The following is a 144,179-nucleotide window of genomic DNA, read 5'->3' on the forward strand; positions in this document are numbered from 1 at the left end:
GTTTTTCAAAACAAATCTTTTGTCCGATGTATCGCAAATCTATTGATGCCGAAATCTAAGTTAATCTATTTTTAAATGAAAGATGGTATATCTGACTTTGGCTGAAACTGCTTAGCCGGACCAATAAGCTTAGAAAACTTACCAATGGCCATGTGAGGTTTGCATTCAGTTGACTTTACATGGAGGTCCCGATTCCAATTCGTGTAAGGCCACCAACAACTAACTCTCAGGCCATACAAATCAACCCTCAAATTCTGCGTTGATTTAAGTATTGTTTCCTCGACTAGAAATATCCTTAATTGCGAGGTAGTGTATTTCAAAATTGTCATCCACACACACACAAATCCCAAATGTGTGAGCAGATCTTTCGAAAACAAAGAAGGAAGATTAATAAAGATAACCAAAAATAATGTTGCAATAAAAATTTAAAAAACACTGAACAACTTTCCCAACAAACAACAAGCGTTAAAAATGTAAGAATTGCAATTTTTAACGTTGAATGCTGTGAAAAGTGAGAAATGCATAAGAAATGATTCAAATATAGCCGTGAATGCGTTGAGACCGGTGAAAGACCTAATTCATCGCTAATAATGGTAAAAATTACAAAGATTTAACGCTAACTTACCACATATCTTCACCGCAAAAATATTGCTGATAAAGACTTAATTTTTCATCTGTTAAGTGGTGAGGAAAAATTCATCCCTAAAGACCGCACATCTTACCTCAAATAACCAGTGAAATTAACTGCATATTTTTAAGACTTTCAATTCATGGTTGTGGTCTAATGTTATTTTCACTGAACTGTGCTGGTATCGGTGAATTATTTTATTCAACATTTAGTCGACGTTTTAAAAATCTTGGGCATTGGTCGAGATTAAGAGTCGCAACCAATAGTATAGAAAAATTAGCAGATGACGCAGTGGAAAAGGAATTTGTTGACATGCAGAAGTTGAGAGCTTCAATCACAAGTACGGCTGTTTCTTTTGTTTTGCGGAAAACTCCAGCAAATGCCGTTCGAAAAAAATCATACCGCCAAACAACTCATACAAATCATGTCATACAAATTCTTTTCGTTTTCACCAAATAATCGCTATGATGCGGTTGCTTCAAGGAGATTTTCTTCACCGCTATTCAGAGCCAATTTTATTTATTTTTTGACAGAACGTTGAGCAAGGATGATCAGTTCTGATTGCTGCTGAAAGAATTATATTATCTGTAAAGTCACGCAAAAACACTTTGTTCGGGAAAAAAGGATCTACTGTGCTATAGATTTTTGCTGGTTTCCTCTGAGTAGTTAATTGAAGTTAATAACCTCTGAGTAGTTAATTGAAAAAATCAGAAAGCTTAATCCGAGTTAATAAGCCAATCTCTGCTTCCATTTCATTCATTTTGATTGATGAAAATGTCATTTTATGCGACGAAGATCCGAAAAATGTTAGCTTCAAAAAGTAAAGCAGCAATTTTCACAAGGGTTTTATGCAATAAAAAGACCATCAGAGCACAATTTGACGCGAAATTGAGGAACGTTAAAAGAAAGAAAGGATCAAAACTCCCGTCATTGGAATTTGAAGACAAACGTTTTGCGGAAAAGAGAAAAAAGTAACAAGTCTAAATAATTTCTCCAAAAGCATTTGGTGATGTACAAAGTCTCAATATTTTTGACTTTCTCTTTGGAGCTGTATCAGTTGACTCATTCCTTGAAGGATACAAGACGAGTGAACGGTACGACTTTCCCCTTAAAATTGATAAAACTTCTCTTCGTTTTTCAAATGTTTAATCAGTTGATTTATCATAACCATTGATTTAATAGTTTACTATTTTCCCAAAATTGAAGAGTGGTTGAACGAGAAACATTGAAAAACAAATTAAGTTGAAAGATTTTCCTGTGTTTGGAGTTGGCTAAAACAATTACCTGGCCTTGGAGCAAGAGAGACCACACTCAGATTTTATGTCAGGTTATAAAACAGAAAATGTTTTTCCCAACGCTAGAAGCAATGCTGAAAGTGGCAAAGGGTATCTCAACAAGGGTTTCAATGTTTAAAAACGCGGATTTAAACATTCGAATCCAACTAATTTAAATCTTCGGAAATCAACGAACTACAAACTAATTCCATTTGTTGAAACTGACCAGAATTTACATGAGATTGAAGTGAAGTGACAAAACCATCTTAGAAAAGATTTTTCGTAACTGTTTAAGTGATGCCTTGAATTTTTTTCTCCCTTTGTTAAACTAAGCTTCAAGTGCACGTAGCATTAACAATTATTTTTCAAAAATAAAAAAAAACAACATAAAATTTCTGATGACATTGGGACGTTGTTCTGACCAATTTGACCTCATTTCCTTAAAAAGAAAATAGACTTGAATAGCCATCTCAACGCGCTTCCCTTACCAAAGGACATAAAGCTTAGTACTGTGTGTGCTGTATGCTCAGAACAGCTTCCTAGTTTCCACTTTTTTCACCGACAAAGAATGAGAAAGCAGAAAAAGTTGGAATTCTCTCAAGGTTCAGAGGTGTTGTGTAAAAATGGAGCACAGCATATTTACCCTAAGATTGATTATACCAGTATTTTTTTATTAAACTTAAATGATTGGGAATTCTGCAACCTGATAATCAAAATAATTCCGAAGCTGTGACAAATTTGGCTTTGATCCGATATGCATCCTCTCTGAAAAGCTAAATGAAACAAATAAAATGTCTCGATATCAAAAAGATAAGCCAAACTTTGACTCTTTAATTTCTCCATCATGATTCATGAAAATGTCTTTTTCGGCGATAAAGACCCGGAGGCTGTGATTGTATTTTTTGTCGAAGCTTTTGAAATGTTAGCTTCAAAAAGTAAAACAGAAATACATACAAAAGACTTTTTTCTATTGAAGTTGACGCAAATACAAAATCACTGCATGTATGAAATGGTTAAACTGCCCCATCATTGGAGTTTGAAGATGACTTTAATGACTGACACGTCTACGCAATTTCTCCAAAAGCAGAAAAACATGGTTTTAGATTTACTTTACCCTTCGTTATGCGAAATGCTCACATCTGTTTTGATTCACTATTTTAAAAAATGATCCTAGTTTTTTAGTTCTTATCTCCTATCTCATCTCTATCAAGAGCATGATTGAGCACTCACCATCAAAATCTCATTTAACTTATTGTTACTAAGAAGGAAATATAACTTTTCTAAATCAAATTTGTTGATGTGCAAAATCTGTTTATTCTCAAAGTTTTCATTAGATCACCCGACTCATGAAAGAATGAAAAACGAGTAATTGGTATGACTGTCCGATGGACTCGATGGAATTTTTCTCTCTATTTATGAGTGTTTACCTAGCAAATTGTGATTTTATCATCAATTGGATTAAGATTTTACAGAATTTACAGAGTTTACTCTAAATTACGGAACGGCAAAATTCTTCGATAAGAAGCATCGAAAAGATGAAATTGATAGATGTTCCTCCGTGTGTAGGTGAAAATTATATAATTAACTCAATATGATCAGGTAACGAGAACAAATCACGATAAATTCATATATTTTGTCAAGTGGTACAACAACAAATTTATTGTTCCAACGCTGGAAGCAATGCTGAAAGCGATGAAATTTTATCGCAAAAAGAACTTCAAATGTTTTACAATCCGGGTTTACGCTTTCAAACACGGCTAATTTTTATCTTCACAAGTCAGCTAATCACAAACTTGTTCCATTTGTTGAAACTGTCAAGATTTCACATAAGATATTAATTGAGGTTAAGACCGGGGATTAATCTAATGTCATTCTCCGCAGAAAAACCACCAGATGATCATACAATTTTAAGAAACTGGCACAACTGTCGTAAGTCTATCGCGATGTTGGCGCTTTTCGACTCTTTCCATTTTCAATGAACGAAATCATGCCTATTGGATTTTAAAATCGACCGGAGTTTGATACAGACTAGCAAGTATTCAATGCTCTAACAAATAGGTACCGAAATATAGAGAACATAATCAGGTCGTATCTTCAATCACAAAATCTCAAATGCATTTTTGTGAGCTCTTAAATAACCGGAAAACAAAATAAAATTGACTGTTTCAGCAAACATGATATTTGCACAGAATGCAATACAGTGTTTGAAGCTATGGGTTGTTTTGTTCAATTCTGTTTTGCTAAGGAAGTAAAAAAAAATCTCCATAAAACACAGGGAGAAATAATTGGAATAAAAGAAATTGACAAATTTAGACTAGGATACCTGCAGAGAAAATGACACGATATTGTTAGAATATGGGAGTGTAGTTAGAGGGAAAATTTTAGGGAAGAAAAAAGTTAGTAGCGTTAGAAAGCGTTCTCTTCTTAAGCTGTCTTTAAATCTACTGCTTTGTAATTATCAGATGAAAGAATGTATGCGTACGTATAACGCTATCTGGAGTTTCCCGAGGAGTTGATGTACAAATTTCACATTTTGCTCCACGTTTATTGAAAAATTAAACATTTGGATTTTGGCGGATGCACAAGACAGTAATCCGTTGAACGCTGTTGAAAATAACGTAGTCAAACAACCTCTGCCAAAAGTTTTGCCAATTTAGCAGTTAAAACAAGTAAGTTGAGTACGAGATAGATAAAAGTTCTCCGTACTTAGTTAGCCCTGGCATTTCAAATTTTCAAAGAGTGAATTAGACCAGCTAAAAAGAGGAATGGGAGGCTTTGAGTTAGAATTGCGGTGATGACACTGATAAAAAGAATGCTCTGTAATTTTTTTCGGCAAGGGAAGCAATATAAATTTTTAAATTGTTGTTCAAGGCATAAGAAGCATGGTAAATGGAAACCAGGTCTTTTAAAAGGAGGATTGAGATGTGCGGAAAAGAATTGTCATTGTAGCAAAATTTTTTGTTGCTCGACCCAGAGTTTGACAAAGTCAATTTCCGCATTAAGGGTCTCAACAAAAGAACATTAGATGAGAGCGGAATTGGACCAACATAGAAATATTGTCGTGTTATGAAAGAAATTATCATTCTGAATTCATCAAACACGGACTACAGAGCCCTACAAATTTTTCTGAGCTGCGTGTGAACAGACAACGAAGGGACTGCCTTGTTTCTGTACAAAACGCATTGTTCAGTCTGACGATATTCACAGCGCACAATCAAATTAAATTTTCTATAACGTTTTATTGCAGTCGAATCTTTATCATTTCGGTGTTCATAAATTGTACTGTAAACGTAATTTCGACTTTTTAGCTAGTAACAGACAATGGAAGATGCACCGAAATCTTGATTGGTTTGTGATTGCAATCGTTTGGAATCATTTAGATGAGATAATTGCAGCGCAATTTTTTTATTTTTCCTTTTTTGCTCTGCCAATTTTCCAATTGTGACTTCGCAAACATTTTCTTTTTGGCGTAAGAAATTAGATATAAATCTAGATTATCAACTTTGAATGTTCATTTATATTGTTCTATAGGTACACAAAAATTATTCGATAATGATTCATAAACAGATCTCACAAAAAAATGTCAATATTTGTAACAGAAAAATGCTGTTACAACTCGCTTTTGTCCACAAACAGTTCAATTAAACAGAAACAATTATTAGCTGTGATCGTTTTGTTTTACCAAACGCTCGAGGCATGCTAGTTTTTACCTAGTTTCTAGCGCCTGTTGCTTTTTAATTCCTTCTAATTCCTTCCTTGTAGAGACAAAAATTTGTAAAAATCTAAATCGGAAAGTAAGTTTGCATGCGATATAATTTTTGAGTAGTGTCTGTCGTGAGGGCTCCTTGAAAAAATTTCCATCTGCCCTCTTATATAGGTTGTTACAAGAGCTGATTTCACCACGGCGCTTATTATGACAATAAATATTTTTCTCGGCTAAAATAAAAATTTTAAGAATACACAATTTTTTTGTTTATGAGTGATTCGTTGCTGACATGACACTGTATTTGCGTTTAGTTAGTTTCAAGACGTTCAGCGCAAAATTACGTATGGAAAATGCGTACGCTAGATAGCGCTTATCTCATAGTGGGATTTCATTTTTAAGTGTCAATCAAACATAATATTGGCGGTCCCTGACAAAGATCCTATATGAAATTATCTAAGTGTTGACCTCGCATAACTAATGGGCGTTTCTAATTGTATATCTTCATTGTTGTTTTTGTTTCTTATTAGCATACCTTGTACATTAATCTAACCTTTTTACACCTTACCGTTGCTTAGTTACATTCTGTAGACCTTTGTCTGTGAGATTCCAATCACTACGATCCCTTGCAAGGTTGTCGCCTGATGAACCACTATGCCATCATAACATATTGTTATGACGGATTGTAATTTTTTAATGGGATCCTAACATCAAGTATCTTAGGTGATCCATTGAGTCCGTTAAAATGTGTTTACAATTTGATAGTAGTCGGCCGTATTTTGTCGAGGAATCCCCGCAATTTCTTTTTCCCGTTTTCTAAGGAAACAAAAAAGGGAACCACAAAAGATACAAAATGTGGTAACAACATGCGTTTCCAAAAATGACCAATACACTAAAAGTCATTTAACAGCAATGCAGAGACTTAAAGCTCAGTTGCTCATGAACAACACTAAAAAGGGCATAACTATGTAAGATCAACTCAATTACAAGCCGATCACAGTCGACCCTAAAAGAAGATAAATTATTGTTCCGACCCCACTAGTGGGGGGGAGGAACTATATACTCAAATGGGTTTTTTTTGTTCAGTCAATTTTGGCCGATCGATATATTCATCGCAGAGAAATATGAGTGGTATCATTAAAAACCTGGTCCAGCGTAGAATTCAAAATTAAAAAGATTTTTTTTAATTTTCGTTTTTTTTCGAGGAGTTATCGAGGATTGAAGTTTTGTGTGAACACGTGATATTTGTTCACTTGTAAATTTTCTTCAAATTAAGATATTTTCTATAAAAATAGTATTTCAAACTTAAATTTCTTGCCAAAAATGAACCAATTTCGTGTTCTTGATAGTCTTAAAGCGATAAAAAAGACTAGTTCTGGTCTCATAGGGAGCTTCAATATCAAAAAAAATTCAAAATCTATTCGAGAGCTCTTTTCTAATAAAAATTCTTTTTTAATAAAAAAAGTCACCTTTTATATCAAGTTTCTGTCAATGACTAACCTCCTTTACAGTCAAATGAAGCCCATTGAACAAAAAAATCGTTTGCAAGGAAATGCTCATGTTTGTTTTTCCTTCGACTCTGAGTTCTCATGATTTTAAATGAAATTTTTAATTTCTTTTCGGGGTTTTACTACTTTTTGGTGTCTTATGGCATGGACTCATTGACTAACTGTGCAATATGTTCCGTAATAAGATTTAAGTGACAAAATTTAGTGCTATGAGTGGACAGCTAATGGCTGTTAAGATTTTAAAGATATTTTATCGAATTTTTTTAACACTAACCAATCATAAACTTACTATCTTGAACTGTAAGTCAGTCTCTGTGATGACAGCACCCTCTTCAGTCCTACTGTAGCCAAATTTGATCTAGCTGGGGATTTTATCTTTTAGATTTTAGTAATATGAATTCAATGACACAAGATTTCAAAAAGGTTTAAAAAATTCTTTGGATATTTCCGTAGTATTATTGGTTACTTTTGAAATCTTCTCACATTATCCTTAAATTGACAGCTCCTATTGGCTTAAGAAAGACGTTCAGTGGATCACAGATAAAGTTTTTAGAGAAAAACTTATGGTTTCAAAAGGCTTCAATCTTTTCTTCTCGCACTTTTCTACTAACTTTTTGGTTTTCGTCCGATTTTGTTGTTGTTTTCATAGTCATAAGTCAACTGTTTTAAAAAATTGTTGGATAACTTCGTGTTACTGGTTACTTTTGAACTCTTATCTTAAAATCCAAAAATATAATACACATTATCTAAATATAATTATAATCCAATTGGTTTAAAAAAAAATTCAGTGGATGACAGATAAAATCTTCAGAGAAAAGCTAATGGTCTAAATGGCTTCAAAATTTTCTTCTCTCACTTTTCTACTGAATTTTGGTTTTCGCCTGTTTTTGTTGTTGTTTTAATAGTCTTAAGACTTGTTGTGATGTCTTATTGGTTTTCTATGCAGGGGAAAAAAATTTTCCAGCCAGGTTGTTATTTTTGAGCGTAGTTATTGATCTCCGTTGAAAGGTTTTGAGTTTAATGGCTGTTAGGACTTTAAAAAATTTTTTTGAATTTTTTTGGACATTAACCAATCCTTATCTCTTTTTTGTGAACTTTCAGTCAGTCCTAGTACTTTCAGGATCCCTTTTTTATTTCTAGTGCAGCCAAAAATAATCTGGTTAGCGGTTTTTTCTTCTATCTTTTAGTTTTAAAACTTCAATGCCACTAGTTTTCAAATATTTCTTTTTAATTTAGGGTACTTTTTTTTATTTTAGGAACCTTTTGATATCTTATCACATTATCCTATAACTGATAGTTTTCATTAGTTTAGGGAAGACGTTCAACGGCTCATAGATAAAGTTCTCAGAGAAGAAGTTATGATTTAAATTGATTCGACACTTTCTTCTGGTACTTTTCTACAGAATTCCTTGTTGTTGCCTGTCTTTGTTGTTGTTTTCGTCGTCAAAAATTTATTGTAAGGTCTTATTGACAAAATATGAACGGCAGACAAACTTGTTGTCCCATGGAGACATACTTTAGCGTATTTAGTGGATTGCGTTGAAAGCTAATGAAATTATTGGCGTTGATATTACGGGTTTTGTCAACAATTTCGTGGTTCTAAAGTATTTGTTCATATTTGGTTTTTTAAAAATAATTTGATAACAAAGAAGAATCCCATTGCTGTTAAAAAATTAATTGAACATAAAATTTTTTAGTGAAAGATTTATTTTTTTAAGCCTTCGGCACTTTTCTCGCTCAATTTTTTCTTGAAATTGCTTTTTTTGCCTGTTTTTGTTCTTTAGGTAGCCGTAATTTGCTGTCAAATCTCTTAATCTTGTAACTGAGGACTAAGTTAATGATGCTACCCGAATCAGTCAGTCAGTTTATAGCCTTTAGTTAGTCTTAAATTTTATGATATACATTTTCGTATATTTTTCAAACTTTTCAGTTTTTGTAGTCCTTTTCGTCAAATTGTAACTTATTTTCATCAATGAGAGGTCACATCCATTTTTTTATAATTCAGAAAATAACATATCCACTGATATTATTTGTCACCGATGCTTTGTTTTTTAGACAACATGCGTTTTTATCAACGATTTTTGAGTGGTCGTTTTTTGCGTTTCTTTTTCTCTTCTTTCAAAACAATCACATAGTAACAGATCCCAATGGTTTACAAACGTGGTCCAAATAAAGTTATTTAATCTCTCAGTATGTTTCCTGTAGCTAAGTAAGCAAAAAATAGGAATTGAATTAAAAATACATAATATTCAGATAATAGCTAAAGATTTTAATGGTAGCAATGGTTTGTGTTTTCGCGAACCGTTTGTAAATTTTAAAGTTTTTCCTTAGTTCGTTTCTAGGGCTTAGTCTACCCAAAGACAAAAACTTTTGTCTTGTATGAACTTTTTAGTAATTTATCATGGATTATTTAAATAAAAGCTAATGATTTTTAAGATTTTTAAAATTTCTTGGTTTTGATTAATTTTTGAATTTCGCCTTATTGATCATCCTCTTTATTGACTTTTAACATAGTCTCAATAAGAAAAATTTCCATCCGCTGTATAGTTAGAAGAAAACAAATTTGAGTTGTTAAGGTTTTATCTGACTGCATTTTGACGTTGTTACTATTTGCTTTTAAATTTAGATATTCAGTTTTTGCCGTGAAATTTTTGTTTTTGCTAAATTTTCGGTTGTTTTTTTGTCTCGTAGTCTCTTTAATTTCAGATCTAATTGGCGCTGTAATAGGGCAGGTTATTATGCATTAGAATTAGTAGATAGGTTGTGTAACGATTGTTTTAAACTCAAACTTCTATTTTTGTTATTTCTTCATTTGGTTGACAATTAAGTCAAAAATGTAGATGAGCTCGGGTCGGAACATCATGTGCAAACGCACATTAACGAGCCGCCTTGGTATATTATATACGGTGAAAATTATCATTTAGTTTAGCAAGTCTGTCGTACAGATTTACAATCTGTAGGAATGAGTTGTTTCGTGGCACCAATTAGCTTTTTCTACAGTGGCTAATTAGGGGTGATTTGGCGGAGCGATTTAACGCTATTATTTGTTGCTTTAGAATTAACTATTCGAGTTACAGAATTTAAGTCGATTTGGCGTAGCGAAATCGCTTTCGATTATTTGTAGAGTATTTCGCTCAGCGAAAGATACCAAACTTTTGATACGTCTGAATTAAGACTTTGGCGAATCGGATTCTAGTTAAAGAGAGAGTCAACTATTTTGAATTACGAAATTGAGGAGAATGAAATTAGACAAAATTAACAAAACTGATTAACAATTTGTTCATAAGATTACATTACTAAATGCGGCAACTTACAATCACGAGACAATGTGAACAGACAAAAGATCATGCACTGGATGTAAACAAATTTACAAGTATGAAATCATAAGATTCGATCATCAAAACTAGAACTAAATGAATGAACAAAATAAAGGTAGAAGAAATGAACAAAATTAAATTAAACATAAAATGAACCAATTTATCTACACCAAACAATAACCCCAAACTAAAAATGTACTATTGTACCACATTTCCCCCTTGGCGAAAATAAATAACATGTTATTTATCAGAAAATTAATAGTCATATGTACCTGTTAAAATAATTAATACTCTAATGTTTTAATCAGAGTTTTGAACGCAACAGTTTTACTCAAATGCACTTTAATCACTCTCACTTTCGTAATATCTCTCCGCTTCGCCAACTGTCATGGACAACTGTGGTTCTTCGTAATTGGGGGAGACGTAGAATTGAGTAGGGTATGAGGTTGTTGGAGAGCATGGGCCGAGTGTAAAGTTAGATTCCTCTTGATTAGACTGTGCTGCAGCAGTTTGTATGGCCCAGATTATTGATTTATTTTCAATTTGTTGTTTCTTGATGTTTTGTCGTCTTCTTTGTTTCCCAATTGCTCCAGTACTTGAGGTTGTGGGAGGGCAATTTTGAACTGAAGTCACAGATTCATCCGATTCTGTGGTTGATATTGTGGAGCGTTTTCTTTTTGAGGGAAGTAATGCTACTGATGCTTTTGTAGCTGCTTTTCTCTTTGGCCTGCTCGGTGGCTCCGCGATGACAATTCTTGTGGTAGGTAATTCCATTGGCACCGCGAGATCGTTACTCGATTCGGTAGGTTGATTTGGCTGCGCCGTTGACAGTTGTCTTTTGGGCTTTGTTGGCATTCTTACTCGGAGGGCACGTGTAACATTGGAGTGAATTGACGACACTGTACTGACGTCATCTGCCACTTTCCTATGTTTCATTCGTTTCCCTCCTTCCAACTTTTTCCTGGATTCCCTTGCGTGATGGTTTACGAGTTCCTCAGTTGTTTTGCCCATGGGAAGTTTTGGACGTCGGTTAGCGTATACCTGCAATTCTGTGTCACGTTCCGCCTTCGTCCCAAGATTTGAGTTCCTGATTGTCACATCTCTCTTGCCCGGTTCTTTACTCACTGAAGTATGTTCATTTGTTTTAATTACTGACGATCCTGGTGCTAGGACGTCACATAGGCCATCGAGACTTTTCTTTGATCTTTTTGTGCGCGATCTCTTTTTAGCCAATTTTACCTCCAGTGATGTTTCTGTTCTGGGTATAGATTGGCCGACATCTGGATGAGAAAATAATCTCGATTCCTTGTTTGGGTCCTCGTTTTGTCGTTTCATCGCCTCTTTGCCCAGTTTGTTCTTGTTCACCTCTATTTCAATGTTGCTACGCTCATCATTGTTCTAGTTTTCGTCTGTGATGAGCTGGTCCCATCTGACAGTCTCCAAATCTAAATATTTGTTTAGAATGTTTTTGTAAGTTAAACTTTTTGGGTCTGGTTTAGTCGTTATATTGCTTAATGGTGTATTCGCTTTTCTGCCAAAATGTGCCTCAAATGGTGATATGTTAAAAGTCTTTTGACGACATATTCGTAGCTGATAAATTATTGAATTTATTGATGCTTTCACATTAAATTGATTTTGCGCCGCCGTTTTAATACAGGCTAAGCGATTCTTGATTGTTTGAATGAGTCTTTCAACCAAACCAATTGCTCTGTGGTCGTGTATTGGCGCCTCGATTAGCTGTATGTTATTTTGACTACAAAATGTTTTAATTTGTTGCCCCGTTTGACATCGAGCTTGATCCAATCTAATTGCACGGGGTATACCGTGTAGCAAAACATACTCTTGAAGAAACTTTAAAATATTATCTGCATTAGCTCTATCAAATACTTCTGCTGTTGGGAATTTCGAAAAACGATCAATACATGCAAGAAAATAAATCTCTTGATTTTTTTCATTATAGACGGGTCCTCCAAAATCAATTTGAATTTCTTCATTAGGAACTTTACACAACTTTAATGGTGCTCATTTATTTGCTGGTATAATAGGTTTTAAATTTTTACCAATCTTGACACAGTGGTTGCACTTTGCTGTTTTGGTAGCTATGTCCCTGTGCATATATGGCCACCACGTGTGTGTTGCCATATCAGTCATTCCCCATGTGCCAGGATGAGTTGCGTGGATGGCGTCTACATAGGCATCTTTGATCGCATGGGGAAGAGAAATCCTGTCATCTATGCAGACACACCCGTTTTTTACATGCAAGTCTTTCCAGAAGGAATGGATGTAAGGGGATATCTGTCTACATCTATCTTCGTTGTCCGTCAGAATGCAGTTGCGAATCTCCTTCAAAATCGCGTCCTTGGTTGTCAGGCTGCCCATTAGGGAGCTGGAGAAGATCTTGGAGAACGCGAAGTTGAATGAGTCCAAGTAAAGATCGTCTACTGACGGCGAAGTGGCTGTTGTATCGGTTGTGGTTGTTATTGGAGTCACGGGTGCTGCTTGGGCTGTTGAAGGTCCCTCATCTGCAAAACGCACTCTCGATGGAGTCGATTGTTTAACTGTCATCAGCGTTTCATCATCGGAAGTTGATTGGGACATCATGTAGACGTTCTTGAATTTCGTTGCGATTCGTTGGAAGTTGTTTAAATTAGAGAGTGACTGTTCAGTGGTTCGGTTCAAGGCAAAAAGCGAGTGAGGAATGTTAGTTGTCCCGATTTTGGGGATGGAATTTAAATTATTGATTGTTAATTCGCTAATTGAGTCGTCAATTTGCGTGCTTGTAGAATGTTCTGGATTTCGCGGTGCGAATTCACTGCATAAGTTATTAGTGGAATTTGGATTATTTACGACGCATTTTGTTGATGGATTTCGCGCTGCGAAATCGACGTAATTTTCGGCATTTAATAAGAAGCGTTTCGCACTACGTTTAATTACATCCAATTTAGCTACAATAAATTGCTCGTCATATGCAGATATATTAACAGCTTGTTGATGTGGGTCGCGAGAAATATAATCCACTAATCCCATTTTTGTGCCCGGAAGGTGATCAATCGAGAAGTCAAATGTTAGTAAACGATCTAACCAACGTGTCAGTCTACTATTATTTGATTTGTTAGATCTATTATCTCTCATAATTGAGAGAAGTGCTCTATGATCAGTTATCGCAGTAAAAGGTTTGCCGTATAAATAATACTTAAAATGTTCCACGGACCAAACAACACCCAGAAGTTCTAGTTCGTTTATACTATATCTGTCGTCAACAGAGTTCAAAAATCGTGACGCGAATGCTACTGTATGCCACCCATTGGGTGTTCGTTGTTCCAATGCACATCCCAATCCTTTACGTGAGACGTCACATTTAATTCGTGTTCTAATTCCGGGTTGAAATGTTTATTTTCAGTGGTTTCCGTAATTTGTTCTTTTACTAGAGAAAACTGTTTATCGTGCTCTTCCGTCCAAAGAAATTTTGAATTTTTCTTAAGCAATGGTCGCAGGGGGTAACATAATTGTGACAAATTTGGGATAAATTTTCCTAAATGGTGTACTGAACCCATAAAAGATCGACGTTTTTTAAAATTAGTAGGTGCCGATAATTTTCCAATTGCATCCGTTTTACTTGAAAGTGGGGTTACACCTGATTGTGTAATGTTATGACCAAGCCATTCAATCGTTTCTTTTGCGAAATGACATTTTGCAAGATTTATGCGAAAGTTTTCTAGATATAATTTTATTAGGCATTTTCGTACCAAACCTAGATGTTTTTCGCTTCCACCTCTGCTAACGATCAAAATATCATCTAAGAAACAGAAAGTATTTTCCAAACCGGCAAGGGTACAATCAATAGCTTTTTGGAATTCAGCTGGCATATCCGTTAAACCGTAAAATCCAGTTTTAAATCGATATGTGCCGGTCATATCTCCGCTAACAATATTAAAGTTACAATGGCGGGCCGTATCACTGTGTAACGTTAGTTGACTATAAGCGTATTGCAAGTCAAGAGTCGTGAAATAAGCAGTCTCCTGCGGCGCCGTTGACAGTGTTTGCGAAATTGTTTGAATTAGCGAATCTAGTTTGGGCATTTGATACTTGTTTTTATGAATAGCTTTGTTTAGGATTTTTGAATCAAGTGCTATTTTGATTGATTTGTCCTATTTTACCGTAATGACAATCGGAGATATGAAAAATTGATCAGAACAGTTGTTTAACTTTTCGATATGTCCTTCATTTAATAGTTTTTCTAATTCAATTTTCACTTTCGGTTGAAGGTGTATGGGCTCTTTTCGTCCTTTTTGATGTATTACTCGATATTTTTTGTGGAATTTTGAATTGACCGTGTGATTTTTTGATTTTCCCATTCGGGATATCAAATCAGGAAACTCCTTTGCCAGTAATTTCTTTATTGCACAAGGTTGATCTACATTGTTAACCTCTGTTTGCGGACAAGGCTTCTGAGAAATTGTGATGCCTAACTGATCAAAAAGATCTCGTCCTAATTTTGGTCGAAACCCATCAGCTACAACTGTTATTTCTGCTTTCTGAATGCTCCAATCATTACATTTTACCGGCGTTTTCAAAGTGCCGAGGGGTTGAACGATATCGTTAGAAAATGACTTCAATTCCAATGGTTTTTTCTCCGACCATTGTGATTGAGCACAGTTGAGCATTATTTCTCTTGCAAGTGACATATTAATAATGGTACAACCACTACCGGAGTCGAGAAGTAAATCACAGTTTGTGTTTCCAATCGTTAATGACAAAATTTTCAGTGCTAAATTTGGTGAACTCATATTTTCAACTGTTGCAACGTAATTATAATCCGAAGAATCATAGTCTGAGTTGATTTGCTCATTATAATTGATATAATTGACGTTCTGACTTTCCTGACTAGAATTTTGATTAGATGTTTGTATTATTAAGTCTTCGACGACATACATTAGCAAAATGGTTTTGCAAACCACAGTGGTTACATTTCTTACCCATTGCGGGGCAAACCTGACGATGTGTTGGTGTCCAGATTTGACCACAACCACGACATTGTCCAACGGATGCGCAGTTGGTGACTGCTCTGTTTGATTGATTTCCACGTACACCCGCGCCGCAAAATCGGTTGAATTGTTGTATTGCGTTCACCGTACTGCCAGTTTCTCCGTTATTAGATGAAATTCTTTGCTGATTCTGATTACCCATTTCCATGTTGACTGCAATGCTGAGTGCCCTCTCTGGTTCAACTGTATCCCGTAGGAGCTCTCGCTGAATGTCATCATTCAACATGTTAGTGATGAAAATGTCCCTGATGATTGCTTCTTCACGGTTTTCAAAGTCGCATTTTTCAGCCAATTCTTTCAAGATGCTGTAGAATTGCTCTACAGTTTCGCCCTTCTTCTGCTTCCGAGAGAAAAACACATATCGATCAAATGAGATGTTTCTTGGGCGGATAAAGGCAATCTCCATCATTTCCCAGAGTTTGAGGGTAGTCAAATCGTAATAATTATCGTGCGGAAATTTTTGTGTTAGTAATCGTCTTCCTTCAGTACCAATACTTAGGTACAACAGAGATACGCATTCTTGGTCACACAAATTCCATGGACGTTCCCCGCATAGTATTCCCGCTTCTGTTATCTTTTGAAATTTTAGTTCCCATTGCAACTTCAACTGGTTGTTTGGTTGTTTCTTATTCGACGCTCTCTCTCTCTGCTTCCTCGGTTGTGTCTTCAATCGGCATCTCGTACTTTGGTTCCGCTGGCAGACGAACTGTCGATGGTTTGGGTTGTAGCAATGTGTCTATAGTGATATTCTCTCGAGCGACAATCGCTAGTTTTACTTGAATTCTCCATTTCTCCCATCTGATTGGTGGGTCTGAAGTTGGTCGTTCCCAAAATGGCTCTATCGACAACGGTGTTTTTCTCGATTCTCGAGCTGGCTGCGCCATGTCGTACAGATTTATAATCTGTAGGAATGAGTTGTTTCGTGGCACCAATTAGCTTTTTCTACAGCGGCTAATTAGGGGTGATTTGGCGGAGCGATTTAACGCTATTATTTGTTGCTTTAGAATTAACTATTCGAGTTACAGAATTTAAATCGATTTGGCGTAGCGAAATCGCTTTCGACTATTTGTAGAGTATTTCGCTCAGCCAAAGTTACCAAACTTTTGATACGTCTGAATTAAGACTTTGGCGAATCGGATTCTAGTTAAAGAGAGAGTCAACTATTTTGAATTACGAAATTGAGGAGAATGAAATTAGACAAAATTAACAAAACTGATTAACAATTTGTTCATAAGATTACATTACTAAATGCGGCAACTTACAATCACGAGACAATGTGAACAGACAAAAGATCATGCACAGGAAGTAAACAAATTTACAAGTATGAAATCATAAGATTCGATCTTCAAAACTAGATCTAAATGAATGAACAAAATAAAGGTAGATGAAATGAACTAAATTAAATTAATCATAAAATGAACCAATTTAGCTACACCAAACAATAACCCCAAACTAAAAATGTACTATTGTACCACAAAGTCCTTCGCAAATTGACGTTCACAGAATTTCAACAACCAAACTTGAATATAAAATTAGTGTCCAAAAAACGTGTTATCCGAATGTTAGACGAAACATCAAACAGAAAAAGAAGCACTTCAATTTTCTTAGCCAAGCTACACCAAAGGTTGTAGTTGATGCATACTGATTGCGCTGGACAAATAATGACATCTCTCTCCATTTCATTCTAAAATCTAACTAAAAAGAATGAACCAAAACACCAAACACTAAACACCTCATATTTTCTTAAATTTTCCTGTTAAGAGGATAACTACGGTATAGAAAAACTCCTTGTTTCAAGACCCAAAGGCCTGCTCATAATCCATAACAACTCAGTTCACAAGAAAACTTGCTCTTCAGACTTCTGAGTGTTTTTTTCTTTTTTGAGTCTCAATTACGCCGATGAAATCTGAAATTGGCTTTGGAACCTAACACATGGCTAAATGGAAAAATTGCGTTAACATAAAGTTTCAATTAAGGAAGGTTAATGCTAAAAATTAAACGTTCTTTTTATCTAGACCGAAACTAACTTTTAAGCGTTGGATTTGTGCAAATTTTACGCTTTATCGAACAATAAATTGTAAGAGCAACGTTAAAAACTGGGGGTGAATTTTTGTAGGATCTACGGTTTAAATCGGCAAATTTACGTGAAGTTTATTCTAAAGAATGCCAAAACTAAGTAAAAACTACTCGAAAAAACCCTAAAATTATTAAGATATACGCTTAGAAAAACTAACTTTATGAACTATATGTAATATCCAGGCCTAAGGGTAATATCTCCGCAACCACTTTACCAATTTCAGAAATTTTTTTGTGTTCCGAACTCCCAAAAAACGTGGCGTTCGAGCGTACTCCCAAAAAACCCATTGTCATGGAGATACGTAAGGTCGATTTTTGACCATTTTGACAAATTTTTAAACAATCTTGAAATTTTTTTCTTCAAGCCACCATAAACCTGATAGTCTTTGTTTGATGCTTCATTATTATGTCCAACTACAATATAACTGGCAAATTTCCAATATCAAAATAATCATAAATGCCTTTTTTAATGTGTTTTTCAGTTTGGACTGAAACTTACTATATAACTATTCGACTTGCAAGTTCTTGCAAATTAACCATTCGACTTTCAAGTTCTTAGAATTTAACCATCTTTTGTAAGAAACTTGCAAGTTTTTACAAGTTAACAATTCAGTCTCGACCCGGGGGCTTAGAAACGCTTTACTTATGTAAGATCAATTTTTGTAAAAGGTAATTCTTATTTACGTAGCTCTTACATAAATTCGACGCATTCATCTCCAATCTCAAATATTTTCACTTTTTCTGGCGCTAAATTCTCGGCATGGGGCAAAAAAACGGACTGACTTTTCTTTGGTGTTGCTTAGTTTTTTCTTCAATTTCTCTATGGTTCCTAAGACATAAGAGCATTTCCGATTCCTTTATAATCTTCACAGCCAGATCCAATGTTGAATCTTGAGATAATGCCTTCTCGAGCACTTTCTCCGCAATTCAGATAAACAATTGTTAAGTATAATAAAATTATGACCTGAAGATGCAATAACGGAACGGGTTGCCTTGACATTTATTCAATAGAATAGGAATGCAGACAGCAAATATAGACATTAAAAGGAATTTTGTTTATCAAAGACATTGCTAAACCGATAAATTGTTTCATGTTTTGATCTTTCACCATGGTGCTGTTTACCTTTGCAATGACCAAACCAGTTGATGAAGATTTTTCAAAGATAGAAATTGAGACTTCAGAACCAGTTCAGTTTGTGTCATTTTGAAAGTAACTCAAAAATGGAAGCAGAAGAAACCGACCAGGTTGTCAACAAGGTAAATTCAAAATTCTGAAAATATTTTCTCCCCTTTGCGTAACTATCCATTATACTAATGTAACTGGGAACTGTATAGCAGGCCGTATGTTTTCTGCCCTCCAGCCTGTTATCGAAAATTTTTCTGTGCCTTAGTGTCCAGGTTTAGATATTGACTTAATAAAACGCTCAAAAGTTCTAGCAGGGGCATTGACTTTTCTGGCTGAGGGTAGACTATTGTAATTAAAGTCTCATAAATAAAGTCGAAGAAATTTTTTTTCAGGGGTCCAGCAATGCGCTCTCATGGGTCGAGAATTAATCGAGAATTCTGCATATCAATAGCCCAGATTAGATCACTTTATCGGCCGAGAACGGTCGTCTCATAGGTCTAACAAAATTCTTTTCAAGAGTCTGTTGAATTGCAATTCTGTAATGTTTGTAAATTTTTCTTCTGTACACACGGTAGCGGCAACGGAGCTAGACATTCACCCTGAGCAACTCCGTCTGAATGCAACCAAGTAGCCTAACTGTATTGACCTTCTTCCCTTTAGCCATTTTAGTAATTATTTTAAATTAAAAAAACGCATAATTTTGGTTGCTATGCTCTTCCTCGTAACTGCAAATGTGAAAAAGTATCCTTGCTGACTACGCAATAACGAGAACGAGATATGAAATTAAAATTCTTTGAGGCAAAAACAGAAGTAATGTAGGTATGAGTGATATAGAAACATGGAAAGGGATATATGTAGGTGCTAATAAACAAAATCTCAGATTCAACGATATTTCTCCATAACGTTGAAACAAAAACAAAATGATCCACTCACCATATATCTCCATATAACAAAACCCATCAAAATGTTTGCAACCAACGCATGTTGCATCTAAGCTAATTAGTGCATTTTTGTTTGCAGGTACACTCAAGTGGAATTTTTCTAGAGAACTCTTTTAACGACTATATTTTTAAACGCATAACACAATTCAGAAACCTTCAATTCCATTGTAAGGGAATTGTTGAAGCAAGTAAGCAATGGTTTTCCACATTGGTATAGGAGCAAATTATTGTTATTATTAGAAATTTATTGTCAAAGTTTAGCTCAGAGGTTTTTCTTTTTCTAATGATAAATAAAACATTTAAAAAATTTTATCTGGAAAAAATTATTAACGTTTGATGTGATAAAAATGACTTAATTTTTTCCGTTTCTCTTGAAATTTTTTTAAAAAAGAAACTTTTGACTTTAGATCATGTAGTATCAAAATTTAGCCTGTCTTTTTTTTAATGAATGAAAAAAATTTTCGAAAATATTATTTGACATAGATTTATTAGCTTTTAATTCAGTAAAAATTGACATAACTGTGAGTCTGTTTAATAAATTTTATATCAATAGCTTTTTAATATGGCCATGAGATAACCTTTATTTAATTATTTATACTTAAAATTTATACTAAAATTTATTAGCGTTTTAAATGGTAAAAAATGTCCCAATATTGTAATTTTTCTCGAATTTTTTTTCAAAGCAAATACTTTTTATTATCAGTGATGTGGCATCAGCATTTAGCGTAGGTTTTTTTTCTTAAAAAATGCATTTAGAAAATAATAACTGTCAAAGATCTTTCATTGTCGTCGAATAAATTTTATTGAGGTTGCTAATAAAATCATTTGGCGTAAAATGCTCATCTCTAACAACATGTTCATCTCTACATTCAGAATTTTTATTCCATCTTTTTTAACCTTTTATTATAAAAACCTTGATGGAGTTTAACTTTTATGTAACATGATGGTTCAGTTACTTTGAATGAGTTTAATATATCAGAGTTAAAAACATTATCTTCAATGTCAGATGAAATATTACAGTGAATTTTAATTGTCATAAAACCCATTATATTAACAAAACTACTGGTTGTATTTATACCAAAAATATATAACTGATAATGAAATCGAAGTAATGTTGCTTTTGAAATATTTCGACCATAATTAAGAACACTTTATGTCACATGGATTTTACTTATCATTGTACTCTTATCTGGATCTTTTATAATGCTACCATTTGTTTCCTGTTTCAATATCTCTGCTAATTCAGAGGCTTCATATGAGCCAGTTATTGTTTTAAGATTACATCATAATCAAGTAGAACTTCCCCCCCCCCAAAAAAAAAAAATTAACCTTAATTGAGTTTTAGTCATGTCTACTCTGTATGCATTTTTTTATTCGTTGCAGTTATATTAAACACATAATTTACACATAAATAATAAACACATAAAAAATAAACATATAATTTGTTTAAACAAACCTTTGTTTTAAGTACAATTTCAATAACAGAAATATTTCTATTGGTCTTGTCATTCAACAATTAAATGTACGTTCATCTTTAGCTTTAGTTAATTAATCATGTATTATTTGCAGTTCACATAGAATTAAACTGTTCGCCATAGTTTTATATTTCAAATATTTTTTAAAAATTTTCTATTGTATTGCAATAACTAATGTGATAATTTAATTGTATCTGCTATCCCGTAAATAAACTTCAGTTTGGATTCATTTTATAGCTATGGTAAACGTTTATACAAATATTAGATTAAAAATTTTAAAGCTAACAATCTAGCTAATATGAACACTATTATTAACAATATGAATAATATTCTAAATACAGAAGAGAATCATCTGAACATACATGACTCATATTTAGGGGTAGAGTTAGATGTATTGGATGATAAAAGAACGAGATAATGCTAATTTCAAATTGGTTTTTATTGTATTTTAGCATTGTTCACATCAATTAAACTTGAAACACTGGTGGGCGGTAGAACAATTGGGCGTGCAGATAATTGTAATCATAGTCTATTTAAGTATATACTATTGGTCATTACTCGTGATGAAAACAAAAGTGGATTTGCTAGGAATCAAGACGAAAGAATTGACAATTTAGAGATGATGCAGAACATATGTAATTGATGTTGAGGATGGATGATCTATTTGGTTTTGTTTATGATTCAGAGAAGATTTTATATGGATTAGGTTTCACTTTTCTATTTGAGGACAATTGGTAATCAAATAGAATTGTATAGAGTTAATGATGGTAATAACGGTAGTTGTTGTAAAAGATGTTATAGCAATAGGAAAAAATACCATGATATGTTGCTAGTACTGACCCTACAAATGATAACAAAATAGAACGAAAAACATATAAAAGAAGAGTACTATTGACCTCGTTTACTGCGAAACAAATATCTGCTATAAAAATGTGCCTAATGCGACTAACTTCCTAACTTCTTGTTTGGTCATGGAAATGAGAATGAATGGTGTGGTGACAAGGCAGTATAGGGTATTTGATTACGGGGATAAAATTTCTAGTTAAGAATTTAATTATGCTAGTGTGTTCATTGTAATGATTGTTACTCAATAATATTGTAAGAATGGTAGTGAGTTTTATCCTGAGGAAAGATTGAAGATGGATTATAATGTTAGTTTTCATAATGAAGTTTATTAGGTGATTAGACGTCTTAATAGAAACTATAGTGAATTACATGATTAAATAAAAGTATTCATAAACTACAGAACTTTTAAAAGTAATTTAAAAAATTTATCTTTTTGATACTAGATGTCAGAATGATCACATAGGAATTCTTTTCATGAGGCCTTATCTGACCATCAGGTCTTAGCTTATCTTTAGTGTCTTTATCATTAGACCAAACAAAACAATATAATTATGGGACTCTTTCCAAATTGATTAAATAGTCTAGAAGACCCATCATATGTAATCTCACATTCATTAAAGATTAAGGAAAGCATTATCTATTCTCTACAAATTATTACCTCTTTGTTCAATTAAGGTGAACAGATTACAATTCAATCCAACAATAGGTCTATCTGTTGAGATTTTTTGATTCAGATATGCCCTACTGTGAATATCATCGAAGATCATCGAATATTATTAGTTTATTTTCATTTTTAGGTAAATAATCAGGTGATTGTAAAACTTTTAAATCTATGTTAAACTCTTGACCTTCATTAACCTAATGAAAAATCTTCACATTGATCACCAGTAGGACCAATGGTATTAGTTATATCAAACTTTTGTTTGTCATAATTAGGTTCTTCGTTAGAAATGTCTCACAACTTTCTCTTGGACAGGATACTGCGTATCTAGAGTTTTCTGGATTTGATATAACGTTATTGAAATAATAGTTATCATTATCATTAGTATCACAATTATTAAAAGAGTAATCATTATTCTTAGTATTAAGAATGTTATTTTTATCATCATCATCATCATCATCATCATCATCATCATCATCATAGTAACCAGTATCATTATTACTAGTGTCATTTTTAATTTGATCATAATATTTACAAACACTACTAATATCAACGTTACTATCATTTCTATTTACAATAGCCCAGCTCTTTCTTAGAAAAGTGTTTTTATTACTATTTGCAAAGCATTATCGGGTATCAACCGTAACATAACTTTGCAGATCATCAACAGCAATTGGAATAACACTTTATTTATAATTCAATTTTTTTATCAACCTGATTTTTCTAAAGCAATCTTCATTTTAAATCCTCGATCACCAGGAGAGTTTATGTAAAAATATTATGCAACAAAATAAAATTCAGTTTTTTGTTGTATTCTTTCATCTGATCCTCGATTGATTTAACCTTTAAGAAAATTTCGTAGTGTTTCTACTCCACAAAAAATATTTTCAAATAAGTAATAAAGTGCAACATTAGCTTCGCTGCTATTAAGTGGATTGTTTCTTTTCATAACTAGAACCAAAGGAATACCATCAATTTGGTGTAGATTAACTATAATTTTGCCATTGGCTTCTTCTATTGTGTATGATATTTGATCTTCTTTTACCATTTCAGTTGGAATCAAACCCATGACAAAACCTATGCTTCCTAAGTTAATGTGTGACATAGTTTTATTTTTAATGATATATTTCTTAGGAAATTCTTCGAACGTTAATAATTAAATGAATACTTAAAAACAAACAACGATAAGCATGTCGGTGAGTATTTTTAAAGACATAAAGGACTGTGATGCATTGGATATTAGAGATAATAGCGACGTAATTTTTAATAAAATAGAAAAATTCAAAAACTGTTGTTTTTAAATCTTGACGATATGGGTGACCAAAAAGATAGAGGACCAACACATAATTTTACAATAGATATTCTTCATAATGTACAGTTGAATGTAACGTGTCATAAGCCAGCTTAAAAATATAATATGTCCAGAGCTAAGGTTATCACTGTATATATTTTTATTACTTGCAAAATTATTGAAGTCTTCAAGAGATTTTTTGGATTGCAAATATATTTTCCTTGATAAATGTTCAAATTGCATATAAAGATAGAAATGTTGATGATGTTTCTAAAATGGGTCAACTCAGCAGTAAAACTAATAGACTCAACGCAACACTATCATTTGAAAAAATTGATAAAATAGAAAATACTTACGTCTGAGAATGAAAGATGATACATCTAAAGAAATAATTCACTAAAATTTATAAATACTATCGCTTACTTCAAATACTTTATCTATCTTCTATCATCACTATTACTTCTATTATATACACCACTAAATTTTTTATACCCACATTTTCAAATAATTGTTTTATTAGGAAGATTAGTTCTATAATGTCTTCCAAACAAGTATTAATATAAATCTTTGTAGTCACAATCAAAGCAGCTCATGCTGCATATTTCAAATGTATCATAATAAAATCAGTTATATTATTAGTACGTTATTGTTTGCAAAAATTCTTCTATTACTAATCTTGAGGTTATTTAATTTTGGGTGATTTTCTATTTCAATTATCAAGGCCATCTTCCTTTCCCATCTCGCTGGCTATATTTTTAACAATTTTTTCAAAAAAAAATTTTATCTTTTATTAAAATTTTAAATTGTTTTTTACCTTGTTTGTTTTAGAGCTTTTCCTATTTGTTAATGCATTTCTTTTTCTCTTTTAGGATTTCCTCAAGTTCTTTTTTTGTAATCCAAACCAGAAATAACTTGAAGTAACGTAGTGGCTTTGAAAGCTACTGTTCCAACTGCTGCAACCCTAGTTTTATCTTGTTCAATTGATGGACAAGAAAGTAAGTTCACCTACTAGACCACAAAGAGCAACTGCTAAATCACTAAATTGTTTCAAACAACCACTATTGAACTTGTTCTGTTTTCGGAACATCATTCTTAATTGAATAATGAAAATTAAACAAAATACAACAAAAAACCGTTTTCTTGAATAATTTCTTCAGCTGTATCTTAGACGCGAGATTTTTATTAATTTATCAATCTCATGAATTGATAATTTTTGGTTTAGTCGATCTACTTCTATGTTTACTTGACCAACTTTAGAATCACAAACAACATTTCTATCTTTATCAAAAGCAGCAAGTTTTCATTTTCTACTGCATTTTATTTTCTTATATTATGTTTATAACTTAAATAAATATCAAGGAAAATATGTTGGCAATTAAAAAAATCATTGAAGTTCTTGAAGAGTGCAAAAATTTCATTAAAAAGATTATAGATAGTACTAGCACTAGCTCTTAATTTACTATCCTTCTGAGCTGGCTCATGGCACCTTACTCATTGTACATTATAAAGTCTAACTGTTGTTTATTAATATAATATAATTTTTTTATTTGATCAAAAAAAATTGTCAAAAACTAAAAAAACAGTTTTTATTAACAACAGTTAGATCTTCAAAATCACCAATATGACCCATTATAATCTGATCTGTCTTTGTCGTTGTTTGTTTATAATAGTATTCTCTAACAAAATAAAATTTACCTCATCCAGATGCACTAAAAACAATTGTGAGTATTGAGTTTCTCCCAAAACGAAAATCAGATAACTCCTTTTCTTCATGTTTTTAAAAAACTTATCTTTTTCTGTGTATATTATTGGATTAGCATTTAAAGAATGCAAATTTTTTTAAATAACATGACAGATTTTTTTGATTGCGTTACCACCAGCTCTCGTCTTATAATCCTTTTGAGCTTGCTTATGACACGCATTCATTTTTATATTAAGAAGTGTACCTGTTGTATATTAATGTGACTTTTTTCTATTTAATTGCTCAACAATATCAGTAAGAATTAAAATATAGTTTTCAAAATTTTTTTTTAATAACAGTTAGATCTTCAATATCATCAATATCAACTCCACTATAATCGGATCTATCTTTACAATAGACAACAACAAATTTGTCTATTTCTTTTTAAATATTCTTTACAAAAATAACATTTACCTGATCAAGATACATCATAAACATTTTTGTAATGGTTTTTTCTCAAAACGAAAGGCAGATAAATCCCTTTTTACTGTCTATTTGAAAATTTTTTCGTTTTCTGTATATTAACATAGGGCAGCTGAACACACAATAACACCAAACAAAATGATTATTATGATAGCCGTCATTATATTCTTTTTTCGCATCTAAAATGATCACCTTAATATTTGAAGAAGTTTTTTAAGAAAAAGAATTTAGAATAAAACAATGAGTCATATAAAGATAGTAAGAAAACAATTTTTAAAATAGGTTTCCTACCAATTGATATTGTAATGAGAATTCAAATACCATAAACTATTGAAGAAGCTAATAGTGAAATTGTTGTTTTTCTAAATTCAAACTGAAGATACTCATTGGGTTCTAGTTATGAAAAGAAGCAGTCCGCGTAGTGGCACTGATGCTTTGGTGCTGATTGTCAAATTGATTTTTTTGGTATAGAAAAATCCTAAAATTTTTTTCAAGATCATTTTATTCAACAATCAGATGATAGAGTACAAAAGGAACTGTGTTGCAAATTGTTTTTTACTTGATCTATCTTTGTGATCGAGGATTTAAAACAAAGATTACATCAAAAAACCTGAATAATCAAAGAAAGAAAAAGAAATTTTTAAGAAAAACTTATTGCATATGCTGTTCTTGATCCGCAAAGTTGGGTTAAGGTTGACCAGAAAACCTCTTTCGCAGATAGTAGTAAAAATATCAATCTGTAAAACAGCTGTGCTATATGAAACAAAAATGATAGTAACATAATTATTAGTAGTGATAGTTCTGGTTTTTGTTAATTTTAATATTGATACTAGTAATAATGATACTTGTAAGTTTAATAAAGATAGTAATAATAATGTTAGTAAAACAGCATTGTTATTAAAATTGATAACTCTTTTAACTCTGATGATACTAAAATTAAAGATAACTCTATCTTTTACTAAAAAAAAATTGGATTTGCTAGGAATCAAGACGAAAGAATTGACAATTTAGAGATGATGCAGAACATATGTAATTGATGTTGAGGATGGATGATCTATTTGGTTTTGTTTATGATTCAGAGAAGATTTTATATGGATTAGGTTTCACTTTTCTATTTGAGGACAATTGGTAATCAAATAGAATTGTATAGAGTTAATGATGGTAATAACGGTAGTTGTTGTAAAAGATGTTATAGCAATAGGAAAAAATACCATGATATGTTGCTAGTACTGACCCTACAAATGATAACAAAATAGAACGAAAAACATATAAAAGAAGAGTACTATTGACCTCGTTTACTGCGAAACAAATATCTGCTATAAAAATGTGCCTAATGCGACTAACTTCCTAACTTCTTGTTTGGTCATGGAAATGAGAATGAATGGTATGGTGACAAGGCAGTAAGGGTATTTGATTACGGGGATAAAATTTCTAGTTAAGAATTTAATTATGCTAGTGTGTTCATTGTAATGATTGTTACTCAATGTTATTGTAAGAATGGTAGTGAGTTTTATCCTGAGGAAAGATTGAAGATGGATTATAATGTTAGTTAACATAATGAAGTTTATTAGGTGATTAGACGTCTTAATAGAAACTCTAGTGAATTACCTGATTAAATAAAAGTATTCATAAACTACAGAACTTTTAAAAGTAATTTAAAAAATTTATCTTTTTGATACTAGATGTCAGAATGATCACATAGGAATTCTTTTCATGAGGCCTTATCTGACCATCAGGTCTTAGCTTATCTTTAGTGTCTTTATCATTAGACCAAACAAAACAATATAATTACGGGACTCTTTCCAAATTGATTAAATAGTCTAGAAGACCCATCATATGTAATCTCACATTCATTAAAGATTAAGGAAAGCATTATCTATTCTCTACAAATTATTACCTCTTTGTTCAATTAAGGTGAACAGATTACAATTCAATCCAACAATAGGTCTATCTGTTGAGATTTTTTGATTAAGATATGCCCTACTGTGAATATCATCGAAGATCATCGAATTTTATTAGTTTATTTTCATTTTTAGGTAAATAATCAGGTGATTGTAAAACTTTTAAATCTATGTTAAACTCTTGACCTTCTTTAACCTAATGAAAAATCTTCACATTGATCACCAGTAGGACCAATGGTATTAGTTATATCAAACTTTTGTTTTGTCATAATTAGGTTCTTCGTTAGAAATGTCTCACAACTTTCTCTTGGACAAGATACTGCGTATCTAGAGTTTTCTGGATTTGATATAACGTTATTGAAATAATAGTTATCATTATCATTAGTATCACAATTATTAAAAGAGTAATCATTATTCTTAGTATTAAGAATGTTATTTTTATCATCATCATCATCATCATCATAGTAACCAGTATCATTATTACTAGTGTCATTTTTAATTTGATCATAATATTTACAAACACTACTAATATCACCGTTACTATCATTTCTATTTACAATAGCCCAGCTCTTTCTTAGAAAAGTGTTTTTATTACTATTTGCAAAGCATTATCGGGTATCAACCGTAACATAACTTTGCAGATCATCAACAGCAATTGGAATAACACTTTATTTATAATTCAATTTTTTTATCAACCTGATTTTTCTAAAGCAATTTTCATTTTAAATCCTCGATCACCAGGAGAGTTTATGTAAAAATATTATGCAACAAAATAAAATTCAGTTTTTTGTTGTATTCTTTCATCTGATCCTCGATTGATTTAACCTTTAAGAAAATTTCGTAGTGTTTCTACTCCACAAAAAATATTTTCAAATAAGTAATAAGTGCAACATTAGCTTCGCTGCTATTAAGTGGATTGTTTCTTTTCATAACTAGAACCAAAGGAATACCATCAATTTGGTGTAGATTAACTATAATTTTGCCATTGGCTTCTTCTATTGTGTATGATATTTGATCTTCTTTTACCATTTCAGTTGGAATCAAACCCATGACAAAACCTATGCTTCCTAAGTTAATGTGTGACATAGTTTTATTTTTAATGATATATTTCTTAGGAAATTCTTCGAACGTTAATAATTAAATGAATACTTAAAAACAAACAACGATGAGCATGTCGGTGTGTATTTTTAAAGACATAAAGGACTGTGATGCATTGGATATTAGAGATAATAGCGACGTAATTTTTAATAAAATAGAAAAATTCAAAAACTGTTGTTTTTAAATCTTGACGATATGGGTGACCAAAAAGATAGAGGACCAACACATTATTTTACAATAGATATTCTTCATAATGTACAGTTGAATGTAACGTGTCATAAGCCAGCTTAAAAATATAATATGTCCAGAGCTAAGGTTATCACCGTATATATTTTTATTACTTGCAAAATTATTGAAGTCTTCAAGAGATTTTTTGGATTGCAAATATATTTTCCTTGATAAATGTTCAAATTGCATATAAAGATAGAAATGTTGATGATGTTTCTAAAATGGGTCAACTAAACAGTAAAATTAATAGACTCAACGCAACACTATCATTTGAAAAAATTGATAAAATAGAAAATACTTACGTCTGAGAATGAAAGATGATACATCTAAAGAAATAATTCACTAAAATTTATAAATACTATCGCTTACTTCAATTACTTTATCTATGTTCTATCATCACTATTACTTCTATTATATACACCACTAATTTTTTTATACCCACATTTTCAAATAATTGTTTTATTAGGAAGATTAGTTCTATAATGTCTTCCAAACAAATATTAATATAAATCTTTGTAGTCACAATCAAAGCAGCTCATGCTACACATTTCAAATGTATCATAATAAAATCAGTTATATTATTAGTACGTTATTGTTTGCAAAAATTCTTCTATTACTAATCTTGAGGTTATTTAATTTTGGGTGATTTTCTATTTCAATTATCAAGGCCATCTTCCTTTCCCATCTCGCTGGCTATATTTTTAACAATTTTTCCAAAAAAAATTTTTATCTTTTATTAAAATTTTAAATTGTTTTTTACCTTGTTTGTTTTAGAGCTTTTCCTATTTGTTAATGCATTTCTTTTTCTCTTTTAGGATTTCCTCAAGTTCTTTTTTTTTGTAATCCAAACCAGAAATAACTTGAAGTAACGTAGTGGCTTTGAAAGCTACTGTTCCAACTGCTGCAACCCTAGTTTTATCTTGTTCAATTGATGGACAAGAAAGTAAGTTCACCTACTAGACCACAAAGAGCAACTGCTAAATCACTAAATTGTTTCAAACAACCACTATTGAACTTGTTCTGTTTTCGGAACATCATTCTTAATTGAATAATGAAAATTAAACAAAATACAACAAAAAAACGGTTTCTTGAATAATTTCTTCAGCTGTATCTTAGACGCGAGATTTTATTAATTTATCAATCTCATGAATTGATAATTTTTGGTTTAGTCGATCTACTTCTATGTTTACTTGACCAACTTTAGAATCACAAACAACATTTCTATCTTTATCAAAAGCAGCAAGTTTTCATTTTCTACTGCATTTTATTTTCTTATATTATGTTTATAACTTAAATAAATATCAAGGAAAATATGTTGGCAATTAAAAAAATCATTGAAGTTCTTGAAGAGTGCAAAAATTTCATTAAAAAGATTATAGATAGTACTAGCACTAGCTCTTAATTTACTATCCTTCTGAGCTGGCTCATGGCACCTTACTCATTGTACATTATAAAGTCTAACTGTTGTTTATGAATATAATATAATTTTTTTATTTGATCAAAAAAAAATTGTCAAAAACTAAAAAAACAGTTTTTATTAACAACAGTTAGATCTTCAAAATCACCAATATGACCCATTATAATCTGATCTGTCTTTGTCGTTGTTTGTTTATAATAGCATTCTCTAACAAAATAAAATTTACCTCATCCAGATGCACTAAAAACAATTGTGAGTATTGAGTTTCTCCCAAGACGAAAATCAGATAACTCCTTTTCTTCATGTTTTTAAAAAACTTATCTTTTTCTGTGTATATTATTGGATTAGCATTTAAAGAATGCAAATTTTTTTAAATAACATGACAGATTTTTTTGATTGCGTTACCACCAGCTCTCGTCTTATAATCCTTTTGAGCTTGCTTATGACACGCATTCATTTTTATATTAAGAAGTGTACCTGTTGTATATTAATGTGACTTTTTTCTATTTAATTGCTCAACAATATCAGTAAGAATTAAAATATAGTTTTCAAAAATTTTTTTTAATAACAGTTAGATCTTCAATATCATCAATATCAACTCCACTATAATCGGATCTATCTTTACAATAGACAACAACAAATTTGTCTATTTCTTTTTAAATATTCTTTACAAAAATAACATTTACCTGATCAAGATACATCATAAACATTTTTGTAATGGTTTTTTCTCAAAACGAAAGGCAGATAAATCCCTTTTTACTGTCTATTTGAAAATTTTTTCGTTTTCTGTATATTAACATAGGGCAGCTGAACACACAATAACACCAAACAAAATGATTATTATGATAGCCGTCATTATATTCTTTTTTCGCATCTAAAACGATCACCTTAATATTTGAAGAAGTTTTTTAAGAAAAAGAATTTAGAATAAAACAATGAGTCATATAAAGATAGTAAGAAAACAATTTTTAAAATAGGTTTCCTACCAATTGATATTGTAATGAGAATTCAAATACCATAAACTATTGAAGAAGCTAATAGTGAAATTGTTGTTTTTCTAAATTCAAACTGAAGATACTCATTGGGTTCTAGTTATGAAAAGAAGCAGTCCGCGTAGTGGCACTGATGCTTTGGTGCTGATTGTCAAATTGATTTTTTTGGTATAGAAAAATCCTAAAATTTTTTTCAAGATCATTTTAATCAGCAAACAGATGATAGAGTACAAAAGGAACTGTGTTGCAAATTGTTTTTACTTGATCTATCTTTGTGATCGAGGATTTAAAACAAAGATTACATCAAAAAACCTGAATAATCAAAGAAAGAAAAAGAAATTTTTAAGAAAAACTTATTGCATATGCTGTTCTTGATCCGCAAAGTTGGGTTAAGGTTGACCAGAAAACCTTTTTCGCAGATAGTAGTAAAAATATCAATCTGTAAAACAGCTGTGCTATATGAAACAAAAATGATAGTAACATAATTATTAGTAGTGATAGTTCTGGTTTTTGTTAATTTTAACATTGATACTAGTAATAATGATACTTGTAAGTTTAATAAAGATAGTAATAATAATGTTAGTAAAACAGCATTGTTATTAAAATTGATAACTCTTTTAACTCTGATGATACTAAAATTAAAGATAACTCTATCTTTTACTCATGTAGCGGTAGACCAGGTAATTGCAATAGTGCATATCTTAACCTGAACGTAATCTAAACAGATAGATAAATTGTTAGAAAGAAGTTTATTCTGTTTGTTTTTGCTTGAACAAAGAGGTAATTTTTCAAACAGAATATACAATGATGTCTTTAATAAGAGTCAAAAAACATATGATGGTTTCAATAGACTATGTGATCCTTTTTTCAAAACTGCTTTAAAATAATATTGTTAAACATTTGTCTAATAATAAAAACACTATTGTAAGCCACGGCATAATGGGAATGACGCTTAGTATGAGGGCACTGGAGATTTCTAGTAATATTGCTGCATCAGTAGCAAGCAGAAAACCGTGTAGAATACTATCAACATATTCCAGTTGCAAAAAAGTTTAGGGGTTTATATCTAGGTACAAAAAACTAATAGATAATATTATTTTATCATTAACATTAAATATCTCTTAACATTAACATTAACATTAACATTAACTGTATATTAATATTAACATTAGCATTAAAACCAACTATATATTAGCACACAAATTATAATAACGTTAACATCAACACTAACGATAACTGTTATAATAATTATATGTAAACTTTTATATTAACAAAATAATTAAATATCTACTGATCCTAATTCTATTGTGCTTACTACAAAAAAAAATTAATATTGCTAAAGAGGATTGTTTTTAGTTTAAAAAAAATTACTTGTTTTCTTGTTTTTTTTACAGTTTTCACAAATTTTACTTCAGTCAATATACTAATTCTTATCCGTTTTATTTTCTTTCATTGGCTCAAAAAAAAGCTTATTAAAATTCTCACTGAAGTGTTGCCGTTGCAAATGCTGTTGGTTTTGAATAGGGTTCTCGTTCCGGTAAAAGCTATTGTTCTTGATATTGTTGTTGATGATATAGAAGATATGATTTCTGTTATCTCTCAACTATTTGCATTAGTAATTAAAGAATACAAAAAACATTTTTTAAAAAAATTATAGATTATATAGATTGCGTTACCACTAGTTCTCGACATATTATCTTTTTGAGCTCGCTTGTGACAACATATTTTCATTGATACATCATAAAGTCTACCTGTTGTATATTAATCTGATATAATTTTATTTAATTGCTCAACAATATCACCAAGATCTAAGAGTCAGTTTTTGAAAACTTTTTATTAATAACCGTTGGAACTTCAATATCACCAATATCAACTCCATCATTTTCTGTTCATCTAAACAAATACAACAACATATTTGTCGTTTTTTTAAATTTTTCTTAAAGAAAATAAATTTAACTGATCCAGATGCATCATAAAACACTGTGTAATGGTTTTTTCTCAATACGAAAGTCAGATAATTGCTTTTTTTCTGTCTATTTGAAATTTTTTCTTATTCTCTATTTTTACATGAAGCAGCTCAACACATAAAAACAACAAACGAAATGAGTATTATTATAGTTATTTATATATATTTTTGCGCGTCTAAAACTGATCATCCCAACGTTTGACGAGGTTTTAAAGGATTGTCATATTTAGAATAAAACGATGACTCACATTAAGACAGTAAAATTGGGTTTAAATATAAATTTCGTGCTAATTGAAGTAGTAATAGGAGATCAAATACAAAAAGCGATTCAGGAAGGTGGTTGTGAATTTATGGTTTATCTACATCCAACTGATGATACTCATAGGATTCCAGTTATGAAAAGAAACGATCCATGTAGTGACAGTGATGATATTGGTGCTGTTTGTTATATTGTTACTTTTGGCATGGAAAAAACATCAAATTTTCTACCAGATTACTCTAATCGAGGATCAGTTGATAGAGCACAACAAGAATGTGGAGCTAATTGTGTTGCAAAATTGTTTTTACATGATCTATCTTTGTGACCGAGTACTTAAAATAAAGATTGCAATGAAAAATTTGATTAAACAAAGAGGAAAATAAATTGTTAGAGAAAAAGTTATTGCATATGCTATTCAGGATCCGCAAAGTTGGGTTAATTGATACTGGTAATAATGATACTTGTAAATATGATAAGGATAGTAATAATAAAACTAATAATATCATTAAAATTGATAACTCTATTAAATATGACGACACTAATGCTAAAGACTGGTCTTTTTTTATTCATGTAGCGGTAGACATGGTAATTGCAATAGTGCATATCTTAACCTGAATGTAATCTAAACAGAAAGACAAAGTGTTAGATAAAAATTTATTCTGTTTTTATTGCTTGAAAAAAGAGGTATAATTTCAAATAGCATATATAATGATAGCTTTACTAAGGGTGAGATTACGTATGATGGTTTCATTAGACTATATAATCCATTTCCGAAAAAGCTTTAAATTTATATTGTTATTGATTTGTCTAAAAGTATAAAACCAAATGATGAGCTACGGTTTAATTAGAAGGATGCTAAGTATGAGGGCACTAGAGATTTCTAGTAATTTTGCTACGTAAGTTTCAAGCAGAAAACCGAGTAGAATACCATCAACAACATCTAATTTTCTTAAAGTTGGCACTACAAGAGAAAATATTCCAGTTGCAAAAAAGGGTAGAGGTTAATATCTAGGTACAAAAACTAATAGATAAAACTATATTATCGATAACATTAAATTTAAATTGACCCTAACATTAAAATTAACATTAACTCATTAGTAACATTAACATTAGCATTATAATCAACTATATTTTTGCACTAAAATTTTTTTAACGTTTACATCAACACCAACATTAACGGTTTCAATAACTATATGTTAACAATTACATTGACATAAACATTAACTGTCTACTGATCCTAAAACTAATGTTATTAATACAAAAACATTAATATTGCTAAACAGTCTTATCTTTAGCTAAAAAAAACTTTACTTGTTTTCTTGTTTTTTTACAGTCTTCAAAAACATTACTTCAGCGATTATACGCATTATTATCCAATTCAATGTCTTACATTGGCTTAGTAAAAAAAATTGCCAAAACTTTTTCATTGAACTTTTTTGTAAACATATACAATTGTGAAAACTTTATTTTATTCTTCATTATTTTAGCAATAATTGTTTTTCATAATGAACCACATAATGTTGCCCTTGCAGATGCTGTCGGTACTGAATAGGGTTATGTTGTTCCGGTAAAAGCTAATGTTTTTACTATTGCTGTTGATGCTATAGAAGATAATATGATTTCTGTTATCTAAGTTAAGTTGTTGTTAGTTTTATAGAATTTTAATTTACCTTTAAAATTGTTTTAATCAGATGTTAGTTTTCTCTGTTGTCAAATAATTTGCTTTCTAAAAGGATGGCTATTATATATATTGTGGTATTAATTTTCAAATCTCTCAAAACAGTAGTCTTGTTCAGCCAAAATCTTCTTTTAATATTCTTTAACTACTAGTAAACATAATTTAAAAGCTTTTTAGTAAAATTTTGATTAAATTTGCTATTATCAATTTCTTGTTATAATTGATTATGTTTATAGACGGTATCAGTAGCAATCTTATTACAATTTTGAACAAAACTCTTTTCGGTGCGAGATAGTTTTTGGGATAAGGCGGTTAAATTTTTTTTGGTTTCAGTCATTTTATCAAGTGTATTATCATCAATTTAAGATGTGGTTAGATGAACAACATTCGTTGTAACTTATTCAAATTCGTTTATACGTATCTTTTTTAGTTTAACAAATTACATAACGTTCGATGTTGTTAAATTATTGTCAAAATATTCTTTTCTAACAGCATCCGTAAGATATGTAATAGAATCAACTATTTATTTGCACCAAAATTATATTAACGTTAACATCAACACCAACATTAACCGTTTTAATATATATATATATATATATATATATATATATATTAACATTTACATTAAAATAAACATTAACTGTCTACTGATCCTAATACTAATGTTATTACTACAAAAACATTAATATTTCTAGACAGTATTATCTTTAGCTAAAAAACACTTTACTTGTTTTCTTATTTTTTACAGTCTTCAAAAACATTACTTCAGCAATTATACTCATTATTATCCAATTCAATGTCTTACATTGGCTTAGTAAAAAAAATTGCCAAAACTTTTTCATTGAACTTTTTTTATAAATACATACATTTGTGAAAACTTTATTTTATTCTTCATTATTTTAGCAATAATTGTTTTTCATAATGAACCAAATTTTGTTGCCCTTGCAGATGCTGTCTGTACTGAATAGGGTTATGTTGTTCCGGTAAAAGCTATTGTTTTTACTATTGCTGTTGATGCTATAGAAGATAATATAATTTCTGTTATTTCAGTTAAATTGTTGTAAATTATATGGAATTTTAATTTACCTTTAAAATTGTTTTAATCAGATGTTAGTTTTCTCTGTTGTCAAATAATTTGCTTTCTAAAAGGATGGCTATTATATATATTGTGGTATTAATTTTCAAATCTCTCAAAACAGTAGTCTTGTTCAGCCAAAATCTTCTTTTAATATTCTGTAACTACTAGTAAACATAATTTAAAAGCTTTATAGTAAAGTTTTGATTACATTTGCTATTATCAATTTCTTGTTATAATTGATTATGTTTATAGACGGTATCAGTAGCAATCTTATTACAATTTTGAACAAAATTCTTTTCGGTGCGAGATAGTTTTTGGGATAAGGCGGTTAAATTTTTTTTGGTTTCAGTCATTTTATCAAGTGTATTATCATCAATTTAAGATGTTGTTAGAGGAACAACATTCGTTGTAACTTATTCAAATTCGTTTATACGTATCTTTTTTAGTTTAACAAATTACTTAACGTTCGATGTTGTTAAATTATTGTCAAAATATTCTTTTCTAACAGCATCCGTAAGATATGTAATAGAATCAACTATTTATTTGCACCAAAATTATATTAACGTTAACATCAACACCAACATTAACCGTTTTAATATATATATATATATATATATATATATATATGTTAACATTTACATTAAAATAAACATTAACTGTCTACTGATCCTAATACTAATGTTATTACTTCAAAAACATTAATATTTCTAGACAGTATTATCTTTAGCTAAAAAACACTTTACTTGTTTTCTTATTTTTTTACAGTCTTCAAAAACATTACTTCAGCAATTATACTCATTATTATCCAATTCAATGTCTTACATTGGCTTAGTAAAAAAAATTGCCAAAACTTTTTCATTGAACTTTTTTTATAAATACATACATTTGTGAAAACTTTATTTTATTCTTCATTATTTTAGCATTAATTGTTTTTCATAATGAACCAAATTTTGTTGCCCTTGCAGATGCTGTCTGTACTGAATAGGGTTATGTTGTTCCGGTAAAAGCTATTGTTTTTACTATTGCTGTTGATGCTATAGAAGATAATATAATTTCTGTTATTTCAGTTAAATTGTTGTAAATTATATGGAATTTTAATTTACCTTTAAAATTGTTTTAATCAGATGTTAGTTTTCTCTGTTGTCAAATAATTTGCTTTCTAAAAGGCTGGCTATTATATATATTGTGGTATTAATTTTCAAATCTCTCAAAACAGTAGTCTTGTTCAGCCAAAATCTTCTTTTAATATTCTGTAACTACTAGTAAACATAATTTAAAAGCTTTATAGTAAAGTTTTGATTACATTTGCTATTATCAATTTCTTGTTATAATTGATTATGTTTATAGACGGTATCAGTAGCAATCTTATTACAATTTTGAACAAAATTCTTTTCGGTGCGAGATAGTTTTTGGGATAAGGCGGTTAAATTTTTTTTGGTTTCAGTCATTTTATCGAGTGTATTATCATCAATTTAAGATGTGGTCAGAGGAACAACATTCGTTGTAACTTATTCAAATTCGTTTATACGTATCTTTTTTAGTTTAACAAATTACTTAACGTTCGATGTTGTTAAATTATCGTCAAAATATTCTTTTCTAACAGCATCCGTAAGATATATAATAGAATCAACTATTTCTTTGCACCAAAATTATATCAACGTTAACATCAACACCAACATTAACCGTTTTAATATATATATATATATATATATATATATATATATATATATATATATATATATATGTGTGTTAACATTTACATTAAAATAAACATTAACTGTCTACTGATCCTAATACTAATGTTATTACTTCAAAAACATTAATATTTCTAGACAGTATTATCTTTAGCTAAAAAACACTTTACTTGTTTTCTTATTTTTTTACAGTCTTCAAAAACATTACTTCAGCAATTATACTCATTATTATCCAATTCAATGTCTTACATTGGCTTAGTAAAAAAAATTGCCAAAACTTTTTCATTGAACTTTTTTTATAAATACATACATTTAAGAAAACTTTATTTTATTCTTCATTATTTTAGCAATAATTGTTTTTCATAATGAACCAAATTTTGTTGCCCTTGCAGATGCTGTCTGTACTGAATAGGGTTATGTTGTTCCGGTAAAAGCTATTGTTTTTACTATTGCTGTTGATGCTATAGAAGATAATATAATTTCTGTTATTTCAGTTAAATTGTTGTAAATTATATGGAATTTTAATTTACCTTTATAATTGTTTTAATCAGATGTTAGTTTTCTCTGTTGTCAAATAATTTGCTTTCTAAAAGGATGGCTATTATATATATTGTGGTATTAATTTTCAAATCTCTCAAAACAGTAGTCTTGTTCAGCCAAAATCTTCTTTTAATATTCTGTAACTACTAGTAAACATAATTTAAAAGCTTTATAGTAAAGTTTTGATTACATTTGCTATTATCAATTTCTTGTTATAATTGATTATGTTTATAGACGGTATCAGTAGCAATCTTATTACAATTTTGAACAAAATTCTTTTCGGTGCGAGATAGTTTTTGGGATAAGGCGGTTAAATTTTTTTTGGTTTCAGTCATTTTATCAAGTGTATTATCATCAATTTAAGATGTGGTTATAGGAACAACATTCGTTGTAACTTATTCAAATTCGTTTATACGTATCTTTTTTAGTTTAACAAATTACTTAACGTTCGATGTTGTTAAATTATTGTCAAAATATTCTTTTCTAACAGCATCCGTAAGATATGTAATAGAATCAACTATTTATTTGCACCAAAATTATATTAACGTTAACATCAACACCAACATTAACCGTTTTAATATATATATATATATATATATATATATGTTAACATTTACATTAAAATAAACATTAACTGTCTACTGATCCTAATACTAATGTTATTACTTCAAAAACATTAATATTTCTAGACAGTAATATCTTTAGCTAAAAAACACTTTACTTGTTTTCTTATTTTTTTTACAGTCTTCAAAAACATTACTTCAGCAATTATACTCATTATTATCCAATTCAATGTCTTACATTGGCTTAGTAAAAAAATTGCCAAAACTTTTTCATTGAACTTTTTTTTATAAATACATACATTTAAGAAAACTTTATTTTATTCTTCATTATTTTAGCAATAATTGTTTTTCATAATGAACCAAATTTTGTTGCCCTTGCAGATGCTGTCTGTACTGAATAGGGTTATGTTGTTCCGGTAAAAGCTATTGTTTTTACTATTGCTGTTGATGCTATAGAAGATAATATAATTTCTGTTATTTCAGTTAAATTGTTGTAAATTATATGGAATTTTAATTTACCTTTAAAATTGTTTTAATCAGATGTTAGTTTTCTCTGTTGTCAAATAATTTATTTTCTAAAAGGATGGCTATTATATATATTGTGGTATTAATTTTCAAATCTCTCAAAACAGTAGTCTTGTTCAGCCAAAATCTTCTTTTAATATTCTGTAACTACTAGTAAACATAATTTAAAAGCTTTATAGTAAAGTTTTGATTACATTTGCTATTATCAATTTCTTGTTATAATTGATTATGTTTATAGACGGTATCAGTAGCAATCTTATTACAATTTTGAACAAAATTCTTTTCGGTGCGAGATAGTTTTTGGGATAAGGCGGTTAAATTTTTTTTGGTTTCAGTCATTTTATCAAGTGTATTATCATCAATTTAAGATGTGGTTAGAGGAACAACATTCGTTGTAACTTATTCAAATTCGTTTATACGTATCTTTTTTAGTTTAACAAATTACTTAACGTTCGATGTTGTTAAATTATTGTCAAAATATTCTTTTCTAACAGCATCCGTAAGATATGTAATAGAATCAACTATTTATTTGCACCAAAATTATATTAACGTTAACATCAACACCAACATTAACCGTTTTAATATATATATATATATATATATATATATATATATATATATATATATGTATATGTATATATGTGTTAACATTTACATTAAAATAAACATTAACTGTCTACTGATCCTAATACTAATGTTATTACTTCAAAAACATTAATATTTCTAGACAGTATTATCTTTAGCTAAAAAACACTTTACTTGTTTTCTTATTTTTTTACAGTCTTCAAAAACATTACTTCAGCAATTATACTCATTATTATCCAATTCAATGTCTTACATTGGCTTAGTAAAAAAAATTGCCAAAACTTTTTCATTGAACTTTTTTTATAAATACATACATTTGTGAAAACTTTATTTTATTCTTCATTATTTTAGCAATAATTGTTTTTCATAATGAACCAAATTTTGTTGCCCTTGCAGATGCTGTCTGTACTGAATAGGGTTATGTTGTTCCGGTAAAAGCTATTGTTTTTACTATTGCTGTTGATGCTATAGAAGATAATATAATTTCTGTTATTTCAGTTAAATTGTTGTAAATTATATGGAATTTTAATTTACCTTTAAAATTGTTTTAATCAGATGTTAGTTTTCTCTGTTGTCAAATAATTTGCTTTCTAAAAGGATGGCTATTATATATATTGTGGTATTAATTTTCAAATCTCTCAAAACAGTAGTCTTGTTCAGCCAAAATCTTCTTTTAATATTCTGTAACTACTAGTAAACATAATTTAAAAGCTTTATAGTAAAGTTTTGATTACATTTGCTATTATCAATTTCTTGTTATAATTGATTATGTTTATAGACGGTATCAGTAGCAATCTTATTACAATTTTGAACAAAATTCTTTTCGGTGCGAGATAGTTTTTGGGATAAGGCGGTTAAATTTTTTTTGGTTTCAGTCATTTTATCAAGTGTATTATCATCAATTTAAGATGTGGTTATAGGAACAACATTCGTTGTAACTTATTCAAATTCGTTTATACGTATCTTTTTTAGTTTAACAAATTACTTAACGTTCGATGTTGTTAAATTATTGTCAAAATATTCTTTTCTAACAGCATCCGTAAGATATGTAATAGAATCAACTATTTATTTGCACCAAAATTATATTAACGTTAACATCAACACCAACATTAACCGTTTTAATATATATATATATATATATATATATATATATATGTTAACATTTACATTAAAATAAACATTAACTGTCTACTGATCCTAATACTAATGTTATTACTTCAAAAACATTAATATTTCTAGACAGTATTATCTTTAGCTAAAAAACACTTTACTTGTTTTCTTATTTTTTTACAGTCTTCAAAAACATTACTTCAGCAATTATACTCATTATTATCCAATTCAATGTCTTACATTGGCTTAGTAAAAAAAATTGCCAAAACTTTTTCATTGAACTTTTTTTATAAATACATACATTTGTGAAAACTTTATTTTATTCTTCATTATTTTAGCAATAATTGTTTTTCATAATGAACCAAATTTTGTTGCCCTTGCAGATGCTGTCTGTACTGAATAGGGTTATGTTGTTCCGGTAAAAGCTATTGTTTTTACTATTGCTGTTGATGCTATAGAAGATAATATAATTTCTGTTATTTCAGTTAAATTGTTGTAAATTATATGGAATTTTAATTTACCTTTAAAATTGTTTTAATCAGATGTTAGTTTTCTCTGTTGTCAAATAATTTGCTTTCTAAAAGGATGGCTATTATATATATTGTGGTATTAATTTTCAAATCTCTCAAAACAGCAGTCTTGTTCAGCCAAAATCTTCTTTTAATATTCTGTAACTACTAGTAAACATAATTTAAAAGCTTTATAGTAAAGTTTTGATTACATTTGCTATTAGCAATTTCTTGTTATAATTGATTATGTTTATAGACGGTATCAGTAGCAATCTTATTACAATTTTGAAAAAAAGTCTTTTCGGTGCGAGATAGTTTTTGGGATAAGGCGGTTAATTTTTTTTTTTGGTTTTCAGTCATTTTATCAAGTGTATTATCATCAATTTAAGATTGTGTTAGAGGAACAACATTTGGTGTAACTTATTCAAATTCGTTTATACGTATCTTTTTTTAGTGTAACAAATTACTTAACGTTCGATGTTGTTAAATCATTGTCAAAATATTCTTTACTAACAGCATCCGTAAGATATGTATTAGAATCAACTATTTATTTGCACCAAAGTTATATTAACGTTAAAATCAACACCAACATTAACCGTTTTAATACATATATATATATATATATATATATATATATATTAACATTTACATTAAAATAAACATTAACTGTCTACTGATCCTAATACTAATGTTATTACTACAAAAACATTAATATTTCTAAACAGTATTATCTTTAGCTAAAAAAACACTTTACTTGTTTTCTTATTTTTTTACAGTCTTCAAAAATATTACTTCAGCAATTATACTCATTATAATCCAATTCAATGTCTTACATTGGCTTAGTAAAAAAAATTGCCAAAACTTTTTCTTTGAACTTTTTTGTAAACATATACATTTGTGAAAACTTTATTTTATTCTTCATTAATTTAGCAATAATTGTTTTTCATAATGAACCACATAATGTTGCCCTTGCAGATGCTGTCGGTACTGAATAGGGTTATGTTGTTCCGGTAAAAGCTATTGTTTTTACTATTGCTGTTGATGCTATAGAAGATAATATATTTTCTGTTATTTCAGTTAAGTTGTTGTAAATTTCATAGAATTTTAATTTACTTTAAAACTCTTTTAATCAGATGTTAGTATTCTCTGTTGTCAAATAATTTGATTTCTAAAAGGATAGCTAATATATATTGTTGTATTAATCTTTAAACCTCTCAAAACAATAGTCTTGTTCAGTCAGAATCTTTTTTTAGTATTCTTTAACTACTAGTAAACATAATTTAAAAGCTTTTTAGTAAAGTTTTGATTAAAGTTGTTATTATCAATTTCTTGTTATAATTGATTATGTTTATAGACAGTATCAGTAGCAATCTTATTACAATTTTGAACAAAATTCTTTTCTGTGCGATATAGTTTTTGGGATAAGGCGCTTAAATTTTTTTTTGGTTTTCAGTCATTTTATCAGGTGTATTATCATCAATTTAAGATGTGGTTAGAGGAACAACATTCGTTGTAACTTATTCAAATTCGTTTATATGTATCTTTTTTAGTTTAACAAATTACTTAACGTTCGATGTTGTTAAATTATTGTCAAAATATTCTTTTCTAACAGCATCCGTAAGATATGTATTAGAATCAACTATTTATTTGCACCAAAATTATATTAACGTTAACATCAACACCAACATTAACCGTTTTAATATATATATATATATATATATATATATATGTTAACATTTACATTAAAATAAACATTAACTGTCTACTGATCCTAATACTAATGTTATTACTACAAAAACATTAATATTTCTAAACAGTATTATCTTTAGCTAAAAAAACACTTTACTTGTTTTCTTATTTTTTTACAGTCTTCAAAAATATTACTTCAGCAATTATACTCATTATTATCCAATTCAATGTCTTACATTGGCTTAGTAAAAAAAATTGCCAAAACTTTTTCATTGAACTTTTTTGTAAACATATACATTTGTGAAAACTTTATTTTATTCTTCATTATTTTAGCAATAATTGTTTTTCATAATGAACCACATAATGTTGCCCTTGCAGATGCTGTCGGTACTGAATAGGGTTATGTTGTTCCGGTAAAAGCTATTGTTTTTACTATTGCTGTTGATGCTATAGAAGATAATATAATTTCTGTTATTTCAGTTAAGTTGTTGTAAATTTTATAGAATTTTAATTTACTTTAAAACTCTTTTAATCAGATGTTAGTATTCTCTGTTGTCAAATAATTTGATTTCTAAAAGGATAGCTAATATATATTGTTGTATTAATCTTTAAACCTCTCGAAACAATAGTCTTGTTCAGTCAGAATCTTTTTTTAGTATTCTTTAACTACTAGTAAACATAATTTAAAAGCTTTTTAGTAAAGTTTTGATTAAAGTTGTTATTATCAATTTCTTGTTATAATTGATTATGTTTATAGACAGTATCAGTAGCAATCTTATTACAATTTTGAACAAAATTCTTTTCTGTGCGATATAGATTTTGGGATAAGGCGCTTAAACTTTTTTTTTGGTTTTCAGTCATTTTTTCAAGTGTATTATCATCAATTTAAGATGTGGTTAGAGGAACAACATTCGTTGTAACTTATTCAAATTCGTTTATATGTATCTTTTTTAGTTTAACAAATTACTTAACGTTCGATGTTGTTAAATTATTGTCAAAATATTCTTTTCTAACAGCATCCGTAAGATATGTATTAGAATCAACTATTTATTTGCACCAAAGTTATATTAACGTTAACATCAACACCAACATTAACCGTTTTAATACATATATATATATATATATATATATATATATATATATATATTAACATTTACATTAAAATAAACATTAACTGTCTACTGATCCTAATACTAATGTTATTACTACAAAAACATTAATATTTCTAAACAGTATTATCTTTAGCTAAAAAAAAACACTTTACTTGTTTTCTTATTTTTTTACAGTCTTCAAAAATATTACTTCAGCAATTATACTCATTATAATCCAATTCAATGTCTTACATTGGCTTAGTAAAAAAAATTGCCAAAACTTTTTCATTGAACTTTTTTGTAAACATATACAATTGTGAAAACTTTATTTTATTCTTCATTATTTTAGCAATAATTGTTTTTCATAATGAACCACATAATGTTGCCCTTGCAGATGCTGTCGGTACTGAATAGGGTTATGTTGTTCCGGTAAAAGCTATTGTTTTTACTATTGCTGTTGATGCTATAGAAGATAATATATTTTCTGTTATTTCAGTTAAGTTGTTGTAAATTTCATAGAATTTTAATTTACTTTAAAACTCTTTTAATCAGATGTTAGTATTCTCTGTTGTCAAATAATTTGATTTCTAAAAGGATAGCTAATATATATTGTTGTATTAATCTTTAAACCTCTCAAAACAATAGTCTTGTTCAGTCAGAATCTTTTTTTAGTATTCTTTAACTACTAGTAAACATAATTTAAAAGCTTTTTAGTAAAGTTTTGATTAAAGTTGTTATTATCAATTTCTTGTTATAATTGATTATGTTTATAGACAGTATCAGTAGCAATCTTATTACAATTTTGAACAAAATTCTTTTCTGTGCGATATAGTTTTTGGGATAAGGCGCTTAAATTTTTTTTTGGTTTTCAGTCATTTTATCAGGTGTATTATCATCAATTTAAGATATGGTTAGAGGAACAACATTTGGTGTAACTTATTCAAATTCGTTTATACGTATCTTTTTTTAGTGTAACAAATTACTTAACGTTCGATGTTGTTAAATCATTGTCAAAATATTCTTTACTAACAGCATCCGTAAGATATGTATTAGAATCAACTATTTATTTGCACCAAAGTTATATTAACGTTAAAATCAACACCAACATTAACCGTTTTAATACATATATATATATATATATATATATATATATATATATATATTAACATTTACATTAAAATAAACATTAACTGTCTACTGATCCTAATAATAATGTTATTACTAGAAAAACATTAATATTTCTAAACAGTATTATCTTTAGCTAAAAAAAAACACTTTACTTGTTTTCTTATTTTTTTACAGTCTTCAAAAATATTACTTCAGCAATTATACTCATTATAATCCAATTCAATGTCTTACATTGGCTTAGTAAAAAAAATTGCCAAAACTTTTTCATTGAACTTTTTTGTAAACATATACATTTGTGAAAACTTTATTTTATTCTTCATTATTTTAGCAATAATTGTTTTTCATAATGAACCACATAATGTTGCCCTTGCAGATGCTGTCGGTACTGAATAGGGTTATGTTGTTCCGGTAAAAGCTATTGTTTTTACTATTGCTGTTGATGCTATAGAAGATAATATAATTTCTGTTATTTCAGTTAAGTTGTTGTAAATTTTATAGAATTTTAATTTACTTTAAAACTCTTTTAATCAGATGTTAGTATTCTCTGTTGTCAAATAATTTGATTTCTAAAAGGATAGCTAATATATATTGTTGTATTAATCTTTAAACCTCTCAAAACAATAGTCTTGTTCAGTCAGAATCTTTTTTTAGTATTCTTTAACTACTAGTAAACATAATTTAAAAGCTTTTTAGTAAAGTTTTGATTAAAGTTGTTATTATCAATTTCTTGTTATAATTGATTATGTTTATAGACAGTATCAGTAGCAATCTTATTACAATTTTGAACAAAATTCTTTTCTGTGCGATATAGCTTTTGGGATAAGGCGCTTAAACTTTTTTTTGGTTTTCAGTCATTTTATCAGGTGTATTATCATCAATTTAAGATGTGGTTAGAGGAACAACATTCGTTGTAACTTATTCAAATTCGTTTATATGTATCTTTTTTAGTTTAACAAATTACTTAACGTTCGATGTTGTTAAATTATTGTCAAAATATTCTTTTCTAACAGCATCCGTAAGATATGTATTAGAATCAACTATTTATTTGCACCAAAATTATATTAACGTTAACATCAACACCAACATTAACCGTTTTAATATATATATATATATATATATATATATATATATATATATATGTTAACATTTACATTAAAATAAACAATAACTGTCTACTGATCCTAATACTAATGTTATTACTACAAAAACATTAATATTTCTAAACAGTATTATCTTTAGCTAAAAAAAACACTTTACTTGTTTTCTTATTTTTTTACAGTCTTCAAAAATATTACTTCAGCAATTATACTCATTATTATCCAATTCAATGTCTTACATTGGCTTAGTAAAAAAAATTGCCAAAACTTTTTCATTGAACTTTTTTGTAAATATATACATTTGTGAAAACTTTATTTTATTCTTCATTATTTTAGCAAAAATTGTTTTTCATAATGAACCACATATTGTTGCCCTTGCAGATGCTGTCGGTACTGAATAGGGTTATGTTGTTCCGGTAAAAGCTATTGTTTTTACTATTGCTGTTGATGCTATAGAAGATAAAGTAATTTCTGTTATTTCAGTTAAGTTGTTGCAAATTTTATAGAAATTTAATTTACTTTAAAACTCTTTTAATCAGATGTTAGTATTCTCTGTTGTCAAATAATTTGCTTTCTAAAAGGATAGCTAATATATATTGTTGTATTAATTTTTAAACCTCTCAAAACAATAGTCTTGTTCAGTCAGAATCTTTTTTTAGTATTCTTTAACTACTAGTAAACATAATTTAAAAGCTTTTTAGTAAAGTTTTGAATAAAATCGTTATTATCAATTTCTTGTTATAATTGATTATGTTTATAGACAGTATCAGTAGCAATCTTATTAGAATTTTGAACAAAATTCTTTTCGGTGCGATATAGTTTTTGGGATACGGCGGTTAAACTTTTTTTTGATTTTCAGTCATTTTAACAAGTGTATTATCATTAATTTAAGATGTGGTTAAAGGAACAACATTTGTTGTAACTTGTTCAAATTCGTTTATACGTATCTTTTTTTTGTTTAACAAATTATTTTAACGTTTGATGTTGTTAAATTATTGTCAAAATATTCTTTTCTAACAGCATCCTTAGGATTGGTATTAATATGTAAGTTCCTAAAAAAATGTTTTTTCTTCATATAAATAGTACCATTATCTTATAAAATTAATTGATGCGCTTTATTTGTTAATAGTTTGTTAGCAGTTTTCAACATTAACGTTTTGTTTGACTCCTTCTGTTTTTGTCACTTTTTCTTCCATTAAAAAAATATTGAGTGATTCTAAATTTTTTTAGATTCATTTTTAATTTAAGACTTTAGTAAATGCTTTTCATAAGATTTACATTCTTTTTGTTCTCAAACAATTTCGTCTATTTTATAAGTTGGTGGTTGTTTCCTTTGAGCTTCAATAATTTTAACAAATTCTCTTTTCCAACTAGATTTTTATACATTTAACTAATAAAAAGATGTTAAGTTTACGAGTATTTCCAACAGAATCACCTGTTACAAAATTTGCTACAAGAAAATTTTTATGTAACTTTTTCAGTATTGTTTGACGCATCAACATGTGTCATGGCTATGGTACTATGAATTTTATTATTATTATATCTTTTAACAGCAACATTTAGTATGTATATCGAATTATCATCGCGATTTATAACCCTTGTTATATTAAAAATGTGTAGAAAGGTTCTATTAAATTTCTATGAGAACAGCTTCTAAATCATAATATATTTAGTAGATTTCCGTTTGGTGTTCTTAAAGTAAAAACTTAAATTTTATAAATGAAACTCACTGCCTCTATTAACCTATAGTTTTTCTGGTGTTCTACCATCTAATAAAAAAAAATTTAAAGCCATTATTTATAGTAATACCAGATTTACTCCTGATTGGTTTAGTCCAAGCATATATGATGATTATACCTAAAACTGCTTATATATTAATTAATATTATCATTACCTGAACATGATTAATCAATTAAATCAGCAGACCATGTTTCTTCCTTGATTTATGGTATTTTTCTTTCTCTTCAAAAATTTGTTATTTGCGGGGGCAATGATGTTTCTTTTGTTAATACTTTTTGTTGTTGTCATTGTTTTATTTTCCTATACAAATAATAATAATAACAATTTTTGAAGTAATAACAAAAACTATTAAAGAAACTTTTATATTAACTATTAGATTAAAAGTTATAAAATCTACAATGAAAAAAAATAAATTGATTCAGTTGTTCTTTTTCTAGTAAGATTTTTTGATAATAGTTGTTTAAATTTTCCTAACATCTCATCATAAAATTCATCATGTCTTGTTTTTGTCTCTAGTGATATTAGTTCTAATCTTTCTTCTAACTCCTCCGGATTAGTGTTGGTTAAACCATGAGCTTTAATTTTTTTTCACTCGCGTAACCACGAAGCGGGTTACCTGATATAGTGTCTTCACCGCCACTAATAGAATTTTTTTAATGCCTTTCGAATTAAACCTCTAACAACTCTGGATCTATAATTCCTAGTATTTGTTGGTTTATTATTATTATCATATTAGAAAACCTTTTAAATTTTCCTTTTTCTACTGTTATATCTCGTTCAATTTTATCATTTTTAGTTAAAAAAACATTGTGTGACCTTAAAAAAAGTAGATATGATCTTTCACGCTTACACCATCGGGTTCTAGAGATATATCCACATCATTCAATTTGATTTTGTTTGAAGTTGCATCAACTTGTTTCAACTCTAATTGTATATTTGTTTGTTTTCTTATTTCTACTAGATTTCTAATCATCTCATTGACAACAGTAATTATAAGATCCTTATAATCAGAGAAAGTTATGGTAATTGGATATCTATGTTTTCTATTGCTTCTAGCGTTTGTTTCTGATCAGGTACACCTTCAATCATCAAAGTTGATTGATCATCAAGCTTATCAGCAAAGCTGCTTTGCACATCATTTGAATGTTTTAGTTGATCTTCTAATCTGTAGCACTTATACACACCTTGCTAACAGATCCATGAAAAAAAAGTTTCCTGAGCAAATGATTTGGGACAACTTTAAGTCAAGCATGAACTTTGGCTCGAGCCAAAGTTTAGCTAATAATTTCACAAGGTATAGTACAGAAGCAAAAATGGATTGAGTTAAAGTGACGATTAAGCGTAACTTTAAACTTTTATGGTCAATTTGGGTCAAGCATGGTTTTCTCAAACTATTTTTGGTCGAGCACGTTCTCCTCTTAAGTCAAGACCCGAATCTGGGTGTTAAAGTTAGAAGGCGTTGATTTCAATTGAGAAAAATAAGTTTCTGAAAGTACAATTTATCCCTTCCTCTTGTTATTCCCCGGCATGCACACGCCAACACGCCATTGCCACCATTACATGCCTTAATAAAGGGAAACGTGCTACTTAAGGTCTGCAATAGTTCATTAGTTCATGTAGATTTTTTTGAATTGATACTTTTAGAGGTTTTAATTCGGAAGTGCCTGTATTGGTAATTAGTATCTTTTCCAGAAAAATTGTGCCGAAAACTGCTAATTTTCTACACATTCCAAAAATTTGGTCAATTTTGTGTTTTTTGTGCTTAATGGGCCCCATTAAGTTCTTTTATTATATCAGACAAGCTATTAATTTATCTTCTGGGTAACCAAATCATTGTTTTAATGAAAATCAGGTCAGGAGTATTATTTTTTTTAAAAAATGGTTTCGATGAAGTATTATTTGTTAAAAATCAAACGCCATTTCAATTTTTTATGACCTTACTTGGAGTTTAAATGCAAAATAAATTACTGCAAAGTGGCGAAACTACCTCTAATTTAAAAGGCAAAAGGGTTTTCAATGATTTAACAACATGGATGTAGCTTTTATAGTGTTATAATGTAACTTTTCAAACATTTTGTGAAAAAATGTTATTTGTTTTCTTTTCTTTCTTTTCGAGTTTTTGAAGAAATGGAATTGATGAGTAGCAGAAGCATTAAATTTTGTCTTTGGCAAAATGAAGTTTCGCGTGGAAAAATTAATAGGTGTTAAAGAATTGTGGCGGGAGCTTTTTGATATTATGTTCCAGATTCATCTTTCTTTGTCACTGTTATTCTCTCCGTGAGTCCAGAAGTTCATTTGCTAAATTTTATAACTTCAAAGTTAAAGCTATATAAGTCTTTTTGAAATCCTCAGAACGTTTATCTTTTGAACGTCCCTATTTCTTCTTTAATTTAACCTTTGTTTGGAGGCAGCACTTTGCATTCGCTTTAATCACAAAAAATTTAAAAAGCTCCTTCACATTTTCAGGGTTTTTTGACTGTGTTTTCTCTATCAATTTTTATGCGCTTGTTTTGATAACTGAATACTTTAGAGAGGCGAAGTTCCGTTTCGGAGCTGTAGTTGGTGTAACTTTACCTTGAATATTGGTTTTTTGGCAAACAAAAATACATTAAATTTTTTTTAACACTTTACTAAGTTTCGGCGTACTCAATGGCGCACTTAAAAAATTAATATGCATTTTAAGAAGCAAAACGTATTGTTTTTTTTTTTCATCTTCAACAAAATATAGTTCCAATTTTTATCAACGCATGGAAAGTTCGGTTTCTTTCTTTAAATTTTAGGTATTAATTGTTTATTGCACAGGGTTCCTGAATTACTTTTTAAAAAATTTATTATTTTATGAATCGAAACACCGGCTGTCTCGCTTCATTGTAATAAAGTAAAAAATCAAAATGTTATTGTACACAATCAAAAAAATGTAGGTGACTCTATATAAAATTGGGAAATGCCTTTCCATTTTAGAACGAAGAGGCACACGAAGTGGAAACCAACCTTGCAGAAAATTCTGATAATGATGCAAGCAGTAGCACCAACAAAGATTCTGGCGAACGCTCTGAACTCGAACGATACGGCAACGTAAAAGACATCTTGGACAACGTGAGTAGAGAAATAGAGAAGTACACTGCAGAGGAGGTGAGCTAGAATCCTTGTGCATTCCGAACACTTTTATTCATTCAATTTTTTGTCATAAGAACGGAGAAGTATCCGAATGGAGAAAAATTTGTTTTATTATACTTTGAATATTGGTTTTCTGGCAAACAAATTTACATTAAAAATTTTTCAGCTTTTAATAAATTTCGGCGTAATCGATCGCGCACATGAATTATTAATTTGCATTTTTTTGAAGCTAAACGTATTGTTTTTGTCATCTTCAGCAGAATATAGTTTCGATTTTTATCAATGCATGGAAGATTCGGTTTCTTCTTTTTTTATTTAAGGTGTTAGTTGTTCATTGTTCACGAGACACTTTTAAAAAAATATATACATTTTATGAATCGAAACACCGCCTGTCTTCACTGTTGGACAGAATCATTTGAAAAGAAAAAAAAATCAGAGACAATTCGAAATTGAACAGCTTATTTTTCTTAATTTAGTACTTGTTGACAGGTAAATTGAGGAAAGCATTCCTGTTTTGTATTCATTTATTTTCAATTTACTACAAATATACAAAATAGCGAAAATCACAAAAATGCAAAATCAGGTTTTGAAAAATAATCTCATAATGCTTGAAGTAAACCATATATGAACAGAGGAAAATCCTAGTGTTGACACAGTTGGTTCTAATGATCAAAATGTTATCAAAATATGCATAACACTATAAGAAAACACGTTAAATTTTTCGTTCTAAGCAAAGAAACCGGATAAAAGCATTTGAATAAAGAACAAAGAAAGAGCAATTCAAACGTCACTTACAGCGACAAGTTTGCTAAAATTTTTTGATGAGATAATCTTAAAAACCTGATAACGAGGAAAGAAGAAAGCAATTGGAACATTGATTGATAATGGTCAAACATTAATCCAATTTGATTGAAAGTATTCTTCACAAACAATTCACAAACAAAAGTATGCTGAACAAGTACCTTAACCCAACCAGACCAATATCAATCAAACAAAATCAGTAGAAGTGGCAGTTTGTTATGAAAAGGCACAATTTGAATCTTCACTCGGAAGAAGAATGCATTATTTTCAGCAAACACTGATTTTCAGATTGAATAATTTCCAGCAAATAATTTGCATTTTTCAGAAAAAAAACATTCAAAGAGCACTGTTTTTTTTTCACCTTCGTTGCTGACTGTATTTTAAGCGGCAATGATTAAAACCAATTTTGCATTTGTAAACAGCATTTGTAATTGTTGCATAGTATAGATAGCATTAGTAAACAGTGACAGAATACAGGTTTGTAAATAGTTGCATTTGTAAACAGTTGCAGAATATGGATAGTGACTTAGCATTATGTCCGGGACCTCTGTTATAGGAAGATCCTGAGCAAGTTGCTGGGAACTGTAATGATGACAAGAACAAGGAAGTTGAAGAAAACCGAGAACCCAAACATGATCCTATCGAAAAAGACAACTTGGACAACAAAATAAACAAAATAGAAGATGAAGCTAAACTAGAGGTGAGCTGATATTTCTGTTAACAAATTTTAAATTGGCACAACGATTTGTCTTCATACAGAAGAAGGGAAATAGATAGGACTGATTTTATTTTTCTTCAGCAAAATGGATGCATATGGACCTTGGATGAAAACGTAACCAAATAATTTCTTGCTGTATACAAAATAGCTTTTTATTTTATCGGACAATGTTCACAATCGAAAAATTATAGGTGACTATATATAAAATTGGGAAATGTCTTTCTATTTGAGAACAAAGCGGCACACGAAGTGGAAATCAAACTTGCAGAAAATTCTGATAATGATGCAAGCAGTAGCACCGACAAAGATTCTGGCCAAAGCAATAAACTCGAACGATACGGCAAAGTAAAAGAGATCTTGGACAACGTGATTAAAGAAATAGAGAAGCGCACTGAAGAGAAGGTGAGCTAGAAACCTTGAGCATTCCGAACACTAATTCATTCAATTTTCGACATAAGAATGGAGAAAAATTCGAGGGCCAGTTTTTCTTTTTCCTAATTCAGGTTTGGAATTATTATTCATAAGTCTGCCGTAACTTTTTTGTAGCAAACAAAAGCTTCATTGAATTTTCTAGATTAATTATCACGTTTATTATTAAAGATAAAACGAAGAAGTAAAAATTTTAGTGAACAACTTGAAAAATTTTTGTCTCGGTCACCTAATGTTCTCAAGTTTTTTATCATTCAATTTTCAATTTTTGTGACTTTGATTTTTTACCAACTTGGCATAAACTGGAAGAGTGTATCAGATCCATCCCCAGTCGAGACCAGATTGTTATCTTGCAAGATTCTGCCAGAATCTTGCTTGCAAAAACTGCCTATCTTGCAAGATCTTGCAGAAAAATGGTTATCTTGCAAGATCTGGAAGAAAAATGGTTATCTTGCAAGATTCTTGCAAGTTCGTTCCGGTCGAGTTGTCCCTTTTTGGCTCTGATTGATGCAACACAATTCATTTTGATCAGCAATTTACTTAACAATCAGTTGCGTGTTTTTTAAGAAAAATAATAAATTTAAATAGAATTTAAATAGAATTTAAATCTGAATTATCTGAAGGAAACAAATTAAAATCTGCCCTTGAGAACTGTTAACACAAAATAAATGACTATTAAAAACTATTTTCCTTCAATTTTATTAAGATTTACAAAACTACCCGTCTAGATTACCTTTTCTGATGAAAAAATTGTGTGTTATTGTTTTTTGCATCTTAAACAGCTTCTTTTCATTTAATTCAGCTCCTCACGTTTAAGTTTTCTTGACAATGCCCAAAAACTTGATTATTCATGGTTTGTCATTTTTTTGAGCTTCGAAGGACTTTAGAAGAGTTTTCGCGCAAATGTCTTGCTGTCAGAATTACTCGCATTAATCAATTCATCTTGTAGGATCTTGTGCAAAAAATTGGATATATTAAATGATTCTGACAGAGAAATGATTATCTTGTAAGATTCTGGCAGAAAAATGTTTATCTTGCAAGATTCTGGTAGAAAAGTGGTTATCTTGCAAGTTTCTGGCAGAATGAATAGTTATCTTGCAAGATTCTGGCAGAAGTCTTGCAAGATTAAGCATAACTTTGCAAGATTCTGGCAGAATCTGCCAGAATCTTGCAAGATAACCATTCGTAATTGACTGGGGATTGAGCAGGACACATTCATTAAAAAATTGAAACTTTTATCCAAAACCCAAAGATTATATTTTGTAGGCAATCTGTCACACAAACATTTTTTTAAGAAAACAAGCAATTTATCAAAATAAGAATGTTTCAATTAAAGATCAAAACAAGATGTCTGGAAAATGAAAAAAAGTACCAAATTTAGCGATGTTCAATTCTCTTTTTGTATTTGAGAAATTATAAGCTGAATCGAAAACATCTCCAACTTGAGTGAAGAACAGTAAATTTCATAATGGAATAATAAATGAGAACACGAAAGGTTTCTTGATTAAAAAGTAATATTAAAGAACTCTCAAAATTGGTGAACTGAGAGGCAAATAGCATCATCTTTCGATATTCGACACCAGACAAATAAACGAAAAAAAAGTTATAGCAAAAAAAAGAAGTGTACAATATCTTGAACTGCATTGTTTTTCAGCTGTTCCCCTAGTCCTTTGAACCTATTGCCGCTTTTCGAGATAGATATTTTGCTAAAAGTTCTCACAATTAGTCTGGTTACTATCGTTTAAAAAATATAAATTAATAGTCAAAACAAAAGAACGGGATCAGAGTACGCAAATATCAATTAAAAAAACAAATTCTCGTGAACATTATATAGTGTATGTGACAAAGAGGTTAAATTGAATAAATGTTCTCATTTTTTTAAGGTTTAGTTTTTGCTAAATTCTCTACATTCAGATATTTCTTCAAGTATTTCCCTATTGAAAAAAGGATAGGAATATATTTTGATTGCTTATTTCTAAAGACTATTCAAATTAAACCGTGAGTAGTTAGCCAAAAGGGGTAAAAACTCGAAACAAAGGAAGAAATAGGTTCTTTTGTAACTCTTATATTAAATAACCAGGCAACAAAACTGTTACTATTATTCAAAGTTAGGAGTTTTTAAGTTGGAAGTTCTTCAAGTTTCTTCTCTACTGGCTTCCTTCTGAGTGTTATGTTCACTTTCAGAAATATGATTTTCATTTCATCCAAATACCTAAATTTTTAGTTTTAACAATTCAAATTACTTCAAGTTTCACACGAGACAAAAAACTTGTCGCTCGATCTAAAACTTTTTTAAAGAGAAAATATCATTCGTTTGAAAATGACAGACTTGCTTTTTATGCCTTGTTGCATGCACATTTACTGGTTTTACTCGTGTTCAACTAATGCATACCTCCTGATCAAATACAGAAAAGTCAGTTTCAAAGCATTTCTTATCGCCTATTTAACTTGTCTTACACAGAATTGTCATAGAGAGAAAAATTATTAAAAAGAAGATACTAAAATTATTAAACTGTTTTAAGTCGCATTTTTGTTACTGTATAGAACATATGAGTGGGAAAAAGTTTATAGCTCTCCACTTTTACAGCCTAATGTATCAACGATAAAAACTGTATTATAACGCTGTCACCATTTTATATATATATATATATATATATATATATATAATTATATATATATATATATATATATATATACAATAAAAAAACAAAAATGTAAATAAAATACGAATTTTAAATCATTTTTATGGCAGATGTGATCAAACATTTTAATGTAATCAAACGTTTTCAAAATTTTGTAACATCATTTTTTTGTTTGCAAAAGACCGAGAAGAGTTGACAGTGAGACACAATAGGAGAATCTAGCTTCCTTTTATATACAAGAACATTGAAATTTTTGGAAACGCGTCACTGAAACAAAAATTTTTTCGTGGGTCTTGTCGTTTTCGTATGGTATATAACATACGAAAAATTCGGTATCGTCTTTTGAACGTGAGAAAGATTCAGTACCGTCACTTTTAAACATAAGACAGATTCAGTATGGTAGTTTTTAAACATAAGAGTGGTTCAGTATCATCGCTATTAAATGTAATTGAGATTCTGTATTGTCGTTCTTAAACTTCTGTAAGATTTGGTATCTTTTAGAAACACCAGGATGTTTTAAATTCCGTTTCTTAAAAGTCCAGCGGGCCAAACAAGGAAAACAATCGGCACTGGGCGTTTTGAAACGCAAAAAAAGTCTTAAAAAAGTATGCTCAAACTCAATGAATGAAAATTAATCAATAGATTTCTCGTCAATGTTCAACAAATTTTCGAATGGAAAAACTGACAAATTCTTACTTCTAAAACCGAACATACCGACGATATTGTTTAAAAACCAAACATATCAAATCGTCGAAAGCCGAACATACCGAATCTCTCATGCGTCCATAAATGACCATACCGAATTTTTCTTACGTTCGAAACCGATGATACCGAAAAAACCAAACATACGATTGAGAACGAAGATACGAAACATTTCTCCCAAATTTGTTGTCGTTTTTTTCGGTCTGCTCAACTATGGTGGTTACAACTCTTAAAGAAATCAGTTTGTTATTCAGAGATTTATCATTTCTTTGCGTAAGAGGAGAAAAACTAAATCATGTTTTAGGTTTATGTATTCACAATGATGAAAGCGACAAGTTTAAATACACATACAAGGTATACCTGCTTCACGTTCATCATAGGTATATATCCACATATACATGCTTCACCTTGTTAGATCTGAAGTCTTTGTTAAATAAAAGCTGACTTGAGTATCCATAAATTACAATTTGTTGCGTTCGCACAACATCGGGATTTCTTTTCAAATATAACTTAAAAATTCAAACGTGTCACACCATGAAAAATTTTAATGTTTCGCGGAAAACCATGTTTAGTCACTCTGGATTTGGAAGATGAGGTATCCTGTTTCAAAAGAAACAGCTGTAAAGTTGAGTCGACAGCGACTCTTAATGCTCTGCTCAGCACAAATCAAAAACTATTGTACAAAATTGCTTTCGGATTCAGAAATTTATCACTTGATTGGATAGAAGTATACAAAGTGTCAACCTATAATGCAGCAACAAATCAAAACAGAAATTCAACAATAATGAAAAGATGGCGTGCATTTAATTCGGATATTGCAATTCAGTGTTGTCAACGAACATCTCACGAATAACATATAATGTGATTTGTGTTTGGCTTAAAAATCAATCATTTTAGTTTATTAGTGGTTCTCTTAAAGTAAGTGTCAAATGAACTGTTTCCGAGTTTTCTACACAAAATAAAAAACACTTTGTGCGCATTTTAAACGCTCGAACCTGATTTGCTATGAAAAATGCCGCATCTATGTTCTTCTTTTTTATCAAGGTCTTGTTTTTTCGGTATCATCCTATAGCCTGAAAGAAGATGTTGGGAAGATCAAGACAAGCAGGGGGCAGGCAATCCGGAAGAGCTGCGTACAGGATCGAAACGGTAACCGGAGTTTTTCGATCCGAGCAGTGGGATAATTATCTTTGGGTTGCTTCCTTCGACTAATCAAACTAAGTCAACGGTGTTCACGCACTGTCAATTAGAAAGTATTGAAGTGTTATAGCAAACCGGTCGGAATGGTTGGCGCTTAAGAGAGTTAACGGACGTAAGTTCAGTGCGTCTCCGGTCAGATGAAAAGGAGTGCTTAAAACTTGTGAAGAGACTGATAAACACTCTTCTATTAAAATAACGGAGCAACTTCTCCGTATGCTAGTTGCGGAACTGGCTGACTACGCCTCCATTAAATGCTTTTATGCGCGGCTATGTTTATGACATTCTTTTTTTATTAATGAAGTTCCACCCGTTAGTTTGACAAACGGTTACTTGAAATAGAAGAAAGTTATCCAACCCGGTTTTTGCGAAGGGAAGAGACTTGTAAGCGAATCGTTCATTTGGGAGGTGTGGCATGAGCGGTTGAATGGATGCCGCACCAAAGTGTCTGCACAAGTGGGAGCGCGACTTCAAGGGACGCAGCGTCAAACGTAAAAGAATTTGGCATAACGTTCCTGTACTTTTTACTGTACTTATATTATGACCCTAAACAATGATTTCGCCGTTGGAACAGGTCAACGAAGATATGAGATAAGTCAAACAAAACTGGGTGTCTAACGGCAAACTCGACCTAAAAAACCACCTGGTGCAAGCATTTGGCTTAGGAGTTGAAAAAATGGGACGGTTGAAACAATGTTTGGGCGCATCTGACACTATTAGATTATTAGTTTCAAAATCAACTTTCATTAAGTAACGGAGTCAATCAGAACAACGGAGGAGGACATGAGGCCTAAAAAATGGCGTACACTGAGCAATGCGGCTGCTCTTATTGACAGATTTACTGACAGGAAGATCCTTCCCTTCCGTATTGAGGGTTTCTCCATGAAAAAAGCATTGCAGTTGAAGCTCAACTTCGTCCATTTTAGCGGGATCCGTTAAGCTGCCGTCAATGGTACGGTGGTTTTCGTCAAGTAGTAGGAGGCGGAGCAGTTAGGCGGAAACACGTAGAAAAGTTTGATAGCAGGTGGACTTGCCAAATAAGATTAATGAAATGCTTTTTTCCTCAAGGGGCGTGGTTAAGTTCACAATGCGGCTAAAAATGAGCTAGAGTCGTCATCTGTTTCCTTTGTTACAAAACCGAGCTTTTTGTTATCGACAAAATCAGTTTCTGGTTATAGCTTAGTTCTCAAGGGTTCAAAGGGAACTGCTTAGTTCTCAGGATGTCAGGAGCCTTCACCAACTTACTTGGCAGGGTACATAACACTACCTCAGCGGACATACCACGCCTACCGGCATATGTCGAATTATTGAATGTGGCGACGTGGTTCTATTGATCGATGTTGATGTATTTCAGGCTTTCAGTTACAAAATTTGTAACAAAGATGCAATTTTGTGGTACGAGTTTACCAATGCAAGGCAATGATACTATCCTTCCATTTAAACTTTGTCTAGAGTAGAGTTCAATGCTCGACATATTTCTTTTTTCAAGCAGGAAACTAGGAGATAAGCATGAATTGCCAACTTTGGAATGGTCATCACTTCCACAGGTGCAACCCGCTGCCACGCCAACTGTTTTTAAGTTCTAGGGAAGTGCCAGCTATCTGGACTCGGCGAAAAGCAACAGCGCTGAAATGATCTTGTGATCTATCGCCAAACATATGGGGTACGAGGTGTTGCGAATAAATTTCTTGGTATAGTGGTTTCCGTCAAGCGCGGCAGATCAACACACCATGCAAGAAATCAGTCAAACGGGTGTTTTGGTAACTCGTTATCACGAATTTTTTTCATTGATAGGCCCATTATTTTTCAAGATTAGATGAGCATCTACAGTTATTGGTGCAAAAGGACCAGTCTGAACATTAACCTTTGATACAGGACCTTTGACCGACATAGGAACGGTCAATAAACTTATTCATGTGCAGCGTCAGCCTTGCTCAGCAAAAATTTCAGCTTTGTTTCCATCTCTCCAGAAACGGATGATACCTAAGACTTAGGTAAGCCTTCCGCAGAGAATCAGTCATGTGAGTCATCACTCTACATGTGGAATTTAAGGAGTTATTACGGTCCTGAGGAGTAATCTCTTGATACACTAAAGTTGAATATCAGCTGCACTTCAGAAAAACATGACATTCTCTGGAGTTTTCGTTGTCCCAATGCTGCCCACTTATGCACCAGATGCACTGCAGTATCAACCGAGCTACCACAATGAATGTTGTTTCTATGCCAATGAATCGAATACATCAGACACTAGGCTCAGTAACAATGCGTCAACGCCTTTGTAGCAGTGATGCTAGTACCGCGACTCACAATTCTATTATCGCGCAGATCTAAAGCAATGATATTTCTACTAGAAGAGTTTGCGGACAGCAGTTCGTTCCATTGAAGGAGACTTTTCACGTTACTTCGAGATGAACACTGAGTGTTCATACACAATGACTGCCCACTAGAAGGTTTACTACGATTTAAAATTTCATTGGAAATGCTATTGTTGTTGGTTAAAGGAAATTTCGATCGAAAAACTTTTTCAGTTCTATGAAAAAGTATGTCATGGCATTTGTTGCAACCATATTTTTCCTATTTTTAATGTAGACAATATCTCTACTAGCTGCTTGGGAGTTTTCTTTTCTCAACACGCCATTCACAGAAGCAACGGTTGCCTTACTGAAAAGGCAGTGGGTAGCATGAGGGGGAGGGTAATTGCAGTAGCAACTTTTTTTGTGTCCTTTTGCTCTGTGTTTAGACCAAATGTTCCGAAAGAAACTTCAGACTTAGTTGCTCAGTTGGTTTTGTCACAGTTCTTGCCTTGTTGACAATAGTTTCATTAGGTCATATGTCTCAGCCTCCTCTTCCAAGCAGTCGCATATCTCGCTTTTTGTCAGTTTAAACCAGTGTTTTCTATCCGTGATGAATGACCAAGCAAGTTTTATATGGGGTGGCAATTTTTTTACAGACGTATTAAAAATTGAGGCGCTCGTAAGGTCAGAGTCATATGAATGTCTTAAGGTCAGAGTCAACCTGATGACCAAAAAAGACCTGAAACATTAGCAGAGTAGTTTGTGATGATATCATTATTGTGCGTCTTCAGTGGTGGAAAACAACTAAGTTGCTCTACGTGCGCACTGACGATGGCCTCTGGCTGACTAGATTTTTGGTACCAGTGTCATGTGTGCGTCTTAGTGAATTATGTACCTGGAACAAGTGTCTTTGCATCGGACGTGTTCTTGGTGTGTGAAGTGTAAACGCAATATTGGTTGCAGTAACGAAGGTTCTTAATGCGGGGACATTATCCTGATTGGATACCCGTGGGCATTGATTGAACAAGTGTTGCCTTTTGAATAGACGCAATGTTTATCAGTGGTGGAACAATATTGTGGCGGAACAAGGTTGCGGGTTTGTAAACATCAAGTATATTATGATTTCTATAACCAGCACTTGATTAAATTAATAACAGTGAACTCCTGATGTTAGGGTTTTGTGTAGAACTACTCACAAGGTGTTTAATTGCGGGTTGGTACTTTATGGGTCCAACGGTGTTTTAAATGGGGACCAAAAATATTTACGGGAGATGAAATGCTATGTGCAAGCAGCGAATAGTGAAACGGATTGGTATTAATCGACACAGGGATATTGATACTTAATGCGAATGCCAGTTGCGGTAAAGAAAAAGAATTCGGCTCGGATTATCAGTTGTTGCGGAAGTATGGGGTTAAACAGGAGTTCGACGGGAAGTGCATTAAGTTGTGCTTGCGGCGTGCTGGGCGTGTTAGTTACTATTTGTGCATTGGCGAGTGCATCGAAAGGAAGTGACCGAATGGTGCTCACTAGATTCATGTGTCCCAGTATGCTCAACCTAAGTTTTGATTGGTCGTCCTACTGCAGACCATCAAAATTTATGATAATTTGAAACGGCTCTCGAGCTCGATTTGGAGCGTTTAATTGAGCTGGCTTACTGCAGTTTAATGTTGGTGATAGTGGTTTTTACCGACGCTCTGTGTGCTCTTAGAGTTGATGCTTCCAAGATTTTCTTTTTAAAAAACCCTATCGTTTTTACTAGTCCCGTCTACCATTTTTACTGGTCCCATTACTAGCCTAGTGAGAGTGAGTCTCATCGTATTGAGATCCGGAGGATATGAGTTCAAAGTATGAGCTGAAGAATAACAAAGGCAATGTCTTGATTTGGTTGTGCAATGGTCCGAAAAAACGCAAATTTGTTTCATTTGTAACACCGGTAAGGCACGGAGAAGGTCTTGATTTACTCCAATCTTAAGCCAACTTCTTGTTATTAATCGGTTTTCTCTCGGTGAATATCTCACTTAGTTCGCCTGTGTGAAGACGCAAACGAAATTGTCATCAACAAAATTTCTTCAAGTGCAGCAGCAGCTACTTGCTTAAGATTATCTAACTCCAGCTGCAGACTTTGGTTTTTCATTTTCAAGTTACCGTCTAGAAACTCGCTTCTCTGTGTCCTGTTTCTCCTACAAGTTTTTAGTTTGGATTGTTCGATAACTCCAAGTCAAGTTGACGTTGGTCGGAACTTTTTAAATGTGAACATGGTATTGAATTGTGAGATGTATACTGCTCGGTTGTCTCTTTGTTTTGATCCGAAATGATCTACACTGGACCAACAACAGTAGTTTTGTCCCTTTTCTTAAATGCAGTCTCTAAATTTTTTGATGTTGCTTGTGCGTTGATTGTAGCCAATGTAAGACCATAAATGATTCTGTCCAATAATAGATTTTGTCGTTTTCTGTTTCATCCTCCCTCAATGTCTGCATTCTGAGACAAAGAACTTCGGAATCGTTGTGTGTCTGATAGGTGCTACAAGACATTTTCCTGTCGCAAATGAAGTTTTAAGGTCTCTTCATTTTTCAGATACGCCGCTATAGACATTGCTTCTTCTGACGCGTCTGTGAAAAAGTTGGTTCTCAAGTTTGCACATCCGTTTTTGAAAGGAAGTCATTTTATCCACATCGTCGTTATTTCTCTCAAATCAGAGCATCAATCGCTGATTTGTATTGAGTGTTCGGCTGACAATTCCTTGTCCCATGCCTGTTCCATTTCTGCTCGAGTGCTTTTAAGTAAAAATCCCATCCTTTTGCTAATGGGTGAACATACCCTAATCAGATCCTGTCCTTTTGGCGGGAACTTCCTTCTCAATTCTTCGAGGTTCAGCGACAAACTATGAGATCGTCTGCGTGTACGTTCCAGAGTAGTCTAAGGATTTAGGATGGTTGTGGTTCGGATAACTGTTTTCACAATTTTTGCTTGTCTGACACTGGTATCTGTGACTTGATTCCTCTGTAATTCGCTATTCATTTCGTTAAATTAAATACATAATTGCTGAGGATGTTTCGAACGGTTTAATAGGTTTCGATTGCTTCTTGATGATTTCTAACTGACTTCGGAAAGTCGTCCATGTAGAAATTTTATTGGAGTGTTTTAACAAGCTTTTCGTTGGTTCTCGGGCTCGGGTTTTATTTCGCCACTTAATGCAAAGCGTAACTTGAACAAGTTGCCAAGCTCTTCGCCCCAAAAAACGTGGCTTTTTTTATTTACAGTCTCTAATTATTTTTTTTACAAGTTCAAGTTATTACAGGTGGCGTTCGGATATTCAGACTTAAAAGCGATAAAAGAGTTCTCCATTCTTACGAGTGACCTTAGTCCACGTTAATTTGCTCTTTACTATCAGACAATTGACCTGAAATTTCCTGTCTTGCTGGCCATTAGTGTTATTAGTTTTTAAGGCTGTTACTAAGTTCAGCCTATAATTTTACTCTGGCAAAGAAAATCGTTTGATTTGTCTTGTAAATCTGTCGTTATATTTTTAAAACATGAAAACAGATCTAAATTCAACAAAAATGTGAGCACAGCAACATAGACACAAAATGCAGAGCATCAAAAACAAATTGTTGTGGACAAAAATACCCGTTGAACAATAGACCAAGTACAGCAAGCGCGGAGAAGAGCGGATGGGACAAAACGAGAAAGGGGAGGGTCAAGAAGAAACGTCGATCGAACAATGCAAGACGCAACAGGAAGTGGGATAGAGGAAAAGCACGACATGTGAACAGCCCGCAAAGAAAGTTAAAAAAACAGACGTGATGGAACTGAAAACGTACAAAGAAACGGGACATATGTCAGACTGAAATAAATCTTCTAATAAGTAGCGCAAAACGAGACAAGAAGTCCGGATATAATGAGCCAGAGACAACTAAGAAACAAGCAAGTTGGCGTGGGAAGATTCATGTCAGCAGACCACCGCCAAAAACTCAATCATAAATAGTTGTAACTTCAGAACAAAATGAAGCCGCATCCAAGGAAAGAGGAAAAAAGCTACTGCAAAACCTATTAGCGGAAGTCACTACGTGTTTCAACCTATCACCAATAAGAACTTTACCAATTTGAAGTAGTACATGAAAACTGGCAAAAAGGTCAAGAGATTTACTAGCCGTAACTCTAGCAAACTTAAATTGCTCCCTATTAAACCATCATACACAAAAACAGCAGAGCAAACTGCAATTTTATACAAGCTCGAAAAAGATAATAGCAAACTAGGCTGGTGAAAGTCACGAAACAGTCGAGTCGAATAGTTGATCTAGTTTGGTTTCTGTGGCTACAGTACTGGTAGCCTCTAAAGCTTCAATATGGCAAAACGGCTTTGGTCAAATTTCATAATCTGTTTCGAGCATTCCGTCCCGTTTAGCCACCCGGACCCCTTGGGGCATTCGCTGGACTCTCCTTTGTTGCCGATATCTGCTTGGTTTTTCATGTGTTTAACATTTCTTCATTGATCCATAAAAGAGCTCTTCAGTGTTTCTGCTACTTCGCTGGCAATGAATTCTTGCTTTATCTTGTGGGCTGATTGTAGCCACTGTAATATCAGAGATGAATCTGTCCAATAGTCTCTTTTGTCATTTTTCACATCGTGCTCTCTTATTATCTGCATTCTAAGACGAACTCCGTTAACTGCGGCTTGAAAAAATAACTTCTTAATCCTTGTGTGTCTCATAGGTACTACAAAGCTTTTCTCTATCAAAAAATGAAGTTTTAAGGTCGCTTCTTTTCTCAGATACACAACGATGCCCATTGTTTTTCCGACGCGTCTCGTCTTTGAAAATGTGGAGTCTCTAGTTTGTACATCCATTTGCGAAATCAGGTCAATTTGTCGACATCCTTGTTAGTTCTCTTGACTCATCAACTTATTAGTTTTGAGTGTTCGGCTCACACTTCCTTGTTCCTTGCTTGTCTCATTGTTGCTCGAGTGACATTAAGTGGAAACCTCATCCTTTTGTTGAAGGCTGAACATAACCCAAGTACGTTCAGCTTTTATGGCGGCAACTTCCAGCTATGTTCTAAGACGTTCAACGACAAACTATAAAATTTCTGTTTCTGTGTCTACGTACCAGATAAGTCCAAGGGTTGAGGATGGTCCTGGCTCGGATGAATGTTTGCACAACTTTTTCTTATCTGCCTCCGGTATCTGTGACTTGATTTTTTTCGTTCATTATCCATTTTGCTAAATTAAGTCAGCCTTTGCTGAGGACGTTTCGAATCTTTTAATAGATTTAGATTACTTCTTGAGGTTCTTTCACTGACTTTGCAAAGTTGTTCTTGTAGAAATTTCACTAAATTGTTTCGACAAGATTTTTTTGGTTCTCGTGTTATGTTTCGCCACTTGATGCAAAACGTAATTTGAACAAGTCGGCAAGCTATTTAACCCAAAAATGTGTCGTTTATGCCCGTCAATTTCTATCCTCTGCTCTGAATCTTCCTGACAGAGAAACAGGGTTTTTATGTTGGCTTCAAGCGCTATTTGGTGTTCTCAGAAGCGAAAACCATTCCAATCAGACTCTGCATCAGGTCTAGTCAAGGTAGAAATTTGTCAATAAGTGTCACACCTTGATACTCCGCTGATGCATTGCATACTCTTCTGACATTTTCGGGTTTATGAGATTTGATGACAAGATGATGTGGCAAAAACCGTTCAAGCTTGCCTTTGGTATTGGTCGGTTCAACTTGTTCAATTTTGCAAAGATTACCAGCTTTGACGTCAGTATCAATGGCTTCCGGATAACGCTTTTGTATCGTATCATCTTTCTTTAGGCGTCATTCTAGGGGATTGAGTTGCCCCATAGCAGAGTAGATGTTAATTGGTAACTTCTCTTCACATTCATGCTACAGAAGTTGAACTTCGTATCTTTAACCAGTGAATCGATTTGTTTGCTCCAAAGTCTTTATTGCTTTTGTTCACCTTTCAAAAGACCGGTGACATCAAAATTTGAGCCCTAGGACTCGATAAGTTGTCTTCTGCGATTGAGGTTGCCGTTTTAGCAAGTGATGTTGATTTCTTAGCTGATAGAGAACCACTCAAGGATCCTATCTTCGATCTAACTGCCCAAAGTGCAGTTTAGTTTCTTTGACTTCTTCAATTCTAATTGGTGATTTATATGGTAGCAGTCTTGCCCAAGGATGACTTGAACTTCATTCAGATTTTAGCTCTACCTTGGCAGGTCTGTTGAGTGTGGGTATCGGTCTTTATTGCTTGCATATCATTAACCTGGTCTCCCAACTTACTCTAAATTATCGTACACATGGACTTGTACCGTTTTCAATGTCCCTGACCATCGGCACTATGTCGATCTTTACGTATTGTGATTCGTGAGTTCATGCTAATGAAAAAGACTCTTTCCGGCGATGCAGGTGCAGTGTGGATACGATTGGTTTATCCACGAATGAGAATAAGGATGCTGGTAACAGACATTGCAAGCGTTGTTAGGCCGTGCTTTCCGTTATCTGATTTAATGCTCACCACAAGGAATCTTCCTTGTGTGATGATTGTTGCTGCTTCTGTTTTAGCATCTGAGTTGTTTGTAGTGAACCTCCTACTTTGAAAATTTACTGTGCAAGTTTGTTCTATCATCTTCCACAATTTGGCACTTTGCAAATTCTTCTTTGACAGTCTTACAATTTCAGTCCTGTGAGCGATGGCAAGGTCTCAGGCAATTGAAACAGAGTCTGAACTTCTGCAAATGTTCTCGTCGTTCATTCTCGTTTATTGATTATAATTGTTGGCATCTGTATATGGCGCGTTGTCTAACTGTGAATGGACCTTCTGATTCTCTGGTTATGTAGAATCTTCAGCATTGAATGCCAAAATATATTTTTTTCATTTTTGCGTTTTTGATACTCTGAGTTTGTCTCGGTTGGCAAGTCTTCATGTATGCTGCTAATATTAACCAATATTTGAATACAATCAAGTTTGCTTCCCTTATTTGTTGATCGTGTACATTTGCCTGACAAGTGAGGCTAACTTACAGGTACTGCATCTTCCCAGTTTTGCACAGCGGTGTTTGATGCACAATGAAATCAAAAAAATTTTGTATACTTGGGCCACTCCAAGGGGTCTCCTGAGAACTCCATTAACTTGAGTTATGGTAGTCCTCTTGGCTTAACAGTTGATTGATATATTAGTTGTGAGGTAGTTTGGCTCAACTCTGTTTGGTTTTGGCTTTCCATCGATCTGTTAGGAGATTTGTGCTTGGGACTTTGATTTATCCGTCTGCTCTGGAATGCTGAAAATCCTTGTTCCTAGGTCGTGGTCTTAGTCAAATAAATTCTGTAGCCCTAATTGATTTAGGGATTTCTGGTTTCTTTAGAACACTCCGATAATGCAGTTGACATAAACTTATACCTGTTGAAAAAAGCGGGCTGGTTTTTGGTAGGCGCTGAAACGCTGCCCTACGTGACATTCCTTGGAGGGTGGATCACATTATTAGGAGATACTGGCTGTCTAGGGCCAGACTGTTGAGTCACTTAATCTGCGCAGCCTTCCGTTCCGTCTAGCTTGCGTGTTCATCCATTTTTTATTAGTCGTCTTCCTGCGACCCAGAAGTTCTTCAATTTCCTTTTTCCAATTCACCTTTTAGACGTCTTTGTTCTTCGTCGGCTTCAACTTTCTTTCTTTCATTTTCAAGGGATCGATCATGCTGTAGCAGACGTAGTTTGTCTTCTTGTTGTAGCAACTTTTGACTAAACTCCTGTTCTTTTTGTCGCCGTTACTGCGATTCTTCATTTCTTCGACGTCTTTTTCTGTTTCGTCACAATAAATTTCTGAGTAATTTTGACTCTCTCGCAATTGTTGCACTGCTTCTTTCATAATTTTTGGGTTTCCGAGCTCCATTTCATTGATCTCTCGCTTTCTTGAAGAAATCGAATTGGCAATACTGGGTGTTTTGCTCTTTCTTGAGTAGCAGAATTCTCACCATTCTCTTCAACCATTCTCTCACCATTCTCATGATCTCACCATTCTCTTCAACCTTTTCTGTTGCTCCATCTCCCATATCACCTAAGCCGCCTTTGGGTCTTTATCAACAGCCGGTGTGAATGCCACTTACGATGTCTGATTTGCGGCTTGCGGTTTGCGGGTACTTTTTCAGCATGCCTCGTTGATATTCTTTTTTCTTGCTTAGAGCCTTCATTAAATGCGTAGCAATAATATCTGACTTCGCAGTTTATATAGGTTCCGAGTGAGTTGAACCTAATTTCGCTACTAATCGTTCTAGTTTGTCGCACAATGCTTGGTTGCGGGAGTTGCCTAAACATTCAGGCCCCAAAAACTTCTCAATTTTTTGCATCGCTATCAATCGACATACTTTTTGCAGTCAATGTGTCAAATCGCAATGTGTCTTCTTGATAGTAAGAAACGTAGCTGCAGTATTCCTTAATATCTCCAAGCATTGAAAATTCTCCAACTGATGATTCTAGTTTTTTTTCGAACAATTTTTGTTTGGCCTCCATGTCTAAATTTTTGTTGGCACCAAGAGTTGCCTTTGTTGCTGTATCTTTTTTTCTAGTTTATCATAAATCTCTAAAAAATATATATCTTATTTCAGCAGACGCTGTTCTGTTTTGGGCTAAGTGGTTACTCACATCAGCAAGATATCCGTTAAATGTTTTTGATCAGTTCAGCTAACTTAGTTTCTAGTCTTTTGAATCGGCTTGTTTTCTTTTAGTCAATCACTCTCAAATGTCTATAAGATTCTTCCCGCGATCGTAAGGATTTCGCTGTAGTCCACTAAATTGAATTGACTCGTTGCTTTCATGTTAGTGTCTGCGTAATCGGACAAAAAACTTGCGGCTGCTCAAGAATCTCAACGAAATATCAAAATCTGGTTTTCGAGCTTGAAACCAGCCTTGGTTCTTCAATGGGCGTTAAATGAATATTACTCTCGTCGAAACAATTCGTGGCTAGATCGTTTTAATTTACTGTAGTTTTAATTGTGATTGAAGTTAAGAACATCCATAGTGATAATTTATGTTTATTCTCGTGCTGAATTATGTAAGGCTTTAGCGAATGTTTGCATGGTTGCTAAATTCTTATTAAGAAAACGCAACTAACTTAAAACTCGGAAGACCTTAAGATCTAGGAAAATTTAGTATAAAAGACTGAAGATGATGCAGAATCAAACTTTAGTTCATGCTGACGGCCAATTCTTCTTTGTAACAGCTTCAAATGGTTTTTAAAAAACTTGGGTGCACTGTTCAAAATATTTGTTTTAGAAAAATCAGCTAAATTTCTTTTATAACTTCGTTTTTGTTTTTTTATGATTGGTTACTCAAAACAGTGATTAAAATCAGTGTTTACATTGTAAATGTCATTTTACTGTAAAACTTGCTTTTGTTGACATAAGCACAGATGATTTTTACGTAGCGCTAAAAGCCCCAAAAGTACGGCTTCTTACCATTGATGAACACCTGAGGTATCAAAAAAGCCATTTTAGCATCTAATAAGTGCTAATAAAATCACTTGCGGATTTGATGCAAAATCGTTTGCTGGGTCCATGGACAGCTAAATAATTACCCTAATCGTATGCTGTAGCCTCATTTTACTCAGGCTTTCCCTTCCCAAAATTGGTGGTGTAGAACTTTTTGAGCCCGAAATTTAAAGTGTTTCAGATAAACATTTTTCAATTTTGACAAGTTCTAATTTTTTTCAGTTTTGGAAGTTGGTTCTTGCAGTCTGAGGTCTTTTGTTGCTGATATAAAGTGGTGCCTACACAAAATTGTTTATAACAAATATTTTCTCGTAAGAACGTTAAAAACAACAGATTTTATGCCTATTAGAAATAAACGATATTAAGTGGTTAGGAAAATTACGTAACATTTTTTCGCATAATGGATTCACCTGAACTTAATTGTTGGTCATTTATTTCAGGCGGTAGCAAAATGTGTGTTTCTGGTTATCTCGTTATCACGATGTTGTTAACTGGCACGCCAATTGTTTTTTAATTATTAAAAGTGCAACCGGGTTCAACGCTGCTACCAGACCATTCGGGTCAAAGAAGTGAGATGCTAAACTTAACACAAGACGTTGCGTTAAAGTTTTTGCGATGATGCTGCTGGTCCCCATGCTCAAAAATCAATTGTCACTTTTGTAACAGCATTTGAGGCCGGCTACTTGAGAGAAATTTTTATCAGATGAAGTGATACCATTAAATTCAGTAGACTGAGAAGAGCAGTGAAATTGATTTGTCAGATCTGGTACATTGTTAAATTATTATACCCAACTATAAGAAGAAGATGGCTCAAACTCAACTTCAACACCCTTCTCATAAATAAATTCTCAATGTTCTAACGGCATTTAAGGCCGACAACATGGGAGAATTTTTTATTAGATGAATTGATACCATTAAATTCAGTAGACTGAGAAGAGCATTCAATTTGATTTGTCAGATCTGGTTCATTGCTTAAATATTATAACCAACTAAAAGAAGAAGATGGCTCAAACCCAACTTCAACCCCCTGCTCAAAAAGAAATTGTCAAGTTTGTAACGGCATTTAGGGCCGACTACATGGGAGAATTTTTAATTAGATGAAGTGATACCATTAAGTTCAGTAGACTGAGAAAAGCAGTCAAATTGATTTGTCAGCTCTGGTACATTGCTTAAATATTATACCCAACTATAAGAAGAACACGGCTCAAACACAACTTCACACTATTGACGGAATTAGCGGGCGACTCAGTTAAAAAATAAATAATTGTCTATATAGAGGCTCTCATGGACACGTGGAAAAATTTTTAGCCCTAATCATTAACACTCAATTAATGTGTAAGTTAACAGCAAAAAAATGGGCACTTCTGTTCTGCAGCGATGTATTTGAACTGGCAAAAAACATGGTAGACATCTTTTCTAAGAAACAACTTGAGGTTTTCAGAACAAAGTGTTACACGGTCTAAAACCACCAAGTGAAGCAAAGTTTACTGAAGTGCTTCCCAGACAATGATATCTGAGACCTTATTCAGGTTAACTTTTACACAAGAACACTACTTAAGGACACCATCTTCACTTCAGCCATCTGAAGCCAAATTTCACATAAATTATAGATGACAAGTGTGGCATTCTCTTACAGCAATCGTTAAAGTCAAGGAAAATGGGTTTTTCAAATCTGTTTTTAAACTTGACGATAGACGGGGTTCCTTTCAATTTAGGTGGCAAATTTTGCATAGCTGTGTTCGGAAGTGAGGCACTTCTTAGGTTATATGAATGTGATTTAAAGTCCCCGACAGGACCTGGAATAGTTGTAGAATAATTTATGACGTTATCACTGGAAATCATCTTCAAGTGTCAGATTTTGCCGATCTTGTCTAATTTTGAACTGAATTTTTTTGTCTCTGATCAAACGTTCTTTTAAATGTTTTACAAGCGTAATTATACTTGGGGCTGAGATAAGCAAATTCAGCAAGGGCAGTTTCAGTTTTTCCTGTGACGAGAGTTTTAGGATACGTTAACTTGACGTCATCGATTAGGGACTGCGAGTCAATTGAACTTTAAAACTGTTCGTTCCATTCATGCCAAGGGTCGCCATTGTACTGCGACACCTGTCATTTTGGTCGGAGATCATTTTGTGCTGGTAAATGGCATCTTCACTTATTTTAATTTTGTTGAGGAGGAACCCCGAAGACTGGAGTACTGTGGACCACTCCGACAAATTGAATCAAAGTTTTTGCGTCCGTATTTTGGGCGAAAGTTTTGTGTGACACTGATTTCGATAACAAAATGATTGATTGGTGGGACACCTTCTCGTGTTTTAAAACTCATGGGAGGAGCGAATTTTTGCTGCATTTTATAACTGACGGACAATGTTGTGTAAGAACACGTGGAAGAGCTTGAAACCCCGATCACAAGGCGCGTGTTTTGATTCACTGCCATATTGTGTGTGGGGCCTTCCCTCCACAAGTGCTGTAAAAAAGGTTGGACGCATGCTGACACTCCGATCTGCAAAATTATTTTCTGTATGTTGGCTGATTTGAGCGAATGAATGTTTCCTGAAGAGTAATAGTTTACTGATTAGGTTTTGTAGTAAGTTGATTCGAGTGACCTAATTGGTTTAAAGTATGAATTAAAAACGGATGCGCCACGGTACTTCGCTTGCCCTTTGAATAAACTACGAACCTTGTCTAGCTTATTTTGAAAATCAAACGGATGATTCAGCTGGTACCGTTTCATGCTCCTAGAAACTTTCTCTCTCAAAGGCAACTTAAACCCTTGCAACGTAACATTTGTTTAAAATTATCCTGATTGAATTGGTGTGATTATCTTTTTAAGCTGGTTTTATGAACCGTTTTTCTAATGAAAACATTTTGAGCAGCCCAGAAGTTAAACTATTGGGTAATGCAACGTTGTTTTCAACCTTTAGATTTTGGTCATTATATCTTTCTTCATTAGGCACTATGGTGCCTGAAAAATTTTCATGAGTACTTGCATCAGCAGTGGTGCGTAAATCTATTTGTTTTTTTTTCTGTTTTTGTGCTCCGCGCGACGCCGTTTTTGTACATAAGTGTCACCAGAATAACAATTTAGAATCCTCCTCTATATTAGATTTGAAACGAAAGGAGACTAAGCCTGACGATGAAAGTTAAGGGCCGTTTAAAACCCAAATAATGGTAAGTATAGAGCGAAAAGTGAGAAATTCTGGTCCGCAGCTATGTATTCTAAAAGAGGGCATGGTATACATCGACATCTTGTCCAAGAATCAAATTGAGGTTTCCAAAACAAAGTGTTACTCAGTCTAAACCGCTATGTGAAGATAAGTTTACTGAATTGTTTTTATTTCAATGATGTCTGAGACTTTATTCAGGTTATTTTTTAGATAAATATTTTTCATAACGACACCATTTTCTCTTCAGTCATCTGAAGCGGACTTTCAGATAACTGATAGATGACAAATGTAATGGCATTCTTTTTCAGCAATCGTTGAATTCAAGGAGAATCGATTTCATCAAGTACTATATAACCTTGAAGATTAAATGTACTCTTTTATATAGATGACGAATTTTGCACAGCTGCGTTAGGGATGAAGACAATTTTCATGTTAAATTAATTTGAAGATCAGCCCCGACAAGACCTGGAGTACTATGTCAGATAATGCTGAACTTGTCTAAGTGCGCACTGACATAGTTTTTGTCCGACAAATTTTCCTCCAAGTGTTTTACATGCGTAATTGTACATGAGGCCGAGATCAGCAAATTCAGCATTGGCTTTCCCTGTGACGAGAGTTTTAGGGTACGTCAATTTGACGTCATCCATTAATGATTGCGACCCAAGAGAACTTTCAAACTGCGTATACTAATCAAGCAAAGGGTCGCCGTTGTACAGCGACATTTGTCATCCCGGGCGAAGATCGTTTTATTGCTGGTAAAGGCATCCTATTTTTTTCATTTTTTCTGAGGAAGAACAGCGGAGACTGGGATGCTGTGGAGCGCTCCAACACAGATGTTCAAGTACTTTGTGTCCGTAAATTGGGCGTTCTCCTGGTGTGAAATATTTGCTGAACATTGGTTGCAAAAAAACAAAAGTATTCAACGGAGTTTGAAAACCCATGGGTGGAATGAAATAATGCTGCATTTTGCTTAAATGCAGCATTTATATAAGGTAAACAAAATTGTGGGGTGAAACAAAAGAAACCGTTATTTTTCTTATGTTATTCCAACTGCTGTTATTATTGTCTACAATAAAAGTAAGTTCTAGCTTACATGAGCAACCCTGGATGACCCTGTCAAAAAGAAACACAAAAAGTTTGGGTTTAGCGAACTATTATTCACAAGGAGACATAATTTTGCATAGAGAATGGAGATAATTTGAGGGGTATGGGTTTCAAAATATTGAGGAGGTTCAACAGTAGGTGCTTTTCATTCTGTTCCTGTTTGGTTGGGCATAATGAATTCCATATGAACATTAGCGAGTCCTTTTAAGATGTTGCAGCTGTCCCGACAAGCTTGAATTTGAGATTGCAAGTTTTATTTGGTTATCAGTGGATGGAGGTGTATATTTTAATTGTGCCTGCTCTTGAAAGTTGTTGTTCTTCAGAGGTGCTTAGTTACTTACAATTTTTCTTTTACAGATCTCTTCCAGCCTTTAAGTAGATAGGTTGATGTTAACCTTAAATTGATCATTTGCATGGGATCAGCAGACTTGTGTTGTGAGGTTTCACTGAGGAAGCACGAATGGCCTTGGTGATTTTTGAGTGAGCGTTTAAATCAGAAAGAGACATAATTGGTCCATGTTCATTATTTGCAGTATTCCTGGACGGCGAAGAATTAACCCATTCTTGAAAAAGTTTCTTGTTCTACAATATACCAGTGAACAAGTAGCTCAGTTTGCCAGTTTTTGCCTGTTTTCTGATGAGATGACTAGCCAATCCACTTCCTCAAGTATGAAAGCAGCTACTCACTGGGGACATTTCTTTTTTAGCTGCTGAAATTCTATTTATTACCTTTGCACTTGCTTATGAAACTCATGATGCTGGCTGGTGGTGCGCAGTTTTCTCTCCCAGTGTTTTTTTGAGTTCTTCTATTGTTAGATTTAGTGGTTTCATATTCTTCCTGAATAAATCTTTTGGGAGCCAAATTTTGAAGTGTATGATGTCCTTTGCTCCGATGATTTTTGTCCTGAACCAAATCAATGCACCATCCAACAGCACCAAAGAACTTAACGGTTCTCTTACTTACAGTCTCAAATTATTCTTCAAGTTTGTTACATCTTATATTTGGCTCTTCAAAGTGTTTTGCCAGATCATAGAGCTCCTCGTTCTTGGGACTTAATGTGGTGAAATATCTTTGCTCGTTACTATCGGACATACAGTCTTATTTTTATCAAATTTTGCTGATCAATAGCATCGTTGATTTCAATTTAAATGAATATGAGGATTGGCAACAAAGTTAAATTAACTAATATAAACCAAGCCCTTCAGAACACAAAAAACGCAAAAAAGGTTGTTACGAACCCGAAGGTCGTGATTTGCTCAGCAAACCATCGAAAATTAAGGAGTTGATTGATTGCAGAAGTACCCGACGAAGTAAAAGCAGAAAGGCGTTAAGCTGTAAGAGAAGCAATGCGCCACCAAGCGGAAAACAAGACGGGAATATCAAGCCACGCTGCACAACGGAACGGTGAATTAGATAGATGGGACAAGGACAACGTTCGGACAGCGAACATCTTAACGGAAACCAAGGCGCCGATAGACAGACACACACTCAAACACATATGGGAAAGGGAAAGTCGATGAATGATAAGCAAAATGATTTCAAAACAAAACCCTCAATGACAAAAATATTCACCAAACCAACCGGTTGATGAATAGTGGTAACATCCAAAGTATTAAAAAACTGTCACGCCTAGCTTTTGAAAACTTTTTTTCCCAAATCTGTGGAAATAATTCTTTGATATTTTTAATGATAAGAACGATTTCTTTTTTTGAATCAACGAGACAAATTGGTCTAAAAGTTGGAGGAAACTAAAATAATTTATTTTTCATGTTTGTTGGTCCATTACCTGTGCTATTTTGGTCCACTTTTGCAGTGAACAAAATTGTGCATTTTTTTTTGAAAGCCTGTGACCAGGGAAAACAGTGCAGTGTAATTGTGTTCAGATGTTCCAACCCTATATAAATTGGTTCAGTCGAAGAACCAATATTTGTATAACTGCCCCTCAAATAGGTTCACGGAAAGCAAGCTTGTTTTTTTTTCACAGTTATTGCGCTATCATTTTTTTCCAATCACTCGAAAAAGTTAATTTTTGGGCTGTGCTTCAACGAACTGTTGGTACTTCTTTGAAAAAATAGTTCGTTCCTTCAAAATTTTGGAAGAGAAAAAAATAAAATATTATGGTGTGAAAAAGAAATAAAGTTTAACTGTTTTTTCTTATTTTCAGAGTTTTTATCCGCAAATGCCGAAGATGAGGTTAGAGTTGCCGCCAAGTGGTTGTCAAACTTTCTCCCACCTCCATTTAAGCCAAAAGCCTTTGAAATACACCAAGTCACCAGAGTGGTTTTATTTACCACTTATCAATTGAGTCAACAATAGTAAGTTTTTCTCAGCACTATAGTGGACAATTTATTTTATCTTTGTAATGATATGAACAAGTTCCAATTTATCAATCAAAAAGAAAATCTTGTCCAAAAATTAGTCACAATTGGTAAGGATGGAAAAAAAATTAAGTACTTAGTGGTTCCATTATCTGTTTTCTTTCCGTTCAATTCTGTAATGGACAAGCAATGCAAATGTTTATGAAAACTTGCGGCGAGGAAGAACAATTCAAATGTGTTCAACTGCGTCCATTTTGCAATGGACCACAATGTGCATTTTGGGAAAAAAGCAACGAGAATAGTCGACCTATAAAGGTTCAACGTTCAAAATCACTTTATATTGGTTTACTAGAAGGACTAAAATTCAATTAATTTTTCCTCGAACAAATTCCTTGAAAGCCAGCTTTTGTTTAATTCACAGTTGTTGCGACATGAAAGATTGAAAATAGCAGGAAAAATTTAAAGTATTTGATGTTTTTTGCCGATATTTTGTTAATTCTTTCAATTATTGGTTTATTCCTTAAAACCGTTAGAAAATTTTTTAATTAATTGCAATTTGTGTTGGGGAAAAAAATCTGTTTTGTTAGATTCAAATTTTTTAACCGCAAAAACAGAATATGCTGCTAGAAAAGCCACAAAGCGCTAGTCAATTTTTCTCCCATCTCCGTTTAAACCAAGTCTTGTTACAATCAACCAAGCCAGTAAGAGCACTTTGAGCATTGACCAAGATAGTCAAGATAACCAAAAAATTTCAATACATGACCGCGAATAGAAAACACTCCACAAACACAAGGTGCTAGTCAGACCCAACTTGACAAATAACTATCAAGAACATACATACAGGGTCTTTCTCTGGTATGTAGAGAACGGTTTTATTAAATTTTTGAAAACAGTGCAGTGTAATTGTGTTCAGATGTTCCAACCCTATATAAATTGGTTCAGTCGAAGAAACAATATTTGTATAACTGCCCCTCAAATAGGTTCACGGAAAGCAAGCTTGTTTTTTTTCACAGTTATTGCGCTATCATTTTTTACAATCGCTCGAAAAAGTTAATTTTTGCGCTGTGCTTCAACGAACTGTTGGTACTTCTTTGAAAAAATAGTTTGTTCCTTCAAAACTTTGGAAGAGAAAAAAATAAAATATTATGGTGGGAAAAAGAAATAAAGTTTAACTGTTTTTTCTTATTTTCTGAGTTTTTATCCGCAAATGCCGAAGATGTGGTTAGAGTTGCCGCCAAGTGGTTGTCAAACTTTCTCCCACCTCCATTTAAGCCAAAAGCCTTTGAAATACACCAAGTCACCAGAGTGGTTTTATTTACCACTTATCAATTGAGTCAACAATAGTAAATTTTTCTCAGCACTATAGTGGACAATTTATTTTATCTTTGTAATGATATGAACAAGTTCCAATTTATCAATCAAAAAGAAAATATTGTCCAAAAATTAGTCACAATTGGTAAGGATGGAAAAAAATTAAGTATTTAGTGGTTCCATTATCTGTTTTCTTTCCGTTCAATTCTGTAATGGACAAGCAATGCAAATGTTTATGAAAACTTGCGGCGAGGAAGAACTATTCAAATGTGTTCAACTGCGTCCATTTTGCAATGGACCACAATGTGCATTTTGGGAAAAATAGCAACGAGAAGAATCGACCTAAAAAAATTTCAACGTTCAAAATCACTTTATATTGGTTTACTAGAAGGACTAAAATTCAATTAATTTTTCCTCGAACAAATTCCTTGAAAGCCAGCTTTTGTTTAATTCACAGTTGTTGCGGCATCAAAGATTGAAAATAGCAGGAAAAATTTAAAGTATTTGATGTTTTTTGCCGATATTTTGTTAATTCTTTCAATTATTGGTTTGTTCCTTAAAACCGTTAGAAAATTTTTTAATTAATTGCGATTAGTTTTGGGGGAAAAATATCTGTTTTGTTAAATTCAAAATTTTTAACCGCAAAAACAGAAGATGCTGCTGGAAAAGCCACAAAGCGCTAGTCAATTTTTCTCCGTCTAAACCAAGTCTTGTTACAATCGATCAAGCCACTCAGAGCACTGTGAGCATTGACCAAGATAGTCAACATCATCAAAAATTTTCAATACATGACCGCCAAAAGAAAACACTCCACAAACACAAGGGGCTGGTGAGACCCAACGTGATAAAGTACTATCAACAACATACTTACAGGGTCTTTCTCAGGTATTTAGGGAACGATTAATTTTTCAACTTAAATTAGGCAAATTTCACGTTGTTGAGTCAACGCGCGAAATATGTGTCAAGAATTAGTCTGAATTGGCACAGAAAGTATAGTTTTTTTTCGGGGGCCGTAATCTGCTTTTTTGCGTACACTTTCGCAGTAAAAAATATTGTGAAATTAAGGAGAATGCAGATCTGTTTAAATGTTCAATACATGTATGAAAAGGTTTTACATATGGACCAAAACATGCATTACTTCTCCCCAACTAAGTGCATTGAAGGCAAAGTTATGTTTATCTGACAGTTTTCTCGGTGTAAAACCTTTCAATTTGCTTAAAAAAATTAGATTTTGAGATTATTTTAAAAATTACAGCGGTACTTTTTCAAAGTTTTAACTTTTTCTCAAAATAAATGCCTCAAAAATTTCTTTTAATAAAATGAGTTGTGAAAAATAGTTGTTTTGTTAATTTGATTGTAATCACCACAAATTTAAAAAAATGGCTAAATTTAACGCCTAATGCTCATCACTGTTCCTCTTTAATTGATATTGCTGAACTTGTCTAAGTGCTCACTGACATATTTTTTGTCTGATCAAAATTTCTTCCGAGTGTTGTACGTGCTTAATTGTACATGAGGCCGAAATAAAAAATTTAGCATTGGCAGTTTGAGTTTTCCCTGTGTCGAGGGTTTTTGGGTACGTCAACTTGCCGTCATCGATTAGGGATAGCAACCCAGAAGAACTTTCAAACTGCGTATACTAATCACGCAACGGTTCTTCCTTGTACAACGACACTTGTCATTCCGCGCGCATATCATTTTTTGCTAGTAAATGCATTCTAATTTAATTTCATATCTTCTAAGGAGTAACCGCGGAGACTGGGATGCTGTGGACCACTCCAACACAAATGTTTGAGGACTTTGTGTCCGTAAATTGGGCGTTCTCCTGGTGTGAAGCATTTGCTTAACATTGGTTGCAGAAAAAACAAAAGTATTCATCGGAGTTTGAAAACCCATGGGTGGAATGAATATTTGCGGCATTTTGCGGAAACGCAGCTTTTATAAAAGGCAAACAAAATTGTGGGATGAAACAAAAGAATCCGTTATGTTATTAATGTTATTCCAACTGTTGTTATTGTTGTCTACAATAATATTAAGTTCTAGCTTATATGAGCCACCCTGGATGACAACGTCAAAAAGAAACACAAAAAGTTTGGGTTAAGCAAAGTGTTATTCAAAAGGAGATACCATTTTGCATAGAGAATGAAAGGGAATGAAAGAATAACAGTTTTTATCGGCAAATGCCGAAGATATTGTTAGAGTTGCCGCCAAGTGGTTGTGAAGCTTTCTCCCACCTCCATTTAAGCCAAAAGCCTTTGAAATACACCAAGTCACCAGAGTGGTTTTATTTACCACTTATCAAGTGAGTCAACCAACAATAGTAAGTTTTTCTCAGCACCATAGTGGACAATTTATTTTATCTTTGTAATGATATGAACAAGTTCCAATTTATCAATCAAAAAGAAAATTTTGTCCAAAAATTAGTCACAATTGGTAAGGATTGATAAAAAACTAAGTACTTAGTGGTTCCATTATCTGTTTTTTTGCGTTCAATACTGTAATGGACAAAACAATGCAAATGTTCATGAAAACTTGCGGCGAGGAAGAACTATTCAAATGTGTTCAACTGCGTCCATTTTGCAATGGACCACAATGTGCATTTTGGGAAAAATAGCAACGAGAAGAATCGACCTAAAAAAATTTCAACGTTCAAAATCACTTTATATTGGTTTACTAGAAGGACTAAAATTCAATTAATTTTTCCTCGAACAAATTCATTGAAAGCCAGCTTTTGTTTAATTCACAGTTGCTGCGGTATCAAAGTTTGAAAATCGCAGGAAAAATTTAAAGTATTTGATGTTTTTTGCCGATATTTTAATAATTCTTTTAATTATTGGTTTGTTTTTTGAAACCGTTCGAAAATTTTTTAAATAATTGCAATTTGTGTTGGGGAAAAATATCTGTTTTGTTAGATTCAAATTTTTTAACCGCAAAAACAGAATATGCTGCTAGAAAAGCCACAAAGCGCTAGTCAATTTTTCTCCCATCTCCGTTTAAACCAAGTCTTGTTACAATCAACCAAGCCGGTAAGAGCACTTTGAGCATTGACCAAGATAGTCAAGATCACCAAAAAATTTCAATACATGACCGCGAAAAGAAAACACTCCACAAACAAAACGGGCTAGTCAGACCCAACTTGTTAAATAACTATCAAGAACATACATACAGGGTCTTTCTCTGGTATGTAGAGAACGGTTTTATTAAATTTTTCAACTTAAATTTAGAAAATTCCACTTTTTTGAGCCAATGCAAAATATCTGTCAAAATTTAGTCAAAAATGGCACAGAATATAAAGGTTTATTTTGGGGGCCATAATCTGTTCTTTTTGCGTACCCTTCGGCAGTGAAAAATTTTGTGCAGTTTGTCCTGCATATTTTTATCAAGGAAAGACAATGCAAATCATTTCAAATGTTCAACACAAGTATGAAAAGAATTCACCGAAGGAACGAAACTTGCATTACTTTTCCCCCAATTAAGTGCATTAAAGGCAAATTTATGTTTATCTTAATATTTTCTCGGGGTGAAATTTATCAAATCGCTTCAAAAAGTTAGGTTTTGAGACGTTTTTCAAAAATACAGCGGTACTTCTTCATAATTTTAGTTTTTTCTCAAAATTGTTGCCTAGGAAAATCCTTTTAAAGAAATGAGTTGGGAAAAAAATTGTTTTTTGTTAATTTGATTGTAATCACCGCAGATAAAAAAACATCTAAAGTTGACGCCTAATGCTCCCACTGTCTCTCCCATTTAAATTCATACTATTCACTAGTGCAAAAGCGAAAGTGACTCTGGGTTCCTTTTTTGAGCCTTGATAAAATGAGTCAACATCGGCCCAAATTCTTTACACAAAAAACCTCACAGTGAAAAGAAATACACCAACACATAGGGGTTGTCACCGGTTGTAACCCCCAACGTGCTAAATAACTGTCTAAATTTTTTCAAAGCGTTCAAAGAAACTAATTTCGGCGGTATGTTTTCTGAGATACGTTTGTTCTTCTTTGATGTAAATGTTTGTTCCTCAAATTAATTGGACGAGAAAATTTGTTTTCAATTTGAGCGGGGGAGAAACAAAAAAATCAACTGTTTTGTTAATTTTACAGCTTTTTACTGCAAACACAGAGGGTGGATCTAGAATTGAGGCCAAGGGCTCGTAACTTTTGTCTGCTTAAAAACATTTTGCAAAAACTTAGCGCAAGTGTAAGAAACAGAGAGTGCTATCTATGAGCAATGATTAAATAAGTGAACATCAGCAAAATTCTTCAATACGAACACCTCGAAAACGAAAGTAAAACGCCAACACACATGGCTTGACTTACGATGGTAGGCCGTGCTGAATGATTGTGATAGTGGAATGATGGGCACGTCTTTTGGATTCTTCTTAACCGTCCAGGAGAATATTTCTCATAAATTTCTTATTGACTACAAAAATGATGTCAATGTTAAGATTCAAAGGAAAAATTCTGCCAACTGTTTAGTCAGATTCGGCAAAAAACTAAATTGATTGTCTTTAGCGGGTCAAGTAACGTTATTTTTGGCGTTCACGTCTTCAATACACCAAATTGTGCGAATTTTCTTGAAAACTTGCTGCTGCAAAGAACAAAATAGGTGTGTTGAAATGTTAACAGCAAGAATAAATTGTTTTAAATATTTGAACAAAAGTGTTGTGTCCACTTGATAACAACATCAAGATCAATCAAACAGCAAGAATTTACTTTGAAACCCGCAAAAACTTAAATTTGTAAAAACCTGAAAAATGTCAAATATAAAAAAATTTCACAAGCTGTTACCGACCATTTTTACTTTCTAGCCATTTTTGGGAAGGAGGACCTGAGCGATCAAAGGTTCTAGCAGACAAATAGAGTTAATTTTGCGCTAGAACTTTTGCTAGAACCTATTGAACATCAATGCCTCAAGTCCGCATGTGTAGTCATTAGTAATTTAATGGCACAAAAAATGCCTTTTTTCAGTTTTCGTCATTCTATTGATAAGTTTTCTAATTTGTTATTTTTGCGAACTCTTAATAGTTCATTCAATGTAAAGGGCCGTATATTGGAGGTATCCAGTGTTACGGATGTATCAGCTTCCCTTCTATCAACAAAAGCAAATAAGGCTGTTACTATTTATTATGTAAATGCTCAACTAAATCTCGATTAACCAAAGAGAAAAAAGTAACAATGATATTTTAATTGATTTTAACCAATTATTTTTTTGCTGAAATGTTTGAATTGTGCAACCATATAAATTGTAACAATTAGAAACTGTTTCGAAGAACAGTAGGCTCTCTGATTAGACTAAAATTTTATTCTTCATCATTTTTAGTCTCTTGCAAAAGTTTCGCTAGATCTTAAGATCTTCTGAGTTTTGAGTTAGTTGCGTTTTCTTGATAAAAAAATGGCACCCATGCGAACACTTGCTGAAGCTTTACAAAATTTTGCACGAGAATGAACATAGATTATCACTAAAGATGTTCCCAACTTCGAGCGGAAAATATAAAGTTACGGTTTTTTGAAAAATCTCAGCGACTAATTGTTTGTACGAGTCTGTCAGTCAATCGGACTCAGAGGCAAAAAAGCCGGCGTAACGGTTGAATACGAGGCCGCGATATTTCGTTTCTGCTGAGGTCTTTGAGCAGCTGCAACATTTGATCCGCAAACACCAGAACAACCAGAACAGCAACGAATTCTGCAATTTTACTTAGTGAACGAAAATGAAAAATTATGTTTACTGGAAGGTGCCCTGAAAAACATTGGAAAACAAATGATTACAAGATGTCAGTCAAGTTCAGGAAGCTAAAAAGTGAGGAAGCTGAATTCTCAAAACATTGGAACGACACCTCGCCGACGTGCAAAGTCACGTGGCCAAGAACAAAGCACTGTCAGTAGATACAACATGTCGACGTTTTCAGAGATATTCGAAGAACTGGAAGCAAATTGACAGAAGCAAAGGCAGCTCCGAAAGTCGAAATACATGGGGAGCTTTGATAACGATAATGAGCAAAATTTGGATGAACAGAAAAAAAACAACTGGCTGGTTGAACAATTAACAGACCTGGCGGCAATTAAGCAGTATTGTAGCGAAGAAGCGGTTAACCATCCGAAGGTTAGTGTGCAACTTTATCACTCGCCACAAAATTGTGAGTTAATTTATGTCGAAGGGGCAGATATGAAAAAGGATTTCAATGCAGAAAATCTAAGTGAATCATTCAAGAAAACGTTGTGTAGCAAATGATAACAGCCCATACGAAAGCTAAAGCTACACACAAAACAATTACAATTTTTGTAAACTCCAAAACCAGGTTTGGAGATTTTAAGCTGTTCAGTGACGCCAAAAAGCTATAGAGTATCTTTAAAGCAGTACTGCCGGACCACAGAGAGCGGAAATCAAAAACGTTTATTGCCGTCAAAACTTGCAGGCGAACGAGATGCAAACGAGACTGTTATGGACCCGAGAAATTAAGCAATAGAGAAGAATGTTGAGATCTCTTCCGGGTGTTTTTCTACACAACGCAACAGAAAGGGACCCATTATGGCCCCATCATGTTAATCCAAGAAGCAAAAAATTGACAAGTGCGTCATTATATAAGTTACAACGTGACCTCAAAGGAGTGGAATTACATCAATAACACGAGAAGCAACAAACACAGAAGCAAATATAATTACATATGCGGCAGCAGGATCGAGAGCTCGAAAAAAAAGAAAAAAAGCAACTGCCGACAATAAAAAAAACCTACTAAAACTCAAAGTGACCAATAGAATTTCATGAACATCAGGATCAGTGGCGGGTAAAATAGAAAGTCTTGGATCAAGATGCAAACAAGAATGAACAACAGGGTGGGCAAAATCAGTGTCTCAACTGCCTGGCCCCCGCCGGCCACTATCTCCAGAGAATATTGACGACTTTCCCAAGAATGGCACACAAGACATTGGTGATGAACGGTTCATCACCAATTGGAAAACTACCCCTCTTTTTAATCCGGAAGTAGGACTCTTTTCGTGGCCATTGGTTAACCCGAGTGTTATCAAGAAGCCAGAAATCCATAAATCAGTTAAGGTAACGACCCAAAAATGTAATTCCCCGGACGACGTTTCCGGAAAGTTCTCAAAATATTTCATGGTAGAGTCGAATCAAATCGAAAGTGAGCCAAGAAATTTCACAAAAAAAGATATCAACCATTAATCAGCAGTGGCTTCGGAGGGTTGCCAAAACTTAGGTTAACTGAATTTTCAGGAGATCCGCCGGAGTGGCTTGAGCGCTCTAAACTTTCTGATGTTACAATTCGTCAAAAACAGCTAAAAGATACCAAAAGACGTGATAATTTAAGACCCGGCTGACAAGTCAAACAACCTCAGCAATATCAGGAATGAAGTTCAGCATAATGTCTTACTATCAAGCCTGGTAAAAACTCTGCGAGAATTATGGCTGATTAAACGTCATTGACAACACCCAACCAATAAAAAATTGCATCAAAACTGCAATGCAGCACGACATTTCCAGCAACATCGATAAAAACCCAAACGTAGCAAAAATGTGGTTAAAAAATCAACATGGATACATGTCCGACCTTGGATCAGAAGGAGTACTGAGTTCTACAACTTAGCGCAAACCAGTTTGCAATTGGCGAACCAGTTAGCGCAAATCAATTTGCAATTCGCAAACTGGTTGGCGCAAACCAATTCACAGTTCAATCAGAACAAATATCAAAGCTGCGACAAGCCAAAAACGCAAATTTTTGCTTCAGGTGCTAAAGATTCAGCAACCCCCCAAAAAAATTAAACTGTCCATTTGACGATGAACAACCCGCCATCTGGAATTGACAGAAATTTAAATCAATGAAATTAAATCAACGAATTTCTGACTATGTTCGTTTGCCTAAGACCTGATCATCACTCAAGGGCTGAAAAAAAATACATTTTGCAGCGTGCCCAATTTTGATTTTGACAGAGCAGACTCTTACAAAAGAATTCTCAGATGCTACCACTGCAGGAGCACACAGTATCCAACAACCAGGACTCTCAACAAATCAGGGTGACAAACAGAGACATAAGCATAACTGCGCTATTAAAATGTGATTTGGGACCACCGATCTCATTTATAAACCGGTCAATGTAGATTCCAGTGGGAAGCGTCTTTGTCAGTAACAGGATTCAGAGATCGCAAGATGTACAGACTGGAAGAGTGCCGACAACTGTGTCAGCCCAACAGAAGTCTCAACTGTTGACAACTGTACAGTTTTATATGAACAAGAAATTGGTTTGTGTGATCAGATTGTAATTTTGAGAAACTCAAAGACCGACACCCTTATTTGACGAATTAGCTGAAATGGAGTTTTAATCTGAAAGAAACTCAAGCCATACTTGAACAAGAATGCGATGAAATACAACAGCCTCTAGAGTTCAAGAGGTCGGAAAAGAGAATTTCACCGTGGGCAGTGAGATCGAAGGTTGACTGGGCCTTAAGTGGTCCGCTTCCAGCGAAGCAAGCAGCAACCCTCACTATAACAGCCTCTGCCATTACAGAAGACTAAATAACAAGTCAGCTAAGTAATTGGAGGAACATAAAACTTTAGGCATCAATATGCAATGTCAACAGTCATTTGACTGAGGAACAGATAGTAACCAAGACGTTAGAGCAGACAGCTTATTTGAATGGTGAAAGATACAAAGTTTGATTTCTGTAGCGAGAAGATGATGTGAAGTTGTCGAACAACTTCTACACTGCTATTGGACAACTCAAGTCCCCCGAACAATTGAATCAAAACAAAGACAAATTGCACGTTTTAGCCACATTATCGTTCAAGCCGCTGAATGTGAGAAAAGGTTTGAACGCAGCAGCAAACCATCAAGATGTGGCACTCAAAAATGAAATCTTATTGGCTCCGGACCCGGTTCAGAGTCTGATCTGAATTAGTTTTTGCTTCCGAGAACAACAAGCGATGTGTCTTTAAATGGCTGTCACATACGATGACAACTGAAGTTCACAATTTCTCTGGCAAAAGGATCCAGATCATGGTGAAAAGCGTGCCAGCTGGTGCAACTTATGTCTAGGGTCAAGTGGTGAACGGAACGCAAGCAACGACAAAAAAATCAACAGAAATGTGCAGAGAAATCTATATCTGAACGACTGACTCAAGTCAGTCCGAAATCCTCAAGAAGCAGTATAAAAACTACCAGAAAATTTGACGCGCCCTCAGCTATTGTGGATTAGATTTGACGAAATCTATCACAAGTGAAAAAAACGTCAAGTCAATGACGGAAGAGAAATCAACGAGAGATCTGAAAACGTTTGAAGTTGTAACACAAATCTCCTCTATCCCGGAATGAAAAAAAAGTGAAGTTAGAGAATCTTGTCTATCGTGGAATTGAGCAAAAAATTTCTGCAAAATACCTCAGTGAGTCCATCTATCCTTTGTCTCAGAATTTTTCGACACGCTTTGGATATGTTTGCTCAGCAATTCACGGATGCAGTTACTGCTTAAAAGCATTTGAAAGACAATTGAGCAAGCATTGTTAAAACATTTGTTGTCTGAAAACACTAAACTTTTCAGTGATTGGTGCTGTGAGTTGCGAAAGATAAGGACAATCTCAATAAAGAGACATTATTTCAAAAATGGATGTACAAAATAGATGAGATTTCACATTTTCACAGATGCCGCAGAAGAAGCAACGTAAAAGCACGCATATCGCAAGGCCAAGCGTCGTTGAAACGGAAGTATTTGATATTGAAATGCCGTGTAGCACCTATCAGGCACACGATATTTCCGAAGTTAATTCTTTGGTCAACAAGATGCAGAGTTTTTCTCAGGAAGAAGATACTGAGAGAGAATGATAGGAAAAATGACAAATATTTGAACAGAATCAGCTGCATTGTTGCAGTAGCTACAAAGAGACAAGAATTTGTTATTCATTACAAAAAAAAATTCCTGGAAAAGATGGATCAATGGAGACGTGTTAAATGGAGACAAGGCATGGAAAACCCTGCAGGTATCAGCACAAGGCAAAGGTCCGATATAATACTTAGAAAATCAGTGTGACTGAATGGGACGGCATGGCTCCTGAACGATGACGAAAGTTGGTCGAAGCGGTGGTGTCATGTGCAATGTTCAAGTTGAGCATCATGCTTTTATTAATGAAGCAATAGAAAAAAAGGGACAACTACTTGAGTGGAGACGATATAGCAACTTCAACGGAATTATAAACATCCTCGCTTAGTACTTGCGGTTCAAAACTTTGTAAAACGGACCTCTCAGAGCGGGCGAGTTTCATGGAGTCAAACAAATACTGTCACGATTTGTTCCAACAGAGGCTCTCAAATGTTTCAATGCCAAAATTATGCAGAAAAATCTTCCGAAATCTTGAAGACTATAGAAATTTTTCTTCATTTATAGAAGAGGATGGGCCATTTGAGTGAAAGGTTGAAAGAAGCACTCAAACTTCGATAAAAACACGAAGCATGCAATAATACTAGCAGCAAAGCGTCCAATTCTACTACTTTTGCTGGAGAGAGCACATCGGGATAACCTACAAGATATCACAAAATACGTCAGGAAGCTGCTCTAAACAAGAAAATGGATAATCGAATAGGAAAAGGAGTTCAGAAGAACCAAGTCAAAATTTGTTAATTGCCGAAATAGAAGCGTCAAACCAGTTCGTTCTCCGATCTCATTTATAAACCAGTCAATTGTCTCTAAGTTTCACCTGTAGATTCCCGTGGGAAGCGTCTTTGTCAGTAAGAGGATTCAGAAATTGTAAGATGTACAGAGTGGAAGAGTGCCGACAACTGTGTCAGCCCAACAGAAGTCTCAACTGTTGACAACTGTACAGTTTTATATGAAAAAGAAATTGACTTGTGTGATCAGATTGTAATTTTGAGAAACTCAAAGACCGACACCCTTATTTGACGAATTAGCTGAAATGGAGTTTTAATCTGAAAGAAACTCCGGCCATACTTGAACAAGAATGCGATGAAATACAACAGCCTCTAGAGTTCAAGAGGTCGGAAAAGAGAATTTCACCGTGGGCAGTGAGATCGAAGGTTGGCTGGGCCTTAAGTGGTCCGCTTCCAGCGAAGCAAGCAGCAACCCTCACTATAACAGCCTCTGCCATTACAGAAGACCAAATAACAAGTCAGCTAAGTAATTGGAGGAACATAAAACTTTAGTCATCAATATGCAATGTCACCGGTCATACGATTGAGGAACAGATAGTAACCAAGACGTTAGAGCAGACAGCTTATTTAAATGGTGAAAGATACAAAGTTTGATATCTGTAGCCAGAAGATGACGTGAAGTTGTCGAACAATTTCTACACTGCTATTGGACAACTCAAGTCCCCCGAACAATTGAATCAAAACAAAGACAAACTGCACGTTTTAGCAACATTATCGTTCAAGCCGCTGAATGTGAGAAAAGTTTGAACGCAGCAGCAAACCATCAAGGTGTGGCCCTCAAAAATGAAATCTTATTGGCTCCGGACCCGGTTTAGTGTCTGATCTGAATTAGTTTTTGCTTCCGAGTGATGTGTCTTTAAATGGCTGTCATATACGATGACAACCGAAGTTCACAATTTCTCTGGCAAAATGATCCAGATCATAGGATACAATTTTAAGAGTACCGGCGACACGTTTTGGTGAAAAGCGTGCCAGCTGGTGCAACTTATGTCTAGTGTCAAGTGGTGAACGGAACGCAAGCAACGACGAAAAAATCAACAGAAATGTGCAGAGAAATCTATATCTGAACGACTGACTCAAGTCAGTCAGAAACCCTCAAGAAGCAGTATAAAAACTACCAGAAAATTTGACGCGCCCTCAGCTATTGTGGATTAGATTTGACGAAATCTATCACAAGTGAAAAAAACGTCAAGTCAATGAAGGAAGAGAAATCAACGAGAAATCTGAAAACGTTTGAAGTTGTAACACAAATCTCCTCTATCCCGGAATGAAAAAAAAAGTGAAGTTAGAGAATCTTGTCTATCGTGGAATTGAGCAAAAAATTTCTGCAAAATACCTCAGTGAGTCCATCTATCCTTTGTCTCAGAATTTTTCGACACGCTTTGGATATGTTTGCTCAGCAATTCACGGATGCAGTTACTGCTTAAAAGCATTTGAAAGACAATTGAGCAAGCATTGTTAAAACATTTGTTGTCTGAAAACACTAAACTTTTCAGTGATTGGTGCTGTGAGTTGCAAAAGATAAGGACACTCTCAATAAAGAGACATTATTTCAAAAATGGATGTACAAAATTGATGAGATTTCACATTTTCACAGATGCCGCAGAAGAAGCAACGTAAAATCACGCATATCGCAAGGCCAAGCGTCGTTGAAACGGAACTATTTGATATTGAAATGCCGTGTAGCACCTATCAGGCACACGATATTTCCGAAGTTAATTCTTTGGTCAACAAGATGCAGAGTTTTTCTCAGGAAGAAGATACTGAGAGAGAATGATAGGAAAAATGACAAAATATTTGAACAGAATCAGCTACAGTGTTGCAGTAGCTACAAAGAGACAAGAATTTGATTTTCATTACACAAAGACAAAAAGTATTTGTTCCCAACAGAATTGCAGAATTCCTGGAATTTTAGCAGACAAAAGGATCAATGGAGACATGTTAAATGGAGACAAGGCATGGAAAACCCTGCAGGTATTAGCACAAGTAAATGTCTGATATAATACTTAGAAAATCAGTGTGACTGAATGGGACGGCATGGCTCCTGAAAGATGAAGAAAGTTGGTCGAAGTGGTGGTCGAACATGTGCAATATTCAAGCTGAGCATCATGCTATTATTTATGAAGCAATAGAAAAAAAGGGACAACTAATTGAGTGGAGACGATATAGCAACTTCAACGGAATTATAAACATCCTCGCTTAGTACTTGCGGTTCAAAACATTGTAAAACGGACCTCTCAGAGCGGGCGAGTTTCATGGAGTCAAACAAATACTGTCACGATTTGTTCTAACAGAGGCTCTCAAATGTTTCAAAGCCGAAACTTTGCAGAAAAATCTTTCAAAATCTTGAAGACTATAGAAATTTTTCTTCGTTTATAGAAGAGGATGGGCCATTTGAGTGAAAGGTTGAGTGAAACACTCAAACTTCGATAAAAACACGAAGCATGCAATAATACTAACAGCAAAGCGTCCAATTCTACTACTTTTGCTGGAGAGAGCACATCGGGATAACCTACAAGACATCACAAAATACGTAAGAAAGCTGCTCTAACAAGAAAATGGATAATCGAATACGGAAAGGCGTTCAGAAAAATCAAGTCAAAATTTGTTAATTGCCGACATAGAAGCGTCAAGCCAGTTCGTTCTCCGATAGCAGACTTACCGCGAGAGCGATGTGGTGAGCATTTGATCCAATTTACCCAAAGAGAGATAGGTTACCTTGCACCGTTTGAATTAAAGTTCTTACGACGTTCAATGGAGTCATGCTGTTGTCTTTTTACTCGTCAAATACCCAGAGCATTACAATTCGAAGTGGCTCCGTCATTAGACACCAGGTCTTGTCAGGCTGCATTATCGATATTTACTAAAAGGGAGGGCTACACAAACACCATCATCAGCAACAATTGACCTACTTTTGTCAGAACAGCTAACGAGCTGAAAATAGCCATGGACGAACGATACAAAGTTAAGTTCGAAACTTAAATAGCACAGAAGAAAATGGTCTGGAAGTTTAACCCTCCAGTAGTCTCAAGCGAACACAAAATTGGCGTATTCTTCAAGTTTTCGCTGGTATCTTCGGCGTGTGGTACAATCAAAATGGTTCCTGGCGAATTCAATAAACAGGTAGTGACTTTGGAGCAACTACTCTATGGAAGTGTTTCCAAAAACAGGGCCTGCGTTTTGGGCGCCACTTTTCAACTACAGAAAGAGCCACCAGAAAACAAGAAATAACTCTTAACACCAAGAAAAACTAGAAATTGTAAGAACCCCAAAAACAACAAAACTAAAAGATTTTAAAAATTCCGAACAAAGACTGGTGCCTCCATCAATTTGGCAAGAAATTTCCTGAACGACCAAAAATTCTAATACCAGGTTGAAGTTTACCCTAAGCTATACTAGGACCAAACAAACGCCAATGCATCAAGATCACTTGTGGCGCAAAAAAATCCATGTTTTGTCATTCGAATGTTAAACTTCCTCAAAAATTGTTTAAGGCAACTTTTAATAAATGTTCATGTTCAACGGCCGCATATTGAAGGCATCCAGTGCTCCAGATGTATCAGCTTTGCTTACGTCAATAAAAGCAATTAGTGCTGTAACTTGTCATTTACATTTAAATAATGTCTTAAATCACAACTATTTATTCGATTAACCAATGAGAAAGTAGTAACATTGATTTTATGGAACATTTATCAAAGATTTGAACTGATTATTTGCTTAAACAAATCGTCTGAATGATGCAAACATAAAAAATATAGAACCATTAGAAACTATTACAGAGAACAGTAGGCTCTCAGATTAGACTCAAATTTGATTCTTCATCATTTTTAGTTTTTTGCCTTAAGTTTTGCTAAACATTAAGTGCTTCTGCAAAAGCACCGGCCTTTGATTGAAGCCTTACAAACTTCAGTGCGAGACCTAACATAGTTCAATCGCCAGAGATATTCTTAGAATCGGTCGAAAAAGTTAGAGTTATAGTCATTTAAACGTCTGAGCGACTGGTCGTTTCTAGGAGATTATTAGTCAGTCTGATTCAGTGAAGAACCGGACTGGCTTCAAACTGAAGAGCACGAACGGTTCCGCTGAGTTTCTGGAGTAGCGGCAACGAAAAGTATTTTAACTCTTCCGCGAGCAAGGGCACTGATTGTGTTTATTTTACAATTTTAGCGGTATGAAAATTTTCAAATCGCTCAAACAACCACATTTTTGCAGATTGGTTGACTGATTTAGTGGTAATCTTTTAACGTATTAGTTTGTTCCCCAAATTCCTCTGTGCAAAAAAACTTTTCTCTTAATGTGTTGGGAAGAAAAAAGATCGGCAGTTTTGTTGGTTCATAAGTTTGTATTTTCAAAAATAGAGGATATTGCTATAATTCCCACCAAATTTTCCTCAAACATTCTTCCACTTCCATTTTATTCCCAAATTAGTTTCAAAGACCGTTTACCAAGTGACTCAAAGCCAGCAAAAACCTTCAAAACAAAAATCTTCTCAGCTCTGTAGAAGACGATTTCTGATCTTTTTAATCATAGGAGATTTCAATTTTAAAAACAAATGGGAATATTTTTTGTAACATTTTCAGTTTTCGCGGAAACTAAAAAGTAATTATTTTGAATCCTAATTTGTTACATTATTTGTTTCTTGCGCTCACATTAGCAACCAAAAATGTTTTGCGTATGTTTTCGTGAAATTTTGCTGCGTAGAAAAATAATGCAATTATGATTATCTGTTATACGTTTATATGATATATGATCACTTTTGGTTCTCAAGAATTAGTTAAAATTTATTTGTTTCCAGAAAATGGTCAACGGAATTTTTAGGTTTACCTTATTATCTCGGACTTTTTTCAGCTCGAAATCTAAGGTCTTTGATGATTGTCTGATCACTTTCTTGTACAGCTGCAATTTTTCTGCAGGTTTGGTGTTTTAACCAGTCGTTTTGTGACTTGAACACTTTTTTCTATTACTTAGTGGGTACCTCATCCGTAATTTTGCGTTCATTTTTTCATAGAACAAAATTGTGCGGTTCTTTTTTTTGAAAATTCTCGGAAGTGAAAAAAATAATTTTGTAAATGATTTCAAATGTTTAAAAACAGTATTAATTGGTTAAACACGAGGTCCAAAAGTTGTATTCAATTAAGTTCCTTGAAAGCCAGCTTGTGTTCAATTCACAGTTTTTATTGCTCAATTTTTCTCACATCGTTTGAAATTCTCATTTTAAGCGGTATGTTTCTCAGATATGTTTGTATTTTTTTAAATAAGATTTATTCCTCAAATTCAGTGGAACAGAGAAAATATTTTCAATGTGTGCGGGAAAAAACAAAAGAAAAGAACATCGCTTGTAAATTGCCGGAAAATAGCAGCGATAGACGCTCTTGCTCATCCATGAATTGAAACAACTAAAGAATTGAGATAGACATATCGGCCATCACTCCTTTAATAGACCACTAGACTTTTTGGGTTAGATTCGGACGGTCAATTTTCTGATACATACGTCTAAAAGGAAAAAACCCCAAAAGAGTGTCTTCAAAATTGATATTCGAAATAAATAAGGGCATATAGTTAGGGCATATATTTTTTTGGCAAAACTTAGATGAACACTATTGATCTTTCACTATCAAATCTTCATAAAAGTTTAAGTTTCAAATTTGTATTTCCATATGTGAGTTCAGAAGTCACTTTTTTGGAGTGAGATAAATCACGCAATTGACCTCAAAGCAAAAACGACATCACGCAAAAGAATTTTGCCCTTGCGGCACACCACTAGAGACAGGTAAGCAATCCGATAAAAAGCTACCAATTTAACTCTTTGTTTCCCATCTTCAAAATAAAAGAAGTAAGGACCACAAAGTTCTCGTCAAAACCGAAAATTGCCAGCTTCACGAGCAAATAAGAGTGATGGACTGAATCAAACGCTTTACAGAAGTCGAGCTAAACGACAACTTGCTCTACACATTCATCAAAGTTTAGATACAATTCTTGCAAAAAGATTAAAAGCTGAGTTACCATTGAAAGTTTGAAGCGAAACCCATGTTGTCTAATAATCAGACCATTTTTAACATTGTCGTAAATGTACATAAAAAGAAACTTTTCCATAATTAACAATACTCTTGGAAGAACAGAGATGGATCTGCAATTTTCAACGCCAGCTCTTGATCCTTTCTTTAAAAAAGGTGTTATGAAAACACATTTCCAGTTTTCAGGCCATTTGTAAATATTTATAACGTCAGTAAAAATGAGTTAGCAAATGGGCGCTAAAGAACCCGCTGCTTTTTTATAAATAAATTGAGTCAGACCATCGCAGGCCGCTATCGAACTATCAGGCACTTGTGAAAGGTGCCCGTGAATATCAAATATGCTAAACCTGACCTCCGAGAGCTTTATTCTGTTATAAAAATTGAAAATACGCAGAAAATCTGACAGACAGAATAAAAGAATTGATTGAATAGGTTTGCTTTATCGAGATCACTGGACGCCATTCTTCTTTTATAAAAAACTTTGCTAGGAAACGTGTTTCTACCATTCAATTTTTTCAGCAGACCAAATGCTTCGTTTGTCGTGAATGTTTATCATGTTGAGAAAAACTTGCTTATCCATATTAATAAAAATCTGTAACTCTTTTTCAAGGGTTGCAGCGTTTTGCTTGCGGCCCCACTTGGCGGTACATAATTTGTTCAAGCAATGCATGATTGGCGAACAATAGAAGAATGGAGTATTAACACGCTTTCTGCGCTTTTTAGAGATACACTTGTCAAGAGCAGTATCTAACAACTTGTAGCATAACGAGATAAAATTGGGACGTGAACTTTGACAATCATTAGCTAGCAATTTTGTTACTGGCATGCTTTGAGCAAACTTCTCGGCATCAAACGAAAGCATGGAAAAAACAGTTGAGGAATTGTCATGAGTAATGAAAGCCTCGTAAGACAAAATGACTGAATAGTGATCTGAATAGGATGATTGCCTAATCGAGAAATCCCAATTTTCAGGATGAGAACAGAACACTATATCTAAAATGTTGCCACCTTTATGTGTGGGCTGATCTATGATTTGTGTAACGAATTAACATTCAGTAGAAAAATCAAGACAATTTTGCTCTTCGGATTTTGAGGAAGACACAGAGCTCCAGTCGACATTCGGAGTATTGAAGTCACCTAGAACAAGCCACTGAATTGAGGCTTTACTTTCTGATTCAAGTTGATTTTCCATGTCTCGGAAAATAGTTTGAAGTCGATTTTCAACAGTGTTGGGATTGACGTAATAACATAAACCAAGTGGAGGGAGATAAAACAGAAGTATGCCAACGAAAACGTGAGGGCTTTCCTTTACAACTGTAAAATCAAATTTCGACCTTGAGGAAAATCTGATCTGAGTTGAGCTAAGAAATTTGTTTTCTACGGCAATCAAAATGCCTCCATGACAACCTCTCATACGGATCTGATCGCAAAGTTACCGTGTTAGAATGGCCATAGAAAATAACCGTATCAGTTTTTGAGTTATCAAGCCGCGTCTCAGTAAGGCAGATAATTGAAGGAGAACAAATAGAGAAATGGTTACAAAATGACGCACACGCGACCCCATCGAATTTTGTAAGCCGTTCCAGGTTTTTCGCTCTCTTGTCTTCGTTTTTCTACTCGAAGGCTATATTGTTGAATGCGTTCAGCTCTCGTGAGGTCGAAATATATATACATTAGACAAGTCTGGACAATCGCGGAGCTTTCCAGATTTGTGCAGAAACTCTTTTCGTTTCAGTTATTCCTTAAATCTTAGGAGGAGAAGCTGACAACCTGTAGAAGTATTTGACTTTCCTATTGGTTTGCACTCATCATCATTGGCGCTGATTGTAATATTGAGTTTCTTAGCAAACTCTTGAAGAAGATCAGCGTCAGGTTTAGAGGGAGATTGCTGGGTTCCTTTGACTACCAAATTCAGTTTTTTGGCGTCCTTACGTGTTTGTTCCTGTTGGAACTCGGCAAAAAGTGTTGCACGAGTCTGCTGTTTGTTTGTAATTGAGTTCGTTACAGCCGCAGAATAATTTTTCTTGATCTTAATTTCGTCATTTGCAGCGCAAAATTCGTTCGCAGAGAAAATTTTGAGAAAAATCAAAGCTCGATGATACACAAGTTTGAACGGGACAACTTTCGGTCAGGCAGGTTATCCATTTCTCAAAAATCTCAATATTGCCTGAATAGTCCGCTCTCTTAGCTTGTCGACCCATAGGTCAAGAACTTAAAATTGGCGGACACTGCTACAAACGGCACCACGCTTAAGCAAAAATCGACGACTGCACCACTGCTACCAGCGGCACAAAAACAAACAAAAGCCAAAAATAAAGAAATCATTGCTACCAGTGATTCTCAACGTAAACTTAAAATCTGTCCAAGATAATCAGCCGCTACGAAGATGTTGCAAGTTCACCGGTATTCTAGTAATCGTATATTGAATTAAAATACCCTCCGCCGGAATCTAAAATCCCCGGTAAATGGGGCTACCCAATCCAAATCCGGCCTCTAATCTTCAAACAATAAATTCAGAGCAGAGCTGCAACAAAATTAAACAAATTAAATACGTGTGCAATTGGAGACTATTTAATGAGCTTATCACAACAATTAGGTTTATCACAATAATTCTAATTTAATAAATTTCGAAAAAATTGACGAATTATTCAGCTTTACCTTTTTGATCTTGTTTTTCTTTTTTCAACTTGATTTTTAGTAATTTTAATGAGTTGTGCGATCACTTTTTCTGTGAAGCCTGCATTTTTTCAGGATTTGTGTTTCGATTGGTCTTTTAATGACTCTAAAGCCATGATTCGTTCTTAAATGTTGATTTATGATACTTGTCAATTGTGATACTTGATACAGACGAACGGTCAGTACCGAGTCTCCTTGTTCGTTTTCGAATGGATGGCTTCTTTTAACAACACCACATTGCTCGTCGTTGAGTTGCGTCAATAGCTACCATCTGGTAACGTTTTTTTCTACCAACTTGTCTAAGCCGAGAGACATATGTAGCATAGGACAGATATCAAAGAGAGTGAATGTTCGCGCAAGGGGCAATTTTAATGCGCGCTATTCATGCAATAATATTGTTAGTTTTTACGACAACTGGTGACAATAAAAATAGGCAAATAAAAAAAGGAATTTGACGAGGAAACTATAAATCAATCTGACAAAAAACTTTTGCTATGAATCTGCACACAAGAGCTCACAACACGTGTTTTAAGAAGCAGCAGAACCAAACCGTTCAGCAGAAATCCGAAAAAATTGACTGAGCTTGAATGATTGGAGTTGCGATGCCTCCCCCCCCCCAAAAAAAAAAATAAGGGAAAAAAGCGAAATGGTATCTCACGGTTTATCACTAAGTGGAACGCTGCAAACAGCAACAGAAAACAAAACCAAAATTTTTTGTCACCACCAAAGTCGATAAAAATTACGCAAAAGTTTTTAAGCACAATAAATTTTAGTTCAATTTTCCAAAATATACCACCTTACTCTATCGGCAGAGTTAACAAACAGATTAACTGGTGCATAAATGTTTGCTTTCTGAAAACCAAATACAGTACTGCCAGAGATCAAATTCTAGAGACTATAATTTTTCCAGCAGAACTCCAAATAATAAGAGTGTTGATAAATGTGTTTTTCAATCTACTTCAACAATTAAAAAACCACTCTAAAAAACAATTCATTATTATTTTTGGAAAATGTGCAAATTATTGTAAAAAAAACGAACCATAACCTTTTCTCAGAGCCAAAATAAAAATCAAAATGAAGTCATTGTTCAACTGTTCGTAAGTGTATTCGAAAATAAAAGACACTTCCAATATCAATTGGAAAAGAAACAACGAAGAATGCAAATTGAAACAAAAAGGCGTAGCACAAATGCTTAAAGACACGAACAAGTTCCAATAGATAGAAGGGTAACAAGATTCCAAAATCTTTTTTTTTAATTTGTTTTAAGAAAACCGAACCTTAGTTTGTTATGAATGAAAAAATAATAATAATTGAATTTGATTTATGATTTTCCTAACATTTAACTTTAACCAAGTGATTAGTTGAATTTACATGTTTCATTTTTTTTTTAAAAAAATTGGATACTTTTAGCACTGCTTTGTCTCCAAACGAAGTTGAGAAAGAACATCATAGTGCCTCAAAAATCTGCCATGTTATCTGTCCCGGGAGAGCTGTAGTCAGTAGCACATAAATCAGCTCCGCATAGAAAGTAGATTTTATTCTCCATTTCGTTTAATTTTAGGTGAAGATCACTTTGTTTGACGTTGCCGAATTCGTAGCCAGCAACAGATTGGCAGAAATAGGAGACCTCGTGCATTCGATTTTCAAAAAAGAGGAAGAGGCAGGAGACCTTAAGTACACATTTCATAGATGGTTTTTCGAATGCCTTAATCTGTCTGTAATATTTGGAGTATTGGGAGAGTCAATTGTGTGGGGACAGACCATGAAAAGAATCAATTTCATGAAGATGTGCTTTGATAGGCTTGAGTCAGACTATGCACCCATCCATGCGTTCGACCCGGTGACTGTAGATATGTCTCAGCAAGTTTTATATCGCCTGCAAGGGACGTATTTATTCAACATGTTCGATGTCCTGATGAGACCAGTGTCCCAGCTGCCCATTCACGAAGCTGTAAAGGATAACTGTGAGAAGGCCAAAAAACTTACAATCGAGAAGCACAATATTCTGATGCTTGGGTTGAGCGTGACACAAGGGTTAAGATACCATTCCATCGAGAACATAGACGAATATGAAGAAGCACTGATGATTGTAACTTTTGTCGATGACGGTAAAATATTACTGAAGCAGGGTAAAAATGATGCGGATACAGTGGCCAAAATAGCAGCTTATCTTAACCTGATGATACACGCATTCAAGTACCATACTGAAAGGATAAGTTTACTGGACGCGCCAGAGATAAAGCTGGTCGACTACTTGTCTTACATTTGCAAGTACTCGGTCGATGCAAAGAACCATCCTCTCCTTCTCACACAAACTAAACATGTGTTGATTGACTGCCTGAGAGAGAGTGAAGATGACCAAGTGATTGAATATGCACTGGATGCAATCTGGTGTCTCACCTTCTTTCCGAAAAACCTGGTCCTTATTGACTGTTTCATTCACCCGCTTTTGAGGAAACTTGAAAGCCACGAGAAGGAGCGAATTAAGGAAAAGGCGCGAGACCTTTGCTTTTCTTTCAATGATTGGGAGAAAGAGACAAAGCACAAAGTAGTGAAGGTGGAAGAAGCTGATGTGAGGTTTAATATGCCCGAGGCCTTAGAGTATTTGAATGATCCCAATGTAGCAGAAGAGAGAAGAAAAGCCTTCAAGCCATACGTGGAAGAGGTGAGAAAATTGTGTCTGAAATGTGGCACCACCTCTGATTTGGATTCTGCTTTGAAAGACCTGTGGAATGCAGTGCTTAATATAAGAGGCATTTCATCAGTGGAAATTTTAGTGGAGAATGGAATTCATGAGTTGTTAACTGGCAGGTTCTTCCGGGAGGTCCCGGATGCACAGAAAATCGATCATATTGAGAAATTGGTTAGTGTATACGGATTCGCTGTGCGCAGCAATTTCGCAGAGTTGTTACTCAAAGGTAACTTTTGTGGCCAACTGATAGAGTTACTGGACAGACAGGGACGAGATGTAACTGATTACGAGAACATTAAGCGGACTTATGAAAAAACTATTGACATCCTCAATCTACTAATTCTTCAATCTAAAAATGCTGAGAAATACTTGACTGACTTACCAATCGAACATCATTTAAACGTGACTCTGGATAAATTTAGTGGGGGAAGATCAGGCTTTGAAGTAAAGGTGATGACCGTTCTCTCTGCCTGTACAATTGGGAAGGATCGCCAATCACTGGATAAGATTGGCTTCAAAAGCGCAAATCTTATACCCTCTCTGATGAGGAAATGCAATGGCTATATCAGGGAGGGATTGTACGAGAATGGAATGGTCGCATTGCTGGAATCACTCAGCTACCTGGCTACTAGTGAAAAGTATGCAAAGGAATTAATCCTAAACAATGTACTGCGTCCATGTTGGCATCTAATTCAAGGTGCACCTCCGCAGCCATGCTTGATCAAGGCTCTGGAAGTACTGTGGACTCTCGCTTTCAATCAACAGGATGCCATCCGGAAATGCCCGGCTATGTTGTTCAGGGTCAGTGCTCTGGCGAAACACCAGAACCCAGTGATTATACAACTGGTCAACAGCATAAAGACAGCTCTTAATGGACGAATAGAAGAGCCTACGAGTGAAACCCATGTCATGATAAGTTACTGCTGGAGTCAGAAAGACCAGGTCCATCGCCTGGCAAATGCTCTCAAGGAAGCTGGCAAGAGAGTGTGGATAGATGTGGAAAAAATGGAAGGAGACACTTTCCAACGAATGGCGGAAGGAGTTGAGAATGCTCACGTGGTCATTTGTTGTACCTCAGAGGAGTATTTCAACAGCTACGCCTGCAATAAAGAAGCCGGATATGCGGGAAGTCTCAAGAAGAACATGATCTTTGCCAAATTCCAGCACAACTACAAACACTCTGGATGGCTCGGTCTACTGCAGGGCGCAGAGTTGTACTACGATATGATGGATGGAAATGGGAAAAAATTTGACGAGCACGTAGCCTCCATTGTTTCAAAAATTTCAGCTTTTGAGGGTCAAAAGATGCAACAAAAGAAGACACTTATTACTCCCGCATCGCAACCCCAGTGATTCTGGAAACTTTTCCGTAAAAATCTTAAATAATATCATCAGGGCACTCATTAGGTGGAAAATATTTTAAAAAATCAAGTATACATACTCGATTTTTTCGGCCTTTTTTATGGCTCAAATTTTAAGATTACACATTAAAAAAGTTTAAGCAAACTTGCTTGAACTGATTAAGGTGTAGTTAACAGAAAATAAAATAGAGCATCTAGGAGAAACCAGAAATAAAAAAGCATTTAAGGTGAAGAGAAACGACCTTTTTCTGTTTTAATAGGAATGCCGAATACTTTTTATAAATTAAGATCCCTCATCGAATGTATTCCTCTTTCGTGGACTGAAAATAACTTGTGTTTCACTGTGTGGAAACGAGTGACACTAAGCCACATTAGTTCAAATTTGTGCAATTAACCGTTTTCCCATGCATACAGTACATAAGTACCGGAATGAAAGGAAGCTTTATTGGTGATCAGTTTCAAAAATGCTTCCCTGATACTAATTGCGGATTAGGAAGACAACTTTTGGTTTTGATATGCACTCAAAATGGTTTTTTTTCCATAAAACGCAAGATAGAAATTTGCTTTTTCAGACATTTTTCACGTAATGGTTGCTTATTATGATACGCCTGCTTATTGGGTCTTATTGGGTGCACAATAGCTTATTGGGTCTTATTGGGTGCACAATAAAAAGAAGATCAGCTGGCCCAATATTTCAGGACATAAATTGAGGTTCTCAAATTGTTCACCCGACAACATTTTGTCCTTAAGAATTGAGTCGTTTCAGATCTGATAACGTCTTCTAAGGCAAAGCGAGACAGTTCATCGAAAGCACCACCAACAAAATTGATTGAGAATTATATCAGAAGAACTGTTAGCAGCAGTTCAGAAAAGCAATTTTCAGAACTTAGAAATGGAGTAAAAAATTTTGCTTATTTGCCTACGAACGGTGACACTGCCACTGGCACTGAATAATTTACTATCACCAGGATGTTTGCATGTATTTATCATAAACGACTTTTATGCAACTTATCCAACTGCAAAGCCCTCAAAGTTATTTCGATAAAAATTTCTCTTCAACGTAAACTGAAAATAGGGCACGCGTTCATTCAGCTTTTGAAATGCGCCAAGATACGCAGAAAAACTATTCAGTTTGTTTCCACCAGCTAGTCAACTGCCTTGGCATAAATTATGCACCAATCGTTCGTCCTAGATTAGCAGACAATGCTTTACTGTCTTAATAACAGGTGATTAATAAAAAACGCTCTCTAAGAATGACAGAAAAAAACAAAGCACATTTTCTGGCAAAAAACTATATCTTTCAAAATTTATTAACCTCATGCACCTCATCTTGCATAATTCTGCTCTAAAATAATGCAGTTTTTGTCAAGATGAAACTTGTTTGTGCAATTATGCAAACTGTAAATTAAAAATGAGCAGATGAGGGGCTAATCACTATTTGTGTTCTGAAGAGTTTTCGAATATGGAAGGACAATTCATTAAAAAGATAACCAGACACTAAAAATTGAATTAGTTGGAAGCAGGATGTAGTCGAAAGTTTGAGTGCTAAAACAATTAGGTACTACTTATATGATGATTTTGCAACAAAACATATCATCTTATAAGATCTTACAAGAGAACCTTAATTGCAAATTGTCGTCTTCCAATACCTTACAAAATAGCTTTCTTCTCCAGCAATCCTGCAAATCTTGCAAAGGGACTTTTTGGTCTCCACTAGGGTAGGGTTGTGCTATAATTTTTTAAACGTTCTCACTAATTTTTTATATTAATTTTGCAAAAGTCTTGGTGACATGCCTACTAATTCTTCTACAAGAAAAATGTCACAAAAAGCGTTTTTGTTGGGAGATTTGATAAGGTGCTGCAGAATCAAAGATCTAGAATCATTGGTGACTGTGGGAGGTGGGAGAGTGTGGGATTCACAATTGATGAGTCTCTCAAGTTGAAGATGAACAGTTTCACAAACAAGGATTTGATCGAAGAACTCGGTCGACTGAAGCAGGAATGTCCGTCATCATTTCTCCAGTTCTGTAAACAAGACTTGAAGCTCAATTCTACCGAAGAAATACTCAGATTCAATCTCATGTTGAGAGCAGAACAAGGTGATGACAAGAAAGGAGGAAGTAATCAAACTGAACAGTGAAGTAATCATACAGTGAAGTTATCACATCCTTTAGCAATTTGCTGATTTATAGTTTCAGATTCAAATTATTAGTGGTAGTTCTACAAAACCTCCTCCTTATACTATTAACAAAAATAAATTTTCAAGTTTTATTTAGAAGGTTACAAATTGAATACTTTCTCGTTTCTTCATGAACAATTGTAACATTATGAACTCCTGACAAACTTGTCTGATTGAAGAATGAAAAATCATTATGCCCATTGTTTCTTTCTTCTTTCTTTTCGAGCATCTGTGAAATTTATATTCAAGTACTCTTCAACAGTTCTCCAATGTCTCTACATGTCAGATTAGTTTGTGGAAACTGACATAGATTCACTATAAGAGTTGAAAGGATGTAGCTTTTGTTCAGTTTCTTTCTCATCTTCAACTCACATTACCTCCAGAATCATTTAATCAACTGGGCTTTTTCCATATGTTATTTGCTCACATAGTTTCAAACAGGGTCCGAATGTTTCACAATAGCAAATTTAGTATTGAAACAATTCATATTAACAACTATTCCAAAAAACAGCAAACTTTGTTAAATTTTAATTGGACATATAACTTCTTGAAACGTCAAGTTCAGAATCCAAATAACATAACAGGCTGTTAAGAGAACATCTGTCTAAGAAAATTTTAGCAAATACTTGTTGAATTAAACTTTCATTATTTTTTAAATAAAATTATCACTTCTAATATCTACGATACGAACAAATTTTACCTGTTGTCTGGCTGTTTCCAAAGTTTTGGGTGAGTTATTGCCGTGCATACAAAGTTTAGATTAATTGATTGAAATCAGATTCTTAATCAGGTTACCCATACTTGGAAAACTTGGTACGACCGTAGTACGGCACCGTATAAGTCTTGAATGAAAACCGTACTAAGATCTTGTAAAGTTGACTACGGTCGGTAATACGGCCATAATAAGTTTTCTAAGTTACCGTATTAAGGCCGTATCAAGATCAATAAGGTGCCGTACTAAGGCCTTACCAAGATTAATAAGGTTTTAAAGGTAAAATAATAGCTGGAAAATTGTCGGAAAAGGCTCCAGTCACGTTGAAAAACTGACTTTTGAGACTTTTCCAGTATGTTTTGGGTGTGTTTCCATCCTCCTTTCTCATCCGGGCTGGGAACCGGCTACGGCGGAGTTACAAACTAAAGTTATAGGAGAATTGAGCAGAGCACTAGATAAAAAAATAGGCTCGAAAAGCTCTCTCCAAAACAGACAACTTTAAGAACAAGCTAAACTAAAAATTCTTTTTGCACTTGGACGCACACAAAAAGTGGGACTCCTACGTTGCTTTTCGTTAGCTTTTGACAACTCTAAGACTCGATTGGAAAAAGATGTTTTAAAATAAAACTTTCATACGAATTTTTTTTTAAGAGGTCAATCATAATTGGACATGAGGATCTGAAAAAATGTGATTCCAAACCGCTGGCAGGATTCAACACAATCAAATTGCTCAGTCATAAAGGTGCTGATCGTTTTGTGCTATAATTTATTGGTTTTAGAGTTCAATAAACAAAGAACACACGCGTATAAAAGAACGTTCTATTTTTTTGGCCTCTGCAAATACTGCTTTTTTTTGTTTTGTTTTTTAGTTTGAAAAGCGATCATACGCCTTTCGTCAACGGAAAACTAACTTTCTGAACAATTTGACGTTTGAAAGCAGTACCTTTGAAATCTTACAAAGCTTAATACGGCCTTAAATGGCACCGTACTAAGTTTTGTAATTTTTCAGTGTTGAAAAAAGTAAATGCCAGTACCAAAAAAGTAATTCAAAATGACGTCTATGAAATAAGCGTTTCATTGTATATCGCTTTTAAATAGTCAAACTAAAGAAATTGTTATTTACAACATTTTTGTATGTTGCCGTAGAAAACTTGTTACGGCCTTAAACGGCGCCGTACAAAGTTTTGTAAGTTTTCTACGGCACCGTATAAGTCTTAGTATGTTTTCAAAGTTTCGTATAAGGTGGGCAACCTGAGTAATCGTGAACAAGAAGTACAATCTTTCGGAATGTTTCTCTCCTGTTCGGTTCTTAAAAGCATCTCAGAGAAAAACTACTAGCATTGTGAACAAGCAAGTAAAGATTTTATCTGAAGATTGGTAAACAAAGGTGTCAATGGTTTATTATAAATGGGTGGCAACTCGGATTCTGTTCGCAATGCAGCTACCCATATCATATCGTTGAAGAAACCACTAATATCAAAAAAAAAATCAGACTTTTCTGCCGAGATTTTACCTATTTCTTTCAATTTGTTGGTGCGAACAAAACTTGCGTCTGTTTTGATCCTGCCCTATCCTAAAGACTTGGCCAAGAGCACCCACCTCAGATGGAAAAAATAAGCAATCACGAAGAAATTCGAGACGAAATTTAAAAAAATATTTGTAATTCAAAAACCAGAAAATACAGTTTAAGGGAGAAATCAATTTTTGTGAGAGTTATTTCGGATGAAACAATGGTATCCCTGTAGCAGAGGTTGATGGCAAGAGTTCAACAACTTTTACAACATTTCCACGCACGATTTTCAGTATTTACAATTTTGACCAAATCATTTTCCATCCTGACTGTGTACCCTATTTTTGCTTTATTTCACCGATTGATGTATAATAGGCACATCAGAACCAATTTTTCGTGCACCCTATACAACTATATCAGTAAGAAAACCGCAGAGCTATACCCAAACGGTCATGCGCAAATCTGAGAATGTAAAAATCTGAGAATGTACATTCCCGATCTTCGAGAATGTAAAAAAAAATCTTTAAAAAATACATTTTTGAAAAATCGGCGAAAATTGAGGGAAATCGCGGAACCCGGGTTTAAAGTTTTATTAACGGACAGCAAGTAAGTTCATAATGTAAACACCATATGATATCGATATCATTACCACTGTGTATGTTTGTTTTGAATTGTAGATCGCGAAATAAGCAGCAATAAACCACCTGGGACAATACACCTGGGAATGATATCACCACACACCTAAAACATTTTTTATACAATTTTCTAATACAGTTTTCAACAAAGAAATCAATTAAATGTCTCAGATTCGATATTAATTTTATACTAATATATTGGTATTTTTTTCCTAGAGACTCTGTTAATTAACTATTGGCTGAAATTGTTCGAATCAACTACGAAGGATTTATGAGCAATAACTCCCGACCTACCATTCAAAGCGTAAAGCTCACTCATACATACATAATCAAAGTGCACACTCTTACTCTTTCAGTAGTTCGAACAAATGGAATGACAATTTCCCACTATTTACTATATTATTAAGCTTTAAAACCCTTTTACATGCCCAAAAGCTGGCGCTAAAACAGACACATGCTGATTACAGATATGTTTAGTGCGAAAATGAATACCTAAATTCTGCAATAAACTCTAATTCTGCAATAAATTCCGTCGCTTTTGTGGAGATGAGATGCTTTCAATTCTAACTTGAAAGCATCTCATCTCCACAAAAGCGACGGAATTCATTTTGGGAAAAACAGATACTAAGCTTGTCTTCTAATTTTGCTGATTTTATGTGTCTATTTTCCAAGCAATTTTTACTAGGGCTGAAATTTCGGGTACCTGCAATGTTACGGTTAAAACTTGCCATTTTCAAAAAACGATGGAACTGAGCAGAGCTGCAACTTAGGAGGGAATGGAATATTCTTAGTGTCACCTAATTGGTTAACATTTTCCAATATTTGCACAAATTCTTAGCCCCTTTCAGAGAAAAAAATGGTGTAGTAATGGTGTAGTAAATGGTGTAGTAATGGAGCCTGTGAATCTTTTCTAGCATAATTTCAGTTCACATGAAAAATAACGTTTTTCAGCTCTATGTTCTTTTTTTGGAAAAAGTGCATGTATTCGTCATATAATATATGGTGTTCTTGTCATCATATTCATTGCAAAACTCCAAAGATTCATTTTTGCCAAATATTCTAAAATGAAACTGCCCGCGCAAGGAAAGAGTTCAATACACAAGGCGGAAGAGCCGACCGACAATATACAATTTGCTCTATTCTCAGTTCAATTGAGCATTAATCGATCAATTTATTCTATTTAAGGGTTGTGTAAAAAAACCTTTTATTCTAGAAAACGCACCAAACACATTAAAAGAACACACTCTTCCGAAAAGAACGTCAACTTTCAATTTTAGTTGCTTTAACTCAAAATGTGGCGTCCTAAGTGGTATCGTAAACCAATCAATGTAATTTTGGCTGGCAAAATTATCGATGAGGTCAATGAACTTTTCAGATCGAAGAAGTCTGAATTCGGGTTAAGCACGGTCTCCTATGAAAGCTTTCAAATTATCAGGTTGCAGATTGTTTGGAGAGTACCACGTCTTGCTGTCAATTTCTTGAGGGTGTCGAAGCTGTCTTCTTTGGTCAGATTTTTCACTGGCGCCATTCTAGTGTTATTTTAGAAATAATTATGTGCAGTTTTTGAACACGCTTTATGGAGATTTTAAAACATGACCACAAAAACGGATGACGTTGCTTTTTTCGTCGAAACAAAATGTAGAAGCTGAAAAGACTACTACTTTTTTTCTAATGTGTTTGCTAGATACGTCTTGAGATTGGGTCTTCTGGGGTTGCTGATCTTTTGATGATCTTGATTTCCGGCAGAAAATCTGTTGTTGTTGTATGATGCTGTAATGGTCTACTCCCGCTTATATCGGAGACTTGTCGGCCAAAGTTGAAGACAATCATCATATTGTTTTTGAGTTGTTTCTCCTTCTGAAAGATTTGCTCGTACACGGATTTGTTGCTGATGAACAGATTCTTACTGCTATTTTTGTTCTTTTATCGTGGGTTGATTTTGTGACCGCTCTAGTTGATGCTCTTGTTGTTTATCACAACTGTAGATGTCATGATTTTCGTATGGTATTGAAACGATGCTGGATGTTGGAATTAAGTCGGTCGTTGTTGACTGGTTTTCATTGGTTGTTTGCTAAATTCGTTCCAAAATTAGAGTAAATGGCCATTGCGTTGACTTTGTTGTTGGCAAAAGAGAGAACTACTGATAAAAAATCTGTTGCCTCTTGTCAGCGGGGGATGTAAATTTGGTTGAAAGCGTTGGTCTTCATGGCAGCTTCATGTTGCTGAGAGGCGAGTCATCATTGTGGTTGAAGAGATCTGGACCTTCGGAAGGGTTTTCTTGTTGATTCGCTTTGAACCATTTTTATCGGGAAAACTTTAGAGATTTTTTTCCGCGTTTACATCATAAATAATGATTGCTGCAAATTTTGGTCCATGTCAAGAGACCTCCATTTGTCGGAGACTGCTTTTGACTTTATGATTTTTCATCAGTAACCGAATGATCAGATACAGGTTGTGATTGACTGTAAAAGTTTCTGGATTTTTATTCAATCGTGCTCGCAGTCGTTCAGTGAATAATTTGACGAACGCAAAAATTCTTACAGGTCTATGTATTGAAGACGGTCTGTTGGTAAGATTCAATATCATTTTGTCCTGTTGCTCAGGCTTTATTGCTAGGAGAAGTTGGGCTGAGGAGATTATCTCGGCTAACGCTTCATTTCAGGTGTCATAAAGAGGTGTAACATCCAATGAAGTCCATATATCCTCACTTTGACGCAACCAAATGAACCCTTTCCACAAATTTGGTGATTCAGAAGTTTGTTGCCCGAATATCGTGAAAATGCTCTGATTTTTGGCGATTCGATTAGCAATGCAAATCTGCCAATTCTAGGGGCATCTTTGATCCAGGCGATGGTCGCTTCTGATTCCGTCCAAGCATATACTTTGGACTTGAAAAACAGCTTTTAACGACATTATTTTTTACTGCTTCAATGCTTTTAACAATTGTACTCCTAGGAGTGCTGCACAGAGCTCTAAACGTGGAAACCAAAGTTCTTATCGTAAAAATGCGTTTCTTTGCTGTTAGCAGTTGAGTGTGCATTAGGTCATCCACTTAATACCGAACGTACACAACTGCCGCATATGCTATAGATGAGGCGTCACAAAACATGTGACGCTCAAAAGATTAGAAAAATAGGTGCCGCAGAACTCTTCCCTCATCTTCAATTTTTTTAAGTTCTCTCAATTGATGCTGATTTTTTCCGTTTTGTTTTTGAATTCGTAACGAGAGAGCTTCGTCCCAGGTTAATTTGTCCGTCCAAAGAAGTAGCACGAAGACTTGCAACTGAATTCTTGTTGCTGACAAACGTCCAAATGTGTAAATCTTGTCACTTCCGAAATTATTTTTCTCTTTGTTTTGGGAAATTTGTTGTCCAGGCGAACCAAGAAAAAGAAATGATCTGAAACAGGGCTCATTTTTGTTCCAAGGGTTTTGATTTTGTGGGCGTCAATGTTGTTTCATTTCATCCGACGCTTCACAAAGATTGGAAGACAATCGCTCTAAAAGTCTTTCTTCGAATATCAAAAAAGCCGTTTTTAGAGTTGCAAGGGATTTGTCTTGAGGTTGAGTGGCGTGCTCTACATCTAAGGTTCGTTTTAGCAGATTGTCCGCTTACCGGTTGTTGTTCATTGCGATGCTAAGCGGAGGTTGCTGTTGCTGCAACTGTCGGCTAATGGTTTTAGGTTTTCAATTTAGTGGTTTAACGAGCATCCTACTCAATAGTGCACTTTTAATTCTATATATTTTCAATTCTGGGTCATTTTAGTTTTTCCTCAAAACCCTATGGCAATATTTTTCATCATCGGCAATTGGAACTTGATGTTTCTTCTTTGCAATTTCGGCTGAAAATGCTACTTGAAGAAATTGGAAACAAATGAGAATACCAAATAGATTTTTTGAAGTTGAGGTTCAATTATCAGATGGTCGTTTACCCAAACTCCACTGGCTGACTCACCTGAACCATCGAATACGCCTCTGAGTTTAGCTGTGGCAATGGTGTCTTTGATACTACAATTATGTGCCAGTGAGAAACGGTTTGTGGCTGGCAATTGCAGTTTGTTTCTGGTAACCTTTTCCATATCTCCATGTTGAATGAACTCGAGATTGAAAAGATTATGTCTGTGGTAAGTTTCTGGGTGTTTCCTAGTCAGAACATGAGGCTTAGTAGTCTTTTCGGTTGCTGGTACGTTACACCTGGGATCCTGACGGGTTCTATGAAAGTAGTTCCACAACAGATCTTCCTCTGAGTTCTCCACGTGGTACGCGTGAAGTGATCTTCGCGTTTATTTTGTTATGAAGGCTGCTGCGTTGAAGTCGTAATTACATCGAATTCTCAAAAATAACATAATTTTTCTGGTTCAGAGCAGTTGAAGTAAGATTGAAGTAAACTGCATCTTTTTTCAAATTGACTTTCATGTTCGATCACGAACCAATCAAAACAAGTTAGGCGGTACATAACCCAGTTTTCACGTTCCTCGATTCACCTAAGTTCCTTGGTTCATCGTTGTCTTCAATCATCAGCTCCTCATAGTGTCCTGCTGCAAATATCAAGTCAGCGGTTGATGGTTGATTAAGAATTAGATCCGCAAAATAGAGCTTCTGATGTTTTGTCCCATCGCTGACATTTACGTTATGAGAGGGCAGATTCTTGGTCAGTTTTCTTTAGACTGTTGGTCTGATGCTAATGAAGTCTACGTCTATTGATTTCAGAACTACGTTGAATAATTCTTTGGTGTTGTGTACTTCTTGAGCTCCGAGCCCAGAGGCTCGGCAATCAGCTTTTTTTTCAATCCTGTAATGCGCCTTCCGTGTTGAGGTTCCTTTGGGATCCCGAATCAAGAATTACTCTCATTTAAATTTTTCTTCATTTTGGTCCACTGGCTCAATTATGGTGCGACGAAAATTACCCGTTCTTCTTCATTCTGCAATTAAGCTGCGTTTGCAACTTTTACCCCGCTTTTGCTGAATTTTTTTGATACTTGAGTGCTAACTTCTGTTGATGATGTGCTGCTATTTGTAACTGTTGGCAATGTTGAAGTTGTCCTTTGCCTGGCAATGGTTTCCAAATGCAATGCACTGTTATATTTTGGGTTTAACTTCTTACAAAGTTAGATGTTGCCTTATTCACTGCGATGTCCAGGGGCAGTTGAAGCAATAAACTTTTTCCTGATCAATTGTGATCTTTGAAGTGTAGGCGCTGTGAATTTTTGAAATGGATAAAATTTGTGGTTTTGACGCAAAATTCACACGTTGTACTTGATGAAGTGGTTATAATTGATTGAAATCCTCGAAATTAGAGGCTGCTTGTAGGCTTTCTGTCAAATGTTGATGGTGGTTTTCATCAATGAAGTTCTTCTTTTTTAAATAACGTTGGATTCTCTTCCCGTTGGCAACAATTACCAACTTTTGCTTGACCCTACTGGCGTTCTTTCGCAATGAGGTACACGAAAACGATGTCCTCATTGTCCACAGCCTGCCAAAGATTGCTAGGAGCTAATCTGTGTTCCTCGACTTTCTCTATCAGCTCTTGAAGTGCCTTTGTGTTTTCACATGTTAATGGTGTCTGTGATAATAATAATGATAATAATAATAAGTGAACATGAGCGCATATAACAATTTTGGTCTCATCTGTTCCTCAGTATGTTGCATGCTTTGCTCAAGTTTGAGTTGGTAGTTTTTAGTGTTGTTAAAAGCTTCTCTTCATCTGTTTTCATTAAACTATTTAGATAATGCAAACTCTGTCTGTCTGTTATCTGGCTGTTGCTTGTCACAGCTCCATTGATTTGGAGTGGAAAGTCCACTCCTTGGCAAATTTTTGTTTCGAGTTTTTGATTGGTAAAAATTTGTGCGTGACAAATGGTTAATCAAGTCAACATATTGTCCTATTTTTTCGTCGATATACACTAATTCTTCAGTTTACTCGTCACGTCTCGGTTGCATCGATCACGTCTTGAATTTTCGGATTCATGTCTGAAAATAACCAACGTTTCTTCGTCAACAATAATGATACTTGTTCCAGACTTACGGGATCTTCTTCAGTGACAGTTTTTCCAGGTCTGTCTTCAATGGTAATTGCTTCGTTGTTTAACTTTTTTGCAACGGTCTGTAGAGTTTTTGGTCATTGTTGAGGATGATTTTTTGTTGCTTCGTTGTCTCTTTCTGGTTTGTCTTTGCTCTGTCGGTTTTTTCTGTGCCTTTTTTTGTTGTGGCGGTCTTTGAATTGGGAGTCGTCAATTCAATTGCATTTCAAATTCATTAATATGTGTAAAGCAAAAAAATGCGGTCATATGACCACCCGGCCAAGAAGGCTACTGAGAAGAAAAATCAAACCCTACACTTAGTCTTCGAACCGCCAGCTAGATCAACAATTAATGCCAGCTAGATCTACAGATTGACCCTCCTTTGGTTTTCAAAAACGACTAAAAACAGCTGGCACGTGTTTGCTCCCCCACTAGATAAACATTATTGTGGGACCAACGCCAATCAACCAAACAGTAAATTTAAATTATTTAACTTAAATTAACTGAGGCAGGATGGTCAATTAGTGGTTTTCCACTTTTTATGATGAACAGCTTAATTTTGATACTTCAACAAAGCCTATATAATATGCCTCCCATGATCAATAATCTAATGTCTAATGTGAGCTGTTTCTAAACCGAATGCGTTTGCTTGCTCTAATTCTGAAGTATGTCCCATAATTTCGCTCGGCGAACCCAAAAATGAATACAAATTAATTCCGATATTTTGGTTACAAATGAAGCTATGCCTCAAGGCTTTTTTGCTTGTTTATTGCTTTTTAACCAAACGGAATTGACTTTGTGTTTGTAAAATTTACAATTTTTGACTTTGTTAGGGCTTGTTGTAATGGTAGGTTACAGTTTTAAAAAAACTTTGAAAATTTTTTCGACTTTGAACACTTTAAATTAAATTCTTATTATTCATTGTTCCGTTTTAGTGAAAGTTTAAAACTTTTTATTCATCCAGAAACAGAAAATTTGCGGTTTATCAGTGTTATTCTACAAGTATGCTAATAGGTAAATTTACAGCAAAGCTATTTTAAGATTGTTTAAATAGCTGTTGAATTACTTTAACATAATATACTATTTGTGATTTAATATCAAATCAAAAATTTTATGGACAATGTTGATGTACTTTTGCAATGGAACACTTGGCTTTCCTAAACTTCAAGCTTATTATGTTATTCTTATAATCGAGTTAAAACTTTTGAAAACAAATTTTTCGTCGAAATTGTTATAAGTTTTGTTTTCTAAATTAGCAGAAAATTGGAAAAAAATCACAAAAGATTTTGTACAGCATGAATATTTAAAGATAATTTCAATTATGTTAAGATATTTAGCTCAATAAAAATGTTTTTCTGAGATTTAATGTTACAAGAACTTTCTTCAAAGCTGGAAAATAAATATATGAAAAAACTAAAGACTGAATGGCACATTCTAATACAGAAGCTACCGCGAGTTGAACAACAGACTCGCAAAAACAAAGCCAGACATCAATCAGTATGATTGTTTTCAGGCTGAACAAAAATGTTATACCCCTTTGCAGTAGATGAAGTTTCCTCTCAAACAAGGGAGAATTTGAAACGAAACGGTTGCAGATATGCAAATACGCTAGTAATTCAATTTTGCTGGGACTAATTGTGTTTTACTTGTATAACAACTATGAGCGAATTTTTTCAGCTCCTTGGATAGTATCAAAGGAAATCAGTAATATGCATTTGCGCATAATATTTTAAATCTCCAATTGATAGTCAACATACTAAATAAGATTAATAAAACTTTTTTGACCCTGTCGGCGCTTTCCTCTTAAAATTTTATTTTAATACAACAAATACTAGATGCAATGCAATGTTTTTCGGCCATTTCACACAAAAAAAAACACGGTCACTCTAAGAAAACTGCACTCTCTTATTTGTGGCAGATAAAAAACTACCCATCAAGAAGTTTTGAAGTGATACACTTTAATATAATGACACTGAATTTTCAATCGTCAAGTTTCGCTTGAGCTTATCCAAGTTTTGCGTCTAAACAGTTGCATAATTTATCTGAGACGCTTCTTGGAAGAGCAAAATTCCAAGAAATCTGCCAAAGCTCTGAAAGCTTAAAAACAGGACTTTAATTTTTCAGGTTGCTAAAATTGCAAGCTATTTTGTGCAAAATGTTGAGATATTAACCGGATTATTGAGACAACTGGCTATGTTTCACTCTATGAAGACCGAGCAAGAGCTGGCTTTTGGAACAGCAGAATTTCTGAGTTACCAAGAGTGGTTCCAATAAGGTGAAAATGCGGTTTCAATCTTTCTGTATTTTTCTTCAATAAAAAACTGAAGGCAATAAAATAAGCCCGTACGCCAGAAGGCGTGTGAGTTCTTTTGTTCGTAAAAGGGATGAGATCAACTGATTATCATTCATATTTGAGTCTGTGTTGAAGTTATTTGAGAAATTGACTATTTACTAAAAGTAAACGTTTTTTGTCATCAGAACTATTTTTATTTTATCGGAACTATTGATAAGCTTTTGCAGTCTTTTGATTTTAGATTTGGAATCCCTTTAGAGCGTTTTTAACTAGCCCTAAAATACTAATATTCCTCAAAGTCAATCGTGCTAAGATATTCCGATAATCTGGGTAACATCTTTGACAAATTGTTTTATTGTTCTCTTTGAATACAAATTTTTGATTGTTTAATTTTTTTCAATATGGATGTAAAATTTTTAGAAAGCCAAAAGCCGCACATTTTACATCTAAAGAGATTTTAATATAAATCAGTTTGTTGAGTTCCACATAAATTATTTTAGACTTCTTGAAAGCGCATTCTCTATAAAAAGAAAACAAGGTTAGGTTAAGAAAATTAGACACAGATTCAGTCTATGAAAAAGATGTCGTGAATTGATCGAGAGAGTTCTAAGAACATAATTGGACATTCACGAGTATGATTCCTATGCACTTAACAAATTTACGCGTTTTTTTTTTAGTTTTTCTCTCAAACAATGAACACATTGATAAAGAGCGGTCGCAGTTATTCATCAACGCGAGGAACTCAACTTTCATTTAATTATAAATAAACTTTTAGTTATTATAATGTTTCTGTGCTTTCTGTTTTCTGTGTTTGGTAATTTTTAAGGTCATTTAATTGAATCCTAGCGTGGCAAATACCATTTGAAAAGACATTATTGTAACTGTTTATCATGATATCTGGCTGTGTCTATAAAAAGCATTTGCTTTCTCGAATCTGGTTCAGTAGACATCTGGTGTTAACAAACTTGAACGTACAATTTTTGATGACGTTTTTTTCAACTTATACAAGAAAAATTGCCTTTAACTTGTTCAACACCTATGAGCAACGTTTCCAACTCTCTTATATAGTAAAAAAAATATAACTGATACTTTTCAATCGCATTTATTGATTGACCTTTCGATTCATAATCAAAGCTGAGGAATTTTGTTTCTCAGTTTGATAAAATTGGGAGCCGTTTTAACAACCTGCTGAGAAATCAGCTGGATTTTTCAGTCAGCAGGCTATTTCACGCTATAGTTCCAGAAAATACATTTCTGACTCTTGTCTCTCATATTATTTCAGAGAGTTTTGCATGCTTCCTTGGGATCTGCTGCCTACACCACAGCATGAGTTGACTCTGGGCACCAAAAGCTGTCTTGATAACATTATTTTCTTAAACTTCTGTTGTGCTCAACAAAAATTACAGACAACGAACCAGGGCCGGGGCCGTACACCAAAATTCCAGATTTCAGCTGAGGGCCCATAATTCCAATAAAAGAAAACGAGATTAACTGAATTTCTTTGAATTAGGCATTCGGTATTTTTCTATCTTTGCGCTTAATTCATGATTAATTTTTTTCTAGATTCAGAAAAAGAGCAAACAATGCAGGTCATCATGTTAATCGACAAATATGCTGGACAAAAAAAAACAAAGATTACTTTACAATTGTTTGAAGGGCAGTTCAGCTGTTTAAACTAAACAAACTTTTTTCGTAAGAAACCGATTAAAAGGTTTTGCCGAGACTATTGATTTTTTGCAGTGCAATAATAATGGTTTTTGATTTGCATTTATTTTCCATCATTTAATAAGTGACGTCTTTGCGGCTCTCTTAAACTTCGGCTCTTCCTAAACTTCAAGCTTTTTAGGTTTTTATGATAATCAAGTTAAAACATTTCAGAACTTGTTATTTCTTGTTGATGAATTGTTGAAATTGTTGATAAATTGTGTTTTTTTCTAAATGACCGAAAAAAACAAAAAGTGAAACTGATCTTGCACAATAAAGTACCTGTATTTTCAAGCTACTGGTGGTTTTTAACAAAAGAAAGAATATTTCAGAGAATCAAAGTTACAAGCAATTTCTCTAAATATGTAAAACAACTTTATGAGAACATCAAAAGGCACAGATACAGATTGAGTGGCATACTACTAAAGGCTGCCGTCAGTTAAGCGACAGAGATAAAAAAATTTAGTCAGGCAATAGTCAGTAAGATCGTTTTGCGCCTGAAAGAGAAAACGTTATTTCTATTTAGCAGTAGGCTAACTTTTAAATCAAAGGGTGAACCGATTGACATAGAGCAAATATTGATCAATGATTGAACCCTAGCATGTCAATTACGAATTGGCATGGCGGCTTTCTGACCGTTTACTATGACAAATATGTCATTTATGTATTCTGATATCAAGTTTTTAGAAAATATATTTAGAATTAAAAACTGATAAACTTAATATCTACAAAAGACCGAGTGAATGATATAGCGGTATAAACTGCTTATTCTAAAAAAGGGTTTGACCACTGATTTAGACTCAAATTTTTTCCTGTATTCAGACTACAAAATTGTTTCAATTTTAAGTTTTGGGAAAACAAGTTTATTGCAAACCCGAGAAAAGAGCAGAAACAAAATTGCTTTCAGAGAAAAATTTTTTCCTTTCAAGAGAGGCTTTTGAGCATAAACTACGTTTCTGTGACAAAGTGACTGAGTAGCGCGTATTAGTTCGAGTTTAAAGTCAGCTTTTTAAAATGACGAGAGCAGAGTCTTATAACAATACTTTTAACAAGCACTTGTAGTTTTTTTTAAAGAACAACAAACATTTTTGAAAATCTGGTACTGCATAAAATGAAAATTTATGTTCTGGAGTCTGGTTTAGTAGATCTTTGACATTAAAACAAACTCGCACGTGCAAGTTTCAATCATGTTTTTTTGAACAAACATGTTTAGATCATGGCTTCTTTCTCTTTCTGTGATCACTTCAATTGACAAAAAAAATGCTGGGTATAGTAAAAAAAACTTTTTTCAAACTGCGAGAGGAAATCTTTTCAAAGCAACAATTAGGCACAAAAAACCTTCGATGAATGCACAATTTTTTATTTTTGATACGAAAAAAATGCGTGAAAGTTTATACCAGCAAACAGCGTAATTGAATTATTCTGCCTCATTTTCGTAAAAGAAACACAGACTTTTTTAAAAAAAAATTGTACTCCAAAAGTTTGGCTGAATGTTTGCAGAAGACAATGAACAAGAAAAAACTAAATATAAAATCTACCATACAGAACTGAAGTGATGCGGTCTCCTTTAAAGACGCAGAAATATCAGCAATCAAATTGGGGTCGGAATTATCAAAAAATTGTACTTAAACAGTTGCAGTTTTTTTCTGAGATTCTTGAATATTGCTTTTAAAAAATGATCAAAATAAATTATTTCCTTGATGAATTTGGCACACAGTTTTTTTGCCTGCTGAGATACCTTTAAAAAAATCTGGCACCCTCTTCAAGGATAACTGGCGTTTTCAAATCAGACGCTGTCAATATTTGGTTTTTCAAATTTTGCGCGTGCAAGTTTGAATCACATTTCTTTCAACTTAAACCAGAAAATTTGTTCTGAATTTTTATAGCACCTATGAGCAACTTTTCCAACTTCTTCATGAAACAGAACCAATTCAATGAGTTTGCAGTAACTGTTGCGACCCTTCATTTGATAACGACGTACTTAAGACACTGAACGAAATATGACCTTTTTGAAGCTGCGCAAGCATTTCTTTTAGAATTATAAATAAAAACAACAAATGCCTGATAAATGCAACAATGTTTTGGCTTCACTCATGCAAAAATTTTATACCAGGAAAATACGTAACTAAAACGTTGTCATATAATTTCAAGAAAGAAACGCAGAAAAATAACAAAACTTCACACCACACTTTCAAAATCGGTGTCAGCAAGTTGGCATTCAACAAAAAATGAGTAAGATCTAAGAGAAAGATACATATCTTAAAGAACTGAAATGATACAGAAAAAATATATTGACGCAGATAGAAAGCTTTGCTAGATTTTATCCAATGTTTGTATTTAATCAGTTACACATTTATTTCTGAAATAAGTTTCCTAGAAACCTTCTGAAGCAAAAAAAGCTGAGCAAATTAATTTCTAAGCTTTACAGATGGAGAGCCATTTGATAACATACTGATATATCTGCTTGATCTTTAAGTCTATTGGCGTTGTTTCAAGCTATGAAGTCTTGGTAATCTGCTGTCTGCATCACAGCATGAGCTGACTCTGGGAGCAGCAGACCTTAAAAGGCAGCAACTGCAGTCCATATGACGTCATTTTTCTCTTCCACTCAACAAAATTCAACAGCAATAAATTAAAGCCGGGCATCAAAAACCAAAACTTTAATTATAAACATTTTTCAAAACCTGGCACTGCATAAAATGAAAATCTGTGTTCTGGAGTCTTGTTTTGTAGATATTTGACATTAAAGTCCAGATAACGTCATTTTTCCCCTCCACTCAACAAATTTCAAAAACAATAAATTAAAGCCGGGCATCAAAAATCAGTTGAGTTTTCTTTCTTTTAATGACAAAGAAAGAGATCTGCTGCATATCAATAAAAATCATTCTCTTTTTTTTTCTATGATTGTGTTGAATTTTATTATCGTTTTTTTTTAAATTCAGACATGGCCCAATTTATTCAGTTCATCGTGTTAACCTACAATTATGCTGGCCAACAAAAATCAATGTTTTCTCTACAATTGTTCGAAAAGCTAACGATTTACTAGAAGGGATTTCAACGTTTTCTAACTGACGTTCCTGCAGCCATCTTAAACTAACGTTACCAATCTAAAGCGTTTTACGTAAAGGTGTTAATCAAGCTAACATCTTTGAAAACTTGTCTGTTCGTCAACGTTGTTAATAATTATAATTTTTGTTTTCTTAATGACCCAAAAATCCTAAAAAGTAAGCTAAATTTGAACAGAAATGCGCTTTCAAAATTTCGTAAAATGGCTTTGGTTATATGTTTTCAGAGAGATTCAAGAAAATTTATTATCAGGGATCCTGAGAAAAATTTTATACATTTTTAAAAAAAAGCCCGCTTTTCCACTCAAAAATGGACAGTTTGATGCAGAACAGTCGCAGATGTCCACCAACGCAACTCTTTCAATTTTGTTTTGTTAATAAACAACTTTACAATGAGCGAATTTTCTACGGTTTCTGTTTTTTATGCCTCTCAATAGTCGGGATAGTTAAACAATAATCATTCGTTGGATCCTAGCCAGTCAAAAATAAATTAATGATGCGATTTCTTAATTTTTTCGAGTGACTTCAAAGCCAATAAACGATCAGTCCGAGAACTGGATAATACCTTTAGTTTTACAGCAGAAGTTAATAAATACTTGGGACAATAGTTCGGTGGAAACCCGACTATAAATCATGAGTAAAATTTCAAACAGAGTTTTGTTAATTGCATGAAAAGCAATTGAATATAATTTACATTTCCTTGACAAAGTTAGTGATAACACCATAGTAGTTCAACTTTGAAGTCAGCTTTTTGAAATGACTATATCAAAGTTGTCGTGCAGCTTTACTTGAAGCCAGTACTATGCACATCATAAAAATTTGGTGCCGTAAATTGCGTTCTGAAAACTGGTTCTGTAGACATTTGGCTTTAAAGTATTGATAATTTCAATTTTATTTTTTTCCCCAAATTTTCAACAGAAAAGTTGCGTTTATTTCTATGATACTTATGAGCAACTTTTCAACCCCCTTATATGATATCAAGGACAATTGGTTTTGAAAATTTGCAACTTAATATTTCAAATATTCAATTTATAATGAAGGTACTCAGAAATATAAAAAAAGCTTTCAAACTGCGAGAGCATTTTTCAACTGCATTTAGTTACAATGAAATTTCAGAGAACGCAACAATTTGTCTAAAATATTTAAAAAATGCACACAATTTTATACCAGCAAACATCGTAATTAAAACTTTTCCTTGAATTCCCGAAAAATGCACTTTATAATTGTGGCACAAAGTTGGTACAAAACAAAAAACGAGCAAAAAAATATGAAATCTACCTTACAGAACTGAAGTGATACAGACTAAAAAAGTGTTGCAGAAGTTTCTGCATTCAAATTTGTCTTTAATTTATCAGAAAATGGTCCGTAAACAATTTATCTTTTTTTCTGAAATTTTCGAAAGTTACAGTTACTAGAAATGGGATAGAGCTTTAAAAACATGAGCAAAATAATTTCTAACCTTTGACAATTTTGGGAGTTATTTTTGTCGCCTGCTGAGATATCAGCTGGATCTTTTAGTCAACTGGCACCGTTTCACGCTATGAAGACCTTAGATTAAAAATCTGACTCTTGACTATAACAAAAAATCAGAGGTTTTTGCTATTTTTTGGGATCTGCTGTCGTGACAACAGCAGGAGCTGGCTCTTTGAATAATAGACTCTCTAAGGCACGAACTGTGGTCCCGATATCCTCATACCTTCTTTTTAGTATCTTTTCAGCTCGCAAAACGATCAGAAGCAATAAAACTACGACGTACATCTGAAATCAGATGAATTTACAAATTTTGCGTTAAAAAACGAGATATACCATTAATGATTACATTTTTCATTCATTATATTCATTTATTTCAAAATATTCATTATTGAATATATTATTGCGTATCATTAAAAAATAAACTTGGTATTTTTCTTTTGTTCCGCTGATTTTTTTGACAATTTTTTATTAATTCGGAAACTGATAATTTTATGAATTTCTTGTTTTAAAATCTACAGTTAAACTCAGCCACAAAAAAAAAACAAAGCTGTTTCAATTATTTGAAAGGCTGGCGATTTACTAAAATTTTTAAAGTTTTGCCACAAGAATTCAATATGAACCTTCCACCGTACTATCGATTTTTTTGCTATGAATTTTTTGATATGAGATTTGAAATTATCCAACGTTCTATAGCTGACATTTTTCGCAGCTATTGTAACTAATGTGCCCAAACTAAAGCGTAATCTTAAGTAACTCTGATAATCAAATAAAAATCTCTGAAAACATTTTTTCTTCAATGTTATTGATAATTAGGTTTCCGTTCTCTAAATGACGTAAAAATTCAAAAGTTATAATAAAAAATTTGTACAAAAAGATGCCTTTGATGATATAAAAGAATATCTTATGATGTTTAGCTCAACTAATATTATTTTCAGAGAATTAAGTTCTCGAGCCTTAAAACTTTCCTTCAAAAATGAGAAACGATGTTTTGTTGAAAACATAAAACACAGATTCACCGGCATATTTCTTTGCAAAACTGCCTTGAGTTGAATGACAGAGTTGTAAAAAACGTCGTCAGACATCCATCGGTATGATAATTTTGCGCCTGATGTAAATGTTATCTTTTTCTTACAGCACGCTAATCTTCCACTTTAACAAACAAGATTGTAATAGAACAATCGCAGATTAATACCATGGCAACCTAATCAATTTTGAACTTATAAGGAAACAATTTTTCATTGATTTTGAATTTTCATTGCTTTCTTCTGAATCATCAAATTCAGATAATGATCAATAAAGGGATCCTAGCATGTCAAATATAGAATGTTTTGAAGATTTCGTAGTTGTCTCGATTGACTATTTTGCCAATAGCCAAAAAGGTTGAGAGTTGAATAAAATTTTCACTCTCACATCATCACTTAAAGCAATTTTTGGAAAATTTTTCAGTGAATTTCCAACGTTTTCTAACTGATGTTCTTGTGGCCATCATAAAATAACGTTTACAAACTAAAGCGTATTTTGTTGTTGTGGTAATGAAGCTAAACTCTTTGGAAACATGTTTTTTCGTCAACGTTGTTGATAATTTGTAATTGTTTTTCTGAATGACCAAAAAATTCAAAGGAGGAAACTATTTTTGAACGAAAAGTTGCCTTTAAAAAACTATAAAATAGCTTAGGATATTTATTTTCAGAGATTCAAGGTTATAAGTTTTTTCTTCGAGAAAGGATAACAAGTTTTTGGTAAAAACAAAAGACACAGATTGAACGGCTTGTTTCTCTGTAGAAGTTGCCTTGAGTTGAATGACCAAAATGTAAAAAGCATAACCAGACGTTCATTAGTATGATTATTTTTCTTCCTGAAAAAAGTTAATACAGTCCACAATTTAACCACTCAAACATGAACGGTTTAAAAAAAAACCGCAGATTTCCACCAACGCAAGTCAATCAATTTTGTTTGGTTAATAAACAACATTACAATGATTGAGGTTTCTTTTTTTCATACCTTTCAAGAGTCAGAGTAAAATATTGACCAAAAGTTGAATCCTAGCATGTCAAAAATAAATTGATGATGCAATTTTTTAATTGTTTCGAGTGACCAGATGGCCATTAAACTAACCGACCGAGGACTGTATAATACTTTTATTATTACAGCAGAAATTAATAAGCTTTTGGGAAAAATGGTTCATTGAAACCCGACCATAAGGCTTGACCAAAATTCAAGCAGAAGATTTTTGTTAATTGAATGAAAGGCAATAGAGTATAATTTACTTTTCCGTGACAAAGTAATTGATAACAGCGTAGTAGTTCAACTTTGAAGTCAGCTTTTTGAAATGACTATATCAAAGTCATGTAACATTAGTTGAAGCCAGCACTGAATACATCTTAAAAATCTGCCACTGAATAAAACAGTAATTTGTTCTGGAGCTGGTTCTGTAGACCTTTGGCCCTAAAATATTGGCAAGTTCAATTTTTTCCAAAAATTTTACCAGAAAAAAATGCGTTTAATTCTATGACGCTTATTAGCAAGATTTTCAATTCTCTTATATGGTAACAGTGAGAACCTTTATTGTATAATCGCACTATGTTTTTGAAGTCATATTTTATGCCAGCAAACATCGTAATTAAAATTTTGTCCATTAATTTCCAAAAAATGCACTGTACAATTGTGGCTGAACATTGGCACAAAACAAAAAACGAACAAACATTTAAAAATCTACATTACATAATTGACTTGATGCAACAGAAATTTCAGCAATCAAATTGGGCGTGAGTTTATCAACAAACTGTATATAAATAATTGTACTTTTCTGAGATTCTTGAGTCTTACACTAACTAGAAATAAGGTCGAGCTTTAACAACTTAAGCAAAAAATTTTATAATTTTTTTTTAAAAAATTGTGATTTTTTTTCGCCTGCTGAGATATCAGCCGGATCTTAAAATCAACTGGCACCGTTTCATGCTATGAAGAACTTAGATTAAAAATCTGACTCTTGTCTATCACAAAAAATCAAAGGTTTTTGCTTTTTTGGGATTTTGCTGTCTTTACCACAGCAGGAACTCTCTCTCTCTCTCTCTCTCTCTCTCTCTGCGAGTAATAGACTCTCTAAGGCGCAAGCTGTTGTCACGATATCATTAAACTTTGTCCGTCCATTGTCACTTTAATATCCGTTCTGCTCACTGAAAATTAAAAGAAATAAAATTAGGACGTACAACTGACATTAGGTAAGTTCACAAATTTCGTTTTGAAAAACGAGACAAACGGCGTATCACTAAATTATATACTTGGTTTTTTTGTTAGTTGTGTTGATTTTTTTGAAACTTTTTTTAAAATCAACAACTGATTCTTTTATGAAGTTCTTGTTTTAAAATCTCTAGTTAAGCTCATCCACAGAAAACAAAAGTTTCTATTCAATTGTTTGAAAAACTGAAAAACATATTTACCAAAAATGTTTTCGCAACAAAAAGTTAACATGACCATTTCACCGGTACTATTAATTTTTTTGCTATGCATCTTTTGATATCAGTCTTTTTAAATTGACTCTTTTGCAGATATCATAACCAACGTGCCCAAACTAAAGCGTATTAGTTAACTCTGATAATAAAAAGGAATCGCTGAATTTTTTTTCCGTCAGCAATATTGATATATAGGTATTTGATCTCTAAACGACCCAAAAATTCAAAAGTTTATTCAAATATTTGTACAAAAATTTTAGTTTAATGATATTATAAAAAATCTCAGGATATTTAGCTTAAATGAAAGTATTTTCAAAGATTCAAGGTCCTAAGCTTTTTCTTCGAAAACGAAAAACAATATTTTGATGAAAACATAAGACACACATTTACCGGCATATCTCTATGCAAAACTGCCTTGAGTTGAATGACAGAGTTGTAAAAACATCTTCAGACATCCATCGGTATGATTGTTTTGCGCCTGATAAAATTGTTGTTTTCCTCTTGCAGCACGCGAATCTTCCATTTTATCAAAAAAATGTTGAAATGGAACAGTTGCAGATAAATATCATGGCAACCTAATCAATTTTGAATTTTTTTAAAAAAACATTTGTCATTAATTTTGTATTTACCTTGTTTTTTGTTTTTGATTCTTCTGAATAGTCAAATTTAGATAACGATCAATAAAAGGATCCTAGCTTGTCAAATATTGAATGTTACGAAAAATTCGCAATTGTTTCTATTGACTAATTTATCAAACCCCAAATAGGCTGAGATCGGTACAAAATTTTTACTGCCACCTCACGAGTTAATACGTTTTTAGAAAAACTTTTTCATTGAAAACACAGGTACAACACAGGAGCAAAAATTCAACCAGTAGACTTATGTCAACTGCGGGAAAGGCATTTAAATCTGAGTTACGTTTTTTTTTTCACGAAGTAGTAGTTTAAACGTGGTTCGAGTTGGAGGTCAGTTTTTTGAAATTGCTTTAGCAGAGTTGTGTAAAGAAACTTCAAACCAGCACTTTGTTTTTTGTTTATTTTAAAAAGTTTTGCAAGTTTTTTTTTAAATCTCAAACTGTATATATATATAATATATATATATATATATATATATATATATATATATATATATATATATATATATATGAAAAATTGCTTTTCTTATTTGTTTTGTTGATTTTTGTAAATTAGTTCAACAAATGATTATGAAGTTCTTGTTTTAAAATCTACAATTAAGCTCATCCATGGAAAACAAAACTTTCTATTCAATTATTTGAAAAACTAATTTTTTCGATTTTTGCCACAAAAAGTTAATATGAAAGTTCCACCGGTATTATCAATTTTTTTTGCTATGCATCTTTTGATATCAGTCGTTTTAAACTGACGTTTTTGCAGATATCAAAACTAACGTGCCCAAACTAATGCGTATTAGGTGATTCTGATAATCAAATAAAAATCTCTGAATTTTTTTTCGTCAGCGTATTAATATTTAGGTATTTGATCCTAAATGACCCAAAAATTCAAAACTTTATTCAAAAATTTGCAAAAAAATTTCAGTTTGATGATATTTAAAACAATCTTAGGATTTGTAGCTCAATAAAAATTATTTTCAGAGATTCAAGGTCCTAAGCTTTTTCTTCAAAAATGAAAAACAATGTTTTGATGAAAAATTAGGACACAGAATCACCGGTTTATTTCTTTGCAAAACGGTCTTGCGCCTGATAAAATTATTATCTTTTTCTTGCAACACGCGAATCTTCCACTCTAACCAAAAATTGTTGAAATGGAACAGTCGCAGATGAATATCATGGCAACCTAATAAATTAAATTTTTTTAGAAAAACATTTGTCATTAATTTTGAATTTACTTTGCGTTTTGTTTTTGATTCTTCTGAATAGTCAAATTCAGTTAATGATCAATAAAAGGATCCTAGCTTGTCAAATATCAAATGTTTCGCAGTTGTTTTGATTGACTAATTTGCCAAAAACAAAACAGGCTGAGAGCTGTATAAAATTTTTTTTCTCACCTCATCAGGTAATACGTTTTTAGAAAAACTTTTTCATTGAAAACACGAGTACAAAACAGGAGCAAAAACTCAAGCAGTAGACTTATGTCAACTGCGGGAGGGGAATTTAATTCTCAGTTACGTTTTTTTCACGAAGTAGTAGTTTAAGCGTAGTAGTTAAAGTTGGAGGTCAATTTTTTTAAATTGCTCTAGCAGAGTTGTCTAACAAAACTTCAAACAAGCCCTTTGTTTGTTTTAAAAAGTTTTATAAGGTTTTTAAAAATCATACACGGTTTATAAAAAAAAATGCTTAAAAGAAAAATATTCAGAACTAAAGAACTTGCACATGCAGTCTTTAAATGTTTTTTAATATTTTATGGGACAATTGTGTTTAAATTGTATGGCATCTATGGACAACTTTTTAAACTCCCATTTACAAACACAAGGGAATTGATTTTGTGCAATCGCTTTTAATGTTCCACCCCTTCAGTTGATAATCAACGTACCCAATTTGACAAAAAAATTGAGTCTTCCAGGGCAATATTTTAAAGCTACAAATATTTAGAACTAACTTTTGATGAGTGTAAGTTTTGTTTGCGTTCAATAATGAAGGAATTCTGACAAATTTTGACACCAAAAACAGCGTAAATTTGATTTTTTCCTTAATTTCATATCAGCAAACGCAGAAACTTCAAAAATATTTGCTTCACAATTGTGGCAGAATGTTGGCACAAAACAAAAACTAGAAAAAAACGAAAAGAAAATTCTAGCTTACGGGACTGAAGTGATACAGATTGAGGAAAACGAAGAAACTTCAGTGATAAATTTGGGCTCGAGTTTGTCCAACAATTGTATTTAAACTTTTAACTTTTTGACGAGATTTATTATATAACTTTTTTATTCTGGAAAGTTAATGTTCCTAGAATTCAGCCAGAGATTTTTAAAAACAAGATAAATTTAGTTTCTGAATTTTAGGAGAAGTTTTTATTTTTTGCCTGCTGTGATATCAACTGGATTTTAATTCAACTTGCCCTGTTTCAAGTTATGAACTCTAGATGTTGAATTTCTGACTTTTGTCTGTCATATTAAATCAGAGACTTTTTCCTACATGCTGGGGATCTTCTGTCTGCACTACAACATCAGCTGACTCCGAGAGCATCATACTTTCTAAGGTACCAAAAGCCGTCACCAGAACGTCTATTTTTACAACTTTTGATTTGCTCAACGACAAATAAAGCTACAAATTAAGGTCGTACATCAAATTTCAGGTGAACTTCCATATTTCAGTAAAAGAAAACAAGATCAACTAATTTTTTTAAATAAGTATTTATTTAATTTCTTTTGTCACGCTGAGTTTATGATTAATTTTTTGTTATTTCAGAAATAGAGCAATTTATTTAGTTCATCAAATTTGCCTACAAGTACGCTGGCTAAAAAAATCAAAGTTTCCTTTAAAATTGTTCTAAGGGCAGTTGAGCTACTTAAATTAAAGAATTTTTGCAGCATCTGTTTTCTCAGAAAGTCTCAGTTTCTAATTAATATTTCCGAAACATTCATTTTCTAAAAAAATATATACTTCTTTTCATCCACTACCACCTCTACTATCTTACCAAAACTACCTTTGTCAATCACGGTGGAGTAGTTGCGACCTTCGGACTTCCATTGATAATGTTGCTGCGAAGCAAATGGGCCGATAACAGTATATTATCTTTACTTTGTTAACAGGGGCTAATACGCTTCAGGAATAACCTGTTCATTCAGGGACAACTCGAGTACAGAAAACAGACACTTTGCGTTCAGAAGAAAATTTTACTTGCAAGGACGTAGCTGAGAACAAGATAGAAATCAGCATTTTTAAATGATCATGACAGAATCAGCTAACCTTAATTGAAACAAGCACTTTGTACGTTTTAAAAGGCTAGCATTTTTACAAATCTGTCACTGAATTAAAAAAAAAAACAGTTGCGTTCATGCCTGTGGTTTGTAGATATCTGTCATTAATAAACTTGCACTTACAAATTTCAATTAAATTTTCTGAGTTGATTTTAGTTTAACTTTAGTTTGCTTTTAGTGTCATTCATGTGCCACTTTCTCAGCTCCCTTATAGAGTATCAGAAAGTATGTGTAATGTGCATATGCATATAATGTTTAGATCCTTCAGTTGATAATCAACATAATTAATATGATAAATAAAGCCATTTTTAACATGCCAGGTCAATTCTTTAAACTATTAACCAATACAACAAACAATAGTTGCGACGCAATATTTTGTCGGCTTCTAGGTTTTTGAAGAGTTAGGCAAGTTGCATTTACAAATTGTGACAAAACGTTGGTTCAAAACAAAAAACGAGAAAAGAATCATCCGAATGTCCCAAACTGACACACTTTAGGACAACGATTCCAGCTTATCCGAGAATTGCTTTTGAACAGTTGCACAACTGAACAAGTTTTTCATGCAAATGATCAAAAACGATTTTGATGAAATTGGGAGTCATTTTTTGAAACCTGCTGAGATGTCAGCAGTGGGTTTCAGCGCTGTACCATTGATTTTCAATTGTAACCATTACTGTACCTGACAAATAGCAGTATAAATAATTTTGCCAGTCTGCGCAGACTCGATTAGTTAACATCCCAGCCTACCCTTTTTCTTCGCAGCATCACTTACATCATTGGTTAACACTGCACAGAATGTCTCAGATCAGACTGTACATACAAAGAACTAACAGACTGTACATAGCAAATTTTGAAAATTTCGAATGACTGATATCATGCATGAAATTTTCAACATGGCGATACCCGGAGCTGCATTCTAGCTTAACTTCTACGAACTACACCACAATTAACTCACACATCGACCTCCACCGACTTCCGCCGACCTCCGACCTCCACCGACTTCCGCCGACCTCCGACCTCCACCGACCTCCGCCGACTTCCGCCGACTTCCGCCGCCCTCCGACCTCCACCAACCTCCGCCGACTTCCGCCGAACTCCGCCGACTTCCACCGACCTCCACCGACCTCCACCAACTTCCACCGACCTCCACCGACTTCCGCCGACCTCCGCCGACTTCCACCGACCTCCACCGACCTCCGCCGACTTCCGAACTCCGCTGACCTCCGCCGACCTCCACCGACCTCCGCCGTTTCTACCAGAATGATGTGAATGCACCAATGTATTAAGCCCGTGGTGTGTCAACCCCAGTGTTAATCAGTGTATTTATGTTAACCTTTTTCCAGTATTTGGATAGTAGACTCAATAATACTCAATGGTCTTCATATGTTGTGTATTTCAGATTTGATTGAAATTTGTATTGTTGACTCGAGATTTTGATTGAATTGTTGTATATCGAAATGGAGCAAGTCCTTATAACCGTTGAGTTGCATGAATCTATTATTAAATGCCAGCAGGAAGTTATGTTTATAGTTGCAGATCCGGAAAGAAAGTCATGTTATGGTATTGTCACGGTCAGGAAGCTGTTTGATATTGACAATGAAAGGATGGATCTTGTACGCAATTTGCGCAAAAGACGGGCACCTTCGAGTACTGTAGTCGTGAATGAACGCAAGGGGAAACCCTACGAGTGCAGTTTTTGTGAGTATGAATCACGTGCGCAGTACATCACTGCAAGGCATGTCGCACGTATTCACCTGCGTACCATTAAGCCGACGAAAAGTGACCTTTGCCCGTTCAAAACAATATATTCATCCAATCTCAAGAGACATCATCAAAGAACTCATAATTCTGTCAGGTTGAAATCGAGGTGGGAGTCGGAGTCGAAGTCGTCGGGGTCGAAGTCGTTGAGGTCAAAGTCGTCGGGGTCAATGTCGTCGGGGTCAAAGTCGTCGGGGTCGAAGTCGGAATCAACAAGGATAAAGTCGACAGAGTCATCTGTAGTTGTTCCATTAAATTAGTTCCCATTCTTCAGTCTTGATTCAGTCCACATTGTTTATAGTCTGAATGATACTTTGTTTTACTTTTTGCTTTGTTGTTTTACTTTGTTTATAGTTTGTTTACTGGATTACCTGGTTACATTCGTAATAGAATTAAAATCAGCTCACTGACTCCTGATTTTTGGATTATAGCACGCAGGTTATAGTCATTCCAAATTGGGCTATTAATGATCGAGGAACTCAACAAAAGGCATATCTCAAAAGGTTGATCTTACGCCAGTCAAATGACATCGATCGGTAAGATAACAGCGGTTAATGTGCAGACTAGTCCAGACTCAACTTCAACACTTGAGAATTAACAAATCGCAGTCAAGTTGGAATCGACCAGATTTAACAGGGAGGAACTGTTCCATTTAACCATGCTATGCACGTGATCAAAATTTAGTGCTCATAACGTACCCCCCTCACTCGTGTTAATTATACCATAAGGGGGGGGGGGTAGTTTCGTGGGGAAAGGTAGTGGGGGTGCTATAATGGGAAACACACCTTAAGCTAACAAAAACAAAGATAATATAATTTGACTGATAGAATCGGATATTCCAGGTTAAGTAAAAATGAAACAGCTCCAACAGGGATCAGAAAGACAGACCTCGAATAACAGCATAACTACTCAGTCAATATGCCTCTAAGAGCTGCTAGCCAAATTGGAAAGTTGCTGCTTCCATCGAAAGAGTCAAATTGCTTGTACAGAACCAAGATGAGATGATCAAAGCTGGAAGATTAGCTGAACCTTACAAGGGCGTTATTGAGTGTGTCTGGCTAATTGTATCAGATACTTCCCAACGCAAGCTCCTAATTTTGCGTTTAAAGATCAAATTAAGGCTCTCTTCAAACCCAACAAGAAAGGTCCTTACGTAGTTAAATTCAGTAAGAACGTTGCTAGTGGTGGCTGTGCCGGGTCACTGTCTCTCTGCTTTGTCTACTCTCTGGATTATTGCCGAACCAGATTGGCAAATGATGCTAAAGCTGCTGGAAAGGGCGGAGAGCAACAGTGCAACGGAATGGTAGACATCTACAGAAAGACATTTGCATCTGACGGCATTGGAGGATTGTACAGAGGATTCGTGATCTCTTGCGTGGGTATCTTTGTGTATCGAGGCTTCTACTTCGGCATGTACCATACATTGAAGCCCATCTTCTTGGGAGAGAAGGCCAACTTATTGCTGTCCTTCAGCTTGGGATACGCTGTGACTGTGACTGCAGGACTTATCTCATACCCCATAGATACCATTAGACGACGAATGATGATGACATCTGTACAACCTGTCAAGTATAAGGGATCAATTGACTGTGCGATGCAGATTATGAAGAATGAAGGATTCATGTCCATGATGAAGGGAGCCGGAGCTAACATTTTAAGGGCTGGAGCTGGTGTATTGGCTGGTTTTGACAAATTCAAACAGGTTTACATGGTCTGGAGATTCGTCAAATGAGCAAAATGAATGTGCAATTGAATGTGCGATTTAAAATGAATTTGCAATTGGATGATTTTAAAATGAATGTGCAATTGGATGACCATAAACTGAATGTGCAATTGGATGACTTTAAAATGAATGTGCAATTGGATGACTTTAAAATGAATGTGCAATTGGATGACTTTAAAATGAATGTGCCGAAAATGATCAGTATCAATGATTTATCTAGTTAGCAATGCTCCTATTCTAGTTAACAATCCCTTTAAATGCGTGCAAGTGTGTTTTTTATGTAGTATTTCGCTGTACTTGGTAATGGAAGTGCACGTACTAGCTAAGCAATACTTCCTTTCCAGCGCAAAATATGTTTCACGAAAGCGCGTTCCGCAGAGATTTGTGCGACAGTAATCTTAAAATATTGAATCGTGAAATTGGTTTAATTGCTTTGTGGAGACCAGTTTCACAAAGTTTAAAATAACCCTTGATTCTGCTCATTAACGTACTTTTCGGCGACTCTATGTAGATGAAAGTAAAGCGCATAAAGCTCTCTGAAGAAAATATTTGCCTTCAGAGGAGTTTGAATAACAAAATTCGGCTCATTTTTGACAACTTTGTAATGGAGAACGAACGAGTCATTTTGTTGAGCGAAATAACATCTGAAAACATGCAAACTAGAGAATGAAAAGTTGGTTCAAATCTCACTGAGCGCGAATCTGAATAAAAATCAAAAATTACATATTGTCGAATTTTCATTGATATTAGCATAAGAGGGGTACCAGAACCAAAAACAAAAGACGTATGAGATAGAACGGGAGCTGATTGAAATGTTGTCCATTAAATTTCAAGGAAACAAACAGTTTCAACTATACTTATTTGGAAAAGATATGGGACTTGTCCTCAATGCGACTGCTTGACAGGTCGAAAAAAGAGCAAATAGGTGCCAAGACAAAAAAAAATTCCATTTTTGAAAACCGTTAATTTCACAGTTTATATTAATAATCATTTATATCTACATACGAAGCAATTGCGGCATCTCATGTCATTATCCAATGCCCGATTGCGCAAAAATTTCAAAACCAATGGGATCAACGATTATTGTTTTAACTTAAAAAGAAACCAAAAATCTTTTCGAATGTACAAATATCTAAAAATCTGACTTTTTCAATGTAATATCAAAACTCGTAGTAACCTTAAAAACAAAGCCGAGATACATGTTTGAAGCTAAAACCTTTATACAGTTAAAATTATAGCTCGCTGGAATCGGGTTGTGACCTGCGTTTACAGGGACTGGCCTACAAATCGAGCAAAAAACAATTTCAAAAAAACGAAGCTCAAAAACTCAAATTTTTTTTTGGAAACACATATTTTTAAAATTCATGGCAGACTTTGGATAACAACAAAAAGCGATGGATTGAGTCGGAACACCTCACACAGCCGATTGGGCCTGTTAACAATGAGACTAAGTCAGGAGCCCACAAAAAAACAAATACAGAAAGAAGCCAAAACTTCAAACAATTGTACATGACACAGTTCAAGGCACTATAATTATAAGATGTTACCTGAAAGCAGTGTAAATCACTAATTTGCCTTCATCTTAACATCAACAAGTCTTCCTTTTAAAACGACTAATTAGACATGACAAAAAAATGAAACACAAAAATTGAACAGCATAGAAATCTCTTTACATAAATTGAACAGTATAGAAAACTTTTTAGGAAACCAGATGTTCAAAGCAATCAGTCAAAACGTAAAACCAAGTGCGAAAAAAGTTTTAATCAACAAAAGTAATTGAGACTTCTAATGAGTGAGATTGAGTTACATGGTGACGATAATAAAGCAAAAAAAGACAGATGAATTTTTTAGTTTTACTTGAAATTCATTTAAACAAACAACTATTAACTGAAATTTTTAACTATTTTCAGATAAAGGTCTTGAAGAAGAAATTAAGATCTATTGGTTATATGGCGCATAACAACGAAAAGGAAGACAAACACAGGCCAAACAAAAAAAACGCAAAGTTTTGCGAGATAACTGTGTCTCAGAACAAAAAGCATAAACTATTCAGCATAATCAGGTAACATATCCAGATCGCCTTTTCTCAACGTTGTGCATTGTCCCTACAATGTCTTCCATTAATTGGACTCGCCAATAATGTGATAAATCGACAAGGAAACAAAACGAACTCATAAAACATGCAATTATGATCAAAAATAAAAGAAAAACTGAATCGCATAGTACCAAAAAGAAACCATTAGTTTAATAAAAAAGTTACCGACATGAATTTATAACTTACAGAAAGTCAGTTTCGCCTTTTTTGCAGAGACGACGCTCGAAGTTGAGAGAAAATAAATAAGGGCAAGGGGAAAAGTTGCGCCCCATTGTAATCTAAAAAAAGTATCATAAGGATCCATAGTGAGATCAATATCAGCACAAACGTTACTGCGCGTCTAACAAAACACAATGGTTGTGAAATGGATCAAATCTATCCAAAGATTTTCAGTTTGTCAAAATTAAATTTTGCATTTTGCATAATTATTGAATTTGAATTTGCAAAGTTTGGCAAAATTATGATTTAAGAAGACTCTCAATTCCAGCGGGAGTACCACTAGTTATTTTTTGAGCCTAAGAAGAATCTGGACGCAGTTTTGAGGTGTCTATTTCCAGCAAATTAAAGCAAGTGGGCTAAAAAAGCAAACTTGGCCCCATTTTTGACGAAAAGAGTCTATATTTTGAAAAATTTAGCATAAATTCTAGCTACAAAACTCTGATTGATCAATGCAACAACCCTCTCCTCTATCTTTAGAGATGAAGTCAATATTAATACCTGTAACAATTTTAACATAATTTAGCAAAATTGTCAAAAATTTGGTCAAAACTCCCGAAAATTTGGTCAAAATTTGAATAAAAACAGTTGAAATACGTCTAATATCCACAAAACTTTACACCTCGATAACTCCCCATGAAAACCGAAAATTGAAAAAAAATTTATTTTCATATTCTACGCTGGACAGGCTTTCTAATGATACCACTCACAACTCTCTACGATTATTATATCGGTCTGCCAAAATTGATTGAAGAAAAAAACCCGTTTGAGTATATAGTTCCTCCCCCCCCCCCCCCCTCAAGAGGGGTTAGTTAGTTTCAACAATTAGTTTCAACAGATAATCAACCGAATAAAATGTTTAGAAATCCCGATGTCGATAAAAGTTTTGGAAAAGATGGCCTATGTTTCCTACATTTCTTATGGAAATTCGTAACTGTCTATATTGCCCACTACAACTAATTCAAAGAGATCACGGAGAATTGTTGTTGAGCTAACGATACCAAGTTAGATAATCTCTTTGGTAATTTTGGCAGGAAATTTGAAGTAATCAGATAAGGTCATTTTTTGATTTTGATCTGAGCATTGATATTTTCAAATTTGAAGATCGATAAGGGTAAGCTTCGGATGCAGATTGTGATTTAAAGATCTTAGTTAAAGGTTTGCAAAAAATTTGATTTGCGAGTTTAGAAATGTACGTCATTGTCATTCATTACGGAAGTGTTGTTGGATTTCTGTTATTTCTACTACAGTGTAATTAACTTCAACTGTGTAACGTTGTGCACGCATTTTGTTGTGTGTTTTGTATGTAGTATGGTAATTTTTTTAATCAACACCTGTTGCGATCACTTCAAAATTGAACACAGTTTTATTGGTTTTCCCCTTTCCATTTTTTGAGGACAATTACATTTTCAAAGGTAAATAATATTTCTTCGGATCTGTTCTTCTTTTTGTTCTCATGCGCCCCCTCCCACCCCCCCCCCCCCACACACACACACACACTTACACACGCATGTACACACACACACATGCACATACTCACACACACGCGCGAGCGCACACGCACGCACATAAGTACACGCGCACCCACGCTCACTCACACGCACACACACACACACACAAACACACGCACACAGACAAACACTTACGCATACGAACGCACATGCAGAAACACACCACATACACGCACGCACGCACATAAGTACACACGCAATCACGCTAACACGCGCACGCACATATACAGAGAAACGCACAAACACACACACACACAATTAGAACACGCACACAGAGAAACACACGCATGCACACCCTCAAACGCACACGCACGCACATACACATGCACAAACACACACACGCACGCACACACACACACACACACAAACCAAGCACACGCCCTACACAAACACCACACACACACACAGCCCACACACACACACACATTCCACAAACACGCCGCACGCAAACACCACACACACACACACCGCGCACACCCCAACCACAAACACACACACCACATTGAAACCACACACACTCCACACACATTCCACACACACATGCCGCACACACACCGCACACGCCCCACCCACATCACACAATTTCTTTAGACTACAAGGTTATCAAATTGTTTTCATCATTAGGTGTTGTTTAAATAATAACAGTGGCGATAAACTCGTATTATAATGCTGAAGTGTTTTTCCATTGTCGATCGTAACTAAATTTAACTGCTATTATCGTGACAGGTGTTGATTAAAATTGATTAAATGACTGGTGTATATTGTTGTTGTAATCTGATAATTCAATCTTCTGGTAGTCATAGTTCAAACTTCCGGTAGTCATTCAGTCTTCTACTTCTCCCAACTCCTCCTCCCCCCAACCCACTTCCCGAGAGTATTTCAGGAGGACTAATCTCCCATCCCAAACAAGCCCACCCCCCCACCCCCCCCCCCCTATTTATTTCAAGCAAGCTTTAACAGTGGCAAATATTGTATTTTTCGATCTGCAGCGCTACCTGCGGGGTCAATGAAGAAGGTCGTCAACTTCACTAACCCCGGGCCTTACGAGCCTACACGGGAAAATTGGGAAAAGATGGTCCACTGAAGGGCTGGATCGAATTCGAGCGTGTCACATTTCGCTCCAGTCGCCGAATTCGAGCCGTACAAATAATAGTCAATTCATTTATCTCGTTTCAAGATAGGTAGAGGGTTGTAAAATATACGCAGGGGGATGTTGGAAGGGGGGTGGGGAACAGTCCGCGGGTAGGGGGGAGTTTCCAAATGAAGCAAAGTCGTTAAATTGATAGGTTTGTGAATAATTTAATTGAGATTGAGATTTAATTCACTATTTCAGATTGTGAATTTGACGCTGTGACACTTCCTTTTATTTTATCCTGCAGAAAACGATGTCTCAAGAAGCCACAATGCGATTTTATAAAAATAGTGCAGCTCAAAGGGAACGTGTTGTTACGAGACGCAAATGCGAAGCTGCAAATATTAGTTCACTATGGTTAATGTTTTAGAGCTGTATCAGTTAATATCATTTGCTTTCGTATATAGTAGTAAACGGATCTTTTCCGTTTGTGACCCCCCAGCTTAGTTAAAGTTGTTCTGTAACTGGGGAGGGGGGACATAATGTAGTGTGGGGGGTGGGAGCATAACTTACTGTGGGGGGCACAAACGGAAAAGATCCTAGTAAACTTTCAAAGCGCTGTTCCTTAGTCAATTTTGAATCCACACAAATTATTAGTTTTATTATTATTATTTTTATTTTTAGCTAGCTCGAAATTTCAATCTAAAAGAAACGTTAAACTTTCAAAGCGCTCTTCCCTAATCAATTTTGAATCCACACACATTATTAGTTTTATTATTATTATTTTTATTATTATTAGCTAGCTCGAATTTTCAATCTAAAAGAAACATTCTTGCGCATTGAGTTAAATTTACCAAAACTGTTTTATTTTTTTTAATTTTATTTATTATTATTATTATTATTATTATTATTATTATTATTATTATTATTATTATTATTTTTATTATTATTATTATTTTTATTATATTATTATTTTAATTATTATGAATATTATTTTTTTTTTAATTATTATTATTATTATTATTATAATTAGCATTATTATTGTTATTATTATTATTATTATTATTATTATTATTATTATTATTATTATCATTATTATTATTATTATTATTATTTTTATTATTATTATTATTATTCTTATATTTAATATTCTCTCGTCGAATTATTTTTTCTTGAATGCTTTTTTAATTGCTCTCAAGCAAAGTTTGTAGCAATTATATTAATCCTGTCGCTCTCTTTATGCGATTTTTCGATCGAGCGATTTTCCTTTTCATCATTTGACTTTTTTTGCTTAAAAATGGTATAAATGGATAATGCCAGCAGGGCATTGAGTGCTCTTAGAGACTTTCGGCTGACTAGACTCAAATCATACAATTCACCGAAACAGTCTAAGGGACATAAATTTGCGGTGTGAAGGGCGATTGCGATTCTTAGAGTATGTCCACATGACCCCCTACTTTGAGCTCCCTAAACAATCTTAACCCCCTCACCGCCAATCTTTTTTGGTAAAAATAAAGATTAACATATGAAGACGTAATTTCTTTTTGTTTGGACTATAATATCACTGCTATGTTTGAAGCTTTTTTTTCTTTAGTCGCAAGTTTCCCAGCTGCCACAACGAAATAGCCGTTGTTTAGATGCAAACGATAGAAAGGTTGCATTAGAGGCTTTGGAGATAGCAAAACAGCAGCTCGCTAACAGATACTAGTGTGTTTATTTCGAGGATTTAAAATGCGGCGTTGTATGGTCGAGAAGTGACACTATCTACATGGACATGAAAGAACGGCTTTATGTAAAAGTGAGAATTTTTTTACTTCCTATCATTTTTTTCTCTGTTGAGAAAATTCTTTTCCGTTTTTCTTTGTTTTTCAGCAAGAGGACGAAGTCAATTTCAAATGGAACAAGAAAAACCCCCGAACGAAGTCCTGTATTTGGAACGCTAGAGTTCTTGCTGTTGGGCATGAAGATTTTTGTTACGAACGCATACAAAAAGCATGCGTTTAAATAAAGGATGCTGAGGGTAACCAGTGTTTTCAACCCTTAGTCCACGTTGTTGTGGATCCAGACCTAACAGTCTACGAAGACGTTGGTCAGATTTTGTTAAGTCAGAATAATTTGCTGAATGGCGCGAGACGAAAGCTCAAATAAGCAGCGTCACAGAATGGTACCAATGAAAACGATAATCAGGAAAGCAGTTTTGTAGTAGCGGGGACAGAATGTAGTCCATCGGGGCAAAAGTTTGTTTTATTGGAACCGCAAGATGTATCAAGGACCTTGAGTGAAGTTGCATGCAATCAGGAAATTGAAAAACCGAAATGCAGTGCCATTGGTGGCAACAAGGTAGAAATGTCATTAATTTTTTTTCAATCGAACAGTTTTTTTAACTCAACTTTTTGTAGAGTTTTGACGCACCTCAGGAGTCAAACAATCAAAAGAGTGATGCAAAGATAGTTTCGTCAACTCCCGGAAACGTTAAGAAGGTTAAAAGGCCAAAAACCATTGACCCGGGTGAGGCAGCAGAAATAAAACACAAAAAAGTTGATCATGAAGCTGCAGATGCAATGAAAGCGGCTGCAGACAAAATTTTGGAAGCTGCACAACTCATAATTAACTGCATGACGGAACTAAAGCCAAAACTGAAGGCGCTCTCTAACAGAAACTACAGGGAGATACAGTTTTCGACAAATGCCGTTAAACAACTCGTGAGATTTTTTACTTATTTAATAGGTTAAGTTCCGAATAAATGAGGTAGGTTCCACAACTGATAAAAAATAGATAGGCTGCTCTATATTTTTTAACAAAGTTTTTTAGTCATGAAAAATGGTTTTGGTTTTTGGACATCAGAGGTGTCCAAATTTGGAGTTCTTCTTCCAAAGGCGAAAAGCTTTCCAGATTGAGGAAAACCACTTCTTCTAATAACAAAAGGGCCAGGGAAAGGTACTGATTTGGCGGCAGTCACTGGCTCAACGCCTCAGCTCAATGCAAGCAAGAAGCTCTGGTTTGATGATGAAATCAGAAACCACATGCTTTCTCCCAAAAGCAAACAAAAAGAAGGGGTTCCAATGCGCACTGATTTCTCACCGACAAGGAAGGAGCTTTTTAAAGGTTACTTGAATCATGTTTGTTACATGAAAAATTTTGTCAAGTCTGTTGATGATGATTTCAGTTCGTGAATTTTAAACAAAATTAAACTTTAAAATTATCTGTTTCGCTAGAAAATTAATTTGATGAACGGGTTTAAATTTATTTAATTTCGGCAGTACACGTATGAGCTTTAAAATTGGCTGCACACGTATGAGCTTGCCAAAGTGAGTTTAAACAACAGGGGGGATCGAACTGAAGTCAATCGAAAGAAGGAGTTCTGAGCGCTGTCAAAATGTTGAAGCATCAGAAAACATTGTTGTCCGGACGGAAAATGTGCAGTCATCTTACCAGGAAGAACAGATGTTTGAAAGAGATGAGCAAGAGCGTGCTCTCGATAAATAATGTTATTTATTCATACGGAAGCAAAAACTAGAAAATAAACGGAGCTTTTCTCCATAATAGCCATGTGTTTCTGTTGAATCCTCGTTTTTTGTTTCGTTTGTCAGGATATATCATTACTGATAGTGAAGTTAAATTTTGCTGATCGTTTATCTATTTATCTGCTGATCAGAGATTTTTAGAGTTTTTGTTAAGCAGATTTTGATGCTTTAAGCTGTTCAAGAGATAACTTGCTTCATTGTGTTTATTGCTGTAAGCGACATCTGATTTTTTACAGATATCCTCAATATAATTTGGTATCATGATTCAGATGCTTTTCGGAGTTAACAATGCTCACAGATTATTCTCTTTTATTTTTTTAATTGATTTTTTGCAATAGTTTTTTGAAAACCAGCTTTTAAAGATATTGTTTAAGAAGGAGAGGCTAAAGCTTCTGTTTTAATTCGTTTGCCAGAAACGATTTTTTTCAGATGTAATGATTCCTAAGAAAATTGAGTGGTCTATTTTGGCGCAACGCAATTTTTTCGCTGTCCAAAGATTAGTCGAGACGCCAAATCGTCCAGCAATGAAAGCTTTAGAACCAATGCAAGAAAGCATATATGAAAAAAAGTTGAAGAAAGATTTAAAGTGGAAACAGACGTATGAGGCCGTGTCATTGTCGTACAAAAGCCTTCCACCCGATTTTCAAATTTGCCATGATAATTTTGGTGGTTACAGATTTATTTACAGGGTTGCAAAAGTTTTATATCCATCGAGCGTGTTGAGAAGAAATCCTATTGGTTTTGTTTCGCCCATACCGGAAAGAGTTGTCACCAACCTTTCAGTTATGTCTTCGGAAAGAACTGGGCAGCAATTTTTGCTACTAGGGTCAATCAGGTTGGTTAATTCCGATTGTAGCCCAAATTGTGATTACGTTTTTTTGAGCGATGCTGGTCTGGTTCAATTGCGCGTCAAACGGCGTATCAATCCTGGGGAAGAGTTATTTGTAATATACGGCCCCGAATTTTTTGAAATCAATAGCTGCCTATGTCGCACTTGTGAAGTTGAAAAACGTTAACACGAGAAAGATAATATTGCTTTTGATTTGCTCTTGATTGCCGTTCTGAGTGATTTGGCTGAAGAAGAAATAAGCAATTTTGTCTCGGAACATCTTCATGGCCCTACTTCTCCCTAAGCTAGTAACGTGTGAAAGAAAAGAAGAATCAGAGTGCGAGAATTGGTTGAGATGTTCAATGCTGCGACAAGTAGTCCGCTGAGTGTGTCTGGATCTCCCCAGGTGTGCTATATTCCTCTCCAGGATCTCATCCGGTTGCTTCACTTTTTGAACGAGAAGAAGACATCTCAAGTGTAGGTCTGAGTTCTGAAGTTTTATCAGAAGAAGGTTCTGACACAACAAGCGAGTCACTTCATCGATCTGTCTCCGAAGTATCAGAGTCATCTCCTGATAGCAACGAAATGAGCTCAGATGAAGACAAATCCAGCCAACTAATAGTTCTTAACAATTCGACTGACTCTCGAAATTCTCTTTCGTCTTCGCCTAATTTTGAAGTTTTAGAAACTGAGAACATTCTCGAACAGTTTTTGTATGAGGGAAGCGGTATTTCTCGTAGTGACGCAGTTTCTGTAACCGATCTCTTCTGTTCACGCTTCAAGCTCACAGATGAGTGTTCTTCTTCACTACAAAACCTAATAAAAACATTACTTCCTGCCGAAATTTCGTTCCCTTCTGGTTACTCATTTGTCAAAAGAGTGAAAAAACAAATTTTAAATGAAGTGAAAGTCGTAAAGAAAAGTATAGTGCAAGTCAAAGAGAGAACGGTTTCTTGGATTTTAACTGCGAAAAATTAGCTTTAGTTTTAGAAAACAGCTCAGGAATTTTGACTTTCAATTTGATATTTTTCTCAGACGGTGTAAGCATAAAAAAATCTACCGTGAAAAAAGAGTTGTGGCCAATTTGGGTTCAACTTGCTGATTTGCCTCCTCGTCAGAGGATGTCCCAGAAAAATATAGTACTTGCAGGGCTTTGCGTTGGACATGTGCAACACAATTAGAATGAAATAGTTGTTCCTCTGAAAGGAGAAACGATCTCCCACGTCAAAGTTGTAGACAAAAACATGCGAACCTATCGTGTTTTTTTCAAATTCAAACTTTTAATGTTCCGATCTTGGGGCTAAGAACCATATGCTTAATACGTTCAATTTTAACGGCTTCTTTGGCTGCCATTATTGTACAGTCATGGGGAAGACAATAGGCAGAACGCGTTCTCATTATCCATTTAATCAGACCGGTCAAATAAGGGAGCCTCAAATTAACGACGTTTACGTGAATCTAGCACAGTGTTCCGACTCAAACACCCTATATAATGTTGCTGGTGTTAAAGGTCGAAGCCCTTTTCCATCATTGATTGAAGGATTACCTCTCTCCGCACCAATCGACTACATGCACTGTGTGTTACTTGGTGTCTTTCCGGAGCTCTTGCGGTTGTGCTTAAAGGAACTCAAGGCCGATGACAAATTCAAATTAATCTAGTCATTTCTAACTTATCTTGCCCAAGAGAAATTGTTGCGTTTTCTCGCAAAATCAGACCACTTGACGAGCTGGCCCAATTCAAAGCCAACGAACATTTTAATTGGCTGTTTTATCTTAGTCCCGTTCTTTTCATGGATCGACTACCCCAACCTTTGTATTTGCATCCGTCTATGGTATCTTTTGGGATTCGTCTCCTCCTTGAGTCGAATGTTAGCGATGATTCAAATGTTAATAAATCAAGTTCTCTTCTTAACAAATTTTATGAGGAAATTGTTTCCATTCATTACGGAAACGATCGAATAGAAACGATAAACTTCCACTGTTTAAAACACTTTTGTGATAAAGTGAAAAGACTTGGGCCGCTCTATTGTTATTCGGCCATGTGTTTCGAAGCAGCTAATCGAGTGTTGGGCGATATGTTTAGTGGTTCACATTCAGAGTTAGAAGTTATATGTTGTAGAGTCTTGAAGCGACATAAACTTTCTCACGCTGAAATCGAGAATGAACAACTAAAAAATGTTTTGGACAAATTGAATGGCAATTTCGTCTCGACTGAGGAAATTTATAGTGACGAATTTATAGAAACGCAGGCGGTTCAAGAAGGGAAGAAGTTATACCCTGCAGCAGAGTTTTCCAACCGCGTTCTTTTCAAGGGTGTTTATTTTGACTGTGAAGCCTATTAAAGATCCAAACTCAGTAATTGCTATGTTTCCTTGGAGGATGAAATCGACAGAAAATCAGTAAAATACAATTTTTTGTCAAATTTCCAGAGCATCCCCTTAACCAAGAAATCAAGGCCGGTATCCAGATTTTCTCAGTAATTAAAAAAAATTGGACTAATAGAAGGATACCTTTATTCGGTATGTGCGGGCAGTAGACGCAAACTTGTTCCAGTACAGCGTCTAACAAAAGTTTTCTTCATGAATGAATTTTCGAAAGGAGAGACTGATAAACTTGAGAGCTGTTTCATGATTAAACTTTGCTCCATTTTCGAGCTTTCGTGATCTTATTCAGTGATTAGGATGAACTGATTTCTTTTTACAATATACTATATTGTCTTCTCCTGATATTTAAAACTGATATGTTGTTTTTTTGCACAATTGCAGCTTTGAATATTTTTGCTCGAAATAAATTCTTTACAACAAATGCTTTTCTCGTAAAAACTGACTCGAAGACGAAAAAACGGAACCTTTGCTGTTTCAAACTTTTTTAGAACATTTGCATCG

The 144,179-nt window shown here is 33.8% G+C and overlaps 1 protein-coding gene and 1 pseudogene across 1 annotated transcript; both read left to right on the forward strand.

Annotated features, from left to right (window-relative positions):
• The first annotated feature begins 18,671 nt into the window (after positions 1-18,671).
• LOC142337815 (uncharacterized) lies at positions 18,672-103,890 on the forward strand. Its single transcript, XM_075387345.1, has 6 exons — positions 18,672-18,808; positions 51,905-52,039; positions 53,418-53,561; positions 53,811-53,981; positions 99,137-101,616; positions 103,528-103,890. The coding sequence occupies exons 1-6, from the start codon at positions 18,773-18,775 to the stop codon at positions 103,766-103,768; spliced, it is 3,207 nt and encodes a 1,068-aa protein (XP_075243460.1). The 5' UTR covers positions 18,672-18,772; the 3' UTR covers positions 103,769-103,890.
• Positions 103,891-130,023: 26,133 nt separating this feature from the next.
• Positions 130,024-132,056, forward strand: LOC142338128 (uncharacterized; annotated as a pseudogene).
• Positions 132,057-144,179: the final 12,123 nt, after the last annotated feature.

The sequence above is a fragment of the Convolutriloba macropyga genome, chromosome 4 (assembly GCF_964194025.1).
Source record: "Convolutriloba macropyga chromosome 4, txConMacr16.3, whole genome shotgun sequence".
NCBI lineage: Eukaryota > Metazoa > Xenacoelomorpha > Acoela > Convolutidae > Convolutriloba > Convolutriloba macropyga.

What these genes read in the sequence shown, in the direction of transcription:
- LOC142337815 (XM_075387345.1), top strand. Translation starts at nt 18,773, where the DNA reads ATGGAAGCAGAAGAAACCGACCAGGTTGTCAACAAG. An exon ending in AAGATGAAGCTAAACTAGAG is followed by an intron (nt 53,562 to 53,810) that starts GTGAGCTGATAT and finishes TTTCTATTTGAG; the next exon opens with AACAAAGCGGCACACGAAGT. An exon ending in ACTCCCGCATCGCAACCCCA is followed by an intron (nt 101,617 to 103,527) that starts GTGATTCTGGAA and finishes TGACTGTGGGAG; the next exon opens with GTGGGAGAGTGTGGGATTCA.